We start from the raw sequence: 140,959 nt of genomic DNA, 5'->3' as shown, positions 1-140,959 counted from the left end.
GTAACGAAATCCCGATGGAAGTTGTCTATGTCCTGTTGGAGGACAGGACTGGTACCAGCGGTCTAGTTCCTCCTGGAAAAGGGTCCAGTTAGCTTTCTTTGTGTTCCAGCGTCGAGGTGGTGGAGGGGAAGGGGAGAAAAGGTCAACGGTTAAAGTCGTGACGATGGGATAGTGGTCATTAGTGAGCTGGGGGTCCACGATCCAGTGGGCACGCTGTGCCATGCTGGTAGAGACCAAAGTGAGGTCTAGTCGCCCTCCCAAGATGTGAATGGACTTCTCGGAGTTCAGTGGGGTGACCTCAGATTTCTCCTTAAAGGATTACAAAGGCGGAGCATACCGACATGAGACCTTTTGGTCCATAACTAGGTCGAATGCGAAAAATATAATAATGATAAATAGATGAATACAAATCATAAGAATATAAATAATAAATAAAATAGGTATAGTTAAATAGTAAACAAACAGGTACATAGTAAATAATAATAAACTGACATATAACTAATAATAAATGAAAATCAAACAAATGATAATAAACAAACAGACAAATAATAACAAACAAACAAACAATATAAAATAAATGGCAGCCATTACAGCGTCTTGCTTTGCTAGTGTGTCCCGTTGGAGTGAACGGGAGATGGGGTGATGTGCATTAAAGTCTCCGTCGATGAACTTGGGCTCATGGCCAGCTTGGGAGATGATCTTCCCAGGTGCCAGTTCACCCGCTTAATGAAGATATATGTTGTAGAGGAGGAGAGTACCGCCATCAAGAGTAATTCTGGTAGCCAAGGCCTCTGCCTGTTCACCACAAGGCACTGCGTACTCGGGGTCACTTGGAACGGTGGACCCCCACGAGAATGGCAAGGTCGAGTGACCTTCCGTCCCGAGGTGTTTGATATATCTGGTTCCCACTGATTCGGAGTGGTCGGTGGACCGGCCAGTTGGTCTCCTGCAAGAAGACTACGTCGACGTCCCTGGCGTCCAGGGCAGCCTGTCAGTAACGTGCACAGACATTGCAAGGGGCAAGTGCTTTGGGCAGGAAATTGGGCACTTCACTCTTTTGTATTATTCGTATTTGACAACTATCCGGTAGGGTCCAACACCATTTTCCACATTATAATTTCTGAATGGTAAGAAAAAGGAAAAAGCCTGTGAGAAATAATTTTTCATTCATTTATCTATATTTTTGTGAAGGGCACTCTTGGGGCACAGGGCAAAGGGGCAGGTGCTCGGGCACCCCTAGCACGAGCCTGCAGCCTGTAGGACGTGGATCTTGCCAACAAGGCCGTTGACGTTCCATTCCAGGAGCTTTGGCTCTCGCCGAGACAGTGGAGGAGGAGGTGGAGTAGGGTGGGAGGGAGAGGGGGCGGGCATTGTAGAGGGAGGAGGGAGGGTGTAGTTATTCTGCCTCTCTTTCCTCCTCGCTGCTGCATTGATTAAGTTTACGACATCACTAGCTGGTGGCTGTCGTCCATAGTCACGCTGGCTTCGCAGGAGTCTGGGCTGGTTGGGAGCTTGTTGTCCACTTCCTTCACCTCTGTTCTCGGGGAAGAGACCCCGAGCTCGAGCTGTGAAGGGAAGGGGAGCATCGGCTCCTTTAGGAGAGACTTTGACGGGGCTCGTTTTGTGAGCAGTCGGGAGGGGGGGAGGCTTGCCGCTATTTTTGGCGCCAGCAGGAGCTGTGGCTTTTTCGCCATGGACCGTCAAGGGACGGGGAGAGCAACTGCCCGCGGGGTGCAGGGGCCATTGGCTTCGGGGAATGTGAATTGGTCGTAAACCTTTTCTACAACCACCAATTGGAATCCAGTCGTTGTGGTGTCGGTTATCCCGATACACTTGGTCATGGCAGTTGCTACGGTGGTGATAAGCTCCCGTATGTTCTTCTTCGGCGTGGAAGGAAGAGTGGCCAGGGAAAGAGTAAGGGGTGCCTGGGCTGAGGTAGGGCCGGGTTCCTGACGGTCTGGTGGAGGGGTCTGGGAGGAAGCAGGAGCACTCGGTCTCAGAGCTTACAGGGCCACTGCGGCAACCGGGGAGGGGAAATGGCAACGGCGGGAATGCCTCCCTACTGGTCGACATTTCACCAGCGCACGTCCTTGTTTATGTTTTTGTGGTGAAGGCTGCTCTGCAAAATATAATTGAAAATTAGTATCCTAGAAACAAAATTTCTTTATAACAAGTCTATCATTGCAGTAACTTATATATGTATATATATATATATATATATATATATATATATATATATATATATATATATATATATATATATATATATATATATATATATTTCAACTTTTCAACCTGGGGTATCATGCACGTATATCAACATGCAAAGCGTTCGACAAGGTGCCCCACCAGAGACTACTAAACAAAATCAAAGCCATTGGTATAGGAGGAAAAGTGTTAGAATGGATGTTAGCTTGGTTTAGTGACAGAAAAGAGCGGGTCACTATAAATGGTGTAAAATCCAAATGGGGGAGTGTTTTAGGTCCCTTATTGCTCATTATGAACATAAACGACTTGGACGATGGGATTAATAGTGATGTTAGTAAGTTTGCGGATGATACTAGAATAGAACGCCTAATTAGGTCAGAAGACGCCGAGATTCTGCAGGAAGATCTTAACAAATTGTTCACATGGTCGGTGAAATGGCAAATGGACTTCAGTAACCCAAAGTATAGCGTGTTAAACGTAGATTTACACAACTCCGAAGGCTTAGGTAACACGTTTTTAGAGAAAACTGAGTGCAAGAGAGACTTGGGAGTTCTAGTGAGTCCTGAACTTAAATCCAGGAAACAGTGCATTAGCGCCAGGAATAAAGCTAACAGAGCATTAGGCAAGATCTAAGAATATAAGGTCTAACCACTTCCGACCGAATTTCGAGGGAGTTGGCGCAGCGGGCCCGTGAACGTCACCTGGCTGTTCAAAGTGAGGTTAGCGGGTCCTATAGCTGTCAGTTGAAGCTGGTCCGTCGTTCGAAAATGACGTCGCCTTCGCTCGCACTGCTCCACGCAATTAGTTATATTCTGACAAATATTATATAAAATATATATATAAAATATTATAGTTCCTGTCTATATATATGAATATATAATATATATGATATATATAATATATATATATAATATATAAAATATTATAGTTCCTGTCTTCCTTGGCGTTTCACAGTTTTCTTCAGTGTATCACAAAGAGAAAATGGACTCAGCCAAATGACGTCAGAAGCTGCGCAGAAGAATGTAAACGGTCTGACCTGTATATTTAGACCTTGGCATTAGGTTTCACTGCTAGGACGGTTACGAATAGAAGTGCAGAGGTAATTATCAAACTCTATCTGGCGTTAGTTAGACCCATTCTTAATTATGCGTCACAGTTTTGGTCTCCGTCTTATAGAATGGACATCAGTTCACTAGAAACAGTACAGAAGAGAATGGCCAAAATGATACATGGGCTCAGAAATTTACCTTACGAGGAACGGCTTAGCCACCTTAATTTGCACTCATTGGAAAAACGTAGAGTGCGGGAGTGATCTAATCGAGGTGTTTTAGTGGATCAAAGACTTTAACATGGGTGACGCAAACTAGGTCATCATATTAAGACAACAGTGCAGGACTCGCAGTAATGGATTTAAGTTGAACAAATTTAAATTTGAAAATTAAATTAGCAAGAACTGGTTTACTAATAGGGTAGTCAACGAACAGCATAGACTCAGTAACCATGTAGTGAGCAATGAAACTATCGGTTGTTTTAAGAAACGGTTAGACAACTTTATGGATGGGGATGACAGGTGGTCATGGATATGGATCTGCCTAGTTTAGGCCTTATGGTCTCTTGCAGTCTCCCTCATTTTTATGTTCTTGTAGTGATGCATTTGATAGTTGGATGGTAATGAACTTGAATTTGATTTGGTAGTCGGGGGACCAGAAAGACCAGGTCGGGACATAGCATGGAGTTGCTGGTATTTATAAGACAAGCGCAAGCGTATATGGACGAGGCCTTCACATTGGGTGTGGGGGAAGGGGGGACATATGCCCTGGGGGGTTGTACATTTAGGGGGGCGACAATTCTCGTCTGGACATGCCGCCCACAAGGCTGACAAAATAATAATAATAAAAAAAGTCAAAAGAGCTCTGAATATATTACAGTAATATACGAATTTTGCGTTAGAATCAATAAAATATGAAATATGTTTCCCTTATCCTTTCTGCAACAGGGACATTCGATAAAGATTTTAAAATCCGTTTAATTATTTCGCAAGCTAATAGCTAAAACAGACTGTAAGGGATGGTGAAGATGGGTAGTGGTGATGGGGGAGGGGAGGAGAGGGGGGGGGGAACGTCACTGAGAACTTTGCCCCGGGGAGGCTCGTCGGCATGTAACGGTTCTGCATATCGACCCTCCTCCGAGAGATCGCCATCGTCTCGTCTCTCCCTACCCAGGTAACCAGTTAAGTATTCTCTCATGGCGCCCCAGTCTTTCTCCTCACCTCCTCTCACCAGACGTCCGTTAGGCCATAGCCTGTCAGCTGCCGGTGCATTTTTTACAATTCTCCGCCACTCCGTTCTATCCATGAATATTTGTTTCCGTGACACTCCATCCGCGTTTGTTCCTTCCCTATTTAAAACCTCATCCACTCCCTCGATCCATATTTTCCTTGGTCTTGCTACTGGTCTTGTTCCTTCTGGTATGTTATTTAAAATTCTCACGTGGCACCCCAGTCAGACATTTGTTCATTTTGCTCTTTTAATTCAGTGTAATTAGCATATAAATAGAGCAAATGGAATGATATAATTGTATATTATTCTTTCATTTGTGCCTACACCTGACTACCCCTGATTAGGTTGTAAAGAAAACCCTGAACGCGAATATTTTGTAACGGGCGACTTACAAATAACATAATTAGTTGTTATCAGCAAAAGTTTAGTCTAGAAATTCTTGTGTTGACCTCTTTGCTGCTCGATTTCGTGATTTTCTTGCATACATGTACACTGCATAAGGACAACATCTTATCAACGTTAGCCTTGAAAATGGAAATATGTATGTATACATATATGTATATATATATATATATATATATATATATATATATACATATATATACACATACATACATATACGAAGGCTTTTTTTCCCTCACAAGGGAGGTAGCCAAAGAGGAAAAGGCATAAAATCATTCCCACCCATTCCATCCCTGAATACACTCCACACCCCTCCACCCTCCCTCTTATCTTAGCACCTCCTGGATGACGGGTCATCCCTGCACCTTGTCCACTGCCCTGGGTCAGAAGCAGTGTCGCAAGACACAGCACATCCCCCCTCTCCGTCTCCCCATGCATAAAAGGAGAACACGGGGAGAAATCCCTTCGGGAACCGATGACGTTGGAAAGGGGTTTTGCCAGACATTTCGCTAGTCTGTGCGGAGCGCTACCAATCCCTGAAGTAAATATCCCCATGAGGCCCATAACTTCAGGGATTGGTAGCGCTCCGCACAGACTAGCGAAATGTCTGGCAAAACCCCTTTCCAACGTCATCGGTTCCATCAGCGGGGCCCATTTAAGAAATTCTTCCGACCTGATCCAGAGACTTAAAGATCTAAATGTAAGTGATAAAAAGTTGGCAAGCTTCGATATAACAGCGTTATTCACAAATGTTTCTATTTTTGATGCCCTAGAAGCGGTGAAGAAAGTAACAACAGATATCGATGATGATATCCTTCCAGTCCCAAGATCTGATTATATAAAACTTATTTCCATGTGTGTCAAATTTGGATATTTTATGTTTAACAACATTGAATTTAAACAGATTAGAGGTCTCGCAATGGGGAGTCCATTATCTGCTGTCATGGCATGTTTATTCATGGAAGTATTAGAAATGGACAAATACATCAACATCATGGGAAGAGGTACCACTTGGTTAAGGTACGTGGATGACATAATCGTGGTGATGCCAAAAAGAACTAATATAGAAAATAAGTTGAGAAGACTCAACGCTGTGAATAAAGACATTCAATTCACAGTTGAACTAGAAAAAGAGTGTAATTTACCATTTTTAGACACGTTGATACACAGAGGTTCTCAACAGGTAAGTTTCTCGGTGTACAGGAAACCCACCAATAGGGACGACTTTGTCCATTATTTTTCAGCACACAGCAGACGTGTTAAAACGGGTGTTCTAATAGGTTTCTTTCTCAGAGCTTTTCGTATCTGCAGTGAAGAATTCCTAGAGGATGAACTTACTTACATCAAGAATACCTTTAGGAAGCTGAAATACCCCGGAGGTTTGATCACCAGGACAACGAGGAAAGCCAAGAAGATCTACGATGGCTCAAACGTCCGGACCCCGGGAAAGGATAAGTCTCATTTTATTTCTGTCCCTAATTCTACAAACACCATAGCTATTGATGATTATTTGTTAAAAGGTGGAATAAATATAGCAAAAATATCTTCCAATAAAATAGGAAAAATATTTAAGAAACATAATAATATGCGTAATAATCTCAGTGTCATTTACCGTATTCCATGCAACGGTTGTCCATCATCTTATTTCGGTGAGTCAGGTCGAGGGTTCAATAAACGCTTGAATGAGCACAAAAACGATCTCAGGGCTCATAGAACATCTAACTCCCTGGTTCGTCACCTGGACAAATGTGGACATCTACCTGATTGGAACAACGCAGAAATTCTACACGAGGGATTTGAGAAGAAAATGAGAAAAACTGTGGAAGCTGCACATATCGCCGCCAACAAGAACAACAACGACAGAGACGGATTTAAATGCCTCTCGAAAGCAGCAAGTGTCCTAATAATTAAATCGTTAGCCAAAGGGAAAACATGACGCTCATACCTTGGCGGGTTCCCTCTCACTACGAATATAAGAATTGTGATCCGTCTGTAATGCTGTAGTCCTCTGAAGAAGACCAAGTTGGTCGCAACGTTAGGGCAATAAACTCTATTCCTAACACATCTTCGTTTGCCCTTCCCCACCCGCATTCTCTCTCATATATATATATATATATATATATATATATATATATATAGATATATATATATATACATATATATATATGTATATATATGGAAATAAACTCATCTGCTGGGATTCGAACCCTCACCTGAGCGGCTTGCGTCTTCCAAGATGAAGACCGTACCATCACGCCATCCTGACCCTTCAAAACGAAACGATTTAGTTCACGGCCCAGTCGTTCCGCCGAGGGCACCCGGGTGGAACTGTATTTCATCAAATCCTTTATGCAGGCTAGTCTTCCGACAAGTGTTTGTGTCAATTAACATTTGGAAATAAACTCATCTGCTGGGATTCGAATCCCAGCAGATGAGTTTATTTCCAAATGTCAATTGACACAGAACATACCACGTTCCACCCGGGTGCCCTCGGCGGAACGACTGGGCCGTGAACTAAGTCGTTTCGTTTTGAAGGGTCAGGATGGCGTGATGGTACGGTCTTCATCTTGGAAGACGCAAGCCGCTCAGGTGAGGGTTCGAATCCCAGCAGACGAGTTCATTTCCAAATGTCAATTGACACAAACATATATATATATATATATATGCAAATTAACCACAGGAGAAGGGAAACTTGTAGATAGTAAGTACATATACCAAGGCTTTTTCCCCCTTACAAGGGAGGTAGCCAAGACAGTAAGTACTTTCGTATATTACATCTTCAGTCTGAAGATGTAATATACGAAAGTACTTACTGTCTGCAAGTTTCCCTTCTGTGGTTAATTTGCATTTTTGTATCACGGTGATATGATTGCTTGCACTACATATATATATATATATATATATATATATATATATATATATATATATATATGTATACATATATATTATATATATATATATATATATATGTATACATATATATATATATATATATATATATATATATATGTATATGTATATTACAGTATAAGTTTGTGTGTACCATGGTCTTGTATGGCGTGCTGGACTCGTGATCAACAGCTATTATCTTTCCAGATGAGAGCTAATAGCTTGTATATAGACCGATAGCAATGCTATGACCACACACACTCACATATACACAAATACGCACACACATGCACGCACACAGACACACACGCACATACACAGACCCACGCACACACGACTCGTTGCGCGGTGGTAGAGTTCCTGGCTGCCAATCCGGCGGCCCGGGTTCGAATCCCGTCCAGGGCTGACATAATTTCAGCATCGCTGAGCTGCGGGTCGTTACTCCAACTCTCGTGGGAGGGTAGTTGGGTGTATGTGTGCGTGTAAGATCACAACATTACCCATAGATCGGTCATATATGAGCTCTGAGCTCTCTTCCGGGAGGGAAATAACTGTCGATCAAGAGTCCAACACGTGATCCAAGACCTTGGCGAATCACACACACACACACACACACACACACACACACACACACACACACACACACACACACACACACACACACACACGCACACACACACACAAATATACAAAAAAGTAATGCACGTATATAAACAAGCTTGTGTGCGTGTGCGCGCGCGCGTGTGTATGTGTGTGTGTGTGTGTGTGTGTGTGTGTGTGTGTGTGTAAGGTCACAACATTACCCATAGACCGGATAGTATATGAAATCTGAGCTCTTATCCGGGAGGGTAATAGCTGTTGATCACGAGACAAGCACGTGATGACCATGGTGAATCACACATGTACATGCACGTACACACAAACTCACGCGTACGTGCACACACACATGCACGCTTGCACACACACGCGTCACGTACTTATGATAATAATAATAATAATAATAGTAATAATAATGATAATAATGATAATAATAATAATGATAATAATGATAATAATAATAATAATAATAATGATAATAAAACACTAAGCTTTTTTGGCAATGAATCAAATAATAATAATAATAATAATAATAATAATAATAATAATAATAATAAAACACTAAGCTTTTTTGGCAATGAATCAAATACATGAAAAGCAGATAATGAAAAGAACACATTTCGAAATAACAATTTTAACTGCCAAAGATAACACAAAAAAACATGTAAGCTTATTTCCATTGTAGTCCTCGAGTTATTTGAAGTGATCCCCCCCTCCCACTCAGGCAAGATTATCAGTTGTAATGTCCTGTTTTTTTTCTCTCTCTTACGACCAGGCGGTTATTACGACACTATTCCTAAATACGGAAATGACATGACAAAGTTTAAGGTTCTATATCAAATCAGAGGGAGGAGGAAAATTAATATTTAACATTTATAATTTTATTGTAAAATCTTATTCATGCGTTAAGATGTCACAATATAATATAAAAATATACACATCGTATTTTCTAGAACCCTTACGATCTGTTCATTTGTACCCTGCTTGTGTAGCGAGTGTAGTCAATTTGCTCTACCGATTCAAAGGCCTTCTTGCCATCTACTAAGGATTACAAAGGAGAAGCATACCGACAGGAGACCTTTTGGTCCATAACTAGGTCGATTGCGAAAAAAATATAATAATGATGAATAAATAATATAATGATATAAAAAAATAATATAATAATATAAAATAAATAAATAATATAATAATATAAAATAAATAGGTAAATAATATGATGATATAAAATAAATCAATAAATAATATAATAATATAAAATAAATAAACAAATGCATAGGTATAGTTAAATGATAAACAAACAGGTAAATAATAATAATAAATTGACAGATAGATAATAATAAATTAAAACCAAGCAAATAATAATAAACAGGCACATAATAACAAACAAATGAACAAATCATATAAAATGAATGGCAGGCATTACAGCATCTTGCTTAGCACAAATAGGTTTATCATATTCCGTCGTTTTTCGATTAGTTGATTCATCGTCGAAAGGATCGTATCGAAAAGTATACTTTAGAAACGAATCGCCATTGTTTTATTAATTCATTATCATCATTATATTTATTAATATTGAATAATAAGAATTATATGTCACGGGGGAATCGGGATTCTATAAATGTTTAGGTGGGCTAAGACTAAAAAGAAAAATGGAACCATTGGTCTAAATCTGGGGATCTCAAGCTGGTGGTTCGCGGGGCGGTTTATTGGGGGTACTTGGATGACTAGCGAAAGATTACTCAAGTATCTAAATCTGCAAAGAGAGAAAACGACTGTTAAAGAAATGTGCGCCGTATCATATCATCACAATTTTATACCAATTGTGGTACCATTGCATGTTCAATTAGTCTTAGTACATTGCCATTCCGTTTTCTGTGTCAAGTTAATGGAGGTACGGGTCGATTGTCTGATGAATTATCGGGGTACGTAACGGGGAAAAAGTTGGGAACCTCTAGTCGAGAATCTAATATTCGGTGTTAAAGCCTGTCTTTTCTGCCTGTACCTATGTAGTTATGCAACACTTGGCAAGTGAAAAAAAGAGAAAAAAAAAAAGGTCTGGTCATTTGAATCAGAACGAGTGACAAAGCATTAATTTTCCCTTGGATGTCGATAGGGTTTTTTCTCTTGCTTGCATACTGGGTTCCGGAGTTCCACTCGGATTATTGTGTGTGTGTGTGCGCGCGCGCGTGCGTGTGTGTATTTACCTAGTTGTAATCTACGGAAAGGGAGCTATGCTCGTGGAAACCCGTCTTTGTATCTTTCAGCATCGATTTTTTTCTTAAAATCTTGAATAGTATTTGCACATTCTTTATCTAAGATATTCCAGATATCCAGCACTCTGTGTGGGAAGCTATTCTTTCAGATCTCTTATAATTATCCTTTTTGAGTTTCTTTTCATGACCTCTTGTTTTTCCATTGTCATTTTTTAGTAAACCATTCCTATCAAGGATTTCTATTCCTTTCATGATTCTATAGATAGTCAGTAGATCACCTCTTTCTCTTCTCTGCTCCAGTGTTAGTAGTTCCAATTAGGATAATCTTTGTCCGTATGTTAATTTCGAAAGAGCTGGTGCCAACTTTGCCGTTGCTCTCTGTATTCTTTCTAATTTCCTTATATTCTTTTTAGTACTGGATGTCTATAGTGTCGCTGCGTATTCCAGTTTTGGTCTAATCAATGTAACTAATATTTTTTAAATAATTTCTTCATCCAAATAGTCAAATGCCACTTTCATTGACCTTAATGTGTGAGTGTGTGTAAGTGTATGCGTATGTATTTACCTAGTTGTATTTTACGGGAAGGGGAGCTATGCTCGTGAGGTCCCGTCTTCATATATCATTTTATCTAAACTATTTTTAAATTCATGTATTGTTTTTGCACACACCACTTTCTCATCTAACTTGTTCCAACTGTCTATTACTCTGTGAGGAAAGCTGTTCTTTTTCAGATCTCTTCTATAGCTGTCTTTCTTGATTTTCTTCCCGTGCCCTCTTGTAATTCTATCATCCCATTTTATCAGATTCTCTCTATCAATAATTTCTATGTCTTTCATGATTCTGTAAATAGCTATCAAATCTCCTCTCTCTCTTCTTTGCTCTAGTGTCTGTAGTTCAAGTTTTGCTAGTCTCTCTTCATATGATAGTTTTGAGAGTGATGGTGCCAATTTTGTAATTGCTCTTTGTATTCTTTTAATTTTTTTTATACATTTTTTTTTTGTACTTGGTGACCACAACGTTGCTGCATATTCCAATCTTGGTCTTATCAGAGTGATTAGAATTTTCTTCACAATTTCTTCATCCAGGTATGTAAATGCCACTTTGATTGTTCTTATTAAATTATAAGTTTCTCCAAAAATCTTGTTTATATGTTTCTCAGGTGACATAGTACCCATAATAATGACTCCCAGGTCCTTCTCATTTTCTACTTTTTTATCCCTTCTTCTCCCAATTTATATGATCCTATTATTCTTTTTTTCCTTTTTCCAAATTCCATTATACTACACTTTTTAGTATTGAACTCCATCTCCCACTTCCTGCTCCATTCCCATACTTTATTGAGATCACTCTGTAGTGACTCACAATCTTCTTCCGTGTTCACTTTTTTTTAACAGTTTTGTATCATCTGCAAAGAAGCTCATATAACTTTCAATTTCTTCATCCATATTATTAATATATATAGCAAACATTATTGGGCCAGAACTGTTCCTTGTGGAACACCACTTATTACTTCATCCCAATTTGAGTGTTTGTCTCTTATCACTACTCTCATTTTTCTTTCTTGCAAAAACTCTTCCATCCATTTAAGCAATTTGCCCTGTATTCCTCCTTCAATTTCTAATTTCTTAAGCAACTTCTTATGTGGTACTTTGTCAAAAGCTTTTTTAGGTCTAGAAATACACAATCAGCCCATCCATCTCTTTCTTGTATTATATCTATTAGCCTTGAATAGAAGCATATTAAATTGGTGACGCATGATCGTCCTTGTCTGAATCCAAATTGCCTTGGATTTAGCACGTTTTTTTTCTAAATATTTTACCCATCTACTTTTGATTATTCTTTCACAAATTTTTGCTATTGTACTTGTTAGAGAGACTGGTCTATAGTTGGTAGGGTCTTCTTTATTTCCCCCTGTATATATAGGTACTATATTTGTTTTTTGTTTTTTTTAATCTTTTGGAACTTTTCCTTTTTTCAAGGAACTGTTTATTATGCTATGTATTATGTCTGCCAGTTCATTCCTGCATTCTTTCAAAATCCAGTTTGCTATTTCACCTGGTCCATGCGATTTTCTGACATCAAGATTACACAAGTGTTTCATTATTTAATTCTTTGTTACTTCTATTTCTTTCATAGGGGGGGACTTTCTCTTTCCATTCGATCTCTCCAGGTTGTATGTTCTCCCTTGTAAACACCGATTTAAAATGCTTGTTCATAATTTCTGCCATTTCTATTTCCTCTGTGTATTCAACTCCTCCTTCTCTTAATTTCTCTAAATCTTGTTTGCTTTTTCAGTTTGTTGTTTACAAATCTGTAAAATAGTTTTGGTTGATTTTTACATTTTTCTATGACATCTTTTTCATATTTTCTCTTTTTCTCTCTGCACACTTGTACATATTAATTTCTATAACAGGTATATATTTTCCATTTTACAGGTCTTTTGTATTTCTTCTATTTGGTCCAAACTTTATCTCTTTTGTCTTTCAACTTCCTACAACTTTTGCTGTACCAGCACTTTACATATTCTTTTTCTTGCTTTTGTCTTGGGACATACTTTTCCTCTCCTTTTTTTTTTTTTTTTTTTTATAAATTTTTGTCAAAATATTCCATTTCTCTTCCACTGTTGTTTCCTCTTTGTATATTCTTTCCCATTTTTCTTTTTGAAAGAATTCTCTTATTTCATCAAAATTTGTTTTTTCATACATCAATCTTCCTTTTCTATATTGTTCATTTCTTTTCATGATTTTTTTCTCATTTAGTTCCAGTTCAATCAATATGTGGTCACTTTTACTTATTGGAGTTTTATATTCAATATTTTCCACTATTTTAGGTTCTGATGTGATTATTAGGTCCAGCCTCGATGGTTCTTCTTCATTTCTATACCTAGTGTTCTCTTGAATCCATTGTGTCATTGTATGGTCAATAATCATCTCGAGTAGAACATTTCCCCATGAGTCGTCTCCACCCTTTACTGTCATCTCTTCCCAGCAGACTTCTTTGCAATTGAAGTCGCCCATCATAACTATTCTTCCTCCATCTTCCATTATCTTATTTAATGTTATCCTTGTGTCTTCTAATATACTTTTATGTTCACTCTCTTCCCACGAGGCTGTATTAGGAGGCACATAATTTATTACAAACTTTCTGCGCTTCTTATCTCTGTCTTCCACTTCGATCATAATCATCTCTACTGTATTCTTTCCATATGTGACACACCTCATGTTTATATCCTTCTTAGTCAGGAACATAACTCCACCCCCTTGTTTTGTGTATTTGTTTCTAATCCAATAATTATATGCATCATGTTCCACACTGTTGGGTGGTAGTGGACCTTTTTATTTTGTCCCTACAATTCCCATTATGTCCGGTTCTTTTTCCTTCAGATAATCATTCAGCTCATTCAATCCTGTTATTAATCCACCTATATTTGTGTAAGACACTCTTAATTTTCTGCTACTTCCACTGTATTTTCTGTTTCCCTTTTGTTTTTCTCTGGTATGTCCCATTTCCTCACTTTCATATTCACTACTCTCCAATAGAATTTCTCTTTTTCTGACTCTGTTCTGTTCTCTTTTTTTCCTTAGCTTGTTGTCTTTTCATTTTTTCTTCCTCTCTTTCCTCTTTATTCATTTCTCTTTTTATCCATACCTTTTTATATTATTCACTGTTTGCTTGTTTCCCTGTTTTTGCTAAGATATTCTCTGCTGTCGTTTGTGACCTGAATTTAATCTAAATTGGTCTGGTCTTATCTGTACTATATTTCCCGAGCCTTACATTTCTTCAATTTTTTTTCATGATTTTAGGTTCATCTTCCTGAACTAATTATAGTAAACTGCTTACTTTTTCATTTTCCTCTTTGATTCTTGTGGTTCTATTTAGATTATACTTTTCTTCCATTCCTAATATAATTATACATTTCTTTTTATCTGCTAAGTCTCTTACTATATTCCCCTTCTGTCTCATCACTTTAATGACTGTGTCTTCAGTTTGTTCTTTCATCTATTGTTTTACTATGTCATTAAATGCAATTTTGCTGTTCTCTTGGATTTTTTGTTCCAACCTTGTGCTTCTTTTGCTATGGACTCTTTATCCTCTTTGTTATTCTTCTTTAATTCCTCATTCTCATGTTTTACTTCTTTTAACTGTCTTTTTAATACTTCTATTTCTTTAGTTAGTTTTTGGTTCACCTTCTCTAATTCTTGCAATATTTCATCTCTCTGCGTGACCGTGATTTCACCGAACCTATCCTCCCAAGGTTTGACAATTTTCTCAATTTTTTCTTCTAGGCTTGCTAATCGGGGAGGGTTGGCATCCTCCCCCACATTAAATCCTTGGAAATTGTTATCTTCACTTTCCATTGTGCTGCTCTTATCTATATTTCTAATCTTTACATTTTTGTTAGTCCCTTCATCGTCACTAAATTGACGTTTGTTTATATGGCGTCTGCCTGCCTGGACCAAGTCCTCTCCTTCCTCATTTCCTTCCATTTCCCTCAGTAATCCCTCCCCTTCTCCTTTTTCCTCACTTTCCCACTACACCACGAGCTTTCCCCTTCCCTGTAAATACAAAAAGGTACTTCCTTGACTTTGAGATCCACGAAAATTTCACTTTTTCTTCGGAGCTCCAATCTTCGCCGTCAATCCGACGAATGTGTGTGTGTGTGTGTGTCTATTTGTGTGTGTGTGCGTGCGTATAAGCATCTATGCGTGCGTACGCGTGCACATGTGTTTGTGTATGTGCGTGCGTGTGTGCATCTATGCATGGTTGTTTCAGTTCGTGTATGTGTGTGCGTGTGTATATATATACATATATGAGACCTATTGGCCCACTGTCGGAGAATGAGATAAGATGGACAGAAAAACTGTATATTTCGACCGCTATCTGTGATCCTATTCAGCAGAATGTTACATGGCGATGAGTGCGATAGTATATATCTAAGAGTAATGCATTTCAAGAGCGGAAAAACGGGTGGGGGACTCCGATTATATGTCCTTGGTAAGGTCGGGACGAATGTTGAATAATGGTGAGGTCAAGTCCTCCTGCTTTTGAGATGGATTTCTTTGCAGTCATCCAAGTTATGCATTCTGGGGACTACTGACCTTTGGAGGCATTAAGATTAGGAATATGTTTAATGAGGGAGGATTCAATAATTTTTCTTCGGAAACTGCAGTGGGATTTGTAGACGATGGCGGCATTATCCCAGTCCATTCGATGATCATCTTTGCTAGTTTGTAGGAACGCTGGAATTCTCTTGACCATATTTGATGGAGTTTTTATGTTCCTTAATTCTTGTTGTCAATTCTCTTCCTGTTTGGCCCCAGTACACTTCTTCACAGTCTTTACAAGTTAGTAACTCCGGGGTTGGTATCCACATTCGTCCTACAGTGTACGTTCACTACTTTCCTAAGAATACTGTTAGGATGAATGAATATCATGTTGATTGGTAGTGATTTGGAACACGCGTTAACTGACTCATTGTATGGTAATATGATGTTGTTATTATTCCAAATATAATTGTTATCGGGGTTAGGTGTCTTATGAAAGTTACTTTTAGCCTTTGTCTAGATATTGTGGGCTGCATATCCTTAAAGATCTTAGATATAGACCCGAAGCTACACTGCGTTTAACCCATTAAACTCTGATGACAGTCAAGATTCTTGTCATTTGGTCAAATAAAACAAAAAATCATAAAACAACAAAATCTTTGACCAAACACCAGAAACGCGAGCAGCGAGGACTAACGTCATATTTTTCTGGTGTTTGATCAAACATTTTGGTGTTTTATGATTTTTTGTTTTATTTGACCAAATGACAAGACATCTTGTCATCGGAGTTTAATGGATTAATGTTATCAGAGTGGTGGCTAAAAAAAAATGTAATTGCCGGAGTGGGTGGGCTTCTTGTGCACAGAAAAGAGCAATTGGTCCTGACACCTGATAACCAATATGCCCAGAAAAGGTATTTTACCCCCTTTTTCCCATTCCACCTTGAAATTTATGCTGTGTGCTAGTTCGTTTAATTTTTCAAAGACATTGAAATAACCCCATTTCTCATCCCTTATCTCATTCTCCGACGGTGGGTCAATAAGTCTCATTTTATAAATGTGCTACTACATATATATATATATATATATATATATATATATATATATATATATATAAGATTGAAGGTGAAAGAAGTAGACGAGGAGTAATGGGAGAATTTCACACCTTAACGTTTCGACCCGCAGGGTCTTGATCACAAAGCTATAACTTTCCATTTGTCGTCTTCTGTTGTATTCTCTCCATATTTCCTCTCTTCTATCACCTTTCGACATGTTGACTATATTATGATTTCACCTTCAATCTTATTTGTCATAATATAGTCAACATATATATATATATATATATATATATATATATATATATATATATATATATATGTGTGTGTGTGTGTGTGTGTGTGTGTGTGTGTGTGTGTGTGTGTGTGTGTGTGTGTGTGTTTACCTAATTGTATTTACCGAATTGTAGTATACAGGAAAAGAGCAACGCTCGCTGGGTCCCGTCTCCTATTCTCTATTTTTCTTTATCACGTCTAGCCTCAAATTCACGTACATTTATAATTTAACTTATATTCTTGATTTTCAATTACCATATTTAGATTTGAACTCATGAATTGTTTGAACTTGGCCTATATCACTTTCTAAGCTATTCCACATCTTTATGCAGTTATATGGAAAACTATATTTCTTCATGTCCTTAAACCACGTGGTCTTGCTTAATATATTTCAATGACCTCTTAAAGCCCTCCCATCTTTAATAAGGAAATCTCTTCTGTCAATTCAATCTGTCCCCTTTAGTGACCTATTTCTTAATATCCTTCAACCATGTGGTCTTCCTTAATATATTCCAATGACCTCTTAAAGCCCTCCTATCTTTAATAAGGAGATCTCTTCTGTCAATGCAATCTTTCCCCTTTAGTGACCTGAATATTGTAATCATATCACCGCTTGTTCTTCGTTGTTTCAAAGTTGGCAAACCCAGCGTTTTTAGTCTCTCCTCATGTCGTTTATCTGCTAGGCTGAAGACCAGACTGGTTGTTGTTCCTTGTATTCTCTCAATTTTGTTTATATCCCTCACTGTGTGGGAACCATACTTTTTCGTTGTCTCTTCATCCATACAATGGATCGCAAAACTAATCTTCTGTAGTATTCCTTATGTCTCTCCCACAATCCTACTGATATGTTTGCTAGGTGACTGGTTGTCTTTTATCAAGACTCCCAAATCTTTCTCCTCTTTTGCTTGTGTAATGGGTTCACTTTCCAAGGAATAGTTTAAGGATGGCCCTTTGCCACTATTGCCCTTTTCTAGTATTTTCCTTTTTTTTCTATTACTGAACTTCGTTTCCTATTCTTGATTCCATGTAAAAACAGTTTCTAGATCTTGTTGCAATATTCTACCGTACTCCTCGTTTTTCACTCCACTTATGATTTTCTGTCATCTGCAGACGTGTGGGCACAACTTGCTGTTTCTTTCATCATGTCAGTGACATAGACATAAAACATTATTGATGTAAGTACTAAGCCTTGTGGAACTCCGCTCTTCACTGCTTTCCATCTTGACATCTTATCATTTACTATTGTCCTCATGTAGGACAGTATCAAGAACATACGAAGTCGAATCATGACACCTTTGGAGGGCATAAACTGTCTTGTCACATCAGTCTGCGCAACTTTTTAACAAATTCAGACAATGATGCGTAAAAGCATTTCCCCCATTGATGTCACAAAACGAGGACAAGTGATGATAGAAAGGACAAAGGAATACTAAAGAAGACTGAAACAAAGGACTGGAAGCTGTTGACATTCAGAACGTTGTCACTCATCCCATTGTTTAGTCTACACTTGAGTGTTGTTTACGACTACACCGGTCATTAGGACTGGAAGCTGTTCACATTCAGAACGTTGTCACTCATCCCATTGTGTACAGTCTACACTTTATAGTGTTCTTTAAGAGGAATCTTTTTACAACGCCCGGTTGCGCTATGAATAAAACCGGGAGATTGGACACCGACGTTCTAAGCCATGATGCCACATATATCTCTTCTCCTTCCGCGCCCCTCAAATACCCTTACTAATAAACCTAATTTGCGCTAAAATTGGCTTCCTTTTCTCTGGGTTGTTTGAACACATTTAGGAAACCAACACAAATACAAAAGAAATAATAATGTCGGCCAACTCAGTTGCCATTTGTTCCGATGGTGGATTCTTCAGAGAGTATTTCTTGTTTAATGTTTACATGATCACGGCCGTACCCAAGGGAAGCAGGGGACAACTTCCTCCCTGGAATAATATTTTTAACTTCCATATTTCCTTGTAACTACTCTGCCAATAAACTCCCACAAACTACAGGTTCCTTCAGTGGGCACTGCTAGATCAGTGTATTTAAGGAAAATAATGTACCACGAGGGGGGTTATAAAAGAATAGTGTATGAGACATATCATAATATATGATATGAAAAATAATGTTCTTACATGTAGAATCCATATCCCCCCTCAGTATATATAAATGGTTGACTCCTATCTAAACCTCACTAATCCTTAGCCATTGACCTACATATGCTGCACTAGACAATCCTAGTACAATATTTCAAAATCCCTGACGCACTCAGTGACCTCAGAGGCCACAACAAAGTCCTTTTCGAGTGGCCAGTTGGACGCCTTCCTTGAGACGAACTTCTTTTTTTTTTCAAAATACTACCCCCGAACAAATCAGTTTTCTCCTTCCTGGCTGCTGTCCTTTTAGAAGGTTTGTGCCCAGATCTCCGTCCCTTTCTTGAGCGTGGTAAAATTATATGGCGACACCCACAGTCAGGGCCGGTGCCAGAAATTGAGGGGAGACCGTTTACTGCTTTCACCCCCCTTCCCCCACCCTCCGCATCTTGACGAACCCACAGGCCGGTAGATACTTTATGGGTTATAACTTTACCACGGTATAGATATTTATGTATATTACATTCTAAGTGCCGTGTATATATATATATATATATATATATATATATATATATATATATATAACATATATATATATATATATATATATATATATATATAAATATGAGAGTGTGGGTGGAGGAAGAATAAGCGAAGATGGACTGGAACTCCTTTATTGCTTATACGTTTCGACCATATGTAAATGTATACACCAAAAGGTCATTTCCACCAGGTTCCCGACAAGGGGAGGGGCAGGGGGGGGGCAATGCCCCGGGGCGGCACGTTTTTTTTTTTTATGGGGGGGGGAGGGGCGGCACTTTGGTGAAAAAGTAAAGCAAATTCCCCCTAATGTACTTTTAATGCATGATTTATTTATCTTGAGTTGTGTGTTTAATGGTGTGTGTATAAACGTTGTTTTGTGGATGAATGTTATATGTGAATCGTGCTAGTGACCATCAGATGTGGAAGGTGGTGTTGTGTGGGAGGGGGCGACACTTACCCATGTCGGGGTCCTGATTTCCACTCGTAGTAGTATTGTGTGTGTGTTCGTATTTCAACGTAGTTTTTCTAGTAATTGATAAAATGTTGGAAGATGGATATCGTCAGCAGCAGCTGAAGGCAACCGTTGGTGGAAAAATCGAATTTAGATACTTGCGAGAGGAGGAGGGAGGGAAGGAATCGCACCGATGCCATTTCGTGGGAATTTTCCACAAATTTGCGTGAGAAATTTGCTCACATGGGATGTTTTGTGAGCAAATTATATGTTGCAATGAACTTATTTGTGTATATGATAATTCCTTCTTTTTGTGGGAAAAATGTGGAAATCCAGATTTCTTAGTGAGAATTTTGTAGTAAAAAATCTCACTCATGCATTAGTGGGAACTGTCATAGATCACAGTGGCAACATTGGGAGGGAGGGAGGGAGGGAGAGAAGTCTGGATGGCGGTATCGACTCCTTTGACGGGGTTTCCCCCAACAAATACACTCTCATGTCTGTCGAACTGTGAGGATTGTATTCTGGCTCATCATGGACGATTTTATTCCGCTGGTGAATTGAGGAAGAGACATTGACCTCCAATGGGTTTAGGCTACTGGAAATGTGGGACTAAAGGAGAAGGAACAGCAGCATAACGTAGCGATTATATATCATACATGTTACTGGAGCAGTATGTTTTCAATGTGTGAAGATGATGATAATAATAATAATAATAATAATAATAATAATAATAATAATAATAATGATGATGATGATAATAAATAATAATGATAATAATAATAAATTATAATAATGATAATAAGTTTGTTTGGCAATGAATCAATATACATGAGGTGCAGATAATGAAAAGAACACAGTTCGAAATAACAATTACAATTGCCGAGGATAACACAAAAAAGCATGAAAGCTTATTTCTATTTCTACATTTGTCGAACGAAAAAAAGACGATGAAATACATCTTGGCTATATGATCAATGGATGTGTGTTGTAATGTAAAATGCCTGATGGTTTATTTTGTTCATTTCTCAATAGCTAGATTCTGTACCTACAGTAACATGTGGCGCGCTGGTTTCGACCTCGGTTCTCGAACCACGTGGCCTCACCTTCGATTTTCAGCAGCTGACGGCGCACCCAACGCCTCTTTCAAGCATGCGCGTGCACACACACACACACACACACACACACACACACACACACACACACACACACACACACACACACACACACACACACACACACACACACACACACACACACACACACACACACACACACACACACACACACACACACTCGGAGAGAAAGATTATGGCACCTATTGTAACTCGATGCATTTTGGCGTTAGCTCCATTGTTGAGGTCCAGTTATTGAAAAATCACACATTGGAACGAATTCCCGTACTATAATGCTTGTGCTTATCTACGGGCGCTCCGTGAGTGCTACACTCCTTAGCTGTGGTTATTTAACCAGGACCGTGCCAGGTCGGGTATTTTCGTGCTTGCTTGCTTGCTTGCTCGCTTGTTTTGCTTGGTTGCTTGATACGCGGGTGAGTTCGTACGTTCGTGCACGGCAGCGAGTTGCCAGCAACCACAGCGGTTGAAGACTTTCAGTTTCGTAGTGGCTGGCAGGCCGGGACGCGTTGGAGCAGGTAGTGTACATTGAGCCACGAGAGAGTGAGGAGCATGGCGAACGCGGAGCCAGAACGCCTTATCAAAGAGGAACCCGTGGAAACCATGGTCGGGAACACGATGCTCTCGCCACTCGACATAGGTGTGGTCAGCGTCTACTTCCTACTCGTCATGGGTGCCGGATTTTTCGTAAGTATCGTTTAGCTTAGAACATCGTCGGTTTTACCTCGGCGCCGATACCGGCAAACTAGACTTACTCGCCGGTGTCTGACGTCACCCTTGGGATGTAGTACGCCATCTCCCTCCTCCTCCTCCTCCTCCTCCTTTAGCACGGGTCTGAGAAATGCATGCACGTATCATGACGCATAATGCACTGCCATGTATAGTGTTCCAATTTGTATTGGAAGGGATGTCGAGGTACAGGAACAGATTTGATCATTCCGACTTCGCTCGCTCGCTCGATTACTCTTTTGGGAAACCGGGGTTTGGGCTGAGTCGCAAGAAGGTTTGTTAAGAACGTGGCGCTAAATTCGAAGTGAAGAGCTCATGCTTTCGTTGGGCGTGGGGGTTTGTGGTGATAAGAGACGCTAACATTCGAATGTGAATCAAGAAATTAAATCAATCGACGGGGCTATAGATCGTGTGAGTGTTTGCACACGTGTTCGGGAAACAGTGTCAATGTCACAGTATAGTTGTTGACCCCTTACGTCATCGGGTGGGTGCCTCGCCCGTCGTTCCCTTTACATTTGGTTGTCACTCCCCCCCCCTTTGCTGGCAGAGATGATGAATTTATGTTAGTTGGATCTAGTTCCCACATGACAGGATAGTTTTGACATTTTGATACTGATTATTGATGGTGGTTGCGTGGGAAGGTGCAGGATGATCAGGAAATTTAAGGGCATTTGCCGCACTAGCAAATTTTTGGCAATAAAATTAACCACGCGGTATGAATTATTAATCGAGTTAATTTTATTGCGCGGCAGATCAACGCCACATCTGCCAAGGTGTGTATTACATTGGGTTTTATTTTGAATTATACTTATGTGTTCAGGATATTTGGAAATATTTGAAGTCAACGTGGACAGGAAGCCTGGGAAGAGGAGTTGGATCGGAAGCAGACCATACGTATCACTATGATTGATAGTGAAATTGCGTTTTAGGTTTTGTTCTTCTTCGTCTGCGTTTTCTTGTCATTTCCAGAATTTTCACACTGATCAGATTTGAAATATGGTGTAATGACATCTGTCGAGTGTGTGTTAGCGGCCTTTTTGTAACTGTTCGTAAATAACTGCATGTCAGTAAATTAAAACAATTATGTGATACAGAATCGACAAGGGAATGCTGTCATAATTTTACATGGATTGATATCGCGGAGAAATTAATACATATATATAGATAACTTTGAACATTATATATAAAGGAGACAATTTTTTACTGACCACATTCAGCCGATAAAGATCCAGTCAATAAATATGCAAATCAATTTTTCTGACCTAAATGACCTTCCTGGCTGTCGTAGGAATATTCAGCATTCTTGACTTTGCCCCTCATAATGCGAAATATACCGCTTTACCCAAAAAGTACCTTTCTTGGTTCCTTCATTTCCTGCCTTCTATGTTCTGTAGCTGTTGATCACTAAAACTATTGTAATATATAGCTTTAATTAATTTGGTTAACTATGAAGAAGGCTCTCCAAATACGCATCCATGTTTTCAAATCTACTCATATTCTTATTTCTGCATCTCTATATATTTTTCTCCATTAAGTAGACCTTCATGATATGCATCGTTATATGTAATTAGGAGTTGTTGACAAGTCTATCTAAAGAAACACCAATTGAGCCAGATGTCCTCAGACTGAACTCCATCCTTTAGTCTAGATCAGGTGGCCAACCAGTCGAATTGGCCGATCACAAACCTGTTTTAATTCGATCACATTACTGTACCTGTTAATAATTCGTCCTTCAGAAGTTGTTATGCAAATAGCTGCAATAGCATGTCCAAGTACTCATGATATTTGGATTATTATATTTCTCTTTTTTCTGGGAATAAGTTATATTTATAATGGTGGACATGGTTGAGCAACAGAATTATTGCACAGGTAGTGAATTATTGCACAGGTAGTGCAATGTATTTCAGTTCGAAGCTTTAAGAATCAGTTAGATAAATACCTAAGTAAGATGCTGTAATGATTATAATTTATCTTATATTATTTGCTTTTGTTTTGTTATCATTTGTCTGTCTGATTTTCATTTATTATTAGTTATATGTCAATTTATTATTATTTACTATTTACCTGTTTGTTTATTATTTAACTATACCTATGCATTTATTTATGTATTTTATTTGTTATTTACATTATTATAGTTTTTATTTATTGTTTTATTATTAATATGATTTTTTTTTCGCATCCGACCTAGATATGGATCAAAAGGTCTCCTGTCGGCATGCTCCGTCTTTGTAAACCTTTGTAAAAAGACTACTGTGTTAGGCTGGTAGATCGCATAAGGGTAACTGTAGAAAAAGTAGATCATATCACACAAAAGGTTGGCCATCCCTAGTCTAGAATATTCACTGTAGAATAGCTGACGTCCAACCTATTTATTACATCTGATTTGAGCTGAACAAATTTGGTGTTGTTCAGTGCCGCCAAGACTCAATGTTTACATTTGTCCGTTCGACACAATCTTTGGTAAATATTTTAGGACTTCTACAGTATTAAATAAACTTAAGAACTTTAATCACAATTGTTGTTAATGCAGGTTCAATGAAATTATGTGTTCTGTATACCATTTACAGATTTTCTAAATCCAACTTAGCTATCGACACAATACAGGGAGTCATTTGTCCTTGTATGAAGTACAATTCTCACATCTGGGGCGGTTTTTCCTCATGCACTACTCCCGAGGAAGAAAGAGTACAAGGCCTCGCCTTATCAATTCTTGTTTTCAACCTGTTAAACTTCACCTCCGTCCACTCCAGTATCTGTATCTATTTTCTGCCACTATTCTCATGGTCACTACAGGAATTAGAGCAACTGCGCGCCACAATCTCTTCCTCGAAAGACCACGCAGCAGCAGCACTAGATTTTCTGAAACGCTTCACCCCATTTCTTTCCAATTACCTTTAGCAATCGTCAGCCCGTACACTCCATCTATCTTTTCTTCCACATGGAGGCTCTGGAATTCCCCCTCCGATCCCACGATACCTTTCTACCTGTCTTTGATTTAGATTTGTTAAAAAAGAAAAGGGCCTTCAAGGCGCCACATCTTCCTCGTCCTCCTACTCCCTCCCCTCTTCCTCATCCCCCTCAGCCCTCAACATCCATTGGTGGCAGTTCTTATCTTTCCGGAGTGTCCCTCTGCGGGCATTTTATATTTATATTTTATTCAGGCCTCTTGACTGTAGATAGAAAGAATATCTCTCCACTGACATGGCGATAGGCACAGTATGTGTAGTCAAAATTTTATAGAAATGTACACAGGATAATTGCATGGTGGCTAGTAGTAATTGCATGGTGGCTGGTGGTAATTGCTATAACTGCCTCAAAAACGTACGATTTCTCTGTCATGGACATTGTAATTACTATAGGTAGTCAGATGTAGAAATTGGAAATTGTCAGGTATAGTCGGATTTTTTTTTTACACGCATTCGGCTGATGTGTCGAGTCGACTGTGGGTTTTGCTTCCGGTAGGAGGTGGTGGTGTGAATTGTAATGGTAGAACAGATTTTCGTCGCCGTTTTTGCAGGATGATTTGATGATAAAAATGCGTGAAAGCACTGGGCGCCAATTTTTTTTTTCTCGCATTTTTCTATTATTATTGTTATTTATTTATTGTGTTTAATCCTATTTTGGGGGAGATAAACATTATATAGTTTCATGGTGAGATTAGCGGCATTTGACGATGCAAAGTCCATTTCTGTCACTTTCAAAAGTCGCATGGGAATGGTATTGATTAGGTATCGTCCTATCCGTTATTATCTATGTTAAACTAGGCAATCTTCAGGGTATTTGTGTAATTATCCCATATAGTTTTTCGTAGATGGTCAGTGAAATCTAAGAAGACGATTACTGCAGACAAGTTTGCACTCGTGCGATCTTGATAGGAAATAATGGTTAATTGGGATCTTGTTAATTCTGTCCCTCTCCCTCGCATGGCTGTATGAGTTTTATGCAGTCAAGATCTTAGGGTTTAATATGTAGAGCTGGGCGCGTTCCTATGTGCGTTCCTCGGTGCGTTTCGCTTTAGTTTGGCTGCGGTTAGCGCTCCCAAACTATTAAAGCTGAAGAGACAGGTTCATACCGAAATAAAAGTCCGATAGGCTACATACTATATAAAAGAAAAATTCCGTAGAGCTGGGCGCGTTCCTATGTGCGTTCCTCGGTGCGTTCCGCTTTAGTTTGGCTGCGGTTAGCGCTCCCAAACTATTAAAGCTTAAGAGACAGGTTCATACCGAAATAGAAGTCCGGTAGGCTACATACTATACCAAAGAAAAATTTGGTAGGCCACATTCTAAACCGGCACCTATACTGCAGACGGGGCCACCCCCGAAAATACCTTGGCCTCATATCTCGCTTCTGATTCATCCAATTGCTTTGAAATTTTAATATGTTGTTTGTTGGTGTAAAGGGATGCTATTCTGTAAATTTAATCAAATTTGGGTGAATGGTAGCGCCTGATTTTTTTTTTACCTCAAAATTAATTTTTCACTTAGGCCTAATTGCTTTGAATTTTTTTTTATCGTGGAAACTTTGTTCATATATCTACATTTTGCAGGAATTATTTTTTATTATTATTTATTTATTATTTTTTGTCTTTGAAGGATTTTTTTTTTAATTTGTTAGGGCTCCTGAATCCCCTTTTTTTGAATTAAAAATCTAATTAAAAAAAAAAAAAAATGTTGAAGTGAAAATGATATCTAACATAAGATGATCAGAGTTTTTACCGATTTTGTAAGATTATTTGAACCCCAAAAAAACATTTTCGAGATACCGGCTTCTATTTTTTTTTTTCAACTTTTTCCATGTCCTATCATGTGTATTATTCATCTGATTGGCATGAAATATTTTCATATAATTGTGTATACATTGTTGACTTAGTGGAGAATAATGAGGCATTTGGTTTCCCTCTCTAAAGAAAGTATTAATCGCTCTTAGGTGATAAGCCGGGTAGCGATAACACACTCTCCTCTTCATCTCTGCTAGTTTCTCCTTGGTTTGAAGAGTCTTGATGCCTTTTCATTCTCCCTTTACCCTTCTTGATGTTGGATATCTTAACTATTGCAAGCTTACATTTGCAGGTCATCCTGCAAGACAAATATAAGAGAAATATTGCAGGAACGCAGCGTAACAACCTTTCTAATGTCTATGTAGGTACTGAAGAGGTCTAGCAAGGAAGAGTACATTCACACTGTGTGGGGAAGGGATGCCATTTGTCGAAATTTATTAAAATAATAATTTAATGATAGTTTTAAGTAGTTATCAGCATTGAATGATATCTCATTTTCTAGCGTACGCGTCACGTTTTAACACCCGGTTCATTCAAAAATAGCGTCGGGGCGGGGGTTAAGAATTCAATTTCCAGAAAAAAAAAATCAAGTGATAATTTCGGGTATCAATGACAGGGTGAGCGAATAAAATTGAAAAGTGAAATTAAAAAAGTATTCATGAAAAAGTCACCGGGGTGGCCCCCCTTAAAATTTTGGGACCGCTAACCGCGGCCAAACTAAAGCGGAACGCATATAGGAACGTGCCCAGCTCTGCTACTGTGACATCCCAACGGAACAGTCACGCGACATTCTCCTACGGCCAAATACTCGTTTCCGCGAAAAATAATAAAACGAGTAAAATGTGTTCATTTCTTTCTGTACATTTACCGGCAAAGCCAGTGCTGAGAGAAGTGCATACTAGACCATTCCAGAAGCATCTTAGCTGTCTTGACCGTTACGGGTATAGTCCGATCATTCGTTGCTTTGGGGCCAATGGAAGCGTGACGGGGGACGACACAGATATCTCTACTACACTCCAAACTCCTTCCTGTGATTCACCTAGGGTGGCCATTTCCAAATTTTCAAAAAGGAGAATACTGCATATCGATGATCATAATATACAGTAATATATATATATATATATATATATATATATATATATATTATATATATATATATATATATATATATATATTCGTAAAGAGCTGGAGTCCAAGAGCCATGTTATCGGAAAATTTCGAAACACTGGACTCAGAGTAACAGAATTTATTACCGACGTTTGAAACGTCGGTAATAAATTCTGTTACTCTGAGTCCAGTGTTTCGAAATTTTCAGATAATATATATATATATATATATATATATATATATATATATATATATATATATATATGAATGATAAAAAACTGAAAGTGAATAATATTTTTCACTTCTAATGACACCGACAAAAAACAAATACCTGTATTTCTTACTAAGTTACAACACAGACCTAGTTGTATCAACACCTTGATTGCCAAACTCTTTGGCCCAGAGTTAAACAAAGTATTTCTTTTCGGCATTTTCAGATTCCTTAATCTCATGAATTAATTGCCAAACCACACTGCGCCGTGGCCACCTCAGGTCTTTATGACTGGTGATGTTTCACAGTATGATACACTTTACAATGTTCTGCAGCTGTGATTTTGTCATCCTGAGATGATCGAGCTGAAGAAACAAATGATAGCAGTGACGAGGTGCCAGCACTGCGAGTGTTAAGTCTATGTTTGTGGCTGCATGTCGTTCAACTGCACTCTTTCCCTTACCTCCTATCTCCACATCACAACGACACAGTGTACAAAAAAACATGAAACTCATCCTTTCTGCTTTTAGCAATGAATCCAAACTCTTTGGCCCAGTCAGAGTTAAACAAAATCTTTCTTTTCGGCATTTTCAGACTCCTTAATGCCACCTCAGGACTGCAGCCCAATTTATGAGATTTGAATAATGCAATCATACGTTCACAATGCTGGTCCTGTGCAGTTTCTTTCTACTTCGGGTGCCGAGGTCCGACGTTGACCTTGGCCTAGGTACTCCCGCATAATCTAATTGCACGGCATTATTGTATACCTAACGTTATTTATTTATTTATTCTTTATTATTTTTTTTTATTTGTTTATTCATTTATTTTTGCCACACCCCAAGAAAGGAGGACAAATGCACGTCCGGCGTGAGGTTGCGCCGGATGGAGGACAAAGTGCTCAAAAGGAGGACTGTCCTCCCTAAAGGAGGACGTCTGGCCACCCTAGATTCACCATGGTCTTGGACCACGTGTTGGACCCCTGATCGACAGCTATTTCCCTCCCGGAAGAGAGCTCAGAGGTCATATATGACCGATCGATGGGTAATGCTGTGACCTTACACGCACACACACACCCAACTCCCCCGCCCACGAGAGTTGGAGTAACAACTCGCAGCACAGCGATACTGAAATTATTTCAGCTCTGGTTTGAGGTAAAGGAGGACAGTTTGTGGGTGGATGTGAAGGGGATAGCTTGACGAACATCACTCGTCATTCACATCACGCCTGGTAATGGCGGTCTAAGGCAGCGTTTCTCAACCTTTTACCCTTGTGTAACCTCTAGAATAAATTGCATGTCTCAAGGAACCCCTGCAAAAAAAAAAACAAAAAAAAACACATCTTTCTCATTTCATTTTCATCGTAGTAATAGGTTAGATAGAATGATGTCTATATTACATTATTGCAATAACCTTTAGCGGAACCTTAGGGTTCCGCAGAACCCTGGTTGAGAAACGCTGGTCTAAGGGATGTAGCACTAGTAGTAGGAGAAGTGTGTGGAGGTAGTATTAATACTCCTCCGAAACACTCAGTACATCCACGTACGTACACTAAATACAAAACAATTTGGATTTAGAGAAAGAAGATCATGTACCACAAACTTGACTTGCTTCTACTCGAGACTAATAGAAATAATATAAGAAAGGGATGGATGTGCGGCCTGTGCTTATCTAGATATACAAAAAGCATTTGATAAAGTACCACACAAAAAAAACTAATAAGAAAAATGAATTAATAGGTGGCATTAAAGGAAAATTATTGGAATGGATGGAAGACTTCTTGACTGGGAGAAAAATGAGGGTAGTAATTTGAGACAAATACTCGATCTGGGAAGAAATGATAAGTGGTGTCCCACAAGGTTCAGTATTGGCTCCAGTCATGTTTGCCATATATTATATAAATGACTTGGATGAAGATGTGGAATGTTATATGAACTTCTTCGCAGATGACGCAAAAATACTAAAAGTAAGTACAGAGGAAGATTGTGAATTACTACAGATAGACCTAGATAAAATCTGGAAATGGAATAAAAAATGGGAAGTGAACTTTAAAACCAAGAAATGTAGTATAATGGAGTTTGGAAAAAAGTAAAGATAGAATATCGAGGAATAATAATAATTGGTGAAAAAGTAAAAAAAAAGATAGCTCGGACGGGACCAAGGAGTAATAATCAGCAAAGACGTCACCAGACAAACATGTCAATGAAATACTCGGAGAAACCTTCAACCTACCAACGTTGACGAAAGTGGCATTTGACTATTTGGATGAGGAAATGGTCAAGACAATATTAGTTACATTGATAAGACCAAAATTGGAGTATGCTGCAACACTATGGACACCCAGTACTAAAAAGAATATAATTTTTTTTTTTGAAAGAATACAAAGAGCAACGACAAAGATGGCACCAACACTCCAAATTGACATACAAAGATTGTCCAAATTGGAACTACCAACTCTGGAACAAAGAAGAGAAAGAGGAGATCTACTGACTATTTACAGAATCATGAAAGGAATGGAAATTTTAGATAGATATGATTTATTGAAGTGGGATAATAGAAAAGCAAGAGGGCATGAAAAGAAACCCAAAAAGGATAATATAGAAGAGATCTGAAAAAAGAATAGCTTCCCACTCTGAGTAGTGGATACCTGGAATAATTTAGATAAGGCAACAGTGTGTGCAAATACTATTCAAAAAATTAAGAAAAAACTTGATGCTGAAAGATACAAAGACGGGTCACTTTGAGCATAGCTCCTTACCCGTATAATACAACTAGGTAAATACACATAAACACACAGTGGTAGAATTCCCGGCGGTCCGGGTTCGAATCCCGCTCAGGGCTGAAATAATTTCAGTATCGCTGCGAGTCGTTACTTCAACTCTCGTGGGCGGGGAATTGGGTGTGTGTGCATGTAAGGTCACAGCATTACCCATAGATCAGTCATATATGAACTCTGAGCTCTCTTCCGGGGGGGGAAATAGCTGTCGATCACGAGTCCAACACGTAGTCCAAGACCATGGTGAATTACGCACACGCACATATGCACTCAAGGTATGATCAATTGGAGAATATGAGACGGGCACCATTACTCTAGAAGGATTTAGTCCAATCCGGAACAATACATGAATTCAGATCTAAGTATGATCATCAGAGAATAAGGAGATATAGCCAAAGATGGAACCTTACATTATTTCGTAGCTAAGTTGTGATAATTAATTGAAGAGTAAGAGACGGGATTCCACGAACGTTGTTTCTTTCATGTATACAACTGAGTAAACACACGTACGCGCGCATGCGCAGGGGGTGGAAGGTGGATGGTCCCTTATCCACAAGGATGGAAGGGACAACGGGTGGATGTGAAATGGATGGAAGAGTCCTTTTAGCATAATACGAGGTATTCAGAATGATATATAAATCTATTTACTGTAAAATAACACAACCCATGAATGGCGAAAAAAAAAATGTAAACACTTTGAAGTCAAGGTCGTTATCGGAACAAATGGGTTTTAAACGAGTTGTCAGTCATTACATCTTTATTTCTTTTATATTTGTGTAGTTTCCAATATATGTTAAACAGCATAAATGGAGAGGCGAAGAGGTCAATTTTCGTGCAAACAAGTATGATGGTTAAGGTAATTCAGAGGCGGGAAGGTGGGGGATATATGTGGCAACATCGCTTAGGGTAGTAGTGTCGAAACTCACACTACACATTTTACGACGATGGAAAAATAGGTTCTCATTGGCGGGTCCTATGTGTGAACACCCTCCAGTCCTTTGTCTCAATCTTATTATGTATTTCTTTTCCTTTCTTATTATTTCTTGTTCACGCCGTCTGCGGAAAAAAAATACTTATCATTGCCGGAATTTGTTAAAAAGTTGTACAGACCGACGTGACGAGACATAATTTATGATGCCCTCCAATACGGGTGCATAAAAAGTGGCAAGGTTCCTCATGTTTATGCACAATTTTATTGTTCTTGATAACACACACACACACACACACACGCACACACACACACACACACACACACACACACACACACACACACACACACACACACACACACACACACACAAGCGAAAAAAATACACGGGAGCGACGAGCGATTTCGCTCGGGAAAGTTCCAATGTCGCTCTCGCAAATCCAATAGCGGGAGCGATCCCCCACAAAAAAATCGCTCCCGCGGCAAGATTCAACGTTTTTCATGCATTATCCATCATTTATCAATCCCTGAATCCCATCACCATTGATGAAAGGATCAGAGCAAACACAACTTACCCGTAATCAATCATTGCATTATCAATCGATATCATAAACGCAACGCATCAGTCAACTTTAATTTGTTGATATGTGTACGCGGTATAGCTCCTTGAGTTCAATGGCTTACCTAGCCTAGATTTGTATCAGCTGCATGCGCGCGTATACTAGTACATGTTGACTAGACCCTAGAGGACTATCGTGCTAAACAATGTCGCTAGTTGCGAATTACATGGTACCTGTATGCAGGGAAGTTCATTGGTTGCATGCAGCTAGCTGCCCAATCAACACGCTGACTACATGTACAATGCACCATACCCAATACCACATCACCGCATGCATACGTACACTGTACATATGCAAACTCGCTTCGACATGAGTAATGAGGCCCTCCAATAGTTTGAAGGAAATCGAACCTGCAAAAACATGGCTCGGAAGTATAAAAAATGGCTCTGGTAATTAAAAAAAAATGGCTCTGGTGAAATTTAAAAAATAAAGAAAAATGGCTCTGGTAAAAAAAAAGTATTTTTTTCCCTCACACACACACAAACACACACACACACACACACACACACACACACACACACACACACACACACACACACGACTCGGTGGCGCGGTTGGTAAAGTCCCAGACTGTCAGTACGGCGGCACCGGCGGTACCTAATTCGAATCCTGCCCTGGGCTGAAATTATTTCAGTATCGCTGCGCTTCGAGTCGTTACTCCAACTCGTGGGCGGGGAGTTGGGTGTGTGTGTGCGTGTAAGGTCATAGCATTACCCATAGATCGGTCATACGAGTTCTAAGCTCTCTTCCGGGAGGGAAATAGCTGTCGATCACGAATCCAACACGTGATCCAAAGACCAAGGTGAATCACACACGCACACACACACACTCACACACACATACACATACACACACACAGTTTCGCCTTTGTTAGTACTTCCTAATACAATTGGAATTCCTAAATCCCTCCGAAGCATTTCAGATATATTTTACCTTACAATTGAAATTAAGTATATGCATGTGTATATATATATATATATATATATATATATATATATATATATATATATATATATATATATTTACAATTCGCCATTACCGGCAGCAGTTCAAGGAGCCTGTACGTCGGAGAGGACCATCTTATTCCTTTCTTTCGTTCCTTTCAATCCTGCTTTTAACCATCACTGCATTCCATCACCTCCCGTGACCAACCACACTTGACTGTACGTTTAAAGGGGCTTTGGAATTTTAATTCGGTGTCAAATAGAGGTTACACACACACACACACACACACACACACACACACACACACACACACACACACACACACACACACACACACACACACACACTCAAACACGCACACAGTAAAGCTCCTATACCCAATAAACCGTATATTATTATTATTATACACACACACACACACACACACACACACACACACACACACACACACACACACACACACACACACGCACACAGTAAAGCCCCTATACCCAATAAACCGTATATTATTATTATTATTATTATTATTATTATTATTATTATTATTATTATTGCTATTATTACAATTACACGCGTACTTATATCAGTGAATGTACATCACCACTGACCTCTTTAATGATGTGAATGAGTGAATCTTAAAATCGTACGGGAGCTTTGTAGACCCCAAGTAAACGTTAAACCGTGGACATCTCATGTTACAAAATCAAAGCAATAAAAAAAACGACACAGACAAATTCTCCAATGAATTCACAGCTCAGGAAGCCAGCAGGAATTGTATTGCCAAACTAAATTGAATTGTATTGACAATGTCAAATTAATTTGTTCCCTTTCCTTACTGAAAATCGGTGGAAATACGAGGTATAAATTTATTCTGGTTGGTCTTTTCCAGTTACATAAAATGTAAACAAACTTCGCATATCACAGCCAGCGCGTCGCCACCCTCGTTGGTTATTCGTTTTTCTTCTGTCGGGCTGCTTGGGGGTGGTGCATTCCGAGATCCATTGGTGAACGACGGCACCATCTCGATAGCAGACACACTGTGGCACTGCAACAGCTCTCATATAAATTGATTTGATGATCCTTTGATCGATAAAATGTCCTCATTCTTTCGTTCGTTCGTTTGTCGATGCAGGGCCACCGCACACGCAACTCTTCGATGCTGTTGATAGTCGGCGGCGGTTATGATCCTCGTCACCTAATTTGGCTGAGGGGCGGCAAACCCGACGCACCAATGGTCTTCCGGTCATTGGGACCGGTTGTGCCGATCACCAACTCTCCTCCACTTGACCATCGTGGTCCAGAATCACAGCGACTACCCACTAGCTCGTATATTCCGGTCTATGAATGATGATGGGGTGACCTCACTCTCTCTTTCTCTCTGTGTCGCGCGCACACACACACACACACACACACACACACACACACACACACACACACACACACACACACACACACACACACACACACACACACACACACACACACACACACACACACACACACACACACACACACACACACACAACCGCCACTACCACTGCTTGCAGTATTAGTGAAAGTTTACGCCGCTTTCCCGCCCCTCCTCCGATTGACGTCGGGCGCCCCTACTTGCCCAACTGTGCCGCTGACGCCAAGACAGGCCCGTTGCTCTCTTGTTCACATGTTGGCTGACTGACTGAACATATGGCAGTGTTGCGTTAGGATCATGGCGCCAGGCATATTTCTGGGACTGGCGCGTCGAGTTGATCGCGATAGTCGAGTCTTCAAAGAAATACTGAACTCAACCAGCAAAGAAACAGGTCGAGATTATGTCAATTCTTCGGAGTAATTTTTTTTCCCAGAAGCTGAGGATGGCGCAAAATACTGTTTCAACTTAGTTCATGAGCAAATTACCGAAAATTCGAAAAAAAAAGACGTGCCGTTTTTGTAAGCACTAACATTCAAAAGTCAAAATAAAGTTATGGACAATATAACTATCAAGATCTGAGACTCGTAAGTGAATAGGACCTAAAAAAATTGCTCCATAAGGAACGAGTTGCATAGACAACGCTGTGAGCGCATTGTTTGTCGTCCTTCTGTGCCATCACCTGACGACGTCCAAAACTGCTAATGCTGCTGTGTAAGCAGCATTGACGATTTCCCTTCGGCAGGGCGGCCGGGCAGTCTGTGCACATTTTGCTCAGGACGATGTTGTAAGACGGCTCTGTTTGCCTCCTAGACGTTATCATGCTGCATGGTTAAGGTCGCAAATATTTTTTTTTACATAAGCAGCGACGTCCTATATATTTTTTTATAATACAATTTTTTTCTTTAATTTTCTATTGGCGTACAATGGACGTCCCTAAAGTGAAGGTGTTGATCGCATAGTTTGGCCAAAAGGAAGTATGAAACAAATTTTGCTTCCCACAGTCCCTGATACTCCCAGACGAAGGGAGCACAGCAACAAACTCTAGATTTTGTGAAACGCCTGGCCACTTTGCCGTGCACTTTGTTACCTTCCACAAGAGCTAACCAGTACGCTCTCTCTTTTCTTTCCTTCTACCCGGAAGCTCTTGAAACGCATCCCCCACCCACACGCTCCTGGTATATTTCCACATTGGGGTTTTGCAAAAATAAATAAATAAATAAAAAGGGGGGAGGGTATGGGAGCCGCTGCAAAATGACATCTCATACCCACCCACCCTTTCTACAAATTGTCTTCGAATGGATGATTATTATCTCGACATAAGAATAAAAGAAAACTATAAGAGACCATAAGGCCTACATTATGCGGTTCCGTGTCCGTCACCACATATCATCCCCACCCATTAAGTTATTTAACCTTCTGCAGTGTGGCAGAAATTGGGCACTAGCACAAGAAAGCTTGTGAAGAAATGAACGGGACAAGAATCATTTCCTCACTTAGCAAGGGTCCTTCTCCTATGCATTGCATGTATTTTCAAGGCTCCCTCTGTTTTTGTGTACCCATACAGCCCCTAGCTGTGGTAGCCGTCGTAATTATATATATATATATATATCTGGTGCATGGATAGCTGCATTGGTGGTGGTGAGGGGAATTTATTTTGGGAAAAACCGTGCGAGCTTGAGTACCACTTGTTTATCAGTATGTACATTCTTTCCTAATTCTGGCATGCCTTTACAACCGACTTGGTGCATATCTTTTATTTCTTCACCAATACATTGTTTTCCTCCGACTAGGAAACGAGGAGAGGCGGTGCTGAGAAGACATCAATCAGAACATTCTCGAAGGAGCCCCGGCTCAGACCACATGAGCTAACCGTCATGCTTTCGGCAGTGTAGCATAACCCATGGGACAACAATGCACAAAGCAGTGCATGGAACAGACACAGAGCACAAAATATTCTGTTTGTCAAATTGAACTATTAAGCAGAAATTCAGCACAAGAACTGCGCAATGGAAAATTCCATTCTAGTCCATTGGCTGACATGACGTGACGCGCTCTCCGTTATTCTTTGGTCGCTTGGCGACCGTTTTATCAACATCGAATTGATATATGATTTCAATAGGTTGCGAACACAATAGAACATTTTTGACACACAACTATGATTAATTATGATATATATCCTATGGCCACTAAGTTTAAAAGCTTCAGCGTATAGATTTAGGCCGTTAAGATTTAGTTCACTGGCAAAAAATTCCAGGAAACAGTAATTAATTACGGAAATAGAGCTAACTTACAAAAATAGACAATGGCTTAGGTTTCTAGATGGTTTCCTCAGATTGCTATGTATATGATTCATGTTTTTATAGTTTTAAGTGTCAGGCAGGGACGCCTTGTCAAGGGAGCTGAAGACTGATCAAAGGAGAATTGACGCTGCGACTTCGGTTGATCGAGGCACATTTTACAAATAATAATGATAATAATAATAATTAAAATAACAAGAATAATAATACCAATACTACTAATAATAATTATAATAATAATAATACAGTACTAATAATGATGACTGCTGTACTTGTTGATGCACTTACAAAGTGTTCCACCGATACACTTATTGAAAACTAATCCGTCACCAGTTTTGTAAAATGCGTCTCGATCAACCTAATTCGCAGCGTCAATTTTTCTTTGGAGACTGTCTTCAGTTCCCATGACAAGGCGTGTCTGTCTGACACTTAAAACTGTATAAAAACATGAGTCATAATTATACAAAACGATCTAAGAAAAACAACTAGAAGCGTAAAACGTTGTATATTTTCATTTAGCTATATTTCCGTAACTAGTTATTGTTTCCTGGTGTTTCTTGCCAGTGGACTAAAAAATTAACGGCCTAAACTATACGCTGAAGCTTTTAAAACTTAGTGGCCATAGGATATATATTATAATTAATCCTAGTTGTGTGTCAAAAATGTTCTAGCGTGTTCGCAACCTATTTAAATCATATATCAATTTCTATGTTGATAAAACGGTCGCCAAACGACCAAACCAAGATCTATATATAGACCTTGGACCAAACAATAACAGAGAATGCGTGACGTCACGTCATAGCCAATGAAACTGTATGGAATTTTCCATTACACAGTTCTCGTGCCACAATTGACAGCAAGTCCTTATTTCCTGCTTTACCATTCAATTTGACATACAAAATATTTTGTGTTCTGTGTCTGTTCCATGCACTGCTTTGTGCACTGTTGTCCCATGAGTTATGGTGCATTGACGAAAGCATGACGGTTAGCTAATGCCTGAGAATGTGTTTTGATTGACGTTTTCTCAGTTCCCCCCTCCTCGTTTCCCGGTCGGAGGAAAAAAAATGCATTGGTGAAGAAATAAAAACTATGCAACAAGTCAATTGTAAAGGTATGCCAGAATTATGAAAGAGTGTGCATACTTAACATCAAGTGGTAGCGGTACTCAAGTACATACTTTCGTCTGCTCAGACATCCTCAGGGTACATGTCTGAATAGACGAAAGCGTTCGATCATAAATTCATTATTTTCCTTGGTGGTTTCTCTGCATATTTAGGATCACGAGTTCGTGTGATTTCTCATATACATATATGTGTATAATATATATATATATATATATATATATATATATATATATATGTATATATATATGTATATATATGTATATATATGATGAAGGTGGAAAAAGAAGTTCTGATTTTATTCCGGACAGGTTTCGCTCTATGATTCTTCAGAAGCATAAGAGCGAAACCGTTCAAGAATAAATTCAGAGACTTGGAACTACTGTAGACTCGTGACTTCTTTTTCCACCTCCATCAACTTGTCACAATGTACCAGCATATATATATATATATATATATATATATATATATATATGTATATATATATGTATATATATGCATATATATATATATATGCATATATATATATATATATATATATACTGTATATATGTATATATACTGTATATATGTATATATACTGTATATATATATATACATATATATATATATGTATATACACATATACATATATCACTTCTTTGGTTTAGTTGGGCCTCCGTGCAAGCGACGGCGCCTACGGCACATAGGTTCACCTCCCGGGCCTTGTCCTTGGCGCGGCCGTAGAAGTCACCGAAGGACTCGCCGTGCTCTTGATGTCGGAGTCAATGCCGGGGCAGAAGACGGTTTGTTGAGCCCGGCGTTTTGTGGCTCCCGCGCCACGGTGGCTTTCGTGGAGACGAGCCAGCGTACGCTTCCTTAGAGTGGCGGGGACCACGATTCGATGGCCGTAGAGCACCAGATTAAAACGGTCATACTCATGGGCGTCCGGGATGAGGAACTCGTACAGCGCATCAGCTCCCTCCCCGCAACCGCGTCACTGCAGGAGGTAGTGACCCACTGCCGCTCGCACGGGTCCGCAAGGGAGACAGTCTCGGACCCCCAGGGCAACCCGCAGGTGCGCGCCGTTTCGGCATTTAAAAGTGTTCAACGCCTGGCGCGCGCACCCCCACTTCAACCGCCTCCCGCACCCTCCTCCCTTCCTGGCGACACCTGCCACAATTGCAGGACCAAGTGACACCGCCCTCACACCCGCCAGTGTCTTGTCAGGAACGCCCGATGCTGCGTCTGCGGCAAGAAGGGTCACTGGGAGAAATATTGCAAGTCGTCCAAGGAGTCGGGACGAGAGTCACCACGGGCCGCCAAGCCCCGGCGTCCCTGTGCCTACCCCTGGGAAGGCTGGCGCCTGCCGAAAAGTGTCCGACGCTCTCCGGCCGCTCCTCGACAACTGTCAACATTCGCATCCGCTTCGGAAACGTATCCTCAAGTTTGCTTATGCTGCCGGACACGGGCGCGGACGTCACAGTGATAGGCACAGTGATAGGCGCCCGGCACGTGTGCACCCTGGGGATATCTAAGGTTAGCTTGCACCCGCCAACCTCAGCGCCGACGTACATGGCCGACGGATCCAAGATGCCCCCTGCCGTGGGACGCTTTCAGGCCACTCAGACGCTCGGCGACAGAAGGTGCACCGCCGACATACGAGTTCAGAAAGGGGTCAAAACCTTCGGCCACTGTAGGGAGTTGGCTATAATCCCGCCCGACTTCCCGAAGCCTATCCTCGAAGTGACGTACGCAAACAGGTGCGCCGCGCTGACACTTCCCTCTGACAGCTCACCGGCCGCTACTCGCGACTACTTCCTACGGTACTTTAGTGACGTGCTAGTTTCCAAAGACGACCCCAGCACCGTCCGTCTAGGAAAGACGATGGTTCTCCCACCCCACTCTTGAGAACCCACCTGTTAGCCGATGCGACGCCCCTCGCCGCCCGCACGCCCAGGCCGATACCGTTCACATTTCAGGTTCAAGCGAAGAAAGACTTGACTAAATGGTGCAGCAAGGTATTGTCACTCCTGTCGTAAGGCGAGATCTGTCGCCGCCGTCCGTGCTGGCGCCCTTCGAGCACCGGGCCGCCCTCTCCGCTCGGCGGAGGACCTGTCGTCCTTGTGCTCGGACCCCCTTCGATTCCGCCTCGGACGAGGTTACATGCACGACTGAAATACCGGGCACTTCCACCTCGTCCAGTGTGGCCCATGGTTTCCGACGGGCGCCGAAGCCCGTCACGCCACTACCACTGGAGACGCTTGCTGCCATCTGGGCCGCACCCATGCAAGCCATGCCCGTTTAGTTGGGCCCCATTTCTCGTGGATGACGGACCATTGTCCGCTTGTCCCCCTCCTCACGTCAGGAGCGCCGTCACCGGCACTACCGGCGCTTCGCGGTGACGACCCGTCGCCCGCCGCCGACGCCGACGGAACGCTCTTTACTGGCCGCGGCACGGATAAGCCCCGCTTACGGGAAGCTCACCGTAGGTTTGCGCCGCAGTGTTGTGGCGTGTTCGTTCCCCAGACGCTTTCCAGTACAAGGACGCTGTTACGGGCACAAGGCCCTCGTTGCTTGATACGTGTGTAATACAACGTGGCACCGTTTTCCTTCTACGCAGGGAGTACGACGTCGCACCCATTGTAGTCTAGAACTGTCCGTCTTACTGTGAGCATGTAGCTCTCCTATTGTGACTCACCTCTGTACGCATAACCCACTGATTGATAAAGACTCCAAACGTCGTCCCGCGTTTCTGTTGCACACTTACAACTTGGACAAAATGTAGTAACACATTTGTAAATCATAATCACAGAGAAGGTACTTTCCTGAAGAGGGCTATAGCTGTTAGCCGAAATATAGGAGTACTTTCTTCTAAGTTTCCTTTTATTCCGACTGTGGGTTCTTAGTGCATATATATATATATATATATATATATATATATATATATATATATATATATATGCAAAGTAGACAACTTGGAAAAAAGAAACCAACGAAGCAGAGCGCTTTCGTATATTACATCTTCAGTGCAAAAAGTACTTTTTGCACTGAAGATGTAATATACGAAAGCGCTCTGCTTCGTTAGTTTCTTTTTTCCAAGTGGTCTACTTTGCATATGTGAACACACGTGCCCGTGTTCTTATTAGCATATATATATATATATATATATATATATATATATATATATATATATATATGTATATACATATATATATGCTGGTACATTGTGACAAGTTGATGAAAGTGGAAAAAGAAGTCACGGATCTAGTTCCGAGTTTCTGAGTTTATTCCTGACCGGTTTCGCTCTATGTTTCTTCAGAAGGTTTCGCTCTATGCTTCTGAAGAAGCATAGAGCGAAACCGGTCAGAAATAAACTCGGAAACTCGGAACTAGACCCGTGACTTCCTTTTCCACCTTCATATATATATATATATATATATATATATATAGATATATATATATAGCTATATATAAATATAATATATTACGAGGACTACCACAGCCAGAGGCGGTATGGATACACAAAAACAGAGGGAGCCTTGAAAATACATTCAATGCATAGGAGGAGGACCCTTGCCAGTAAGGAAATGATTCTTGTCCCAATGATCTCTTCACTAGCTTTCTTGTGCTAGTGCCCAATTTCTGCCACACTGCAGAAGCTTAGATAACTTTATGGGTGGGGATGATATGTGGTGATGGACACGGAACTGCCTAGTGTAGGCCTTATGGTCTCTTGTAGTCTTCTTTTATTCTTATGTTCTTAACATTTTAAGGGACGACAGAAAAGGCAAAATGAAATAGGAAAATGCCAGCAGAGGGTCGATCTGAAAAGAAAAGAACCAAGTGGGTAATCGTCATCCGTTCGAAGACAATTTGTAGGGGATCTAGGGAAGAGGCGTCATTTTGCTGCGGCTCCCATAAAACACACACTTTTTTTTTTTTTTTTTTTTTAATTTTTTTTTTTCAACTTTTTTTTTTTTTTTTTTTTTTTTTTTTTTTTTTTTTTTTTTTTTTTTTTTTTTTTCATTTTTTTTTTTTTTTTTTTTCCAAAACTCCCATGTGGAAAACTACCAGGAGTGGGTGGATGGGGGATGGGTGTTCGAGAGCTTCCGGGTGGAAGGAAAGGAGAGACAAATCGTACTGGTTGGCTCTTGTAGAAAGTAACAAAGTGCACGGCAAAGTGGCCAGGCGTTTCTCAAAATCTCAAAATCTAGAGTTTGTTGACTCCAGCCTGTGCCCCCTTCATCTGGAAATATCAGGGACTGTGGGAAGCTAGATTTATTTCATACTTCCTTTTGGCCAAACTATATCAGCACCTTCACTTTGGTGACGTCCTTTGTACGCCATAAAACAAAAGAAAGAAAAAATTGTATTATCCCAAAAAATAAAACTTAGAGGACGTCACTGCTTATGTTTAAAAAAGTTTTATCTGCGACCTTTAGCATGCAGGATGATAACGTCTTTAAGGCAAATAGAGCCGTCTTACAAGATCGTCCTGAGCAAAACGTACACCCAGCCGCCCAACCGAAAGGAAATCGTGAATGTTGCTTATTCAGCAGCAGCATGAGCAGTTTTGGACGACTTCATGTGTTGGCGCATTTTCTTAGGTAGTGCCTATTCATTTACGAGACTCAAATCTTGGTAGTTATAGTGTCCATAATTTGATTTTGATTTTGGAATGTTAGAGCTTACAATTTTTTTTTTTTTTTTTGAATTTTCGGTCATCTAATCATGAACTAAGCTCAAACAGTATTTTACGTCAACTTCAGCTTTACTTGGTAAAAAAAAATGACTCCGAAGAACTTACGTAAACTCGACCAGTTTCAGTGCTGGTTGAGTTCAGTATTTCTTTGAAGACTTGACCACAACTCGCGATCAACTCGACGCCCGAGTCCCAGAAATATGCCCGTTGCCATGATCCTAACGCCACATTGCCATATGTTCATCGGTTAAGTCAGCCAAGATATGAGCAAGAGAGGAAGCAGCTCGGGCAACGGGCCTGTCTTGTCGTCAACGGCACAGTTGGGCAAGAAGGGCGCGGCGCCCCGCCCGACGTCAATCGGAGGAGGAGCGGGAAAGCGACGTAAGCTTTCACTAATACTGCAAGCAGTGGTGGTGGCAGTGGTTGTGCGTGTGTGTGTGTGTGTGCGTGTGTGTGTATTCACTTGGTCTTTGGATCACGTGTTGGACTCGTGATCGACAGCTATTTCCCTCCTGCAAGAGAGCTCAGAGCTCGTAGGTCCGATCTATGGGTAATGCTATGACCTTGCACACACACACACCCTAACTCCCCGCCCACGAGAGTCAGAGTACGCCCCGAGGCACAGTGATACCGAAATAATTTCGGCCCTGGGCAGGATTCGAACTGGGTGCTGGGAGCATTTCTGCTTCCCAGTTCAGCGCTCTACCAACTATTCTATGTGTGTGTGTGTGTGTGTGTGTGCGTGTGTGTGTGTGTGTGTGTGTGTGTGTGTGTGTGTGTGTGTGTGTGTGTGTGTGTGACACAGAGAGAAAGAGAGAGTGAGGTCACCCCATCATCATTCATAGACTGAAATATACGAGGTTGGGTAGTCACTGTGATCCAGGACCTCGATGGTCAAGTGGAGGAGAGTTAGAGGTTGGCACAACCGGTCCCAATGACCCATTGGCGCGTCGGATTTGCCGCCCCTCAGCCAAATTATTCGGTGATGAGGATCATAACCGCCGCCGACTATCAACAGCATCGAAGAGTTGCGTGTGCGCCCTGCATCGACAAACGAACGAACGAAAGAACGAGGACATTTTATCGATCAAAGGATCATCAAATCAATTTATATGAGAGCTGCTGCAGTGCCACAGTGTGTCTGCTATCGAGATGGTGCCGTCGTTCACCAATGGATCTCGGAATGCACCACCCCAGGCAGCCCGCCAGAAGAAAACGTATAATCAACGAGGATGGCGACGCGCTGGCTGTGATATGCGAAGTTTGGTTACATTTTATGTAACTGGAAAAGACCGACCAGAATTTATATTTCCACCGATTTTCAGCAGGGAAAGGAAGCAAATTAATTTGACATTGTCAATCAAATTCAATTTAGTTTGGCAATACAATTCCAGCTGGCTTCCTGAGCTGTGAACTCATTGGCGAATTTGTCTGTGTCGTTTTTTATGGCTTTGATTTTGTAACATGAGATTCCCACGGTTTAACGTTTATTTGGGGTCTGAAAAGCTCCAGGACAATTTTAAGATGCAATTACATCATTGCAGAGATCAGTGGTGATGTACATTCACTGATAAAAGTGTGTGTGTATATTTACCTAATTGTATCTTGCGGGAGGAGAGCTATGCTCGTAGTGACCTGCTGTTGTGTATATATATATATATATATATATATATATATATATATATATATATATATATATATATATCAAATCTCGGTAATCAGATAGATTACGAGTTCGTACGGTTTTAGATCGTCTGTGGTTGAGAGGTCAAAGGCGTGTTGTGGAGCCTGTCTTGGGTCCATAAGCAGTGGTTCGAATCCTCCGCGCGACGGTCATGGAGATTGTATGATTGATGTCGCTGTCCACTAGCGAATTATTCACACACACACACACACACACACACACACACACATATATATATATATATATATATATTTATATATATATTTATTTATGAAGAGCTTTGGAGTCCAGGAACAATTTTTTCGGAAGAAAGTACACACTGGACTCGTTGGTTGAAGTCTATTCCTACGTTTCGAACCCTGCCCGGGTTTCATTATCGGGGTAATACAGTGGCAGCAATAGGAAATCTATATAAAAAGGGGTCTTCCTCGTACAATGGGTTAGGTAACCCAGGTAACCATTACCATTCCAGAAAAATACAAAAGTTACACATCACAAAGGATGAGCATAGTATAACCCGGAAATAAATCCAAATGGACCCCATATCACATAATTCACACATCAATACTAGTATCGAAAATAGAATGGCAAATGAAATCTTACACTAAAACATGTAAACTTTCCAAACAATAATGCGAAATCCCAATACGATTTAGATACCGTCGCCCGTAATGCAAAAGATCATAGCTGAAAAAAAAACTAACACACAATATACAACAACAAAACTAACCCAAAGAAAGTAAATAAAAACAATTATAAGATGAGTGACTTACCAAGAGGGACAAAAATTCTATATGCCAGAATGCATCGCAATACAGGCAATAAAAGTTGGTAAGCACCACACAGCATGTAATAACCACACGTCTGGGACAAATCCCACACAACATAATAAACGAAACCGCTTGCTTAGAATAAGTATGTGTTTATTACACGCTCTTCTAATGACCTTATCCGAGGTTGAGAATCAACCTGAGACCACATAAAGTTTCCTTCCAAGTGGTGAAGTCTTGTACACCAACTATTGAAGCGTTTATGCAGTGTTAACTTAAATTTTTCTATGCGCGCCCTCCATGTTTTAAGTCACGTGGTCTGTGACGTCACGAGAGGACGTCAACATACCCGGTCCATGGAGAAGGTGGCGAGACGTGTCTTTGCCACGCGAAGACTTTCTATTCGTTCAAGACCTTTAGTTTATATGTATTTATTTTTTTTTTATCAAGGATAAATGTTTTAGATATATTACTCGACTTCCGTTGACAGACGACGTTGTTCACCCGAGCAAGCAGGAAACAAATGAAAGATTACTAGGAGGGACACGAGCATGTGCATTCAAGTCGCGAGAGGAACGTTCTAACCAGCGAACCATCTCTACTCCCTCCCAAATTTTTATATTGATTAAGAAGGCCAAAGATACAATCTTGCCACCCCCCTCACTTTCCTCACATCCTCCTCCTCCTCTTCCTCTTCCTCTTCCTCTAACACCCTGGAGTCATTTAACCTTCGTGACTCTCCCTCCTGTTCCTCCTCCTCCACATCCTCCTCCTCCTCCAACACTGGAGTCCTTTAACCCTCGTGACTCTTCCTCCTCCTCCTCCTCCTCCTCCTCCTCCACCTCAGCCAGATAGACACAACCTCCTCCATGTGTCTCCAATCCTAATACAAACATTTTTCTCCTCAACATCTTACTATTATTGTCCTCCTCCTCCTCCTCTCATCAGGCCCCGTTTCGCATCTACCTCCATTCCACCTCACCGGTCGCATCCACCTCCATTCCACCTCACCGGTCGCATCCATCTCTACTCCACCTCACCGGTTTCCGTCCTGTTCCTCCACTCGAGGTCACCCTTCCACTTCGTCACCCTCCCGCGTCCACAAAAAAAGTCCACCTTTTCTTCCTACTCCCTCTCCCTCATCTCTTCGTTCCCTTTCTTAAATAAAAAAAAAAGATAATAATAATAATGATAATAATAATCCTCACCCACCACACACACACCTTCTCACCTTCCTACGGACCAGAGTCACGTATCATATTTACCATGACTGGAGACCAAAGTTATCTTAGAAAAAAAAATGTTTATTACTTTTACACCTCTGAGGTCCCACATTCTTAAAATAATAATAATAATAATAATAATCCTCACCCACCTCACCCACCACACACACACCTTCTCACCAGAGTCACGTATCATATTTACCATGACTGGAGACCAAAGTTATCTTAGAATTTTTTTTTATTACTTTTACACCTCTGAGATCCCACATTCTGTTTTTTCCCTTCTTTACAACCACCTTATCTTCACATTCATCATTAAGTTTTTTTTTTCTTAGATATGTCATAAGATTAGTTCCTTGCTGTGTTTTGTGCCTTAACCTTTTATGGCATAGCAAATATTGGGCCTAATTCGTATTTTTCCGTACGATTTGATTTTTCAAAGGCTTCAGCTTTCATTATTGGTAAAGTGTAAGAGCGCGTGCGTGTGTATATATTCCATTCCCATATACTAAACTCCCATCCACACCCATTCCTCTTATTTTGGCTCCTCCTGGGTGACGGGTCATTCCTGCATCTCGCCCCCTGCCCTGGGTCAGAAGCAGTGTCGCAAGACACAACACATCCACAGCAAGGCCGCTTCATTAAATCGGCGACCCCCCTTCTCCGTCCTCTCTTGCAGAAGTGGAGAAGACGGTGAGAAATCCTTTCGGGATGCATCAATTTATTTTTCACACACTCCCTCACCCCCATCCCCCACCCACTCCATTTCATTCATCACAGCATCGTCCATATACAGCAATTCTCCATTGGTACCTATCTTCTGTCTTCTCCCCTCCTCAACAGACATTCCCCTCTTTCCAAATGCCCCTTTTACCCCATCCATCCATCTCATCCTTGGTCGCCCCTTCATATTCACTCCTACCTCTGATTTCCGCACCTCTTTTACCAATCCCTCATCACCCATTCTCTTCACGTGTCCAAACCATCTCAACACTCCCATCAACCCCATTTCCCAACTCCCTCTCCACTGTATATATACAGTATTGTACATATATATATATACACATATATATATACATATATATATATATATATATATATATATATATATATACACACACACACGGAGTTAAACACGGCAGCATTTTGGCACTGGTTAATCTTCTTACTGAGATTTTCTATTTTCCTCACAGTAGGTCTCAATTCAGGAGGGTGGGCAAATACAAGCCTTCCATAGTCTTCCATATTTTAATTGACGTTTCGACTTCAGGGAGTCATCTTCAGAATAGTTACAAGAGAAAAGTCACAATTTTCAAAGCTACATGATTCACAATTGACAATGGTGTACAGACAACATGGGTTTAAATATGGGCCGCTTGGGAACGGTGCATGGTTCGTGACCCGCTCCGTAGCCGGGCACTACGTCTTGGAGGGGGAGGGAGAGGTGGGGAGTCAGGTAAGGTAGGTCTTATCGCTGGGGCACCGTGCTGGTCATGTGGGGGTTGGTGAGGTGTAGGAGGGGGAGGGGGAGAGGAAGGAGGTGGGTGTTGCTGTTGTTGGGGTCCAAATCTCGTGGAAGAATTAAATAGCGGGATGGCAGAAATCATATTACATTGAATATTAATAATTGGAGCTCAATGTAATATGATTTCTGCCATCCCGCTATTTAATCCTTCCACGAGATTTGGAGCCCAACAACAGCAACACCCACCTCCTTCCTCTCCCCCTCCCCCTCCTACACCTCACCAACCCCCACATGACCAGCGTGGTGCCCCAGCATAGCTCCCCTTCCCGTATAATACAACTAGGTAAATACACACACAAAGGGACATAATAAGAAACTTAAAAATGATAGTTATAGAAAAGACCTAAAAAAGTTTTCTTCACAGAGTGGTGGATATCTGGAACAAACTAGATAAAGCAATAGTGTGTGCAAAAAATGTACACGAATTTAAGAGCAAACTAGATGCTGCGAGATCCAAAGACGAGACACCACGAGCATAGCTCCCCTTCCCATAAGATACAACTAGGTAAATACACACGCACACACTCAGCGGAACCGGGATCAAGCCCCGTTTTTTGAAAATCATCACAGTACTGCGAGCCGTTACTGTCTTCCTGCGCAAGGGGGTAGTTTTGTGTGTGTGTGTGTGCGCGCGCGCGCGCGGGCGTGTCTTCAAGATCACAGCATTACCCATAGATTGGACCATACGAGCTTTGAAACTGAAGCCCAGAAGAGTAATTTCTGTCGATGACAAGTTCAGCACGTGATCCAAGACCTTGGTGAATCACTCACACAGTTAATATCCGTAACCGTTATTGTCTTCTTTGAGCAAGGTGTGTGTGAGTGTGTGTGTGTGTGTGTGTTCCATATACGTCATCACCATTACCCAATAATATATAATCAGACTGACTATGAGGACAGAGATTTCTCCCGGGAGGGTAGTAAATGTCGATCAAGAGTCAAGTCACGCGTACACACAGCGGGTAAGCATAATTTAGAATAAGAGTGTGATACAAAAGCAGGAAGTCATATTCAGCTCTCTTATCTCGGTCCTTTAACACGATAAACGGCCAAGGTGTTACATAGTCCAGGAAACAATTACCACGGGCTTGGATGGTGACGAGAACGCGCCGACGCTAACTTTTACATACCTAACCTACTAAAGTAGTTTTAAAATGGCATCAACCACATGGAGGGAAATGGACCCGTCTCTGCCTTGAATGTTTCCTCCCCCCCCACCAAGTTTCTGTTTCCTTGATTAATACTGACCATCCCCATTAAAGATGCGCGAATGTCAGGTGAGCTGTCTGTTGCTCTAGTATCACCCCCTAGCGATCAATACACGGAGCGGGGAGACCTCCTTCTGGAAGGTTCTTGCCTCCTCTCCATGCGTTCGGTGTCCATCCAACCATTCTTCCCTCCCACAGACACAGGGAGGGTACCGAGGGAGAGTGTAGTAGATCAGGTCAACGCCTGGTCCCATCGGCTGAAGCCAAATAAAGCTGAATTCTCGTTACTCCGTCTTTAAGCAACATGAGCTATATTGGGACTTATTAGTGGATATGTTTATATTGGTGTACTGGTTATCTTAGGGAAGACCTTTCATCCACGGGGTGCTAGAGATGGGCAGGGTGTTCAGTCAACACATCAGTCAGCTAATCGGGTATTCCTAACCCACTGTGAGTGACACTACAGCACCAACTTTTACCACGCCACTCCTGCATGCTTCTCTCTTTCGGATCTTCATCTTCTGTCTGGTGGGGATGTTAAATGGATTTTAATTGTGTAAGATATAGCCGTATGTTTTGACAAGGTCATGTATGTATATATGCGGATTTTTAACTAGAGGATATTTTAATATCTTGGCCAGAAATGTGGGGTCTGTCAGTAAATTTGGGCTCAGCATTAACATCATTAAAACCAATACGTGTGTTAGAATATTTGTTTAATGTCATAACCCAAATCTAATACATAGAGTTAGACTGCGAAACAAGGAGTGTACCCAACCGACGTGCACACACACAAGCATACACACTTACACTTACACACATACTCGCGCGCGCACACACACATGCACACACACGTATTACGTGCATACAAACCTGTGCACGCACACACATAGGCACACACAAACACACACACACACTCGTGGCTCAGTGGTAGAGTTTCCGGCCGCCACTACGGCGGTCAGGATTCGAATCCCCCCCCAGAGCTGAAATAATTTTAGTATCGCTGCGCTGCGGGTCGTTACTCCAGTTCTCGTCGGCGGGGAGTTGGGTGTGTGTGTGCGTGTAAGGTCAAACATTACCCATAGATCGGTCATATACGAGCTCTGAGCTCTCTTCCGGGAAGGAAATAACTCGACCACGAGTCCAACACGTGATCCAAGACCATGGTGAATTACACACACAAGCAGAAAGAGAGACGGGTTGCTAATGTAGTGATCAGCGACTTGGCTTGTCAACTCAGCGGAACCGAGATGAGTCCCAGCTCAGCTCAAAAAGTATCATAATATTGCAAGCCGTACAGTCTAAACAAGGACATGGTTTGTGTGTTGTGGGGGGGAGGGGGTCACGGCATTACCCATAGTTGGGCCATACAAGCCATGAAGCTCTCTTCAGAAAAGGTAAATCTGTCGATCACGAGTCCGGCATTTGATTTAAAACCATGATGGTGAATCACACATACATGCGCGCGCACACACACACACACACACACACACACACACACACACACACACACACAAGTATTTTTTTTTTCTGTAATGACTGTCGAAGTGGACTCGCTGCAAGGAGGAGTTGGTGGTGGAGCAGGAGGAGGATGCCTTTGACTTGCGTTTCAGTAACCGACTCGGTCAACAAGGAAAATATTTAAATAATCATCACAACCGGAAAATCGTGACTAATGAGGGAGGACGATTTATTTCTCGCTGTGATGTGGACAGGGTAGGCAAAAGCAAGATCTAAGAATATGAGGTCTAACCACTTCCGACCGAATTTCGAGGGAGTTGGCGCAGCGGGCCCGTGAACGTCACCTGGCTGTTCAAAGTGGGGTTGGCGGGTCCTATAGCTGTCAGTTGAAGCTGGTGCAGCGTATAGGAAAGACGTTGTCTTCGCTCGCACAGCTCCACGCAATTAGTTATATTCTGACAAATATCATATTAAATATATATAATAATATATATAAAATATTATAGTTCCTGTCTATATATATGAATATATAATATATATGATATATAATATATATATAATATATAAAATATTATAGTTCCTGTCTTCCTTGGGCAAAAGCAGGTCAAGGTTAGATTGTCGTATTTACAAACTCGTTCTATAGTAAGATCTGAGATCAGTCAGTCCCTCACCCACCGAGTCTGGGCGAGGGAGGGGGGGGGTGACGATATGGGGTTGAGCGAGATAACGTAAAGAAGCCAACATTCATCCGTTGCCTTAGCCATAAAGACCATCTTTTCTTCCTTCATTACTTCCTTCTGTGTGAGTAGATTCAGCGGAGTGAAGAGCCTACAGTTCTACTGAAATACTCTTGAAAATCCTTTAAGCTAAATAAATGTATGGTGGTGTTGGCCACGGGCATCGTCTGTAAACACTTAGAATATTTGTGAGGAGGTTTGATGTCATCGTTTTATAGAAATATATTTTCCTGAACATAACTTGCACCAAACCCTCTTCTTGATAACCTCGTATAATATTTTGTGAGTAATGATGTGACAGTGAATAAACGAAATGCCTAAAGGAAAAATTAAAAAATGTAAGAATTAAGTCGATCGTCAAATGCAACGACGCGACGGGTAACTCTGCATGTCAACACAAGGCGTTGTTTTGGTAAAGTCGCATGTCCAAAGGTTATATTTTGATTTCTTTATCGGGCTTATTTTTGTACTCTAATGAGAGAGAGTTTGGGGTGGGGGGCAGACACATTTCCACAGATAAGCAACATCAGCTCTTGAGATAAGCTACGCAACTCCACCCAGATTTGTCCTTCTCTCACAAATGTGTCAAGTTCCGAAAAGTCGGTTATGGATCGAGTATTTAAATGCTTCATCCACCCCCCTCCCATTCCATTTCTTTCTCTTCAGCGTGATAATACCCTCAATGTTGAAAATATTAGTAAATCATTGACAACGCTATACACTTTTTATCTGCATCCTTCCATATTTCTCTCTCCCTGCCTCCCTTGTTTAGTCTAGTCATACCTTTCCCTGGATGGTTGGCAGGTATACTTTTCATTTAATTATCAGGCTATCATTCCTAATCCCATGATGCAAAATAACCAAACTTAACTGTTTTGATTAATGCCTTAGAGATTTTGTGACGCCGTCGACAGAAGTTTTGTATCGCGACGCTTCTGTATGTTTACGTGTTACAAGATACATGTCAGACGACACATAATGGAAAACAAATCACAGTTGTCATAACGTTTCCCAACAGAGTGGAAGTAACTCGTGAAAGATACTTGAACTTTGGTTCCAGTTCGCCGCACGTGTCTGTCACGTGGTGAAAAAATCTGATCACGTGACGCATCCTTCTGTCGTGGGTCGTCCTCAGAACTCTTCTAAGGTTGCTTTTGGTGCTGCTGACTCCAGCGTCGCGTCCGTATTGCCTCAGTGCGTCACCGGAAGACTTTTCTTTGAGATCGCGCAACTGGAGATTGTGATTGGGTAAAGGCCATATTTTATATGTATTATAATGCGCACACACACACACACACACACACACACACACACACACACACACACACACACACACACACACACACACACACACACACACACTCGACTCGGTGGCGCGGTTGGTAGAGTCTCAGACTGTCAGTACGGAGGTATTGGCGGTACCTGGTTCGAATCCTGCCCAGGGCTGAAATTATTTCAGTATCGCTGCGCTTCGAGTCGTTACTCCAACTCTCGTGGGCTGGGAGTTGGGGTGTGTGTGCGTGTAAGGTCATAGCATTACCCATAAATCGGTCATACGAGCTCTGAGCTCTCTTCCGGGAGGGAAATAGCTGTCGATCATGAGTCCAACACGTGATCCAAAAACCAAGGTGAATCACACACACACACACACACACACACACTATTTACAGAATTATGAAAGGGATGGAAGTTCTTGATAGAGATGACTTATTAAAATGGGACAGAAGAGAAACAAGAGGACACGAGAAGCTAAAGAAGGACAGTTACAGAAGAGATTTGAAAAAAGAATAGCTTCCTACACGGAGTGATTGATGTCTGGAACAAACTAAATGGGGAAACAGTGAGTGCCAAAATTATACAAGATTATAAGAACAAACTGGATGCGGAGAAATACAAAAGCGGGTTCCCCGCGAGCATAGCTCTCGTCCCCCAAAATACAACTAGGTAAACACACACACACACACACACACACACACACACACACACACGACGAAACAATAGTGTGTGCAAAAACAATACACGAATTTAAGAGCAAATTAGACACGGCGAGATACAGAGACGGGGCATCACGAGCCTAGCTCCCCTTCCCGTAAGATACAACTAGGTAAATACGAGGTAAATATACGCACACACACACACACACACACACACACACACACACACACACACACACACACACACACACACAATGCAGCTATGGGAAGGGAGGCGAACTCTATCCTCAGACGCATATGCCCCCTTCCCCTCCCGAAGTCCATTGCCAAGTGACACCTAAATGTCAGCGGAGGAAACTGGGGCGATGTGAGTTGAAATTATGTGTCATTCATTCCTGCTTCCTCCATTCCCGCCGCCTTCCCCTCTTCTTGTCTCCATAGTCGCCCTGTCCTCTCCATTCCTGGTCTCCTGGCTTCTATAGCGTTTGTGGTTTCGTCAGTGTTGGTTGATACGCAAGGATGGATGGATGGGGTTGGGGTTGGGGTTGGGGGTTGAGGATTGTACCCCGTGACGAGACGGTCTTCAGGTGGTCTTAGTCCTACTTCAACCCAGTCATCCCCCACGGATGTATGACGTGAGCACGACCCCAGCAGCTGGCAATCGACCCTGTTAATACTCTTGGGGCGTTCCTCCACCTCCTCCTCCTCCTCCTCCTCTTCCTCCCCCAAAGCTTTCGTATCCGGTCGGTCGGGGCCGACCGAACAAGAAAGCATTTAGTCTGTTCGGCTTGGACCGAGAAAGATGCCGTTGTGGTGAACAGAGTCCCCTACATAGGCTTCTACGCGATATTTTGGCGTATAGTATCGCCGCTGCAGAAATGGGATGGATAAGGAATGTATATGTTGTGTAGAAACAGCTGGCCTTCAGCCTTGTATTACATTCGTGTAGGTTAAGTCCATGTTATGCCTGTACTACAGGCTTTTGTATCCTCATGAAAGCACAACCTAGGCCCTGCCGAGCCATGTTTCGGTCAGGGTGGGTCATTTGCTACTTTAGCGTACGCAGGGTGCGTATATAAGGATGACAGGTTTTGGTGTCCAGCCCAGTTCTTTTCTGTACTCGTCACAAGCGTTGCGTGACTCAGGTCACTCTGCGGTCACTTTTGTGGTTAGAGCAGGGGTCTGAGCCCTGCCCGCCGACCCAGCCTAGGTCGACACTCGCGCTAACCAGAATAGAACCACTAAAATCACTCGAGTCTCCTTCACTCCCTCGGCACCAAAGCGCAAGTAACATTCTCGTAATGTTACACCGTCGCTCGTAGGATGGATGGTAAAACGATCGAAAACCCCATGACGCTGCATCTTGAAATGCAGATGATGCTCAGGTCACAGAGCGGTGATGACGCAACAGCTGGCTGGGGTGGGTGGGTGGGGGTTTACTGCTGACTTGTTTGTTTATCCTTTTCGGTCGAAATGTTACCTCCTTCGCTATCAAGGAGGTATGACGGGAGGTGATAAGATAGCCTGATTGTAAGCAGAATATAAGGAAATAGTACCATCTTGCACGGATGGGGCTAGATGCAAAAATATGTATTACATAGTCATAAACATCTTTTTGTTTTCGTTTTACGTAAGGATATTGCGAGAACATTGTCGAGATCTTTTTTTGTTTGTGGAGGATGGAAGGAGTGGTGGTGGATGAGGGGATTTTCTGCTCTGGAAAGAGATATCTGGTCCGTGACCCAAATTCCCGCTCTTCACTTCTTTCCTCCCCCCTCCCCCCACTTAGGAACTTTACAGAATGCCTTAGGATAAAAGAGAGGAAGGACCGAAGGGAGAGAACAGCTTCCTGGGGGAAGAGTAGTGGGGTGGAGGAGTGGATATTGTGGGTAGTTGATAGGGACGAAGGGAGGGAATATGTGTAACGTGATATAACCCACCTACGCAGGGAAGAACCTTTGGTTAAGGCATAGCTAGCGGACCAAAGCATCGAAGGAGTTTGGGCGTACAACCGCGCTGAGCCATCTGCTTCGTGTCTGTGGGTTGCTAGTTTTTCTCTTGTTCCTCCTACTATTTATCTTTCCCCTTTTCCCTATACTTGTTCTTTTTCTCTTTTTCTATCTTCATGAAGGTCCTCACTCCCCTGTCCCCTTCTCCTTTGTGATCTGTTCATTTGAACTTGGCGGAGATTTTCGTCACCAATGCTTCGCACTTTCGTTAAATGTATGTGTATGTATATATATATATATATATATATATATATATATATATATGTATATGTATATATATGCAAAAATAATCACAATAACTCGTGACTAAATAATATTGCAGAAACCACAGGGAAAATAAAGTCGGAATACTAAACGTTTTCGTTTATTACGACATCCTCAGAGTGCAAGAAAGAGAAATAGAACATAATATTCATAAAGAAGTTAGAAAACTGGTGAAGGTTATAGCCACATAAAAGCTTCGTACAATATACAAATGGAACTAATAATAATAATAATAAAACAGTAAAGCAGTAAAACATATTCATATACAAATTGAACTAATAATAATAATGATAATAATAAAACAATAAAGCAGCAAAACAACGGAGCATATATTTCTGTATAAATATTATGTTCTATTTTTCTTTCTTGTACTCTGAGGATGTCGTAATAGACGAAAACGTTTAGTATTCCGACTTTATTTTCCCTGTGGTTTCTGCAATATATATATATATATATATATGTATATGTATTTATATAAATACACACACACACACACACACACACACACACACACACACACACACACACACACACAGAATCATGAAAGGCACAGAGATACTTGATAGAGAGGACTTACTAAACTGGGACAAGAGAAACACAAGAGGACATGGAAAGAAAAAAACAACAACATAGCTATAGAAGAGAACTGAAGAAAAACAGTTTTCCACACAGAGTATTGGACACTTGGAAGAAACTGGATAATGAAATAGTATGCGCCAAAACCATTCATGAGTTTAAAAGCAAACTGGACACTGCGAGATACAAAGGCGAGACACCTCAAGCATAGCTCCCCTTCACGCAAAATACAACTAGGTAAATACACACACACACACACATATATATATATATATATATATATATATATATATATATATATATATATATATATATATGTATATACACTATTCGCCGTTTTTTCTTCTGTTGAAGATTGTGTTCTCAATTAATTTTCGCCCAGTTAAAGTGAAGTCTTGCCACCTTTCCACTTGGTGGTGCGGAGTATCACTCCTCATTTGTTCTCTGAGACCACATAGATATCATAGCTCGCTCAAGTAAACACAAGAAAGGATTTCTGACTCGACGAACAGAGGCAGGACTGTCATAATCTAATAAGTACTTCAAACACAAAAAGAAAAATTGGATGAGGGTTATCGTAAGATTGGAGAGGGCGAAAAGCACTTGTCATATGACGGATTTAGGTTATTGCCACATGAGAGGAGTGTTAGGAGGAGAAATGCAGACGAGGATGAGAGTGAGGACTGTGTTCCGCTGTCATGGAGAGGAAGAGAATAAAAAAGGCAAGGGTGCATGAACTCAAAGAAAACGGAGGAAATCCGGCTTCAGAGTCAGCTGGAGGAAGAGATAAATGAAGCACATTGCCAGCTGACGTAGAATACACCCTGGGAGGATGCTAACATTCAAGAAAACTATAATGACTTTATGATGGAAAAATTGAGACGAGATATTATGGGAGCAGACGCTACAAATAGAAGGACAACTTAGGTAAATTTGCGCTCATGTGGGACGCAATGTTGTCATAAGTTTGCCACGGTCGTGCATAGCTGAGTGTTCATTCTGAGTTACTCCAAACGCTTGGGTTAAGGTGTGAGGGAATTTTGTTATAAACAACACCGTCAAATGATAAATTTGTTCTGGCGGCTAGGGAAGGAACGTCACGGCAACTAAGTGGGATGTGGGAAGTGGTCGTTGTGGATTCAGCAGCTCATCTCAGAACTCAAAACCGATAAGTCGTCTCGTGACATTCCTTTTTCGGAGTGAAGGAAGAGGAGCGTAAGGGGTTCGTGACACGTGATCAACGTTGGACTGTGGCTGCCGCCGTCACCTCAGTCGCCGAGTCGTTCATCGATCGCCTTCCCGTCCCCCTCATTCCTCTCTCTCTCTCTCTCTCTCTCTCTCTCTCTCTCTCTCTCTCTCTCTCTCTCTCTCTCTCTCTCTCTCTCTCTCTCTCTCTCTCTCTCTCTCTCTCTCTCTCTCTCTCTCCTTTTTTCTCCCTAGCTGTCAGCCAGCCGCTGCCCACATTATTTCACCCACCCACAATATGGCGTTTTTCCTTAACATCTTTAATGTCGTGGTGCTCAGTCTCCGTCAAGGGACTCTTGGTCGGGGGTTGAGGGGGGGGGAGTGTCCTCTTTTAATGGGCCTCAGGTGGATCTGTGAGGGTCTTATAACAAATCAATATTCACTTTAACGATCCACTTCCGTTTTATGCAGTGTGTGATTTTAATGTGTAATGTTTTTTTCTTCTAGGAAAAGGGTCCAAAACTTTCACTAGATTCTCAAAAAATAGTACATACATATACCAAAGGCTTTCTCCCCCTTACACGGGGGCTAGCCAAAAAGAAAAAGGCATAGAAACCACTCCCACTCCCTTCCACTCTCCTCCCTCCCTCCAATCTTGGCACCTGCTGGATGACGGGTCATCCCTGCATCCTGTCCACTGCCCTGGGTCAGAAGCAGTGCCGCAAGACACAGCACATCCACAGCAAGGCCGCTTCATAAATTCGGCGACCACCCTCTCCGTCCCCTCATGCAGAAAAGGAGAAGACGGGGAGAAATCCCTTCGGGTTGCGTCAATTTTTTTCTCATACATACCTCCTCACCCCCCACCCACTCCCCCTCATGCATCACAGCATTATCCATACACAACCCTTCTCCATTCACTCCTATCTTCTGTCCTCTCACGTCCTTCCTCAACAGACATTCCTCTCTTTTGTAATACCCCTTTCACCCCATCCAACCATCTCATCCTAGGACGCCCCCTCATATTCACTCCTTCCACCTCTGCCCTCCACACCTCTTTTACTAATCTTTCTTCACTCATTCTTTCCATGTGTCCAAACCATTCTAATACTCTTTCATCAACCCTATCTACCAGCTCCCTTTACACCCCTGTTCTCCTCCTCATCTCCTCATTTCTCGCTCTATCCAGCCTAGTAACCCCCATCATACTTCTCAGACATTTCATCTCAATCTCATTCAAACTCCTTCTCTCTTCCTCTCTTATGTTCCATGTTTCTGCCCCGTACAGTGCTGTTGGCACAATCACTCCTTCATATAACCTCCTTTTAGCATCCATTCCCAGATGTCTATTTCTCATTACACTTTTTAATCCACCAAGGCATTTACTCGCTTCTCTCAATCTACATTCTACCTCCACCCCGACTCCTCCCTTTCCTGCCACATTCGCACCCAAGTATCTAAAACTATCCACTTCCTCCAGTCTCTCTCCCTTAATGCTCACTTCCAGCCTACTGTCACTCTCTCCCCTTGTACATCTCATCACCTTACTTTTACCCACATTTATCAGCTTCCTTCTTTCACACACCTTCTCAAACTCTGTTACTAACTTCCTCAATCCCTCCTCTGATCGTGCTACAAGCGCAGTGTCGTCAGCAAACAACAACTGGCTTATTTCCCACTTTCCTCCATTTTCTTTAACCATCTCCAACCCCTGACCCACTACCCTTGCATTCACCTCTTGCACCACCCCATCCATGTATAGATTGAACAGCCAGGGCGACATAACACATCCCTGACGAAGTCCCACCTTTACCTCAAACCATTCACTCTCTCCGTTTCTAATCCTAACACAAGCTCTACTACTCTCGTAAAAACTCTTGATTGATCTTGACAGCTTTCCTCCTATCCCATATATCTGCAGTACCTCCCACAGTGCCTTCCTGTCTACCCTGTCGTAAGCCTTTTCCAGATCCATGAAAGCCAAAAAAACATCCTTACCTTTTCCTATAGCTTTCTCACATATCTGTCTTACCACAAAAATCTGATCTAAACCCCTACCTGTCCTAAAACCACTCTGTTCCTCAGCAATGGCTCCCTCTGTTCCTCTTCTAATCGTCTCGATCAAGACCTTCCCATAAGCCTTCCCAACTACACTCAACAAGCTGATCCCTCTGAAACTACTACACTCACACTTGTCCCTCTTTCCCTTGTAAAGCGGAACTATACAGGCACTCCTCCAGTCCTCCGGCACTCTACCCTCTCTTAAACAAACATTAAATAACCTCACCAGCCAGTCCACCATAACTGTATCCTCCTTTCCTCAGAGATTCTACATGGCATCCATCCAACCCAGGTTCCTTACCTGCTCTCATCATCTTAACAGCTGCTTTCACTTCATCCTTCCCTATTTCTCCTCCATTTTCCTCACTCATCACTCTCATTTTCTTAGCGCTTCCCACTGCAACTACCTTTCCCTCCCTATCCTCCTTCACATTTAGCAACTCCCTAAAATACTCTGCCCACCTTCCTCTCACTGCCTTCTCTTCCATTATCATCTTTCCATCTGCACCTTTTACCTTTTCCTCTCTACTTGATTCGCCCTGGTACCGTGGCTCTCCGTGAGATCCGTTGCTACCAGAAGAGCACCGAGCTCCTGATCAGGAAACTGCCCTTCCAGCGCTGGTGCGTGAAATTGACCAGACTTCAAGACAGGCGCTTCCAGTCCTCTGCCATGATGGCTCTGCAGGAAGCCTCAGAGGCTTACCTGGTCGGTTTGTTCAAGAACACCAACCTGTGCGCTATCCATGCGAAGCGTGTTACCGTCATGCCCAAGAACATCCAGCTGGCTCTTAGGATCCGTGGCGAGCGTGCGTAGGTCATGAGCACGTACGCAGCGTGTTGGTTGATCAACAATGATAATGGAAAACACTTTAAGTTGGAGTCACAGAGTTTATTGCACAGAAATAGAATATCGAAACACCAATGTCTACTAGCACACACACACCTCTCAGGTATCGCGTCTGAATTCTTTCTGATGCGCGTGAAAGCGCGTCACCCTTTCACTCATGGCTTGCCCGACAGTTTTTTCATTCAATTTATTTACAATTATTTCCTTGCACACAGAAAATAAAATACTCTCTAAATATATAGTAATTTAATTTTAATAATATTAGTAATCTATTTTCCATTCATTCAACTTTCGCATTTACAAAAAATAGAAATGATAATTACGTAAACAGAAATGGCAATTATACTGTAGTTTCTTCGAGAAACTTCTATACTTGGTACACGTACGCATACACACACATACCATTACGCATCAGTTTTATTTCGTACAATTTTACCCAATGCTAACAAAATTTATAATGATTAATATATACTACAAGCGGGGGTCGTCGGCAGCAGCAGAGCAGAGCACAGGGAAAGGAAAGGGAAAGAGAAGAAGGAAGGCAACACGCCACACACCCTCCCTCCATCCAACCCAATCCAAACCACCCTTACCTGCCTTCATCCTCATACCGACCGACCAACTAACTATAATATATAAATAAATGTGCGTGGTTGTGGTACAGATGAGAGTAAAAGGGAAGATATGGGCAGTATGTTTGTAAGAAGAAAGATGATTCTGTTAGCATTAGTGAAACTAAGTTGAAAGGGAGGGGCGGTTTTGAGTTTGGGAATGTGGTGGGGAGGGTGTCAGGAGCGAGGAGAGGGCGAGGGAGGGAAGGAGTGGCTCTACTGGTAAGTGATAAAATAGGGAAGCGTGTAGAGGAAGGTGAAACTGGGGAAATGTAAGTTTTTGTAAGCGTATATGGGTCTGGTAGTGAGAAGAGTGTAGAGGAAAGGGAGGCTTTTTTATAAATTTGAATAAGTGCTTAAAGAGTTTTTGGAAGAATGTTAATGTAGTAGTGTTGGGAGATGAATCAGTAGACGGAGTGGTTAAGAAGTTTGTAGTGCCAGACAAAATTCATAGTGGAGAGTTAATGGTGGAAATATGTTTAGAGTTGATAGCAAACAGTGTTTAAGAGGAAAATCAAGCGTAAGCACACATAGGAAAGGGTTGTGGATGGTAAAGTATTGATAAGGCATTAATGGACAATGTAGTGGTATCCAAAGGAAGGATAGGAAGAGTTGTGGATCTCCATGTTCTTAGGGGAGAGAGTAGGTGAATGTCAGATAAATTTTTGGTGAAAGGTAAGTTGAAAGTGGAAGATAAGAAGAGAAAGAAGAAAAGTGCAGAAGGCAGAGAGGTATTTAGAGTAAAATTTTAATTGAGAAGGAAAAGGAGTACCGGGAGAAGCTAGGAGAAGTCTGGAAGGTGATGTATAATAGAGGTAGAAGTGGAAAAGGAATGGGTATGTTTCAAGTAGGAAATGACAGAGTGTGCAAAGATGGTATTTGGAACGAGGAGGATGGGAGTGAATAGAAGGAAGAGTAGAGGTAAGGTAAGGATTTATTTATTTATTTTATTTTATTTTATTTTATTTTTGTGAGGGGACCTTTATGGATTTGGAGAAGGCTTACTACAGGGTAGACATGAAGGCATTGGAAATATATGGTATTGGGGGAAAGCGATTAAGAGCAGTCGAGATTTTATGAGAGTAGTAGATCCAGTGTTAGGGTTGGAAATGGAGAGAGCGAGTGGTTTGAGGTAAAGGTGGGGCTGCGTCAAGGGTGTGTCACGTCACCATGTCTGAATAAAAATATTTATGAATATTAAATATGAATATATTAGTGGTCTATATTATAAAAATTGTTCTACATGTTTTATTAGGTTTAGGCATATGTATGGTGTCCTATGAAGAAGGTGAATATCTAGAATATGTATACTGTAATTTGTAGAAGTTTTCTATCTTCAAGAAGCGATGTACGGTATTATTTGTAGATTGATTTGTATACTGGATCATACTCTAAGAAAATTAGTGAGGTGTGGAAAGCAGAAGTGGGTGGAATGAACTTGAGGGGACGACCGAGGATGAGATGGATGGAGGAGGTGAAAGGGGCTTTCAACAAGAGGGTAATGTCTGTTGAACAAGGATGGGAGAAGGCTGGGGTGAATGGAAGATGGTTGTGTATGGATGATATTTTGACGCAGCACGAATGGGATTTCTTCCTGTCCTATTTATTTTCCGTATGATGTTATGTATTATTTCTCAAGCTTGAAGGGAACACAAGCCACAGGTGTCTTGAAAGGACTTACCGGGATGACGTGGACGCAGATCAAATGCGGTGGTCAGAATGGGCAGTGGGACGTGTAGCCTCAGGCCAATATAGTGCCCACTAATGGCGGGAATTCTTGCCAGATCCAGGGCGATGGCTGCTTTTCTTTCTTTCGACTTTTCCCTCACCTTTACTTCTATGTCATTGTCTCTCCGGTTGCCGTCTGTAAACGCTCCTCTCTTCCTTCAGTGGGTCACTTAATTCCACCCTATTGCAGCCATTTCAATTAAAATTATTTCATATGCATTTATATGTGGATTCCAGACCCAGCGGGCTTGCCAAGCGTACATACCGTCCAAGGGCCGTGTCCGTGTCACCACAAATAGAGCCAAGCTTTTTTATTTACATCTGTGTCTAACACACCTGATACCTGGCCTGGGGTTTGCGTGGCCATTCTGCTATGTTTATCTATATCCGTGCCATCTCCCCCTCCCTACCCACCATACCTCCATTTGGCAATGAATAGATGAACTACTTGCCTGCCTGCCTGCCAGTCCGCCTGGGGCGTGCGTTCCCATGCAGCCGAATGAAGTCGTGTAGCAGCCAGGAGAAATCACATCAACTCCTTCATGTGATTGAAAGAAGGAGGCCGGAGAACACCTTACGGTGGTGAGCAGAATCCCCTGAAGATGTGAGCGGGAGGAAGGAGCATTAAATTGTTCCTTGTGAGTCCATCGCGTGGACGGGTATGTTAATAGAGTGACTGGTGCCTGTTGGGGGTGGAGCGTGAGGGTCGGACTGCCAACGGTCGTTCAATCGCACGTCGTGCATGCGATCAAGGGTATATGTATTTATCATGTTAAGTACATTCCCCGGCCCCCAAAAAGAAAAAAAAATGTAAACAAATAAATAGATAAATATATGTATAAATAAATAAAAAAGGCACGTACAAGAATAAGCACAGGAGCAAATTTGTACTACTTTTACTCATTTTCAGAAATAGCATGGAGCCAAGTGTTCCAATATTTTTTTTTTGGGGTGGGGGAATGAGAATCTATAGCCAAGTCAAATAATTATAAATCTTTCAAGTTATTTGCATCACAAATACCCATAGTTTTATCGATATCTACACGCGGCGTCAACTATGCAATGTTTATGCTTTCTAAGATAAGATTTGATGGGTGGGCAGGATGGGGTGTAGGGCATGACTTGATATAGATAAAATTGTTCAAGGTCCATGTGTGCGGCAACTCAAGGACAGTTGTATGTGCTCGAGTTGTTGGTTCATTAATTTTTCAACGAGTTTTAAGAACAAGCTGTGAATATTTATCACGACCGTAATTCCTGGCATGGAGTTCAGGTATAATGTTACATTATCCTGCACGATCGTGCATTTTACAGATTGTTGTACGTGTTATGTATATATAAATTACACTGAGTGGAAACGAACTATTTACGCTTCGATATCCGTTGGAGAGGAGCTGGTCTCCGTGGATTCGCGCCACGAGTGAGACTCCTCACCCAGCCAAACATTTCGCATAGATCGAAGAGTACCAAGAACAATATGGCGCTTATAAAGAGTCGCTTGCATTCACTGGTGGTGAATCACACCCGTGACAATTTTAACATTTATGCTTACGTGATAACTTTAGGATTCTTAACGCCATATATATATATATATATATATATATATATATATATATATATATATATATATATATATATATAAGCATTCACACGAGCAAAACGGAATGAAGCATGGACATTTTCAACGCCGGGAACCAGTGCATTTACGAGACACAGCAAAGCACGTGGTTCAACTGCGGCATTGTGGCGTCAGACAGGGTGATGGTGATGACGTCACTGCACAGTCACGTCGCAGAACCAAGCACGTGGTTTCAAGTGGTTCCAGGCACACCCGCCAAGGTCAAGTCGTATGGTGTGTTTTCGCAGAGTACAGACGCATCTTTCAAGGTTCCTTCCTGATGTCCGAAGCTGACTTTCCTTATCATGACAACGCCATCGCAATCGCTCGCTCGTTCGTTCGTTCGCCTCAGTAGATTCATTTAAAAATGCAGATAACAACCCACAAAAATAACAAAGAAATGAAATATCATGTGAGATTGAGGGCTCTGGTAACACTAGCAATAGTAGTAGTAGTGGTAGTAGTAGTAATACAACAAGCGAAATGTTTCCACCCTTTGATTCTCCGCAGTTTTCACAGCCCAGTGCTGCCCTGTTTCTTGAGAGTCCTTAGTAAGATGAGACTGCCCCGCTCATCCGGGCTACCGAAGGGAGTGGAGGGGAGGGTGGGGTGGCACAATAACTAATACAGCGAAGCGACAACAAACAGATAATGGTGAAAAATGTGCTGCCTGATATGGAAGGATTCAATGGGGATATTTTGTAAGCTCTCTTATCGAAGGAGTATTACTAAAATAGACAGAGGAACTTGGTGGCAGCCAAAGAAGAAAGAAAAGTGACGCCGTGTACGGGTAGACCGTTACAAGACGGTGAAGTACGTTGATTATACAGACGCTACCTTGTTTTAATGTCCCGCGCGCCAATGATCCAGCCAAGGGAATTGAATGTAAATGTAATACGAAGTTCTGAAATACACTTGGGTAAACAATTACGATTTTTTTTCAAGGTTCGCGGACTGAAAAGATTCATGTCATATTCATTCAAGCTCTGCCATTGTAAATGCTCGTTGTGCGGAAGAAAAAGGAGAGGAAGACCGGGAACAAGATATAAGAAAGCGAAGCTATGCCCCATTGGAAAAAAAGAAGAAAATATCAGTATCGCCATCTTCATTAAGGGAATTGCCTAAGTCATTTTTCGCCGATTTTTGGATTTTTGCCCAAACCAATCCTTCACCGTGTGGTACTATTGCCAATCTAATGTCCGCGCAGGTTAAAATTAAGTAAGAAGTAGCTTTACGTACGTTCAAAAAACATATTTTTTCGATTTCCCGGAAAGTTGGGGAAATGACTTAGGCACTTTCTTTATGAGGCTGACGATATGGTGGGTGCACCACAGAGGCGAGTGTAAAAGGGAGAGAGGAAAGTGATGGGAATGAAAGAGCCTGGGGGAAAGAATGAGGCAAGCGCAATAGAAGGAGACTGAAAACTGTCGTACTATACTTCCACCCCACCCCTACCATCTCTGATTTTGGGTGTGTGGGATGTGGATAGAGCCATCGTAGTGGATGATACACCACCTTTCTTTTATGATGTGGGACTAATCTTTACTCAAAGAAAGTTAGTTTTCTTTTATCTTTGGGGATTGTATCGCTCTCAAAAGATGGAATCAAAGGGGAAGTAAAGAAAGGTAGCAGAGCGAAGGGATGGTAGAAATGAAAACTGATCAAGATTTATTTTTCATTTTATTTTATTCTATTTTACTTTATTTTATTTTTTGTGGGGATTACTCTCGAAATATATCCACACAATTAAGAACGCTGATCATTTCTAACTTCTACTATCCTTGCTTTCTGATTATTTCTTTCCTCTGCTATCTCACACTCCACCGTTTCGGAATGATGTTGCTACAACAGACATTGACGGCCCCTTTTATAGTTAGATGTGCTATAGACATAATATATATATATATATATATGTATATGTATACGTATATATATATATGTATATGCATATATATATATGTAGACATGTTCGATTGAAGACCAGAGCTAATTTTATATTCACTATCTTTTTAGTGATTTTCTCAATTTTCCGAATGGTTTGTTTCTGTATAAATGGGCAGTAAGTTCTCTCGTAGACATGTTCGATTGAAGATCAGAGCTAATTCTATATCCACTATTTTAAAATTACTAAGAAGATAGTGGATATAGAATTAACTCTGGTCCAATCGAACATGTCTACAAGAGAAGTTACTGCCCATTTATACCAATATATATATATATATATATATATATATATATATATATATATATATATATATATATATATATATATATATATATATATGTATGTATACAGTATATGTATATTACAGTTGCGCGTTTATGTCCAAGAACCCGTTCCCCTAGCATCCCAACAATTAATTATCTTGTATATAAATATTTTGTAATGATCTGAGATGTTTTGAAAAAAGTGCGATGATAATTGCAAGATAAGTAATTTAACGACAGGGAAAATGAAAAATTGTGTGTCATCGTTAATAGTAACAAGTATTTAATAGTTCCAATGGGAACAACCATCTCAAATATTTCTAGTCAACGTTATTGAAAAAAAATATTTTTAGATCATCCAATGACGGAATGACATCTCACAATTCGGTCACGACTTCAGTAGACTTAATAACATTCTGTAGATGCTTATCAGGTGTTACATAGAATGGGTGGCATGGCAAAGACATTTGGGGCCAGCACAGGGGATGCTGTCTGGAACACCTGCCAGGCTGCACAGCGAGGATGATGAAGAAAGTAGTGAGGTAAAAAAAAATGTCGACAATTCAACAGCGGCATTGGGAAGGTAACGGAAAGCCCAGTGTAGTGGGGCGGAGGGTGGGGGAGGGGTGGTGGTGGGGGCATTCAGAGGATTCCAAATGTCCACCGGTCCTGGAAAAAGAGCGAACGTTCCTAAGAACCCGTCCGTGACACACACACACACACACACACACACACACACACACTTTTTATAGGTTTCTCACCATCATACTCCCATGCAGTGGGAAGTGAGAAACCCCTGATAGTGCAAAGCCCTGTCATTTTTTTTTTTTTTTAGGGGGGGGGGGGCGACGATGGATCGCCTCCCCGCCTGGTTTCTATCAGACACCTGTGCATTAAACAGTTTCTGTAATTAGAAGGTACATGTGTCTAAAGCACTCTGATAATGGTCCAAACAAATACAATAAACTCTGATGAAGAGATGAAAATTTGGGCATTTCATTTTCACATTTCATTTCCACACCTACTGAAATGTTCTGCTTGACGATTTCTTGATAAGCACTGTATTTTCCATGACACGCTTTTAGAAGAAAATTGGGTCCATATTGACCGTAGACTTCCATGCGGACAGGGTCACGCCGCATGCATACGACGCGACGCAGTGCTCGAGATGCGGTAGGGAGGACGGTTGGAGACGACGAGGAGGAGAAAGTTTGTTTATCTGTGTACGAAAACGTCGCCTTTGCAGTCACCTGTAACGGTTGGGGATCAATCTGAATGCACCTCCAGTGCGATGCAGCCAGGACAGTTATGTCAATTTATTATTTACTATTTATCTGTTTGTTTATTATTTAACTATACCTATACATTTATTTATTTATTTCCTTTATTATTATTTATATTATGTTTTTATTTATCATTATTGTAACTTTTATTCGCATCCGACCTAGTTATAGACCAAAAGGTCTCCTGTCGGCATACTCCGCCTTTGTAATCCTTTGACAGGGCACGTCTGACAATACAGACAACAACAGCAACAACAAAAACAACACAAACACTGCACAAATAATGATAATGACGCATTCGATTAGTCCGTACCTTACAACACAGTGCGAAGCGGATAATTATGCAATATATTCCTGTAACCTGAGTTATCCCTGTGAACCGTAATTTAAAAGCTTCACTATTCTGTGCTGTAAGAACCCCAGTAGTGACTTTTAATGCGGACTGTTATCTCTTGTATCACTTTTGTGGCGTTGTATATTCCCGTAGCGGTGCATGCACCTGGACGGACTCGTGGCGGGTTGGGACCGTAGCGGTTGATAGTGTGTGTGGGTACTTGAGGTGACCGTGTTGTAATCGGTAGACACTCCTGCCGGGCAAGTGGGAAGTCCCTGCTTCGATTCTAGAGCGGTGCCATCTTCTAAGTGACGTTTCCTACTTCTAACAAATCTCACTCCCCTGTATATGTGTATATATATATATTCGCGTGTGTCTTTGTGTGCGTGCGTATGTGTGATACATCAAGGTCTTAGGGTACGTGGTCAGCATATGTTTCCCTGCCGAATGAGAGTTTAGAGCTTATCCATAGCCCAAACTATGACCAATGCTGTGACCTTTCACACACAGCTAACTTCTTGCCCACCAGAGTTGGCGCACGGGCTCGCAGTGTAGCCATGTTGATATCTTTAGCCCTGGGTGAGACTTGAACTCGAATCGTTGAATTAGCGGTCGAACGCGGTACCACAACTCTATCGAGTAGTATGTGTGTATTTACCTAGTTGTATTTTACGGGAAGGGGAGCTATGCTCGTGGTGTCCCGTCTTCATATATCATTTTATCTAAACTATTTTTAAATTCATGTATTGTTTTTGCACACACCACTTTCTCATCTAACTTGTTCCAACTGTCTATTACTCTGTGAGGAAAGCTGTTCTTTTTCACATCTCTTCTATAGCTGTCTTTCTTGATTTTCTTTCCTGTGTGTATGCGTGTGCATGTGTATGTGTGCATACATACACATATATACTGTATATATGTATGTGTGTGAATACATATATATATATATGTATATATATTTATATATATATATTTATATATATATATATTTATATATATATATATATATAATGTTTGTGTGTGTGTGTGCGTGTGTGTGTGTGTATTACATAAAACGACGGCACTAGCGACTGGGTAAATACCAACAAGCTTCAATTGTTTGTTGTGCGCATACTTGTGCATGTATGTGCACATTGTGTGTGTGAAGGGAAGAAAGAGGGAGAAAAAGGGGTGATAAACAAGGAGAGAGTAGGGAACTGAGGCGTTTTGTCTCGAGCCGGGAGTTTCAAAAGTTCGGTGCTCAGTAAACTCGCAGTTTGGTAGTCACCCGCCTTCACGCGCCAGTCCACGTGGAAATGGACAAGAGAATTTTCTTCGTTTCGTTGTTTTTGCTTCTGCACAACGTTATTTTGTCATTTATTTATCTATGATTTATTTATTCTTTAATGCATCTATTCATTTATCTACTTATTTACACTAGAGCGAACTATGTCAAACTGGGGGATTTTGGGGTCTTGGTCCACGTAATACTTGACCCAGTGCCAGCGTGTGGCTGAGGAAATGCATCGTTGGCTTATGCAATGAGCGAGCGCGTTTTTGGGTGGTATGAGTGTGCGTGCGTCTGTGTGTCTGTGTGTCAGCACATACCACCGAAGGTCGTGTGACACAGCAAATATGAAAAAAGAAGTTTAGCCAAAAAGTAATTGATCAATATATTTTCTTTGTACAGCACCCACTTGAACGGCATATATATATATATATATATATATATATATATATATATATATATATATATATATATATAAACACATACACACATATGAACTCTGAACTCTCTTCCGGGAGGGAAATAGCTGTCGATCACGAGCCCAACACGTGATCCAAGACCATGGTGAATCACACACACACTGAAATACTCCCCATCGACGAAAGATGTGTTCTGTGTTTGTTCTCATACACCATAGGTCAGGTTCAAGTGTTCGCAATAGCGCACACATAAACAATATATATATATATATATATATATATATATATAGATATATATATTGTTTACAAGTCTACAACGAAAGGCTCTCGGTTGCTGACTGCGAATCTTCAAGTGGCAGGACCCGAGACTGAAGCTGGCCCTGCCTCAAGGTCATGTCGCGGCAGCCAAGCATTTGTGTTGCAGTGAGTTACGTTGATGAAGAAGACCTTTTGGTCCAGAACGAGGTCGGATGAAATAAAAAATAAATGCTCAGATCAAATCGCTGTTTACGATTGTTCGTCCGCTCTCAAGTCCAAACTAGCGAATTTGTCTCGTGGACTACAAGATTTTTTTTTTTTTTTTTATACAAAAAACCGCTGCTAAATGATGCAGAGCAAGCCTTACATGCTGGCTGAATCAAATCGCCTGGCCAAATTGACTCATTTTGGTTAGTCATCTCTACTCTTAATAAATAAATAGGTAAATAAACTAGTGGAATTTGAGTGTGGATTTCGGATGAGGGACTGACCCACTTAACACGGTAGATTTAGGCTAGGTATTGTGAACACGAAATAAAATTCCCGGGATGCTGCTGGCGCAACGAAGGAAGGCAAGTATGCACTACTGGTTACGTGGATCGTTTCCCCGATGGTATCGTCCCCCAGCCTTCCCCTGTTGCTCCTCCCCACTCCTCCTCCAAACCGTTGCTGTTGGTCGAGAACTCAGAGGCCAGACACTCTCAGGTTGGGGTAAGGCGACTGTATTTTCGATCAGTCGAGATTATGATCAGGCCTGGTTGTGTTTGGCTATCATGTGAATAAAACATCTGCATTCGGTATTTAACACAGAATAGGATCATGCGAATATGGGCCACCGCATCTCCGTCCAACTTTCTTTGCAGTTCGATTATCCTTCCCTGTCCTGCAAGCAAGCGGCCTAGCACTGTTTTACCTTTTTTAGTGTATATTTAGCAGCAGGAGTACATACCACGTCAACGCGACGCCCCGCCGTCCTCCCAGCATTGCCCAGGCGCCTACTGCAGAGTGCCAAGGGCCGTTGGGGACGATAGTTTTCACTCCTAGCTGCAGCGGCGGGATGGAGAGTAGTAGTAGTAGTTGTAGTAACGGTGGAGGTAGTAACAGAAGTGGTGGCGGTGGTAGTAATAGAAGTGGTGGTGGTTCTAGTAGTAGTATCAGTAATGGTGGTGGTGATGGTAATGGTAATAGTAGCCGCTGCCACCGCGGCGACCCTCCCCCCCAAAAAAAAGAAAAATTATAATAATGTGTCGTTGTCTTGTGACTCATGTCAACGTTTCACGAAACTCCGCCTCCCTGACCACCCTCACCCTCTCACCCTATCCTCGCTCATTGGGACTCAATCTGGCGGGAGATTGGCCTCCAAGTGACGTGTCCTCACGAAATTCATTACATGTCCACGGTGGGACGGGGCGAAGCAGAATTGTACAGACTGGTGGACATAGGCTGCGCAGGACCTCTTTGGGCCTGTCACTGTTCCTAAGGTAACTGAAGGATCAGGCATAAATATTTCAGAGCCTGATGGGACGCCTCTTAACCCGATTAGTGTGTCACAAAGGATTACAAAGGCAGAGCATGCCGACAGGAGACCTTTTGGTCCACACTTTTGCCCTGTGTGGTAGGGATGCCAGTGATGAGGGTGACGTGGCAACCCATGGCCACGTGAAAATGCGAAGAGAGCGAAGCCAGCGAGCCACAACCCTGTAACTCCAGCCAAAAGCGGAGGATGATAAATAAAGAAATCGGAGAATTCGGAATAGTTGGTTGCTTGTTGTTGATAACCTTGATAACCGGTATTGATCAGAAAGAGATCAGCTCCCATCGTAGCACGACGTCCCCTACCCCCGTTAAACTCGATCACATTGCTGGCAGTCAGCCAGAAAGATATCTTACAGAGGTGACATTGGATTGTATAGAAATAGATGAAGTATGGTATGAGGTTTAATAGTGGAAAGAGCCACCCATATTCAAAACAGTCGCGCGTGGTTCGGAAGATTCTGGAAGGGAAGGGGAGGGAGGGGTAGTTCTCGTCTCAGCCTCTTCTCTCCTTTGCATTGTGTCGCTTCGCGCCCTGGGAACCAAGACCGGAAATAGAAAAAAAAAGAAAAAATCTGGCATCCTCCAACTACTACTACTTGATATATTCATGCCTTACTCCTCCCCCCTCAAGGCAAAACGAGATCTCGATCAACCCTCAACCGAGATTCAAAGTTCCCGAAATCTGCTCTGCCTTCCTTCCATCAAATGATCAAGATTTCCCAACAAGAACAAAATTTGCAAACTTCGTGATCGGGCACGGGCGATTAATGAGTGGCCGAGAACTATTTGCCCGTTATCATTTCAACCCCTTCACTGCATTGGCGTTCACTAACAAAAGCTGATACCGGCAGATATAAAGGAAGATGTGAGCGCAGGCAGACGGAGAGGCATCATAGGAGCAATGAAAACTCTTCAACCTCCAACCCGAATTCACACTGTTGTCTTTTTATAAGAATCCGCACGACGATATGACGCAATCAGTGACGTCACTTCACGCCACGCCTACTAAACTGTTCCTGTCTTGTCATCACCTCTATCCTCTCCAGTCAGTCGAGACGACTAGCTCGATTCCTCTTCAAGCCGTCGGAACGGAGAGGACTTATTTATTTATTTATTAAATTGTCTTATTTTTCTTATTATTTTTATGTATTCATTTTTTTTTTTGGGGGGGGGGGGCTGTCACCCGCCCGGTTGAGGTCACACATGAAACAGGAGATGGGGTTGATGCTACCGTTGGAGTGGTGGTGCCCAGAGGAAGATCAGGAAGGTGGGAGGGCGCCCCTCAACCTCAGGCGGCGCCAGGGGTAGGGTGTGCTCTCAAGAGGGTTGCCTCGGAAGGGGGGACGGTAAGGTGCCGCGCCACCCCTGCTGAGGCGAATTGTTACGTCACAGAGATGGTACGCTCGTCAAAAACGGAACTTCCTCCTGCTGGCGCTCATGGTTATAACTATTAGTAGAGTCTGTATGTAAAAAGAAAATAAGTATCAACCAAACAACCCAATAAACCTAAAAGTTGACGTCATTAGGCTGCTTGCACCCCCCTCCCCACTTCGTCCTAGTTCGCTGTTGTTATTGTGTATCGTTTCGAAGCAGTCTGGCGACACAAGGAAAGGGAATATCTTCTTGATTGATATTCGCTCTAGGATCCCCGATTTTGTCTCCTTGCTCGCATTTGTTGTCGTAAAAAAGTTGAAGAGTTTTCGTCAAAACCATCTTTCATCTTTGGCAGATGTTCTAGAATCACAGGTGCAAGGAACATTAACTTTTAGCTCTGTGATCGAGTTGTATAATATAATGTCATGATTCTTTTACAGTATACGGCCCCGCGAACATATGCAAGTACTAGAGTTAACAGAGAAAGTAATAATTTTTAGTATTAAGAGCTGTGTTGTCAATGAAGACGAATTCTTTCTCAAGTTAACTTTATTTCCTATTTGTCCTCAGTCGATGTTTCGACCGAATCGAGGCACGGTGGCTGGATACTTCCTGGCTGGACGCTTCATGTGGTGGCTTCCGGTAAGTATTTATCCGTCTAGTAACTCACTGCTTCCTAACCCTGGGGACGCGACCCGAAGTGGGTCCGCCAAGCGGTTTTCCTGGGGTCGCCAAGACATCTTGTATGCTAGATTTTTAAATTCATATTGCTATTATAAAATTCAATTATGTTAACTTTGTCATTTATAACCTGTAATTACCTTTCTCGTGTCTTTCTTACTTGTCTCCTACTTTTTACAGTCAATAACTAGTCATATATATATATATTAACATACAAATACATTAGTGGGATCGCGGTGATATCATGAGTATCATATTGGGACCCCCTGAAAACAAGATTGGGAAACACTAGTCTAGTTGTACTATAAGGGGTTGGAAGCGTGGGGTCCCGTCTTTTCCCTCTATTGATCGAACTTTGCCTTATTTTTGTTTCTGTTATTAACCTAGATCAGTCATTCTCAACGGGGGTGATATCGCCCCCCAGGGTGCGATTTTTGAGCTCAGGGAGGCGATATGGCTAAGTCACATAAAGTCACATAAAGGAACAACGGTTGCTAAATAATTTAAAAGTGGTATTTCATTACATGGACGAGGGCATGATGAAAAAAAAATGGAAAGTATTTGTCCCAGACTGGAACATATAGCAATGGTGCGGTCACCATGTAATAGTTTTCCCTTAGGAAAAGAGCTGTGTCCGATAACATTTCTTGATATTCAGTTTCATTCCAATCTTTTGGTCTTGGGGAGAACATATGCTATAATGAAGTCTCTTTTATTGTGCCCCTCCGTACCAGGGCCCTCACATGTGGGGGAGAGGGGATATGCTCTGGGGCAGCACATTTAGGGGGGTGGCACTTTGTCCTGGGGTGGCACTTAAATTATTGTGCCAGAATAGTGCCAAATCACTGGCATCCTTTATAGACTATAACAGACATTGGCAAAACTCCCCATAGCTGGCCTTTCCATTCCCAAAGTCATGGACAACCTTGAGCAGGTACCCTTCACCCCCATTTTCTTCTCACAGAATGACACAATAAGGAAGCCCCATTTCTTCAGCCTGTCAACAAAAAATGATTATGAAAAATAATAAACAACCCACTTACCCCCCCCCCCCCAAAAAAAAAAATGAAAATCCCCAAATTTCATCTTTACCGATAGATTCATGCTGTCTGTCACAGAGAACCTTTACTCATCATCACCATGGGGGCACATTTAGGGGGGCGGCACTTAGCCATGTAAGGGCTCTACTTAGTACTAATCTTTAGGTGAATTGTTTCAGCCTTGCCCTTACTTGTATTTACTTATTCCACCTTTATGTCACTTTTCATCAAAAACATTACCCCTCCACCCAATTTATCTTATCTGTTTCATTTCCAGGAGGTGCATCTATTGTTCCCCAACTGTAGGTCAGATTTTTGGGTGAATTTAGTCTCAAAATATCAGGCTTGTTTATCCTTAAGTAGTCATTTACTTTCAGTCTAGCTAATAGTAACCCATCAACATTATCATATGCTATTCTAAGTTTACTTGAAGTGCTTCCTTTGTGATACTGCCTTCTTGTTTTCTTAGAAACCATTTCCTCACCTTCTGATTGACAACTCACAAAAAGAAAAAAAAAAAAAGAGCTATTTTCCTTCTTGGGTTCTTCTATTATTTGTGGCTTTGGTGTCCTCTAAGTGTTTTCATGTTTCCTTGTTCCTCTTTGTTAGCATCTTTCCTAATGAAAGTATTTTTTTATCTTCCAAGGCTTGCTGATTACTTCGTTTGCTATGGCTTGTGACTTGAACTTTATTTTCATTGGAGGTGCACAATTTCTCTTATATTTCCCTAACCTATACATGCTATGTGTGTGTGTATTTTACCTAGTTGTATTTTGTGGGAGGAGAGCTATGCTCATAGTGACCCACAGTTGTATCTCTCCACATCCAATTCTTTCTTAAAATCATGTATAATTTTAGCACTCGCTGTTTTCTCTTTCAATTTGTTCCATGTATCTATTACTCTGTGTGGAAAGCAGTTTTTTTTTTCAGATCTCTTCTGTAACTGTCTTTCTTATTTTTTTCTTGTGTCCTCATGTGTTTGTGTGGATCTTCACATGTATTTACCTAGTTGTATTATATGTAAAGGGGAGTTATGCTCATGGTGACCTGTTTTTTGTATCTCGCAAGATCAAGTTTGTTCTTAAATTCTTTTTCTATTTCAAAGTTTATTCTCTTTAATAATTTTGCATCATCCACAAAGCAGTTCATATAACTTTCAAAACCTTCATCCATGTCATTTACATATATAGCAAACATTATTGGAACTAGTACTGACCCCTGTTTTACACCACTGCTCATTTATCCCATTTTGAGTTTTTGTCTTTGAGCACTACTCTCATTTTTCTTTTATGTAGGAAGTCCTCCATCCAATTCAATAGTTTTCCATGTATGCCTCCTATTGTTTCCAATTTATATATAGTAATTTTCTGTGTGGTACCTTATCAGATTCCTTTTGTAGGTCCAGGAAGGCACAGTCTGCCCAACCATCCATTTCTTGCAAAATATCTATCAATCTTGAATAGAAAAAAGATCAAATTAGTGGTACATGATCTTCCCTGTCTGAATCCAAATTGCCTTGGGTTCAATATATTATTTTCCTCCAGATATTTTGTCCATCTTTGATGATTCTCTCACAAATTTTAACTATTTTACTCATTAGGGACACTGGTCTATAATTTGTTGGGTCTTCCTTATTTCCCCCCCTTATATATTGACATTTTTGCAGTCTCCTGGTAGTTTTCCTTTGAGTGAGCATTCAATCATTTTGTATATTTTTCCTGTTAGTTCATCTATATATTTCTTTAGTATCCAGTTTGCAACTCTGTCCGGGCCATGTGACTTGTTAACATCAAGCTTTAATATTTGATTCCATATTTCATTCTGAGTAATACTTAATTTCTTTATTGGAGGAAATCTTACTTCAATTCTTTGATCACAGTTTTGTAGATTTTTTTCCTCTTTGGTGAATACAGATTTGAAATGTTTGTTCATAATATCTGCCATTTCTATATCTTCTGTGTATTCTGTTACCTAGACATAATCTAAGTATTTCCTGTTTATTTTTTAGTTTGCCATTTACATATCTATTAAATAATTTGGGTTGATCTTTACATTTGTCTATTATGTCCTTTTCATAATTTCTTTTTTCTTCCCCACATATTTTTACATATTCATTTCTTAGTTTGTTGTATATTTTCCATTTCTCAGATTTTTTTCTTTCTTTTTCCATGTTTTCCAGGCTTTATCTCTTATGTCTTTTGCCTCACTGCACTTTTTATTATACCAGGATTTTATATATACCCTTTCCTGTTTTTGTCTAGGTACATACTTATCCACTCCTTCATTATAGATTTCCTTTCAAATTGTCCATTTCTCTTCCACCTTTGTTTCTTCATTATTAAATTTTTCCCAATTTGCTTCTTGAAAGAATTTTCTAAGTTTCCCAAAATCTGTTTTGTTATACATTAGTCTTCTTTTTCTGTGTTTTTGTTTATTTCTATATTTGTTTCTTCATTTGATTCTAGTTCTAGTAGTATGTGATCACTTTTTCCAATTGGTGTCTTGTATTCGATTTTATCCACAATTTCAGGTTCTGATGTGAATATCAAATCCAATCTTGAGGGTTCATCATTATTTCTATATCTGGTATTTTCCTTGACCCATTACGTCAATGTATAATCAATGGTCATTTCCAGTAATATGTTTCCCCATCGATCTTCTCCACCTTTCACAATCATTTCTTCCCAACATATTTCTTTCGAGTTAAAATCACCCATAATTACCAAATTTCCTTCATTCTTTAGTATTTCATTTAGTGTTTTTCTTGTGTCTTCCAGCATTTTGGAGTGTTCATTTTCATTCCATGCATGAGTTTTAGGCAGGACATAGATCACTGCATACTTTCTATTTATCATATCTCTATCCTCAACTCTTATCATAATCAACTCCACATTGTTCTCTCCTTCTGTGATTTTTGTCGCATTTAGGCCTTTCTTGGTTAGCAACATGACTCCTCCACCCTGCTTTGTTTCTCTATTTCTGAACCAACAATTATATAATCCTTGGCCTATACTATTTGGTGGTAATGATCCTTTCAATTTTGTCTTCACAATCCCCATTGTATCAGTTTTTTCTTGTTCCAGATAGTCATTCAGTTCATCTATTCCTAAAATCAATCCATCTATGTTAATATATGTTATCTCTAATTTTTTTCTTTTCTTCCTTTTCTTTTTGCTCTTGTATTTCTTTTTCCCTTATGTACCATTTCCTCAGTCTCAAGTCCATCACTCAAAAAAACTCCTTCCTTTCATTTTCTGTTCTTTTCTCATTCTTTTCCTTATCTTCCTTTTTAAGTTTAAGTGTTTTTCTTCTTTTTCCTTATCACTCAGTTCCTTTTTTATCCATAAATTTTTGTAGCATGCATTTTGCCCATTTGCATTCATCAGAATGTAATATATAGTACTATTTTGATTCATCTTAGATACTGCATAAAAGTTTCTTACCCTTTCCTCCTTCCTGAACAGGTGGGAGCTTCAATCTTTGCCAGCAACATCGGGTCTGAGCACTTCATTGGACTGGCTGGGTCTGGAGCTGCCTCTGGTATTGCAGTCGGGGCATTTGAGTTTAATGTAAGTCGCTCCACTTCACTATATGTGAATCAAAAGTTGTCTTAAATACCATAAGGAGAGGGGAGATGATCACAGATTACTACAGGCAGCAATATGTTTATTTACTGCCAGTATCATAACCATGAAACAGATGTTACCATAAGAAATAGGATGTTATGACTAGGATGTACCTAATCATATTTGTAAAATATGACTAGGTACATAAGATTATGCAAATATAAATCATGTGTTTTGTTGTCATAAAAAAACTATAACACTTAAAGGTTCAGAAGCAAAGATCTGAAGTGCATTAAAGAAAAACCTTAAAGAGAAGTGTTATGAAATCAACAACTCAGTCTTGTAAACCACTATTTTAAAATCACCTTCCTCCCTCAATGTAAGGTCAATGTCAGCAACAACACTATATCTTCCAAGAATGTTAACACCCTATATAACCTTGCAGGCTCTTGTCCTCCTGCAGTTGCTTGGCTGGGTGTTCCTGCCAGTGTTTATTGCAAGTGGGGTAAGTGTTTATTTTTGTGTATTTGTTCCCTTATTCCAGGATTTGGTTTGGATTTTTTTCTTTTTGACACCTAGTATTTGAGGAAGTTCAAAGTGAAAGGAAGTTAGTTGTCCAGTACTTAATTTACTTTTTAAACCTGCCACAGCAGTCATCTTTGATGTTTTACCCAGTTTAGAAGTCAAAAGATAAAAACTGATATCCTTAATCTTTTCTTTGTTGAACTGGTATATGCACCAAAAATTTAAAAGCATGCATTTATATCAGCTATAGTAAACTGAAAATATGGCCAACACAAAACAGAATGTTTTCATCTGCCCAGATACCTTCAATGACATTGCTTATCCCTGACTACGGTAATCTAAAAGGCACCCAGTAGTCAAATTAAATGGTCAACTTCTTCCACTGGGCAAAATTCCTGAAATATCAGGCTCCATATTTGATACACACATGATCTTTTTCCCGTACATTAACAAAAGCAAATGAGAAACTGGACCATACTTAGAACAGTTGCATGCATTAGCTTTAGAGAGCAGAACCACTTACCACTGTATGTAAACAACTCATAAGAATTACATTTAACTATGCATCAACACCATAATGTTCAACAGTTAAGAAAACAATGAAACCCTGCAAACAGCAGAAAATGAAGTGAATAATAACAGGCTGCTTTAAACATTTTATAGAACATTACAATATAAAATGAAAGTCCTCCCTGAGCAAGACATGAGAATGATAGACATGCAATTCTTTGCTAGAGTCCAGGAACCTTTCCACTCCTCACACCATATCACATAAATGCAATGTAAAAACGACTCCAGCAGTATTGTTCAAATATCCACAATAACCTGCTTCCAGTACCCTGCTATAAATCCATGTAAAAGCTCATACACATTCAGGTCATAGAACACGCACTCTACAGTAGACTGCCAAGTTTTATACTTCACCAAATTCCCCCAAGAAATCAACCCAATAGAGAAATCACATACATGACAAGGTAGAATTACATTCACATGATTAAGTTCTATTCCTTGCCCCACATAAAAACATTACTAACAGAGAATCAGCCTCGAAATAAATTCCAATCATCATAGAATTGACTCCCATACAGAAGACAGAGAACCACAAACTACACTGCCTAACACTCATCTCTTCCAGATATATCTATATATTAGGTTAGGTTAGGTTAGGCTACCTCCCTTATAAGGAAGGTAGCCAAATCAAGGCATGCCCTGCTTCCACCCATTCCACTCCCATCCACCATGCTTGTTTCCTTCTCATCTTAGTTCCTTGTGGATGAAGGGTCATCTCTGTCTCCTACCCACTGCCTGGGTCAGAAGCAATGCAACAAAGTACAGGACATCCATAACAGGGCCACTTTAGTTACACGGTGACTTCCCCTCCCCATCCCCTCATGGGGAAAATAGAGAAGACAGGGAGAAAGCCCATTGTGCTGCATCAAAATATCATCCATACACAACCATCCTCAACTCGCTCCTATCCCCTGCCTTCTCCCTTACTTGCTTAGCAGACATTCTCCTCTTCCTTAAAGCCCCTTTCACTCATCCATCCATCTTATCCTCAGTCATCCCCTTAAGTTTACTCCATCTACCTCTACTTTACCTTTGCTTAACATCACGTGATTTACTATTATGTAATTTCTCAAATCATCAGTCCACCTCACACTGTATCTTGTTTTATTTTTCCTCTCCCTTCACCATTGCCCCTCTCAGTCAGCATATAGTGACCTGTAAGAACTATTCCCTCCTTCTGCCCTCTACAACCTATCCAACTGACAGTTTCTCCACCTTCCTCCATGCTCAGTCTCCCTCTCTCACTCATAATGTAACCCATTCATCATATCTTGACCTCTGTTCACTGTTACAGGATTTCTCTCATTCATCCCCCCCCCTCCCTCCCTTGATATCATAGAGAATTCTGTTGTCATTATCACAAATGTAACTAGGGTTTAAAATGAAAAATGTAGCACTATGCTTTATGTTAAAAATCACATTATTGTACTGTATGACTACTATTGGTTGACCATACTAAGATGTTCTGTTTGTGACCCAACTTCCAGTTGATCTTGGTCCCTAAGTACATTTTACTTTCTATTTATATCCATAACATTACAGGTGACGACATTACCAGAATATATGAGGAAACGGTATGGTGGACGGCGTATCCGGATGTGCTTAGCAGTTCTTTCAGTTATCCTTTATATCTTCACCAAAATCTCTGTGAGTAACTTAACTAGCTTTAGTTGTAAAGTGTCTGTAGTTGTTAATAAAGCTTACATAACTTCATATTTATATATATATATATGTATATGTATATATATAAAATATATATGTGTATATATATATATATGTGTGTGTATATATATATATATATATATATATTTATATATATACATTTATATATATATATGAGGGGATGGAGAGGGGGGGGTCGCTGAATTTATGAAGCGGCCTTGCTGTGGATGTGCTGTGTCTTGCGACACTGCTTCTGACTCAGGGCAGTGGACAGGATGCAGGGATGACCCGTCATCCAGGAGGTGCCAAGATAGGAGGGAGGGAGGAGGGTGGAGGGGAGTGGAATATATGGGAAATGAAATGGGTGGGAGTGATTTCTATGCCTTTTTCTTTTTGGCTACCCCCCCATGTAAGGGGGAAAAAGCCCATGGTATATGTATGTATGTATATATATATATATATATATATATGGGTATGTATATATATACACACACTCAAAACTACTAAAGAAAGTAAGTACAGAAGAAGATTGTGAATGGCTACAGAGAGATCTGAACAAGGTCTGGGAATGGAGCCAGGAGTGGGAAGTGGACTTAAACATTAAGAAATGTAGTATAATGGAATTTGGAAAAAGTAAGAAAAAAAAAGAATATTAGGACAATATAAAATCGGTGCAAAGGAAGTAAAGAAAGTTGGTTCCAAAAAAGGACCTAGGAATAATCATCACCAAAGACATGTCCCCAGACAAGCAGATAACCAAAATATTCAGAGAAACCTACAATTTATTAAGATTGATAAAGATGGCTTTTAATTATTTGGATGAGGTAATGGTAAAGAAAATACTAGTCATACTGATAAGGCCAAGATTGGAGTACATAGCAACACTATGGACACCCAGTTCAAAAAAGAATATAAGGAAAATAGAAAGAATCCAGAGAGCAATAACAAAGATAGCCCGAACACTTTCAAAACTGACATATGGGCAAAGATTGTCTAAAGTGGAACTACCAACCCTGGAACAAAAAAGAGAAAGAGGTGATCTGTTGGTCATTTACAAAATTATGAAAGGCATGGAAGTTCTTCATGGAGAAGACTTATTAAATTGGGATAGAAGAAAAACAAGGGGACATAAAAAGAAACTCAAAAAGGACAGTTATGGAAGAAACCTGAAAAAAAAAAATCCACAGAGTGGTAGATGTCTGGAACAAATTGGACGAAACAATAGTGTGTGCAAACACCATACATGAATTAAAAAACAAACTAGATGTTTCAAGATACAAAGACGGGTCACCACGAGCATAGCTGCCCTTTCCATATAATACAATTAGGTAAATGAATACACACACACACACCAAATGCCCTTTCAACTTTCATCATCAAATATATATATATATATATGTATGTATCAACGAACCCATCTAACTCAGCACTTCAGTGTTGAAAGTCCTGTTCCCTGTAGTACTGTTTGGGTCAAAATCAATGCAGTTAGGCACAGCTCTTCCACAACAGATCCCAGCAGCCATAACCAGTTTATCCCCACAGTTTCACTGTATAGCCACCCTGTAGAGATTGAATGAAAAATAACAGTGCTGGTTGTTGTATTTACAAGAAGTGCACAGACCAGAGGCCTGCGAACAAGCAGCAAATTAAGTACACATCCAAACAAAATATATATGTACATACATAGAGAGAGGCTGGAGGAAGTGGATAACTTAGGTACTTAGGGGTGAATGTGGCAGGAAAGGGAGGAGTGGAGTTGAGGTAGAATGTAGATTGAGAGAAGCAAATATGCCTTGGGAGATTAAAATGTATAATGCGAAGTAGACCTTTGGGAATGGATGCCAAGAGGAGATTGTATCAGGTGATTGTTCTGACAGCACTGCGTGGGGCAGAAACATGGAACATATGAGAGGAGGAAAGAGTTTAAATGTATTTGAGATGAAATGTTTGAGAAATATGGTGGGGTTATCAGGCTGAATAGAGTGAGAAATGAGGAGGTGAGGAGGAGGGTATTAGGGGAAAAGGAGTAGGGAGATAGGGTTGATAAAAGAGTATTGGGAGGGGTTAGGGAGTATGTGTGAATGATATTTTGATGCAACCTAAAGAGATTTCTCCCCATTTTCTCTTTTTCTGCATGAGGGGATGGAGAAGGGCATCACCAATTAAATGAAGCAGCCTTGATGTGGATGTGCTGTGTCTTGCTACATTGATTCTGACCCAGGGCAATGGGTGAGATGCAGGGATGACCCTTCATCCAGGAGGAGCCAAGATAAGAGGGAGGGAGAGGTGAATGGGAGTGGAGTATGTGGGGATGGAGTGGGTGGGAGTGGATTTTATGCCTTTGTTTTTGGCTACCTCCCTTGTAAGGGGGGAAAAAAGGCTTTGGTATATATATATGTGTATATATAAATATATATATATATATTTATATATATATATATATTTATATATACATATATATACATATATATATATATATATATATATATACACCTATGTTCTTGTGTTGTAGTTTTATGCCTTGTGTCATTTTAAACCTAGGTTCTTTTACATCAGATAACTTAATTACTTGTTAGAGTTTCTTATTTATTTTCATGTGGATCACTAGTATCTGGCAATTTCCCAGTGTTTAGTCCTAGAACAGAACTTCCATTCACTGTAATGAGCTTTCTGTCTCATTTAAACTTATGACTTTTTTTTTGCACACTAGTACAATATACTACACTGTAATAACAATCTATCAATGGATATACTTTTACCCCACAGGTCAACCTATATTCGGGTGCCATTTTCATTCAACAAGCTCTTGGATGGACAAACTTGTATGCTTCCATTGTAGTTTTGCTCTTCATGACTGGATTGTGCACAGTATTTGGTGGACTGGCTGCTGTCATCTACACAGATACTCTCCAGTTCTTTATCATGATTGCTGGATCTATTTATGTTATGATTGTAGGTAAGTTATGGGAAGAAGTGACAATTATAGTGTAGATGTAAGTAGATTACCTTTATGGAAATAGATCTGTTACAGGAAAAAATAACTATAAGAGGCAATATGTGTGAACTGATGAGAATGATAATTATTGCTTCAAATTTCACTAAGCAGAAAACCTGCAACCCACAACAGCAAGCAAGTCCCTCTTTCTTTGTCACTGGCTGAAAGTAGTAGAAGGGGAACTGTTGCCAGTTATCAACTCTTTATGTGTGAAGAGGTGTAAGAAATATAGTTGAAGATGATAGAGCGATCTTGGGCCCAATCTGGAAACTTGAGTGTGCATTACCTGATGGAGATGAAGGGGTTGATATGTTTTGAAGAAAGGCAGCTCAACTGTCCATGTTTCCATGGTACAGGACTACTGCAATGATGAGACACAGGGACAAGTAATTATAGGAGTATTAATCTAACTGGATAGTAGTTGATTAATGGGATCCCATCTCTTTTTTCTCCATTGACCAAACTTAACTTCAGGATTGCTTATGGTTTTAGATTGGACTATGGCTATTCTATGAGTTGATGCATTAGTATGGAAAGCTATATCTTGATATCCTTTCAGGCCTGTAGTCTTTTCCAACTTCTTCCCCTTCTGGTTCAAAACAAAGAGATTTTTGTCAACTTTATTCACTGTCTTCACTGGCCAAAACACCATGATCACCTCTTTTCTTTCTTTTAATGAAGACAACAGAATTGAATGGAAGAGGGGTTGCCATATAATGAAGCATTGGGGGTAAATCAGCTCCAACTGAGGGGCTTTGCTGTAGAAGTGCCATGTCTCGCTACATTATCTTCAACCCAAACAGCATGGCAGGAGACAGGGATAACCTTTAAACCATGAGGTGCTGAGATGGAAGGGGCATTAATTGGTTTTAATGTGTATGAAGTGGGTGTGTGCCAATACATAACTGCATATCCTTTTGCAGCAAAACAAAAGAAACATAACACTGTTAAGAAACTTTGTACAGACAGGTATAAGAAGGTGAGGGGAAGGAAATCTGGGACTGTGAAAGAGCCTTTATTAGAAGAGTAACACATAATTTGACTGGTTTTGACTTGTATCTTTCTCTTGAGAAAAGTTTACTCCATGCTTGAGAAAGACATGTAATGTAATTTGGTATATATGTAGTTTCACTGAAACTGGGCAATTTTTTGTGATTTAAAGTAGACTGCATTGTTTCTAATACATGCAGGGGCATGGGACAAGGATGTCCCTTCATCCACAAAGAGCAAAGATATTAAAAAATATATATATATATATACACACATACATACATATATATACCAAAGGCTTTTTTCCCCCCGTGGGTGGTAGCCAAAAAGAAAAAGGCATAGAAACCATTCCCACCCATTCCATCCCCTACTCACTTCACTCCCCTCCACCCTCTTCCCTCCCTCTCATTTTGGCACCTCCTGGATGACGGGTCATCCCTGCATCCTGCATTTGGTGTCTTCAAATACAGTTCATACCCCTGATATTACCTTCATTATTTCATGAGCTTGTTACCTCAACTTAATATGCAAGTACTGTCAAGTACTTCATGATCTTATACACATGTTCTCAGTAATGATTTAAGCTTTAGACACTACTGAAGACATTGATAATTATAACCAGATTTTTAGGTTTTTACATTTAAGAATGTAGATGGGTATGGCCTGAAGGCATGCTCATAAATCTATTACTTTTTCAGGACTTCAAAAAGTTGGAGGCTATAGTGAGCTACAGAAGAAGTACATCGAAGCCATTCCCAGCAAACTAATGGAGAACTCAACATGTGGCCTTCCCAGAACAGATTCATGGGTAATGCTTCGTGATGCTGATCCTTCTGTTAGTGACATGCCATGGCCTGCATTTTTGTTTGGACAAACTCCAGTCTCCATCTGGTACTGGTGTGCTGACCAGGTAAGTTTCTGTTCTACAAAAAGTGACTATGCAATGTGCTGGTTTGAGAATGTAAGTTAGCTTTTTATGTATGTTAATAGCACTGACATGAAGCAATATGTTTTTTCACTGAGCACCAGCTGAGGTATGACAGTCATGTTGTTCATCTCCTGAATGTGACTGCTGATACGGTAACCTCTGAGAAAAATATGGCCAAGGGGGTGACCATGTGGGATATAGAGATATCAGATGCTTAGTGTATCACCTCAAAAGGGTGAGGGTGGACTGGGAGTCTGCTTGGGAACATAACAAGGGTGCTCCACAGGATTTGAGAACTGCACTGTCATTATGTTTGCTCTCACTGATTGGTGTAACCAATGATGGATACCTGAAAGTGATGGTCATATAAGATGGACATCAGAGATATCACCTTCTGGTCACCCATCTTCAGAAGCTGTTATCACCCTCAGTTGCTCCTGGAGATGCAGCCTCAGTAGGCTGACACTCAATCTCTGAATTGAATTGAATTTTGTATTTCTTCCCCCTATTCACATCAGGACAACCAGTGACTGCTCCCCAGCAACTGTTTTAAGCCAGTGATACTAGTTCAGTGATAAGAGGTCATGGAAATTTTTAAAAGACAAGGTACCTGAAGGATATAGAAAAGTGTAGCTCTCCATTGAAAGGCATAAACTTTTGGAGCAATTCAAATGGGAAAAATAGATGTATAAAGAAAATAAATTAAAGTCAATTATAACAGACACTTTCTGGCTTAGTGGGTTAGAATGTTGCTATTTTTAGTGCAGGTTAATGTGATGGCAGTTCGAACCCTGCAACCAGCAAGTTGGATCAAGGACATAGTTAATTAAATTCCATGCTACAAAGTCTTCTGTAAGAGGCACTGTCCTAGCATCCTGATAGGAGGAGTTTGCAACATTAAACTGAATCAGATCAATCATACATACATACATATACCAAGGCTTTTTCCCCCTTACAAGGGAGGTAACCAAAAAGAAAAAGGCATAAAACCATTCCCACTCATTCCATCCCTAAATACACTCCACCCCCCTCTACACTCCCTCTTATCTTAGCACCTCTTGGATCAATCATAACAGATTGAAAGAGATGGGTTCTCATTTTTGCATATCCTCAGAAGTCCTCAGTGACATTGCTTGCCACTAACTGACTACTCTCTTACTAGACAAAAACCCTTAGATATGAGGCCTCATTTTTGACATAAGCTACACATGACCTTTACCCTTCACACAATAGACCTTGTGAATGCAAATAGAAACTGAACACATTCAAACAGTTGTATATGGGAGATTTGGACAGCAGAAACACTCATTACCTTGTATAAACAACATATAAAAACCAATTAACTATGCCTCTACAGCATGATATCCAGTAATTAAGAAAATAAACAAAGACAACCAATAATCAATACAAAATAAAGCCTCAAGAATAATAATTGGTCACATTAGAATAACACCAATAATGCATCTATTTTCAGAAACCAAAACCTTCCATATTGGTACACATGAAAATAATAGGTATAGAAATCTATGCAAGATCACTAAATCACCCACCCACAGTCCTGTTTTTGATGTGTAAACTGAAGGTCATGGGTGCATAAAATGTGGGGAGAAAGAAAGACTGCTCTAAATTTATATATATATATATCAATGGCCTTTCCCCACTTGTAAGGGGAATGGCCTAGTCAAAGCATGCCATGACTGCAGAAGAAGCAAATTAACTGATTGTTGCCTTGAATTTCATTTAGTGGAAAATCTGTATCCCCAGAGTGGCTGGCAGTTGTCCTTGAGGGCCCTCCTTGTAAGAAACTTTGGACTGTTATCTTTGTTGTATTGGTGTGGGATTGTTTCTGTGTCACTGGCCGAAAATGTTAGGGGAAGGGGAGCAGTCACCATTTATTTGCTCTTCATGTGTGAAAAGAAATATTGTTGAAATTGATAGAGATGGATATTGGGCCCAGTTTGGAGACTGAGTGTAAGGTTTTTAGCTCTTGATGGAGATGAGGTTACCATATTTTGAAAATGAACAGTTTTGCTGTCCATCTTACAAGACTACCTACGTTCTGGTATCTGTCATTGGTCCCATGAGAAATGAACAAAAAAAAACTATAAAACAAGAAATAAGAAGATTTAGTAATGTTGCCCATATGATGGTAATGACTAGTTGGTATTAATATTGATTATCAAAAGCATGTGGATGTGTTGTGTCTTGCGACACTGCTTCTGATCCAGGGCAGTGGACAAGATGCAGGGATGACCCGTCATCCAGGAAGTGCCAAGATAAGAGGGAGGGTAGAGGGTGGAGGGGAGTGGAGTGTATTAGGGATATAATGGGTGAGAATGGTTTTTATGCCTTTGTTTTTTTGGCTACCTCCCTTGTAAGGGGGAAAAAGCCTATGGTATATTTATGTATGTTTGTATCAAAAGCATAATTCAGGTGAATCACTCTTTGACTGTAACTGTATTTCTAAACCTGGTTATTTCTACAGATGATGGTTCAGAGAGCGATGGCCTCTAAAAGCCTGTCACATGCTCAGGGAGCTACAATTTTTGCTGGCTGTGCAAAGTTACTTCCCCTTTTCATCATCATCATTCCAGGTAGGAAGTTGTTGCATGTGAAGTCCATGTAAGTTATTCTGTCTAACGAGTGCTACAAATTGTCATGAACAGCCCAGCTGTTAAGGACACAGTAGGCACAGGAAAATACCTAGTCATAATGTCATGCACGAGTATACGTTGTCGTACCTTTCCTGCTGTGACCTTACTTTAATGTTTGTTCCCAGTGTAACTGCATTGTACGTGAACTTAGGAGCCCTGGAAAGCTTGCACTGTGGACTGCATGAATGCACATGGGCGAATTGAAAGGTTGTGTAATTCTGCAGCTTTTGGTTTTTGTGGTTCAGTGTAGACCAGTGGTTCTCAAGGTCCTAGACCACATTCCTCCTCCCCTTGCAGTCCTAGGCTTCCTCAGTTCCTCCTTCATTTTCAATTATTGTCTGATATTTTTTCACCATTACATATTCACCTTGGTAACTATTGAAACAATTCATAGAAATAAATTTCTTCATTAATTACATACATACATGCATATACCAGGGATTTTTTCCCCCTTACAAGGGAGGTAGCCAAAGTGAAAGGCATATCCATTCCCACCAATTTCATCTCCACATACTCCACTACAATTCACCACCTTTCCCTCCCTCTTTTCGTGGCTCCTCCTGGATGACGGGTCATCCCTGTATTTTGCCCACTGCCCTGGGTCAGAAGGAATGCAGCAATTGCATTAATTGCAAGTAAAAAAACAAACCCTAATTTCAATAGACCATAAAACTTTGATTATTTAATGACCATACATATTGTTAAGAAAGACAGATGTGTGTTACGAGTATCAAGTATCATCAAAAGAAAGATGAAGTTAATAACAATATCCTTGTAGACCTTTTTCCATTCCACTTAATGCCCACTTTGGTCCATGTGCAGAGAAACAACATTAAGCGTTTAAGTAGTGATTTTATTTGAACTATTAATTTGTATATTGAATTTCATTTGATATGTGTGTGCATATATATATATATATATATATATATATATATATATATATATATATATATATTATATATATATATATATATATATATATATATGCAAAATAACCACAGGAGAAAGGAAACTTGTAGACAGTAAGTACTTTCATATATTACATCTTCATACTGAGTCGGAAGATGTAATATATGAAAGTACTTACTGTCTATAAGTTTCCTTTCTCATGTGGTTATTTTGCATTTTTGTATCACGGTGATGTGATTGCTTGCATATATATGTATACACACAAGGGCAAGATACAGGGATGACTTGTCATCCAGGAGGAGCAAAGACAACGAAAGGAGTGGTGGGAATGAAATGGATGTGAGTGGATTTATGTCTTTGACTTTGGCTACCTCCCTTATAAGGAAGAAAAGACCTTGGGGTATATGTATGTGTATTTACCTAATTATAATATACAGGAAAGGAGCAACACTCGTCAGTTCCCGTCTCCTATTCTTTAGTTTATCGTCATACCTGGCCTATTCGAAGTATTTATGTATCTATATGGAAAACTATATTGTATCTTATCCTTCAGACATGTGGTCTTTCTTTATTTGCTCCCATAACCTCTTAATTAAAGCCCTCCCATCTTTAATCAGAAGATATCTTCTGCCACTGTAATCTATCCCCTTTAGTGACCTGAATACTATTATCATATTGCCTCTTTCTGTTCAATCTTTCAAAGTCTTTCCTCATATACTGTAGTTTATCTGTCAGGCTTGGGGGCCAGTTTGGTTGCTGCCCTTGTATTCTCTCAATCTTGCTTATATCCTTCACTCTGTGTGGGGACCATACCACTGATGCATATTGCAATCTTGGTTGGGTCAGGATTTCAATGAGTTTGTTCATCATCTCTTCATCCATATAGTGAAATGCCACTTTAATCTTCTGCAGTAGTCCATACATCTCTCCCACAATCCTGCTGATATGTCTGTCAGGCAGTAGGTTGTCTTTTATCAACACTCCCAAATGTTTCTAATCTTTTGCTTTTGTAATGGGTTCTGTTCCAAAGGAATAGGTTTAGGATGTTCTTTTACAGCTATTGCCCATTTCCTGTACTTTGCATTTTTTGGTATTGAACCTTATTTCCCATTCTGGGCTCCATGCAAAAATAATGTCTAAATTTTTTTGTAGTAGTCTACCTTCCTCCTTGTGTTTCACTCTTCTCATGGGTTCTGTATCATCTACAAATATGTTGCATAGCTTGTGCCCTCTACCATTGACATAGATAAGAAAAATTATTGGTGCAAGCACTGAACATTGTGGAACTGCTTGTTACTGGTCTCTATCTTGACATCCTGTCCTTTACTACTGTCCTCGTGTATCTTCCCTTAAAAAAAAATTTCATCCATTGGAATAGTTTGCCTTTTAGTCCAACATGCTCCAATTTCCACATGAGTTGATTATGAGGTACATATATACATACATACATATATACATATGTACAGCAAAGGCTTTTTCCCCCTTACAAGGGAGGTAGCCAAACTCAAAGGCATAAATCCACTCATAATGTACTCCCATTCACCACCCCTCCCTCCTTCTTTTCTAGGCTCCTTCTGGATGAAGGGTCATCCCTGTATCTCACCCATTGCCCTGGGTCAGAAGCAATAGAGTAAGACAGCAAATCCACACCAAGGCCACTTCATTTAATTGGTGTCCCCCTTTTCCATCCCCTCATGCAGAAAGAGATAAGACAGGGAAAAATCCCTTTGGGCTGCATCAAAATATCATTCACATACTTCCCACCCCCTTCCATACATCACAGCATCATCCATACACAACCATTCTCCACTCACCCTTACCTTTTGTCTTTTCTCTTCCTTCCTCAGCAGACACTCCAACCCCTCTTTCCCTACGCCCCTTTTACACCATCCACCCATCTCATCCTTGGTCGCTCCCTCAAGTTCACTCCCTCAACCTCTGCCTTCTACACCTCTTTTACTAATCTTTTTTCACTCACTCTTTCTATATGTCCAAACCATCCCAGTACTCTTTCATCAACCCTTTCTCCCAACTCCTTTTCCACCCCCACTCTCTTTCTCACCTCCTTGTGTCTCACTCTATCCAGCCAAGTAATCCCTACCATACTTCTCAGGCACCTCATCTCAAACATGTTTAAACTCTTCCTCTCTTATGTTCCATGTTTCTGCACCATGCAGTACTATTAGAACAATCACCCCTTCATGTAATCTCCTCATAGCATCCATTCACAAATGTATATTTCTCATTACACTTTCTAATCCCTAAGGCTTTTATTTCCTCCTGTCAATCTACATTCTTCCTCCACCTCCAGTTTCACTACTCCCTTTCCTGCCACATTCACACCCATGTGATCTTGCTGCAAATGCAGTGTCATCAGTAAACAATAACTGCTTTATCTCCCATTTTTCTTCATTTTCTTTAACCATCTCCAATCCCCAGCCATTATCCTTGCAATTACCTCTTGCACCACCGAACCGCGATGTAAACAATAAACAAAGCGCCACGTGTTACGACAATGACTTCTTAGGGTTTGGTAAGTACGAAAGAAAGAACTTAAGTAGATTATTAGAGATAGAGAGAGAGATGAGCAAAAATAGGACTCGGTGGGAAAATGAAATCATGGACTTAAGAAAAGAGGTCATTGGTTTAATTGATTGTTTATCTAAGACTAACCACGAAATTTCTGACCTGAAAAAAGCTAACTTGGATCTTACAAACGAAATTAAAGAAATGAAAAGAGACATAAATGAACTGAAGAATGAAAATGAAAAGAAGAAAACTAATGATAATAATAGCGAAAATCTAAAGCAAGAAGTGAACAACAAATTCCAAGAATTGACACAAAAGATCGAAGAAAACTTAGGTGGGGACAGTATCCAGGAAATTAAGAAGTGGAAAGAAAATATTGAAAATAAAGAAATTGCTTTCAAAGAAATAGTCAAGCAGCAAATGCAAGATAATGCAAAAGACACAATCATTCAAGTGATTAACGAAAAAGCAAACTGGGTCAGGGACACAGTAGATAGGAAGAAATGTATTGTGGTTTATGGGCTTAAAGAAAAACAAGGATTGGCGAGGTACATGAGAGAAAAAGAAGAAAAAGAGACAGCAGTAGAAATCCTTAATGAAATTCAGGGGGGAGATAGTGATTCAGGCACAGACTTAGAAGAGACTTACAGAATTGGTCGCTATACTAAGGATAGGAATCGACCTCTAAAGATAAAACTAAGGTCACAAGTGGTAGTAGAAGACATATTTGAAAAAGTAGGTAACTTGGCAAAGAGTGAAAAATACAATAAGATATGGATAAAAAGAGAAATGAGTACTGAGGAATTAGAAAAAGAAAGGGCGCTAAGAGAAGAAGCAAAGGAAAAAAACTTGAAAAGATCGGAGACAGAATGCAAAGAATTCCAGTGGAGAGTAATAGACTTGAGATTAAGACAATGGCGCTTCAAAACGAACAAAACAAGGGAAGAAGAAACCAGGGAGAAGGAAGAAAATTAAAAGTGGCCTATACCAACATTGACGGACTAATTTCGGGACTGAACGAACTCAATGATTATCTGTTAGAAGCAAAACCAGACATAATGGGAATTGTAGAGACTAAACTAAGAGGTGAAATACCATCCACTGCTATCGGACAAGGTTTATACAACTACTGGATAAAAAACAGGGACAAGAAACAGGGAGGGGGAATCATGTTCTTGGCCAAGAAAGACCTAAAGGTGACAAAAATTGCAGAGGGCAAAGGTAATGCTGAATTGATCATGATAAAAGTCGAAGGCAAGAATATGAAGAGTAGAAAGTTTGTGGTGACTTATGTGCCTCCAAAAACAAGCGCTTGGAAAGAAATTGAACATAAAAAAATGCTAGATGACACAAGAAAATCACTCAATGAGATACTAATGGGTAAGGGTAATCTGGTAGTTATGGGGGACTTCAATTGCAAAGAAATTTGTTGGGACAGCATGACAGTGCAAGGAGGAGATGACTCGTGGGGCAATGTACTGCTAGATATGACCATGGAGTACACAATGACCCAATGGGTCCATGAAAACACAAGGTACAGAAATAATGAAGAGCCATCGAAACTAGATCTAATATTTACAACAGAGCCTGAAATAGTGCATAAAGTCCAGTATGAGACACCAATTGGAAAGAGTGACCATGTACTCATCGAAACTATACTAAAGGAAGAAATAGACATAGAGAGGAACGAAAAGCATAGGAAAGGAAGACTGAGGTACAACAAAACAGACTTTACAAAACTAAAGACATTCTTCCGGAATGCAAACTGGGAAATATTTTACAGGGAAGAAACAGCAGTGGAAGAGAAATGGAATATATTGATGGAAAACTACAATGAAGGGGTAAACAGGCATGTACCAAGACAAAAGCGAGAGAGAGAGTACATTAAATGTTGGTTCAACAAAAGATGCAGTGAGGCAAAAGACAGAAGGGACAAAGCTTGGAAAAAGTGGAGAAAAGACAAAAAACAAAGCAAATGGCAAATTTATGTTAACTATAGAAATGAGTATGTTAATGTGAGAAGAGAGGAGAAAAGGAACCATGAGAAGGATATTATAGACAAATGCAAAGAGCAACCCAAACTATTCTATCGGTATGTGAATGGTAAACTTAAAAACAAACAGGAATTGGTGAAACTATGCCAAGGAAACATAGAATACACAGAAGATTTAGAGATGGCCGAAGTCATGAACAATCACTTTAAATCTGTTTTCACCAGAGAGAAAATACCGAATTGTGACATAGACGAAAACAAGAAATCTCCCCTCATGAATGAGTTTACAGCATCACTAAAGGAAATATCAGAACATTTATCAAGGCTGGATGTCAGAAAATCACATGGCCCGGACGGTATTGCAAATTGGATTCTAAAGGAGTGCAAAGAAGAACTAACAGACAAAATACACATCTTAATAAACAGCTCACTCAAAGAAGGAAAGATACCCGAGGACTGGAAAAACGCTAACATTGTACCAATACACAAAGGAGGAAACAAAGAAGAACCCACCAACTATAGGCCAGTATCACTAACAAGCACCATTGCCAAAATTTGTGAGAAAATAATCAAGAATAGATGGGTAAAACATCTGGAAGACAATGACATATTAAACCCAAGACAATTCGGATTCAGACAAGGAAGATCATGCTCCACAAACTTAATATGCTTTTACTCAAGACTAATAGACATAGTGCAAGAAAGAAATGGATGGGCTGATTGTGCATTCCTAGACTTGCAAAAAGCCTTTGACAAAGTACCACACAGAAAACTACTAAAAAAACTGGAACACATAGGAGGAATACAGGGAAACCTACTAAAATGGATAGAGGACTTTCTGACTGGTAGAAAGATGAGAGTAGTGCTCAGAGAAAAATATTCAGACTGGAAAGAGGTGATCAGTGGAGTACCGCAAGGATCTGTGCTGGCACCAATAATGTTTGCTATCTATATGAATGACATGGATGAGGACGTGAACTGCTACATGAGCTTCTTTGCCGATGACGCCAAACTGCTAAGGAAAATAGAAACTGATGAGGACTGTGAAGCACTGCAAGAAGACCTAAATAGGGTATGGAACTGGAGTCAGAAATGGGAAGTGGACTTTAATACTAAGAAGTGTAGCATAATGGAGTTTGGAAAAAGCAAAAACAGAATATCAGGAAAATATACAATTGGAACCAAAGAAGTAAAGAAAGTAGGATCCGAAAAAGATTTGGGAGTAATTATCACGAACGACCTGTCCTATGATATACAGATTAACAAAATTGTCGGGGAGACTTACAATTTGCTAAGATCAATAAAAGTGGCGTTTACATACTTGGACGAAGACATGATGAAAAAAATATTGGTTACATTGATAAGGCCTAGATTAGAGTATGCAGCGACATTGTGGTCCCCCAGTACCAAAAAGAATATAAAGAAAATAGAAAGAATCCAAAGAGCAGCTACAAAAATGGCACCTGCACTTGCAAACCTATCATACGAAGAGAGATTGGCTAAACTGGAGTTACCGACACTGGAGCAAAGAAGAGAGAGAGGTGACCTATTGACCATCTACAGAATCATGAAAGGCACAGAGGTACTCGATAGTGAGAACTTACTTAACTGGGACAAAAGAAACACAAGAGGACATGGAAAGAAAATAAAAAAACATAGCTATAGAAGAGAACTGAAGAAAAAACAGTTTTCCTCATAGAGTTTTGGACACTTGGAACAAACTGGACAATGAAATAGTATGCGCAAAAACCATTCATGAGTTTAAAAACAAACTAGACACTGCAAGATACAAAGGCGGGACAACACGAGCATAGCTCCCCTTCCCGCAAAATACAACTAGGTAAATACAACTAGGTAAATATATATAAATTGAACAGCCATGGTGACCTGACACATCCCTGGTGAAGTCCCACCTTTACCTCAAACCACTCACTCTCTTCATTTCTAATTCTAATACAGGCTCTACTTCTCTTGTAAAAAGTCTTGATTGCTTGTAACAGCTTTCCTCCTATCCCATATACCTGCAATATCTTGCACAGTACCTTTCTGTCTTTCCTATCATAAGCCTTTTCCAAATCCATAAAGGCTCATGAAAACACCCTTACCTTTTCCTAAAGCTTTTTCTCATATCTGCCTTACCACAAAAATCTGATCCACACAACCCCTACCTTTCCTAAGCCCACACTGTTCCTCACCAATTACTCCCTCTGTTCTTCTCCTAATCCTCTCAGTCAAAACCCCTCCCCATAAGCCTTCCCAACTACAATTAACAAACTGATCCCTCTAAAACTACTACACTCACATGGATGACCATTCATCCACAAGGCGCTAAGATATAGGGAAACAAGGGTGGTGGATAAGAATGGAATGGGTGGAAGTGGGTACATGCTACCTCCCTACAGTACTACCTCTCATTAACGGACTAAAAGGGGGGTAACGGTGTCCGTTGATGTGAATAATCCGTTGATTTGGAGTGGTTTTTGGGTGGCATTGTGATTGCACGCACTAAACAACAGCACCAAAAACACAGCGAAAACACTGCAAACACAGCTAATTAATGTCCGTTAATGAGAGGTCTCACTGTATATAGATATAGATAAACACAAATGGTGTTAGTACTGATCCTTGTCAGAATTTACTAGTGACTCCTCCAACTCAGTACCTTGGAGTGTAAACTAGTGAATTTTATGTTCTATGGTGGTGCATATAATTTTTATATTCATATAGTCTTTTCTTAATTCTTCATGATGTTTTGTTTAAAATATGCTGTGGAGTACCCACCACATGGAATTTTATATATCACACTGTTTTTGTTCTGTCTATCATTGTGTACATTTCTTGATGTGCTATTTTGTTTTCAGCCCAAATGAGTGCACTATGTTGAAAACTATTTGTTTAAGGAACTTGATTATTGATTCTGTTTTTCTAGAACAGAGCATTGCTAGGAATTCATTTTTGTGTTTCACTAGTTCAAGTGCCAGAGAATGCTAGCATAGAAAATAAACTTTGTATGCTAAATGGTGTAAATAGGCATATATACTATTCACAGTGGAAAATAAGTGGACAGAATAGTACCATTTTTGGACTATATGAACACAAAAATGACCATAGAACAGCAAATTCATTAGTTTACACAAATAATGATGGCCACATGCCCAATTGAAATAAAATAGGAATATAACACACTGGTATGAAATGGATGAGAAGACCCTTGAGACATTATACTTAAGGTGAGGAGCATATGCCAAAAGATTTGTAGCTGCAGCTAAGGCTGTCACCTTTGCCCTATGTGTTTGGACTCTTGGAGCCTGTAATATTCACTTCTGGGAATTGGAGATAAATGCAGGATTTGAACCCATGACTAGTATGAGGCCCATAAACTTCCAATTATGTCACCAGTGCACTAAGCACAGCATAAGGGACAAATCATAGGGAAGGAATCATGCATGTGGTGTGAAATGCATCAGGATTAGTCATTGCAAGAGCAAGAAGAGGATCAAAAAGTTACATCCCAAAAGACATCCTGCAGGGTGACTTGCATGAGGAGATATATGCAAGATTGCTAACATGCTTGTGTCATTCTCTCTGAGGAAGACTAAGTCAGAACAGAAAATAAAATACCTCTGCACCATCCTGGACTTTCTACACAACTTTCTTGAACCATATATAATATATGATATATATATGTGTGTATATATATATATATATATATATATATGTGTGTATATATATATATATATATATATATATATATATATATATATATATATATATATATATATATATATATATATATATACACACACACACACATTGTACAGTCAAGTTTGGTGAAATGATAACATTCCTCCTTTGTGGTAAGCAGTTGCACATGCAAGAGTTTGAGTTCCAGTGGTGGGGCTTCTTAATTCATATATATATATATATATATATATATATATTGTAAAAAGTATATTTTTTTCCCCAGTTTGGAGTTCCTCTCCAGAACAAAACTCCTCTCCTGTTCCTCACCTAACTAAAATCCCTCCCTCTTACATTTGAGATTCCCTTGGGAACCAAATGCCAATTATTTGAGAATCACTGGTATAAAACTAAAATAGAAGGAAAGACTAGGTTTTGTTTTCTTTAGTGTTTCTGAGACCATACTATTTAACAGACAGAACTTTACATTTTTCATACTCATGGAATAACTTACAAGATATGCATATATATATATATATATATATATATATATATATATATATATATATACACATACATACACCAATATATATATATATATATATATATATATATATATATATATATATGCGGAAAAACCACCAAGGAAAAAGATAAACTGATGACCATGTGATGGTCATCAGTTTATCTTTTTCCTTGGTGGTTTTTCCGCATAATTAATTAGAATCACGAGTTTATGTGATTTCTCATGCATACTTACGTACATATATATATATATATATATATATATTATATATATTATATATAAAGGCCCTTTAACCCTCATAAGGAGGGATGGCCTACTCAAGACATACACCAACCTTTTACTCATCCTTCACCCATCCAATACGCATCTGTTTTCCTTCCATCTTGGCTCCTTATTGATGAAGGATCATTCCTGTCCCCCACCCACTGCTATGATCAGAAACAGCGCAACAAGACACACCACCAGGGCCCAACACCTGAATCTGGTTTACCCCCCACCACTTCATTATGTAGTGACCATCTCCCCTCATCCACTTGAGAAAATACAGAGCAGACAAAAAAGAAATCCCTTTGGGCCACATGAGTTTATCATCCATTCACCACTTGCCACTCACACCTATCTTCCTATTTTTTGCTTCCACCTTCTTTACTTGACAGACATTCCCCATTCCTTTTGAGTTTGTTTCATTCATTCCTGCTTTCCTCATTCTGTTAGTCTGTCTTCCCTTGTTCTTTCCATACATGCAAACCATCCCAGCATTCTTTGATCAACCTTATCTGTGAACTTTTCTCCTCTGCTGTCTGCCTCATCTCCTAATTTCTTACTCTGCCCATCCTTGTAATCCCCACCATAATTCTTAAACACTTCATCTCAAACACATTCAGGCTCTTCTTTTCTGTCTCCCTTAAATTACAAGTCTCTGCCCCATGCAGTGTCATGGACTGAGTCAGCCCTTTGTACAGCCTTCCCTGTGCATTCATCTATAGAAACCTGTCTTTCATGACACTTTTCATTCCCCCAAGACATTTACTTGGCTACTTAGCTAAATAATTTACCTCCATTCTCATTTTTCCATTTCATGTTACATGTGACCCAAAATACTTGATGCTCTTCACTTCCAGTTTCTCGTTTAAACTCACTTTCAGTTCACTGCCACCCTCTCCCCTTATACATCTCATCACCTTACTTTTATCCATATTTACTTTCAGCATGCTCCTTCACATACCCTCCCACAGTTTTCCATATAGATGCATAAATACTTGGAATAGCTTAGGAAGTGATGTAGTCTAAGCTCATACAATACATAAATTCAAATTTGAATATGATAATTGGAAATCAAGGATATAGATTAAGTTGGAATTGTACATGAATTTGAGGCAATGTATGATAAAAAAAAAAATTGGAGAATAGGAGACGGGACCCAAAAAGCGTTGCTCTTTCCTGTATATTACAATTAGGTAAATACACTCTGACACTAAATACCTGTCACCTCTGACCCAGCCACAAGTGCAGTGTTATATGCAAACAGCTGGCTCACCACCCACTTCCACTTTCACCAGCTCTAAAGCCCCACCCATCACCCTTGTGTTTACCTCCCCTAGCACCACTGGTATATGTTGAATAACCATAATGAGAATACATAACCATGGTTCAGCCCCCACATTCACCACTTACCATTCATCCATTCCATACCCTACCCTAACACAAACACTACTACTCATTTAACAAATTTTGACCGCTCTCAAGAACCTTCCGTCTATCCCATACTTCTGTAATACATACCACAATGCCCTCCTATCAACCTTGTCATATGCCTTCTCCAAATACATGAAGATCCAAAAGACATCATTGCCTATTACCCAAAACTTCTCACATATATGCTTTATTATGACAATTTCTCTCTGTGGAGTGTATTTAGGGATGAAATGGGTGGGAGTGTTTTTATGCCTTTCCCTTTTTGGCTACCTCCCTTGAAAGGGGGAAAAAGCCTTGGTATATGTATGTATATGTATGTATGACAATTTCATCTATTTACCCTCTTCCTTTCTTAAATCAACATTGTTCTTCTCCAATTACTCCCTCAGTTCCACTCCTAATCCTCTCAATCAATACCCTCCCATATGCCTTTTCTACTAGACTTAACAGACTGATCCCTTCAAAGTTTCTAATCTATATTTGTTCTCTTCCTTTTGTATAGTGGAACTTTGCTTGCGCTCTTCCCAGTCTTCTGGAAAATTTCACTCCTTTAGGCACACATTAGACAACCTTGCTAGTCAGTCCAGTGTAACTTTTCCTCCCTTTTTCAGACATCTTATTTGACATCCATCTAAATCAGGGCCCTTATCAACTCTCATCATTTTCAATGCTCTTATGTCATCTTTTCCAATAGCTCTATCATTTTCTTCTTCTGTCACAGTCATATTTGTAACATCTCCCACTGCCACACTCGAACCTTCCCTATCCTCCTTCACCATCAACAGATCCCAGAAATAGTCCATCCTTCTTTCCCTCACTTTCTCTAACATTAACCTGTGTCTCTCTTCACCCTTTACCTTTTTGTCTCTACCCTCCTCACTCTTTTCTTTTCCTTCCAAGACATCTGATTGATTTCAAAATTCTCCATCAGGCATCTATCCTACTTTACATATGCTCTCCTGCTTTTCTACCTCAATGCCTCATTGACATAGCCCAAGCTAAAACCATGTAGGCCTAACCCAGAAAAATAAACAAAAATTTTGTCATCATTGTTTCTGTGTCCATGCTATCTTATAGAAATTTACATTTACCATACAAATGCATCATCTCCTGGAATAGCTTAGATTATAGCCTAAAATAAAAGAGAGAGAGAAAAATCCCATGAATGTAGGCCCCTTTAATGAGTTTCTGATTTTGGAGGAGAAAAGAATGAGTCGGGCTATCCCCAAAAAATGTCAATATATATTTTTTTTTAATACAGAGTATTTGTCTCATGGTTTTGGTTTGAGCATCAAGATTCCTGTCTTTCTTGATCCAGTAAAGGAACTAATTTTTAATTGGGTCTCATACACTATAAGACAATAAGACCATTTTATCTAGTTTCCCTTGTTTGTTATGTATATCTATATCTAATATCCTATAATGAGCATTGCTGGGAAATCTTCCAGTATTATTATACATTACTGTATATCAGTCTAAGGAAGTTACTCTCCCATTCTTTATAAAACTGGCTTTTCAAAACCGTGATAGATACAAAACCAGTTTTTCCTTCTTTCCCATCAATATAAAAGTTGCATTTTCAAAGTTGGACAGATTATGTGCCATGAATTTAAACTTTTTTTTATATACCCATTTTCACTAGTTTCTCACTAGTTGAAATAAGATTATACATTTTATAGCATTAATGAGTATTGAAAACTTCTTCTGAAGAAACCTACATTTTAAAAATACTATACTAATGGTAAGCTTACTTGATTTCATTACCCCACAAATGGTAAATAATATTTTTTCCCGTGGCTTCAGGCATGATTTCACGTGTGCTCTTCCCAGATGAAGTGGGCTGCATTGACCCTGACGAATGCTACAGATTTTGTGGCTCTCGGACATCTTGTTACAATTTAGCATATCCAAAGCTAGTACTCGAGTATATGCCAAGCGGAATGCGAGGTGTCATGCTTTCTGTTATGCTTGCTGCCCTAATGAGTGACTTAACTTCCATCTTCAATTCGGCATCAACACTCTTCACTATGGATATCTGGTCTTGGTATCGACCGAAGGCTCGTGCAAGGGAACAGTTGTTCGTAGGAAGGTAAGTGTATACAGGCTTCTGATTTTGTATTTTGTCTTTTCTGATGAGTAACATGTCATAAAAGATTATAAGCATGTGATACTGTACTTATGAATAGATTTTACATACATACATATACCAAAGGCTTTTTCCTCTGTACAAAGGTGGTAGTCAAACAGAATATATTTTACCTATATATATATATATATATATATACCAAGGGCTTTTCCCCCTTACAAAGGAGATAGCAAAATCAAAAGGCAAGCACCCATACCACTCCCATCCACTGCCTTTTCCTCCCTCTCATCTTAGCTCCTCATGGATGACAAGTCATCCCTGCATTCCACCCACTGCTCTGGGTCAGAAGCAATGTAATAAAACACAGCACATCCACAGCAAGGTCATTTCACTTAATGAGTGACCCCCCCTCTGTCCCCTCATGCAGAAAAAGAGAAGATGGGCAGAAAGCCCTTTGGGCTACATCAGAATATCATACATAACCAATTCCTACCCCCCCCACCCTTCCTTTCTTTGCATCACAGTGTCATCAATACACAGCCATTCTCCACTCACCCCTATCTCCTGTCTTTTCCCTTGCTCAACACCCCTTTTACCCCCATCCATCCATCTCATCCTCAGTCATCCTCTGAAGTTCACTCCCTCCACCTCTGCCTTCCACACCTCTTTTACTAATCTTTCTTCACTCATTCTTTCCATGTGTCCAAATCATCCCAATACTCTTTCATCAGCCCTGTATGCCATCTCCTTTTCCACCTTAACTCTTATCCTCACCTTATTTTTTACTCTATCCAACTTTGTAACCACTACCATACTTCTCAGACATTTCATTTCAAATACATTTTAAACTTTTCCCCTCTGCCTCTCTTTAATTACATGTTTCTGTTCTATACAGTGCCATTGGCACAATCACCTCTTCATATAGTCTCCTCTTTGCATCCATTCCCAAATGTCTATTTCTCTTGACACTTTTTAATCCCCCAAGACATTTACTTGCTTCTCTCAGTTTACAATTTACTTTCATCACCACTCCTCCCTTTCCTGCCACATGTAACCCGAAAGACCTAAAGCTATCCACTTCCTCCAGCCTTTCTCCTTTAAGACTTACTTCCAACTTGGTCCCATCCTCTCCCCTTGTATATCTCATCACATTATTTTTACCCACATTTACCATCAACTTTCTCTTATCACATACCCTCCCAAACTCTGTCTAACTCCCTTAATCCCTCCTCTGACCCTTGCCATAAATACAGTGTCATCACCAAACAACAACTGGCTCACCTCCCACTTTCTCTGTTTTCTTTAACCTCTTTAGTACGAGTCAATTTTTCACACAGCATTGGATGCCTATAGGCAATTCACTCAAAGAATCTCAGTTGATCCTGTGTTTTCAGTTGGCAGCCCTGCTCATTTTCATTTTCTGAGACAGGAGAGTTACCAACTCTTGCCTCTCTCTTAGAAATCATTAAAGAACCACTACCAAGTTTTAAAGGAGGAAGAACAAGCCTCTGGAAATTATTGAAGAGTATGGGATTCAAATATAAGAAGCACTGCAGCAACAGAGCAATATTGATGGAAAGTTCAGACATCGTAGCTGCCAGAACCAAGTTCCAAGGGAGCTAAAGAAGAACAGACACAGTGAAAATCAAAGACCGGAAATTTACCTAGACAAAAATTGGGTAAATCAAAACATCACTATTGAACAATGTTGGATAAGGAAGGAAGAATTAGCCCCAACACAAAATCTGGAAAAGGTGACAGATTCATCATCGTCCATGCAGGAAGTTCTGATGGCTTTGTTCCAGGTGCACTCCTATTATTCAAATCCAGGGCTGGTAACAAAGGAGATTACCACGACTCCATGAATAATCAAACATTCAAAAAATGGTTCTTAGAACAACTCTTGCCTAACATCCCTACATGATCTTTGATTATTATGGATAATGCTCCCTATCATAACAAACAACTGAACAAGGTACCTACAGGAGTTTCAAGAAAAGGGGAGGTCATCAAATGGTTAAATGACAACAATATTCCACATGACCCCTCAGATGGCAGAGTTGAACTTTATGAGCTTATTAAGTTGAACAAAAAAGCCAACCTCCACTACAAAATTAATGAACTTCCTGCTGCAACAGAACATCAGGTGCTCCGACTCCCTCCATATTATTGCTTTATAGCAGCTAGCAATAATTCCTCTTTGAGAAGTAACATTCAGTTGCTCACCATATTGTATTAATGTAAGCCTGTATATGAGGAGGGGAGCAATCACCAGTTGTCAGCTTTTCTTATGTGAAAGTGGAGATAATACAGTTGAAGTTGATAGAGATCATAGACCTGGCCCAGATATAGGTAAGGGTGTTGTTGATCAGTTTGAAGATGGGTTGGAGGGAGATGATTCTCAAACATCTGCATTGTAGGTACCCATTGCTGGTCCCTCATGCTGATAGTGAAACCAATAACAAAATATAAGATTTTGTGTTCAACTATACTTTAAGTATGGAAAACTGGATTGCCTTAATTAAGAGGAAATTCTTTTTTGTTTCACAATTTAACTGCTACAGCATCCACACAAGTGTTGTATCTTCTTTATCAGGCTGTCAATTATTATACTGGTGGTGATATCTATCCTGTGGGTGCCCATCATTGAGCGAACCCAGGGAGGGCAACTCTATATCTACATCCAAGCCATTGCAGCCTACCTTGCCCCACCCATCGCTGCCATCTACTGCATGTCTATCCTGTGGGGCCGCATAAATGAGCCTGTGAGTTTTTGCTTGTTTCATTGTAAGGTATTAGTATTTCATTGGTGAAAATTAGTGTTTATGTTCTTGGGGTATCATGCCAAAGAGGTGTAGTCATTTAGCAAAGGAAAAACTTAAGAAGGGCAGTAAAAAGGAGGGATAGTAGAAATTACAATTATTAATTATTTGTTTATTATTATTATTTATTTACTTATTTATTTTTATTTATTTATTTATTTTTTTGTGGAAATAAGTTTCCAGTCATGAAAAATGTTTTATGATTGTGATGTGTTGGAATGTCACAAGTCCCTAGAATATTACATACCAAGGGCATTTTCCCCCTTACAATGGAGGTAGCCAAAGTCAAAAGCATAAATCCACTGTCACCCATTTCATCCCCACATACTCCACTCCCATTCATCACCCCTCCCTCCCTCTTTTCCTGGCTCTTCCTGGATGACAGGTCATCCCAGCATCTGTCCCACTGCCCTGGGTCAGAAGCAATGTAGTAAGACACACCACATCCACAGCAAGGCCACAACATTTAATTGGGGATACCCCCTCTCTATCCCCTCATGCAGAAAAAGAGAAGGTGGGGAGAAAATCCTACAGGCTGCATCAAAATATCATTCACACATACTCCCTCACTCCCCTATCCCCCACCCATACCCATACATCCATCACAGCATCATCCATACACAACCATTCTCCACTCACCCTTTTCTGTCTTCTCCCTTCCTTCCTCAACAGACATCCCCCTCTTTTCCAGTGCTTCTTTTACCCCATCCATCCATCTCATCATCATATATATTTTGACACAGCCCAAAGGGATTTCTCCGTCTCTTTTTGTGCATGAGGGGACAGAGAAGTGGAGCCATTACCAAGGCAAAAGAGGAGAATAATTTGGGAGTGTTGATAAAAGACAACCTGTCACCTGACAATTATATCAACAGGGTTATGGGGGAGACCTATGGACTACTGCAGAAGATTAATATTGCATTTCACTATATGGATGAAGAGATGAGGAAAAAATCATCAAAATCCTGATATATCCAAGACTGGAATATGTGTCAATAGTATGGTTCTCTCACAGAGTGAAGGATATAAGCAAGATCAAAAGAATGCAAAGGGCATGTGGTGCAATATTACTTATTATTATCAATGGTGATTGATTTATATAACTTTGTATCACATTTGTATGTCTATTTTAGGGTGCATTCTGGGGACTGATGTCAGGATTCCTAATTGGAGTAGTACGTATGGCTCTTGACTTCTATTATGGTGAGCCTGCATGCTATGAAGATGATCATCGACCTGTTATCCTATCGAAGGTAAGATATGGTGTTTATTATAAAATTATTCTCTTGCCCTCTAAGAAGAAACCTGTACTAGATTCTTTAACTGCACCCTTTAAAGGTAGCATTTTCTCTTACAAATATCCACACATGTTTACATAATCCAGAATACAGTGCTACTTCTGGTCAGTCATACTGTAAAAACTTTCAATTTCCTGCTTCTTGTGGCTTTCAAACCTATGATGCATATTTCTAAGGAGAATTAGCTTGTATCTCTTCAGTTAGACTCTTGATTATTTGAAGATTAATTCTGTTTCCAAATTATTAGTTTCCCAAAGGATTGACCATCATTTGAATTTACTGATATATCATTTGCAAATCATGAAAAATATGTTTTAACTAAGCATCTACAGTGTGGTTTCACATAACCAAGAGCATTAATCAAAATCCCTTCTCTGATCCTGCTACAAGCACAGTGTCGTCAGCAAACAACAACTGGCTTATCTCCCATTTTGCTCCATATTCTTTAACCATCTCCAATCCCTGGCCCATTATCCTTGCACTTACCTCTTGCACCACCCCATCCATGTATAAATTGAACAGCCAAGGCAACATAACACACTCCTGGTGAAGGCCCACCTTTACCTCAAGCCACTTATTCTCTCCATTTCAAATTCTAACATAGTCTGTACTACATACATACATACATACATATACCAAGGCTTTTTCCCCCTTCCAAGGGAGGTAGCCAAAAAGGGAAAGGCATAAAAACACTCCCACCCATTTCATCCCTAAATACACTCCACACCCCTCCCACCCTCCCTCTCATCTGAGCACCTCCTGGATGACGGGTCATCCCTGCACCCTGCCCACCGCCCTGGGTCAGAAGCAGTGTCGCAAGACAGTACATCCACAGCAAGGCCGCTTCATTTAATCGGCGACCCCCCCTCTCCGTCCCCCTTTGCATATAAGGCGAGAGGACGGGGAGAAATCCCTTCGGGCTGCGTCAAAATTTACTCACACATACTACCCCACACCCCACCCCCCGCCCATTCCTCCTCATGCAGTCACAACATCATCCATATACAACCATTCTCCACTCACCTCTGTCTTCCATCCTCTCCCTTCCTTCCTCAACAGACATTCCCCTCTTCCCCAAAGCCCCCTTCACCCCATCCATCCACCTCATCCTAGGACGTCCCCTCATGTTCACTCCCTCCACATCTGCCTTCCATACCTCTTTTACTTGTCTTTCTTCACTCATTCTTTCCATGTGTCCAAACCATCCTAATATTCTTTCATCAACCCTATCTCCCAAATCCTTTTTCACCCCTGTTCTCCTCCTCACCTCCTCATTTCTCACTCTATCCAGCCTAGTAATCCCCACCATACTTCTCAGACACCTCATCTCAAACACATTCAAACTCCTTCTCTCTTCTTCTCTTATGTTCCACGTTTCTGCCCCATACAGTGCTGTTGGCACAATCACTCCTTCATACAGTCTCCTCTTCGCATCCATTCCCTTAACAGCTTTCCTCTAGTCCCATATATCTGCAAAACCTTCCACAGTGCCTTTTTCAAAATCATAAAAGTCCAAAAAACATCTTTACCTTTTGCTAAAGTTTTCTCACATATCTGCCTTACCACAAAAATCTGATCCATGCAACCCCTACCTGTCCTAAACCCACACTGTTCCTTTCCTAATCCTCTCAATCAAAACCCTCCCATAAGCCTTCCCAACTACACTCAACAAACTGATTCCTCTGAAACTACTACACTCACACTTGTCCTTTTTTCCCTTGTAAAGCAGAACTATAGAGGCACTCCTCCAGTTCTCAGGCATTATACCCTCATTCTACCCTCTTCTCACCAGCCAGCCAACCATCACTGTACCTCCCTTTTTTAGACACTCAGCATGGCACCCATCCAGTCCAGGTGCCATACCTGCACTCATCATTTTAATAACTGCTTTCACCTCATCTTTCCTTATTTCTCCATTTTCCTCATTCATCACTGTCATTTCCTTTGCACTTCTCACTGCAACAGCCTTTCTCTCCTTATCCTCTTTCACATTTAGCAACTCCCTAAAATACTCTGTCCATCTTCCTCTTAGTGCTGTCTCTTCCATTATCATCTCTCCATCTGCCCCTTTTACCTTTTCTTCTCCACTTGATTCGCCTCCTCTTCCTCTCTTAATTTCCTTCAAAAACATCTTTTTATTACTTTCAAAATTTGTCATACTCTCACCCATTTCACATCTCTCATTTTTGCCTCCTTTATCTGATGCTTTACTTCTCTTTTCTTTGTACCGCTCATATGATTCCCTCATCCTATTTTGTAACTAATCTGTGAATGCTCAATTCTTCTCATCTACAACCATCTTTATCATCCCACCACTTACTACCCTTCCTTCTATTTCCTCCCATCCTCCTTGTTCCACACACCATCTTTGCACACTTTGTGACTCCCTCCTTGAACCATCCCCATTCCTCCTCCACTCCTAGCTCTACTCTATCCTTCACTCCCTCCCACTCCTCCCTCAGCTTCTTCTTGTACTCCTTCTCCTTTTCCTCGTTATATATCCTCTACTCTCAACTTAAATGATCTGATACTCCCCCCACTCTCTCCCCTTAAAATATACACATCAAAAACTCTTCTTACTCTTCTCCTGGTTACCACTCTATAGTCCATTAAAACCTTATCTGCCACCCTCACCCATGTGTACTTATGCTTGACTTTCTTCCTAAACATTTAATCTATCTAAAAAGCCTCCCTTTCCTCTACATTCTTCTCACTACCAGGCCCATGTGCATTTACAAAAACCTACATCCCTCTTCCCAGTTCCACCTTCATCTATATTAACCTTGAAGAAACCTTCTACTCCACCACATGTTTGCCTATATCTTCACTTACTAGTATAGCCACCTCTTCATTCCCTTGTCCTGTCTTCACTCTTGACACCTTCCCAGCTACACTCCAAAACTCAAACTCACCCCTCCCTTTCAACTTGGTTTCACTCAGTGCTAACACATCCATCTTTCTTCTTATAAATATATTGCCCATCTCTTCCCTTTTACTCTTATCTGTACCACATCCACGCACATTAAAAGATCCAATCCTTAGGGTTCTAGTTGGAAAATTCATCCCAGACCCTCTTATGCCTTTGCTTTTATTAGGAATGTCCCCTTTGGGGCTACAGAGAGTAGGATGGCTAGTCCTATCCCCATCCTTTTTTTGTCGCCTTTTCCAACTCAAGTGGGAACACTTGGTGGCAGTATTCTTTCTCCCCTATCACAGGGTTCAGTGAAATGAGGAAATGAATATTCAGAGAAGTGGTACAGGACAGTATTAAAAGTGGAGGGATAGCATAACAGAGGGACAGTTGCAGTATAATAAAGTAGCATAATTTCTCTATGAATAGAGATTTCCTCTATCACATATCATTTGTCTATATTAGAGTTAAAAAATCTACTCATAGAGGAATGATGATACTTTTGTACTACAGCTGTCCTTTACCACTTCCATGCTCTCCTCTTCTGGATCCCCCATGTGATGAGGGGAAAGTAATTCTGCCACTGTGTTTCCTATGTGTGTCATAAAAAGCAACTAAGTGGGACTAGGAATTTTATACTCCATATGTTCTTCCTATAAAAAGTCAATGATAGTAATAAGTATTACATAGGCATAAACAATGGTACTTACCAATGTCAGACAGAATGATCTCCATGCTACCCATCTTCAAAAGGTGAAAAGAAAGATATTTACTGGGTGCATATAATCATTGTCCTGCCTCTTGATGATATGGTGTGATATAATTGTGTTTCTGTTGCAGGTGCACTACATGTATTTCGCATTGCTTCTATTTTGGCTAACTGTCCTCATCAGTGTCATCATCAGCTTCATTACAAATCCTCCGGATAAGTGGAGAGTATGTACATTTACATTTTGTTAATAGATTAATTTCTTTTTTATCTGTTAAATGGGTGTTGATGCATGTGAAGTGTGTGGTTAGACTTGGCTATCCCTTTACAGTGAGAAAAGAACCTTTGATATGTATGTATGAATGTTTTATTGCAAAGTGATGAAAATGTCTATGTTAGAGATACAACATGATTTTGAATCCTCAATCAGTTCACTGTATATTTCTCTATAATAATTTGTGTACCAAAACAATATGTAAATGCATTTCCTTCAATTTACAGCTGATCCGTACAACCTTCCAAACCCGCTTCTCCAGACTAGAACGTGAAGATGACTTAGAACTGAAGGACAGGATGCAAATTGATCTTAATCCATATGTTGTGGAAAATGCAGGTAGGACAGCTACTTTTTATCAATATTCATAAATCTTTCTCCTCTCCCATAAAATAATTTATCTCAAGTCTTTTTGAGTTGGTACCTATTTCCACTACATCTCCAGTCCCCTGCATTTACCTTCTGCACCATCCCATCCGAAATATTAATCTATTGAAACTGAGTTTTGCTATTCTATTAAAATGAAGTTTTACATTATATTTTGTACATGTAATGATATACCTCACTTCTTATACCCATCAGACATTGTGTATGAGGAGCCAGGAAAACCATGGTATTCTCGTGTCTGGAAGTTCATCCTTGGCTACGACGACACAGAGAAAGCTAAGGTAAAATTAATTATAAGTACAAAAAATAGAATATTACAATTTAACCTCTTGAATATGGTGACACCTATGTATGTGTAATTAGCCACGGGTGGGGTATACGAGGATGCCGGCATCGACTTCCTGATTATATTTATTTTGTAGATGTTGCTGACCTCCATATTCTGTGAACAGGCTTGATCACATTTTCTGTAATGTTATATTTATTCATGGTGAAAGAGAATGAGTGTAACAGCAGTAACTATATTTTGTAATGCGCATACTGTGATGTATTATCGCACATCAGGGAACCTGATGTGCACGCGAATATTTGACTCATATTGAAGAGGTTTAAGCTGTGGTTCCTGACCAAGGGGTTCATGGTCTCCCGGGTGTAGGGGAGACTGTTTAATTTAATCTCTAGGAATTCATAGCAAACATAGAACATCATGAACAGTATGATATGCATGAGAGATTTTGTTCCAGCTTGTTTGTGATAAGAGTGAAGGTGTTTTTATGAAACTGTATTATGTAACAGATTGTAGATTGTCATAGATGTTTGGGTAGTATGATGCTGGTGTAGATTTTTTGTTTCATTGTCTGATGTAATGTGGTGAATGATGTAATGTGGCGCAATGAGTCCTAGAATCTTATTTGCTTTCTCAGAGGCTGAAATACACTGCTTGGATTATTTGAGGTCGTTACTGATAATTATGCCGAGATCTTTTTTGCTATCCACTTTTGTTAACAAATTTTCAAATAACTTGTAATCGTACTTACTGTTATTTTTACCTATATGCATTACTTTGCATTTACTAGTGTTAAATTTGATTAGCCACTTTTCAGACCATTGCTGTAATTTATCTAAATCTTCTTGAATATCTAATTGGTTTAAGTGATCATTTGCCACTCCGCACAGTTTTGTATCATCAGCAAATTTGGAAACAGTAGATTTTAGTCCATGGTCTATATCATTTATATATACTATGAATAGAAGTGGCCCAAGAATGGAACCCTGAGGAACTCCACTTGTAACATTTTTCCATCTAGAAGTTTTCCACTTAAAACAACTCTCTATTTTCGACCATTCAACCAATTACTAGTCCAACCTAATAGGCTACCACTTATTCCGTGTAAAGCTAATTTAGTAAGTAGTCAAGGACCTGACAACAAAAATAAACAAGACAAACTTATTGAAAACTGTCATTAGCACTGACTTTGGATAACACAAAGAAACCCTAATAACCTTCTATAAAATGTTCATAAGAACCACCCTAGAATATGCCGTAACCACTTCAGTACAAGTCAAATTCTCACATGCAGCATCAGCTCCCATATATATGATGCCTCACACTACTTGCATTATAAAATATAAAGTCTTTGCTGCATTACTCATTTTCTTTTAGTGTGAGTGGGAATGAATTTATGCCTTTTCCTTTTTGGCTACCTCCCTTGTAAGGGGGAAAAAGCCTTGGTATATGTATGTATGTATGTAATAATAAACACAGAAAATATTATCAAACCTGTTCACAGAATCCAAGGAGATAACTCGTGTACAACTACAAAGAAGAATATATATAATCAAGACACCAACGCCAGCATCCTTGTGTATCCACTCACGCCTCATGACGCCTACATAAGTGTCATTATACCAAAGTGGTTAACAGCATGATTCCCAACACAGCAAGTTGAACATTACCAATTTAAAACACTGCAGAATGGAACACTGAAAGTAAAAACAGGATACAACAAAACTGTCCCTATAAGATACCTACATACAGAAACCAAAATCCTCCCAATAGAGCATCACATGAAAATGACAGGAACACAGTTCTACGTCAGAATCCTTAACAACATACACCCTTCACACTACATCTCAAAAGCATCACCAAGAGAATATAACAAGTAGTGTACTACTCAAATATCTACCACAGCCTACCACTGAAACCACACAGAAATACATTCATAGCCACATAACTAAACAGGTCATTCAAGAAAGACCACCAAACTCAATACTCCAACTACAACCCCTAGATATAAGTCCCACATAAAAAAATCCTCCTACACCAAACAAGAACCATGTCATCATATCTGTACTCAAGACACCATTCATCATTGAGACAGTACCAACACAAAATAGGCCTGGCCACAGATTCAAACTATCCTAGATGCAACCACCACACAGAAGATACAGAACACAATGCCTTACACTAACAATCCCCATAGAAAAACACAATCTCTCTTCTGTAAGTGACTTATGGTCCTGCCTGGAGGCTGTTGCCTGTTTCCTGGGGCTGCATGTCTTCTGCAAAAGAGACCAAAGACAAAAGATTGATTGGGAAACATGCTGTCAAAAGCTTAGTCAAGTATGATTCTTAAGAACTGTTTGTAGACTATGATCGGGTTCCTTCTGCTGTCCAAAGCCCATATTTACAATTTATTTTAGCATGTGTAGATAGATAATGTAGCTGTTCTTTAGTATAAACTTGGACATATGCAGTCTCAAGTCTTTGGTTTCAAGTCATTACATAATGGAAACCATTATATGGCCAACCAAGCTACTTAGCATGTATATTCATGTGAATACAGTACTTATTGTGTGGGACTATCCCGATAACCTTGACACATAATGTTATCATAATTATGTTTTTATTTTTAACTTATATTCTTAACCTTATGTACTTCATTCTGATATATATTCTTGTCTTGTTACAGCAACAAGCTGAGGCCATGAATGAACACATAGTTCAGTTGACCAACCTAGAACAGGGACAGTTCTCCAAGAGAATTCTCAACTCCTTGCTGGTTTTGATTGTTCTCATCGCAATTATTCTTTATGTTATTTTCACCATTAACCCCTTCACATTGGAGGAAATAAGAGACATGCAAAGAACCAGATTAGAGGAGCTGGGTTACCCTGGGCTTTTATAGTCTCAGCATCTAGTACTAGTAATTCTTAAGGTATTATTGCTTGACTGATGAAACTGTTGTAAGGCTGTTATTGACTGATAGGTGAATGACTATGATAGAAACGGGTTATCCACGAAATGTTACCTGTGTCGACTTTCAGCATTTATTTATTGTTGTTATTATCACTATGATCATCATTATTTTTCAAGTTAGTAGTGTTTCTGCTGCATAAAATTGCAACTGTAATTAGGAGGAAACTCTTGCAAACCTCCCCACCAATCTAGGAAGGATTTGAAGAACTAAGGGTTTCCCCCTTCAGACCCTCAGAATTCCTCCCAGTCTACTATCTTTAAGAAATTTCTTCAGGCCGGAGTAATTTGTCTTCCCAAAATTGAGTCTGCCTTCCCTCTTGTGATTCATTCCTTGGCTCTGTTTCCTCATCCATTAGCAGAAATTCAATTGTTATAATTTGTCATCAGTGGTGGGCCTTGTGACAAGTTCAGATCATGGGTCCCACTATCTGGGGAAAATGTACGGATTCTATGAGTACTATGAGTCTGGATTCAGTTAGGTTGATTAGGTAAATATCCATGACTCAGTTCTATGAATGGTAGTTGTGGTATGCATGTGCACTGACTGACTGTAAAACTATAAGAAATGCAAAATAAACATTCAGATATGCATTTCATTCTCAGATAGATTAGCATTACAAATATTTGCCATTGGATTTTAGTTCCAATTCCTTAGGCGTGTTAGATTACTGATTTATTGGTATATGGTACCCAAGTATTTGCTCCCACATGAGGTTTACTAAAATGTTTTTCCCAGAAAAAGTTGACATGGAACTCATTTCAAATTCAATTAAGATGTTGCAATAATAACAAGTTCAGTCATTGTAGAAACTATTATGGTAGGCATTTGCCACTGTTTACAATGTAGATATGGCAAAGATGTGTGCTTGTGTCTTAACTTCAAAGTATTTCTCTTCATTGTAATAGTTATGGTATTCAAGTGCCAAGAACCTAAAGCCCAAAGCCCAAAATGTATTCAGAATTATTAGGAAATGGGTGGAAACATTGTTAACTAATACATTAGAACACATACTGAAGATAGTTAAATTTATTATATACCAAGGGCTTTTTCTCCCTTACAAGGGAGGTAGCCATAGTCAAAAGATATATACCCACCCCCACCCATTCCACTCCCATCCACCACCCTTTCTTCCATCTCTTTTTAGCTCCTCATGGATGATGGGTCATCCCCATATCCCACCCACTGCTTTGGGTCAGAAGCAATGCAGCAAGAACTATATAACTAAAATATATGTGTTTATAGATATATATGTAAGTATATATTAATGTATACGAGGAAACAACCAAGGATAAGATGGATGGATGAGGTAAAAGGGGCATTGACCAAGAAAGGGATGCCTATCAAGGAAGGAAGGGAGACGGCAGAAGATAGGGGTGAGTGGAGAATGGCTATGTATGGATGATATTATGATGCATGAGCGGGAGTGGATAGGGGATGGGGGGGAGTTAGGAGGTGGTTATGTGAGAAATATTTTGACGTAGCCCAAAGGGATTTCCCTGTCTTCTCTATTTTCTGCATGAAGTGATGGAGAGGGGGTCACCGATTAAATGAAGCAGCCTAGCTGTGGATGTGCTGTGTCTTGCTATATTGCTTCTTACCCAGGGCAATGGGTGAGATGCAGGGATGACCCATCATCCAGGAGGAGCCAAGAAAAGAGAGAGGAAGGGAGGATGATGAATGGAGGTGAAATGGGTGGGAATGGAATTATGCCTTTTGACTTTGGATACCTCCCTTGTAAGAGGGAAAAAGCCATTGGTATATGTAAGTATACAGTGGGACCAGTGATGGATACCTACATATGGTGCTCTTGCATCATATGAGGGGCTGATACTGAGTCAGCAGACAAGGCCCAAAATCTACCTATCAACTTCAACTGTATTTCTTACACTTTTTCACACATGAAGAGTTGACAATAGGCAACTGCTCCCTTTCCTCCACCACTTTCAGCTGATGACATGGAAATGGTCCTACACTAATACAATGCAGATAGCAGTATGAAGTTTTTCTCCAGAGTTATGTGGGAGGACCCAAGGCTCCTGCCAGCCGCTGTGGGGGCAGGTTGGGTTTTCCATTTTTTTAAAGTAACTCAGAGTAACAATTAATTCATTATATATATATATACATACATATATACATACACGTGTGCGTGTGTGTGTGTATGAAGTAATCAAACCCAGCCATCAAGAGCCTTAATCACAGGTCCCTATTTGGATGAGTCACACTCACTACCATTTTACTACACTAAAGTATCGAAACCTGATACAAAAATTTGGATGATGAGTAATCCCTGCATCTAATCAAGAAGTTATGATGATAATTCATGCCTTGAGTTTCAATGATTAGAAATCTGCAACCTCACAGTGTAGGGCTGGAAACAGTCCTCAGGCCACTCCATAGACTCTGGGGAGAAATTTCGGACTGTTGTCTGTGCTGTTTTAGTATGAGACGAGCTATATATCACCAGCTTCTAGTAGCAGGAAAGAGGAATATCATATTTTACAGCATGTAAGATGCACTTTTTTCATAAAAATTGGCTAAAAAATCTTCCTGTGTCTTATAAGTGAAGTTGAAGTGTCCCATAGGTTAATTTTTGTCTGTAACGCTTGCTACTGTAAGCTATGATCTTACCCCAGATGATCACTTCTACCTAGCATGACTGAATGATAATGATAGTATTCAAATAATATTATTATTAAAGTACTTTTCATTGATATATACAAAGTTTTGTATATACTAGTGAAAAAATTATAATTACCATAACTGCAAAAAAAAATATTGTAGCAAAATTTGTTATCACCTGATTGATCATATCTAAGTATGTTGCAGTACATTCCTATCAATGGCCAGCATGAAACTACAAGTACAGAAGAAAGATACTGAATAAACATATAGGTAAAATGCAGAACTACAAATGATTACATTTGTTTCACGGAGAAATATACCCGTCGTACAAAGTGGCCAAAGAAGAATGACCATTTACATATTGTAAATAACAATAATAATAGTACTCAAACGACATTATTATTATCATAACTATTTTCACTTATACAAGATTTTAGTATTCATTCAGTGAAAAGAACAGTATTATTACCATTACCACAAGGAAAAAAATTATCATAACAAAATACGGGCAACACTTGTCAATATCAGCCGAGTTTATTTCTGTGACCATGTAGGGTATTTTTACCACAGATGAAATGCTTTTGTAATGTTTTGTAATGTACTGTTAACTTGCTTTAGCTATTACATGCTTAAATACACCAAAAACTTTTTTCTATATATGCTCTGCTAAAATGGGCTGCACTTTTTATACCTGCGCATCTTATATGGCATAGATTGTGGTAATTGTCAGTTGTCAGCTCTTGTGTGAAAAAGTGGAAGAAATACAGTTAAAATTGTTAGAAAAAACCTTGGACCCAATGCAGAGAGAGTGTCAGAGGCTGCATCTACTGGTGAATGTGAGGGTTTATGACAGGGTTTTAAGATGGACAGCAGGACCACCACTAGCAGACACCAATCATTGGCCCCTCAAACAAGGAGTATTTCTATAGAAACAAGTCCTTGAGTCATATAGTATGTATCAGCATCTGTTCACATAATTTTTCACCGTCTGCATGATTGATGAATGCCACATTTTTTTATGTATTAATGTTTATTGAATTATTGTTTAAATAGTACTTTCTTCCTTGTTCAAACATATAAATAGAAGATCACACATGCATTTAAATAACACAGGTAACTTTAAGATATTGAGTGATAACAACTGTCAAGGGGTAAACTTATAAAGTGGCATGTGGACCAACTTCATCTACGTACATAGTGTGCTCACTTTCTTCTTCACATGTGGCCTTGAAGGGCCTTTTCACCTGTGGTGGTATTCCAAGATTAACAGGTACTTACTTGTAAGTATTGAAAAGGTTCTCATTTGCAACATTTGCTGTTGAAAAAGGGTATAGATTATCACCATGAAATTTAGAGACTGTAACAGTCACAATCTCTTATGTTTGTTATGTGATATATGATGTAGCATTTTTATAAAATATATGTATAAATTATTTTTTCTTTCCCTTTCAACTTTGTATATTTGTCTCTGTCAATTTTTGTAAAGTTTAACAAAATTTTGACTAATGTGAATACTGAGCAGATTATGATAGCCTTATTTGCACTCGCCTTTCCTTCAGGTATTAGCAGAACTTTAAGGTCAAAGGTGCAGATGGAAAGATGATAATGAAAGAGAAGACAGTAAGAGGAAAATGGGCAGAATATTCTAGAGAGTTGCCAAATGTGAAGGAGGATACATAAGGAAAGGTAGTTGCAGTGGGAAGTGCTAAGAAAATGACTGTGAGAGTGAGGAAAATGGAGAAGAAATAAGGAAAGATAAAGTGAAGGCAATTGTTAAGATGATGAGAGCAGGTAAAACACCTGGGTTGTTAAGCATAATTGGGAGGGTCTTGATTGAGAGGAACAGAGGGAGTAATTGGTGAGGAACAGTGTGGGTTTAGGACAGGTAGGGGTTGTGTAGATCAGATTTTTGTGGTAAGACAGATATGTGAGAAAGCTATAGGAAAAGGTAAGGAGGTTTTTTGGGCTTTTATGGATTTGGAAAAGGTTTATGACAGGGTAGACAGAAAGGCACTGTGGGAGGTATTGCAGATATATGGGATAGGAGGAAAGCTTTTAAGAGAGTGAGTGGTTTGAGGTAAAGGTGGAACTTCATCAGGGATATGTTAAGTCACCCTGGCTGTTCAATATATACATGGATGGGGTGTGAAAGGTAAATGCAAGAGTAGTGGGTCAGGGCTTGGAGATGGTTAAAGAAAATGGAGAAAAGTGGAAGATAAGCCAGTTGTTGTTTGCTGGCAACACTGTGCTTGTAGCAGGATCAGAGGAGGGATTGAGGAAATTAATGACAGAGTTTGGGAAGGTATGTGAAAGATTAAGGAAGTTTGAGATAAATATGGATAAAGATAATGTGATGAGATGTACAAGGGGAGAAAGTGACAGCAGACTGGAAGTGAGTATTAAGGGAGAGAGACTGGAGGAAAAAAATAGTTTTAGATACTTGCGTGGGAAAGGGAGGAGTGGAGGTGGAGATAGAATGTAGATTGAGAGAAGCGAGTAAATGCCTTGGTGGATTAAAAAGTGTAATGAGAAATAGACATTTGGGAATGGATGCTAAGAGGAGATTCTATGAAGGAGTGATTGTGCCGACAGCACTACATGGGCAGAAACATGGAACATAATGAGAGGAAGAGAGGAGAGTTTGAATGTTTTTGAGATGAAATGTCTGAGAAGTATGATAGGGGTTACTAGGCTGGATAGTGTGAGACATGACTAGGAGAACAGGGGTGGAAAGGAGTGAACATGAGGGGGACAACGTTGGATGGATGAAGTAAAAGGGGCATTTGGATGATGCTGTGATGCATGAGGGGGAGTGGGTGGGGGATGATGGAATATGTGTGAGAAATGAATTGACACAGCCCAAAGAGATTTCTCCCCATCTTCTCCTTTTCTACATGACAGGACAGAGAGGGTGGGTTGCTGCTTTAATGAAGCAGCCTTGCTGTGGATGTGCTGTGTCTTGTGACATTGTTTCTGACCTAGGGCAGTGGCCAAGATGCAGGAATGACCCGTCATCCAGAAAGTGCCAAGATAAGAAAGTGGAGTATGTTGGGGATGGAATGGGAGTGATTTTTATGCCTTTGTTTTCTGGCTACCTCCCTTGTAAGGGAGAAAAAGCCTTTGGTATATGTATGTATAAGCAGAACTGGATTGTTTCAATATTTTCATTATTTGTAAATAGAACAAACTATATATTAATTCTCACTGTAAGAGCTTTTGATTATTATTAGTCTTGTGTTCCTTCATGGGAAGAAGTCTGACCTTTGCTCTCTTTTGTCACAGTGTTATTTGCCATAGAAATATCAATAATGAATATTGGGATACTTAGATCATAGGTTTCAGAAGAGTCAGCATGAATCAGTTGTTGAAAAACTTTGTTGTTTGAGTAAAACTATGCAGTTTAACCCATTCAGTGTAGGTCATATATTTTTTGGCCATCATTTTCTGCTATATGTCCCAAAGATTGAAAGTCTTGAGTGGAAAGGGTGGTGAAGTAAATGACAAAAAAACGTAGTTTTATTACTAACGTTTCGTCCATATAGGACTTCCTCACCACCCTTTCCACTCATTCTGTCATACATATTTCAACAAAAAAATTTGCCCAAATAATTCATTTGGGCAAAATTTTTTGTTAATACTTTCAATAGACATATCTCATTTTTATGCTGAACTAAGTGTCAGGTAGCTAATGTTAAAGTCTATTTTAAACTCAATATATCAATGTTGCATAGTGGACCACTATGATCCAAAATGCTTCAGAAAGAATTGGTCAGTATGTACCATATGTTTCATATCATATGCCTCAGTTTGGGCAAAATTTTTTGTTAATACTTTTAATAGACGTCTCATTTTTATGCTGAACTAAGTGTCCCCGTCAGAGCCCTCCAAAGTGTCGCCAAATGACGTTTTAGCCTCTGGCACGGATACCGTTTGCCTGACTGCCCGGCCATGTCACCCACCACTGGGTGTCATAGCGGGTAAATCGGTGGAGGTGACCAAAATGACCCAAAACCTAAAAAAACGTTTTTTTTAGGTTTTGGGGGGAAATGCGAAGGTGAGGGATTTGGTCCAAACTTGCGCCACAAGTACACAGTGGCATAGGGTGCACGTGACCGCACAGGGGGGAATGCTGACACCAAGGGTGTCCCCGTCAGAGCCCTCCAAAGTGTCGCCAAATGACGTTTTTGCCTCTGGCACGGATACCGTTTGCCTGACTGCCCGGCCATGTCACCCACGGGCATCCCAGGCCGCCCCCCACCACTGGGTGTCATAGCGGGTAAATCGGTGGAGGTGACCAAAATGACCCAAAACCTAAAAAAAACGCCAAGGGGACCCCCTTGGCGTTTTTTTAGGTTTTGGGGGGAAATGCGAAGGTGAGGGATTTGGTCCAAACTTGCGCCACAAGTACACAGTGGCATAGGGTGCACGTGACCGCACAGGGGGGAATGCTGACACCAAGGGTGTCCCCGTCAGAGCCCTCCAAAGTGTCGCCAAATGACGTTTTTGCCTCTGGCACGGATACCGTTTGCCTGACTGCCCGGCCATGTCACCCACGCGCATCCCAGGCCGCCCCCCACCACTGGGTGTCATAGCGGGTAAATCGGTGGAGGTGACCAAAATGACCCAAAACCTAAAAAAACGCCAAGGGGACCCCCTTGGCGTTTTTTTAGGTTTTTGGGGGGAAATGCGAAGGTGAGGGATTTGGTCCAAACTTGCGCCACAAGTACACAGTGGCATAGGGTGCACGTGACCGCACAGGGGGGAATGCTGACACCAAGGGTGTCCCCGTCAGAGCCCTCCAAAGTGTCGCCAAATGACGTTTTTGCCTCTGGCACGGATACCGTTTGCCTGACTGCCCGGCCATGTCACCCACGCGCACCCCAGGCCGCCCCCCACCACTCGGTGTCATAGCGGGTAAATCGGTGGAGGTGACCAAAATTACCCAAAACCTAAAAAAACGCCAAGGGGACCCCCTTGGCGTTTTTTTTTAGGTTTTGGGGGGAAATGCGAAGGTGAGGGATTTGGTCCAAACTTGCGCCACAAGTACACAGTGGCATAGGGTGCACGTGACCGCACAGGGGGGAATGCTGACACCAAGGGTGTCCCCGTCAGAGCCCTCCAAAGTGTCGCCAAATGACGTTTTTGCCTCTGGCACGGATACCGTTTGCCTGACTGCCCGGCCATGTCACCCCCGGGCATCCCAGGCCGCCCCCCACCACTGGGTGTGATAGCGGGTAAATCGGTGGAGGTGACCAAAATGACCCAAAACCTAAAAAAACGCCAAGGGGACCCCCTTGGCGTTTTTTTAGGTTTTGGGGGGAAATGCGAAGGTGAGGGATTTGGTCCAAACTTGCGCCACAAGTACACAGTGGCATAGGGTGCACGTGACCGCACAGGGGGGAATGCTGACACCAAGGGTGTCCCCGTCAGAGCCCTCCAAAGTGTCGCCAAATGACGTTTTTGCCTCTGGCACGGATACCGTTTGCCTGACTGCCCGGCCATGTCACCCACGGGCATCCCAGGCCGCCCCCCACCACTGGGTGTCATAGCGGGTAAATCGGTGGAGGTGACCAAAATGACCCAAAACCTAAAAAAAACGCCAAGGGGACCCCCTTAGCGTTTTTTTAGGTTTTCGGGGGAAATGCGAAGGTGAGGGATTTGGTCCAAACTTGCGCCACAAGTACACAGTGGCATAGGGTGCACGTGACCGCACAGGGGGGAATGCTGACACCAAGGGTGTCCCCGTCAGAGCCCTCCAAAGTGTCGCCAAATGACGTTTTTGCCTCTGGCACGGATACCGTTTGCCTGACTGCCCGGCCATGTCACCCACGGGCATCCCAGGCCGCCCCCCACCACTGGGTGTCATAGCGGGTAAATCGGTGGAGGTGACCAAAATGACCCAAAACCTAAAAAAAAACGCCAAGGGGACCCCCTTGGCGTTTTTTTAGGTTTTGGGGGGAAATGCGAAGGTGAGGGATTTGGTCCAAACTTGCGCCACAAGTACACAGTGGCATAGGGTGCACGTGACCGCACAGGGGGGAATGCTGACACCAAGGGTGTCCTCGTCAGAGCCCTCCAAAGTGTCGCCAAATGACGTTTTTGCCTCTGGCACGGATACCGTTTGCCTGACTGCCCGGCCATGTCACCCACGGGCATCCCAGGCCGCCCCCCACCACTGGGTGTCATAGCGGGTAAATCGGTGGAGGTGACCAAAATGACCAAAAACCTAAAAAAACGCCAAGGGGACCCCCTTGGCGTTTTTTTTTAGGTTTTGGGGGGAAATGCGAAGGTGAGGGATTTGGTCCAAACTTGCGCCACAAGTACACAGTGGCATAGGGTGCACGTGACCGCACAGGGGGGAATGCTGACACCAAGGGTGTCCCCGTCAGAGCCCTCCAAAGTGTCGCCAAATGACGTTTTTGCCTCTGGCACGGATACCGTTTGCCTGACTGCCCGGCCATGTCACCCACGGGCATCCCAGGCCGCCCCCCACCACTGGGTGTCATAGCGGGTAAATCGGTGGAGGTGACCAAAATGACCCAAAACCTAAAAAAACGCCAAGGGGACCCCCTTGGCGTTTTTTTAGGTTTTGGGGGGAAATGCGAAGGTGAGGGATTTGGTCCAAACTTGCGCCACAAGTACACAGTGGCATAGGGTGCACGTGACCGCACAGGGGGGAATGCTGACACCAAGGGTGTCCCCGTCAGAGCCCTCCAAAGTGTCGCCAAATGACGTTTTTGCCTCTGGCACGGATACCGTTTGCCTGACTGCCCGGCCATGTCACCCACGGGCATCCCAGGCCGCCCCCCACCACTGGGTGTCATAGCGGGTAAATCGGTGGAGGTGACCAAAATGACCCAAAACCTAAAAAAACGCCAAGGGGACCCCCTTGGCGTTTTTTTAGGTTTTGGGGGGAAATGCGAAGGTGAGGGATTTGGTCCAAACTTGCGCCACAAGTACACAGTGGCATAGGGTGCACGTGACCGCACAGGGGGGAATGCTGACACCAAGGGTGTCCCCGTCAGAGCCCTCCAAAGTGTCGCCAAATGACGTTTTTGCCTCTGGCACGGATACCGTTTGCCTGACTGCCCGGCCATGTCACCCACGGGCATCCCAGGCCGCCCCCCACCACTGGGTGTCATAGCGGGTAAATCGGTGGAGGTGACGAAAATGACCCAAAACCTAAAAAAAACGCCAAGGGGACCCCCTTGGCGTTTTTTTAGGTTTTGGGGGGAAATGCGAAGGTGAGGGATTTGGTCCAAACTTGCGCCACAAGTACACAGTGGCATAGGGTGCACGTGACCGCACAGGGGGGAATGCTGACACCAAGGGTGTCCCCGTCAGAGCCCTCCAAAGTGTCGCCAAATGACGTTTTTGCCTCTGGCACGGATACCGTTTGCCTGACTGCCCGGCCATGTCACCCACGGGCATCCCAGGCCGCCCCCCACCACTGGGTGACATAGCGGGTAAATCGGTGGAGGTGACCAAAATTACCCAAAACCTAAAAAAACGCCAAGGGGACCCCCTTGGCGTTTTTTTAGGTTTTGGGGGGAAATGCGAAGGTGAGGGATTTGGTCCAAACTTGCGCCACAAGTACACAGTGGCATAGGGTGCACGTGACCGCACAAAGGGGAATGCTGACACCAAGGGTGTCCCCGTCAGAGCCCTCCAAAGTGTCGCCAAATGACGTTTTTGCCTCTGGCACGGATACCGTTTGCCTGACTGCCCGGCCATGTCATCCACGGGCATCCCAGGCCGCCCCCCACCACTGGGTGTCATAGCGGGTAAATCGGTGGAGGTGACCAAAATGACCCAAAACCTAAAAAAACGCCAAGGGGACCCCCTTGGCGTTTTTTTAGGTTATGGGGGGAAATGCGAAGGTGAGGGATTTGGTCCAAACTTGCGCCACAAGTACACAGTGGCATAGGGTGCACGTGACCGCATGGGGGGGAATGCTGACACCAAGGGTGTCCCCGTCAGAGCCCTCCAAAGTGTCGCCAAATGACGTTTTTGCCTCTGGCACGGATACCGTTTGCCTGACTGCCCGGCCATGTCACCCACGGGCATCCCAGGCCGCCCCCCACCACTGGGTGTCATAGCGGGTAAATCGGTGGAGGTGACGAAAATGACCCAAAACCTAAAAAAAACGCCAAGGGGACCCCCTTGGCGTTTTTTTAGGTTTTGGGGGGAAATGCGAAGGTGAGGGATTTGGTCCAAACTTGCGCCACAAGTACACAGTGGCATAGGGTGCACGTGACCGCACAGGGGGGAATGCTGACACCAAGGGTGTCCCCGTCAGAGCCCTCCAAAGTGTCGCCAAATGACGTTTTTGCCTCTGGCACGGATACCGTTTGCCTGACTGCCCGGCCATGTCACCCACGGGCATCCCAGGCCGCCCCCCACCACTGGGTGACATAGCGGGTAAATCGGTGGAGGTGACCAAAATGACCCAAAACCTAAAAAATCGCCAAGGGGACCCCCTTGGCGTTTTTTTAGGTTTTGGGGGGAAATGCGAAGGTGAGGGATTTGGTCCAAACTTGCGCCACAAGTACACAGTGGCATAGGGTGCACGTGACCGCACAGGGGGAATGCTGACACCAAGGGTGTCCCCGTCAGAGCCCTCCAAAGTGTCGCCAAATGACGTTTTTGCCTCTGGCACGGATACCGTTTGCCTGACTGCCCGGCCATGTCACCCACGGGCATCCCAGGCCGCCCCCCACCACTGGGTGTCATAGCGGGTAAATCGGTGGAGGTGACCAAAATGACCCAAAACCTAAAAAAACGCCAAGGGTACCCCTTGGCGTTTTTTTAGGTTTTGGGGGGAAATGCGAAGGTGAGGGATTTGGTCCAAACTAGCGCCACAAGTACACAGAGGCATAGGGTGCACGTGACCGCACACCGCGGAATCCTCGCACCAAGGGTGTCTCCGTCAGAGCCCTCCAAAGTGTCGCCAAATGACGTTTTTGCCTCTGGCACGGATACCGTTTGCCTGACTGCCCGGCCATGTCATCCACGGGCATCCCAGGCCGCCCCCCACCACTGGGTGATATAGCGGGTAAATCGGTGGAGGTGACCAAAATGACCCAAAACCTAAAAAAACGCCAAGGGGACCCCCTTGGCGTTTTTTTAGGTTTTGGGGGGAAATGCGAAGGTGAGGGATTTGGTCCAAACTTGCGCCACAAGTACACAGTGGCATAGGGTGCACGTGACCGCACAGGGGGGAATGCTGACACCAAGGGTGTCCCCGTCAGAGCCCTCCAAAGTGTCGCCAAATGACGTTTTTGCCTCTGGCACGGATACCGTTTGCCTGACTGCCCGGCCATGTCACCCACGGGCATCCCAGGCCGCCCCCCACCACTGGGTGTCATAGCGGGTAAATCGGTGGAGGTGACCAAAATGACCCAAAACCTAAAAAAACGCCAAGGGCCCCCTTGGCGTTTTTTTAGGTTTTGGGGGGAAATGCGAAGGTGAGGGATTTGGTCCAAACTTGCGCCACAAGTACACAGTGGCATAGGGTGCACGTGACCGCACAGGGGGGAATGCTGACACCAAGGGTGTCCCCGTCAGAGCCCTCCAAAGTGTCGCCAAATGACGTTTTTGCCTCTGGCACGGATACCGTTTGCCTGACTGCCCGGCCATGTCACCCACGGGCATCCCAGGCCGCCCCCCACCACTGGGTAACATAGCGGGTAAATCGGTGGAGGTGACCAAAATGACCCAAAACCTAAAAAAACGCCAAGGGGACCCCCTTGGCGTTTTTTTTAGGTTTTGGGGGGAAATGCGAAGGTGAGGGATTTGGTCCAAACTTGCGCCACAAGTACACAGTGGCATAGGGTGCACGTGACCGCACAGGGGGGAATGCTGACACCAAGGGTGTCCCCGTCAGAGCCCTCCAAAGTGTCGCCAAATGACGTTTTTGCCTCTGGCACGGATACCGTTTGCCTGACTGCCCGGCCATGTCACCCACGGGCATCCCAGGCCGCCCCCCACCACTGGGTGACATAGCGGGTAAATCGGTGGAGGTGACCAAAATGTTGCATAGTGGACCACTATGATCCAAAATGCTTCAGAAAGAATTGGTCAGTATGTCACATCACAAATTTATAGTGTCAGTTTTTCAGTTAAACATTCTGTTTAGAGTGCATAGATTGAAATTAAAGTCCAGTGAAGATATAAGGAAGGACCTATTAAGTGGGGTCCCCATCATAATGTTTTCATATTTATGTCACAAAGGTTACATACATATACCAAGGGCTCTTTTCCCCTTACAAGGGAGGTAGCCAAAATCAAAGGCATAAATCCACTCCCACCCATTTCATCCCCACATAGTCCACTCCCTTCCTCTTTTCTTGGCTCTTGAATGATGGGTCATCCCTGCATCTCGCCCACTGCCCTGGGTTAGAATCAATGCAGCAAGACACAGCACATCCACAGCAAGGCCGCTTCATTTAATTGGCGACTCCCCTTCTCCATCCCCTCATGCAGATAAACAGAAGACAGAGAGAACACTTCAGTCTGTATCAAAATACCATTCACACATACTCCCAACCCCCATCCCTCACCCACTCCCTTCCATGCATCACAGCATCATCCATACACAACCATTCTCCACTCACCCCTGTCTTCCATCTTCTCTCTTCTTTCCTCAACTGACACCTCCCCTCTTTCCTAATGCCCCTTTTACCCCATCCATCCATCTCATCCTTGGTCACCCCCTTATGTTCATTCCATCCACCTTTGCCTTCCACACCTCTGTTACTAATTTTTTTTTCACTCATTCTTTTCATGTATCCAAAACCAACCCAATACTCTTTCATCAGCTCTATCTCCCAACTCCTTCTCCACCAAGTTACAAAGGTAAACAGGAGAATTTGGGGTGTGAAATGTGAAAGTAAAGCTAATTAGATGCAGGTGTAAACAAGTGTGCACTGACAACTGCAACTGAACTGGCCTCATGTATGGCTTCAAAGGTTTTCCTTGTGTCAAAAGAAAACTGGCATATATATTTGAAAAGCTGAGACAAGATATAGAAGGATTCCCTTCATATAAGAGAGCTTAAGGATTTATCTGACCGTGTTTATGTATGTGTTTAGACACACAAGAATTCCAGATAACTTAGTTTTGCCACTGACTAGACTGTATTTGAGTTGATATATCAAACCTCGGCCGTGATTTGTACAGGTTCTACATTCCAGTCTCTAGTATGACTGCCATTTTAAAAGATCAATTCCGTTTCACAAGGACAAGGAAAGGTGGAGTGCAACTAATTTAATTTACATAATGTAAAAATGTAATTTTCGCAGGAAAATTAATTTTTCCCTGACACAAACCTGAGGTACTCCTTACAATAGGGGATACTTCGCGTAGTGTTAAGATTCCTACCGCTAAACATTGTGTGTTTTTAAAATCCTCACTCCGTGGGTCTGGGCAACGCTTATCCTCAGTAAGGGGCCCTAATGGGGCAAGGGGGCCCTTCCCCTCCACCACAAATCTCGCACACTATGCTTCATTCTCTGAGCCAGGTATGAAATTAATCACAAGGTTTGTCAGGCAAGGGAGAAGAAACTTGTAGAGGGGTGGTTGAGGAGGGCCATTAGAGGTAAGGAGTACCTCAGGTTTGTATCAGGGAAAAAATAATTTTCCTGCGAAAATTACATTTGTTCCGAAGAATACAAACTCTTCGGTACTCCTTACAATAGGAGACTTGGACTTAGGAGGGAAGGAAGTTGTTATCTAGCCTGGAAAACCTCCGTAAGGAAATTTTAGTGTGCTAAGACTTACGTTGACCAGACCCCTATACATTCCCCTAAACTTTGAAAGGCACCCATTTCTGTTCCTAGGAGTGGAGACAGACAGGTTATATTCACTTTTGTACCACTGAAGGGCTTGAATTGATTCCCTTGGAATGCTTGAGAGCCCTCGGGTGAGGTAAGGGAATGTAGGAGTATGAGAAGGACTTTGGAAAGTTATCACCGTATTTGCCAAGCCAGAACCTGGATGAGTTGTTGTTGTTGTTGTCGTTCCCTAGACTGTCCGAGCAGTCCCGTCTCCCCAAGGAATGCCACAGCCGAAACTGGATTTTCCCACAAATCCTTTATAGAGTGTATGTTGTGTTGTTTGCATGCATGATTGTGTATAATGCAGTCTTCCATTATGTGTTGTATGGTATGGGGTGAAGTGTTACATCCTGGGCAGCTGTTCACAACACGGTCGTCCAGCCTCTTCTGGTAGCTTAGAAGTGCTGGGTGGTGACCGCATCGCAGTCTGGCCAAGTGGACTCTGTCCTTTCGTGGGAGAGAGGATTCAGAAGGGTGGATATCAGGGGGTCTGGCATGCAGCAGTGTGCCGTCCTTCAGTGTGCTAATGGAGCGGTGAGTGATATGATCATGAATATGCTTCCGGAGGCTGGTATTTGGTGGTTGTGGAGGAAGAGAAGAGAGTATCTGTGTGTAATAAAGGTCTTTGGGCGTAGTTTTAATGTTTCTTGGTGTGTGTGGGTGCTCTGCTATGCAGTGCAGCGGGCGTGATGCGTTTGTGGTGGCTGCGGCAAGTGTTTGTGTGCCTCTCATGTCGAGGTGGTCCTTGACTTTGAGGACTTTTGTTTCATGGTGTAAATGGTCTGTAGGTGATGTATTTGTGCAGCCTGTAATTGTTTTTAGGGCTTTGTTTTGTATGATTTGAAGGGTGTTGTGGTGTGTCTCACTGAGATTAGGAGCCCATGCAGGACTCGCATAATTCATCACTGAGCGTATGCATTGTTTGTATATTGTTATATTAGTTTCTTTGTTTTGTCCAAATGTTGTTCCTGTGATTGACTTAAGTGCACCAAGTCTAGGTGTGCATTTGCTTTTTATGCTTGCGAGGTGCTGTTTGAAAGACATGGATGCATCATATGCCACACCAAGAACTTTCGGTGTGCTTGTGTGTGGTACCAGAGTGTCGTTGATGCAGAGATGAGGCATGCATTTGTGTTCCCCTGACTTACCCATGCCAGACACCTCAGAAATACAAATCTCTTCCTACGCAGACGACATAACAATCACATGCACACATCGTAACACAGACAAAGCTGCAGAAATAATCCGGCCTTACCTTGACGCACTCAGCACGTGGTTCATCACAAACGGACTCAGGGTAGCTCCAACCAAGTCTACAGCAGCACTTCTCACCAGCTGGACCTGGATGAGTTGTCAGGCTTGGCTGTGTGCTATTGGGGAGGGGCATGTCATTTCAGGACTTCTTGGGCGGCCACTATGGGGCCCAAAGATAAGTTCCCTAAAGATTCCAACATTACTTCTTTGAGGTAAAAGGAAGTGAACGTATTCTGGCTCTTCCATATACCTGCTTGAAGGCTAGGGAGGTCCCTACTGCCATCAGTTCATGGGCTTTCGCGTTAGGGCAATCTGTGTGGTTCATTTCGTAGGCTCTGTGGATGACTGCCTGTTGGCGCCCGTACTTTTAGGCTGAGCGGTATCTAAGTGCGATCCGCAAGAGCCCTGGTGGCCCTCGACCTGTAGCTGAGGTGGTGACCCAATCGGGACAAGTGGCCAAAATTACCCACGGATTTGGCCAAAAACCGTCATGTCTCCGATTTGGCCCAAACTTACTCCAGAGGGAGAGAGTCGTCCACAGGGCACAGCGAGGTAGGCGTGGGGAACCTGGACCCAAGGGCGAGGTTGTGGCGACCAGCCAAATTTCTTTGTGTAATTTTCCCCTCTCATTTCCGCCTGTTGGTGCCTGTACTTTTAGCCTGAGCAGTATCTAAGTGCGATCCGCAAGAGCCCTGGTGGCCCTCGACCTGTAGCTGAGGTGGTGACCCAATCGTGACAAGTGGCCAAAATGACCCTCAAAATTACCAAAGGCCAAAAACCGTCATGTCTCCGATTTGGCCCAAACTTACTCTAGAGGGAGAGAGTCGTCCACAGAGCACAGCGAGGTAGACGTAGGGAACCTGGACCCAAGGGCGAAGTTGTGGCGACCAGCCAAATTTGTTTGTGTTTGTGTAATTTTCCCCTCTCATTTCCGCCTATTGGCGCCCGTACTTTTAGCCTGAGCAGTAGCTAAGTGCGATCCGCAAGAGCCCTGGTGGCCCTCGACCTGTAGCTGAGGTGGTGACCCAATCGTGACAAGTGGCCAAAATGACCCTCAAAATTACCAAAGGATCCTTTGAGATTTTTTGGATTTTGAGTCATTATGGTCACCCGCTATATCACCCACAGGTCGAGGGCGTCCAGGGCTGCCGTGGAGTCCAATTTGACACCACTTAGGGATACGGTATCGGTGCCAGAGGCCCAAAAGTCAATACTGGGTGAAAAGGCCCAAATTTGGAGGGGTGCCATCGCCACGCCTTTGGACTAAGGCTATTTATGTTTACCTTGCTTTGTACTTTGTCTAACTCTCTACCTGTGAGGCAAGTTTGGACCAAATCGGTCACCTTCAGATTTTGGGCAGAATTCATATGGTTTCTCCTTACAGATTTTTTTGATTTTGAGTCATTTTTGTCACATGCTCAGATTTTCCCGCCGTGTCACCCACAGGTCGAAGGCGTCCAGGGCTGCCGTGGAGTCTAATTTGACACCACTCAGGGATACGGTATGGGTGCCACAGGCCCAAAAGTGAATACTGGGTGAAAATACCCAAGTTTGGAGGAGTGCCACCGCCACACCCTTGGTCTAAGGCTATTCATGTCTACCTTGCTTTGTACTTTGTCTAACTCTCTACCTGTGAGGCAAGTTTGGACCAAATCGGTCACCTTCGGATTTTGGGCAAAATTCATATGGTTTCTCCTTTGAGATTTTTTGGATTTTGGGTCATTTTGGTCACCTGCTCCGATTTATCCGCCATATCACCCACAGGTCGAGGGCGTCCGGGGCTGCCGTGGAGTCCAATTTGACACCACTCAGGGATACGGTATGGGTGCCACAGGCCCACAAGTGAATATTGGGTGAAAAGGCCCAAGTTTGGAGGGGTGCCACCGCCACGCCCTTGGGCTAAGGCTGTTCATGTCTACTTTGCTTTGTACTTTGTCTGAATCTCTACCTGTGAGGCAAGTTTGGACCAAATCGGTCACCTTCGGATTTTGGGCAAAATTCATATGGTTTCTCCTTTGAGATTTTTTGGATTTTGGGTCATTTTGGTCACCTGCTCCGATTTATCCGCCATATCACCCACAGGTCGAAGGCGTCCGGGGCTGCCGTTGAGTCCAATTTGACACCACTCAGGGATACGGTATGGGTACCAATGGCCCAAAAGTGAATACTGGGTGAAAGGGCCCAAGTTTGGAGGTGTGCCAACGCCACGCCCTTGGGCTAAGGCTGTTCATGTCTACCTTGCTTTGTACTTTGTCCAACTCTCTACCTGTGAGGCAAGTTTGGACCAAATTGGTCACCTTCGGATTTTGGGCAAAATTCATATGGTTTCTCCTTTGAGATTTTTTGGATTTTGGGTCATTACGGTCACCTGCTCCGATTTATCCGCCATATCACCCACAGGTCGAAGGTGTCAAGGGATGCCGTGGAGTCCAATTTGACACCACTCAGGGATACGGTATGGGTGCCACAGGCCCAAAAGTGAATACTGGGTGAAAAGGCCCAAGTTTGGAGGGGTGCCAGCGCCACGCCCTTGGGCTAAGGCTGTTCATGTCTACCTTACTTTGTACTTTGTCCGACTCTCTACCTGTGAGGTAGAATTGGACCAAATCGGTCCCCTTCGGAATTTGGGCAAAATTCATATTGTTTCTCCCTTGAAATTTTTTGGATTTTGGGTCATTTTGGTCACCTGCTCCGATTTACCTGCCCTATCACCCACAGGTCGAGGGCGTCCAGGGCTGTCGTGCAGTCCAATTTGACACCACTCAGGGATACGGTATGGGTGCCACAGGCCCAAAAGTGAATACTGGGTGAAAAGGCCCAAGTTTGGATGGGTGCCACCGCCACGCCCTTGGGCTAAGGCTGTTCATGTCTACCTTGCTTTGTACTTTGTCCAACTCTCTACCTGTGAGGCAAGTTTGGACCAAATCGGTCACATTCGGATTTTGGGCAAAATATATATTGTTTCTCTTTTGAGATTTTTTTGGATTTTGGGTCATGTTGGTCACTTGCTCCGATTTACCGCCATATTACACACAGGTCGAGGGTGTCCAGGGTTGCCGTGGAGTCCAATTTGACACCACTCAGGGATACGGTATGGGTACCACAGGCCCAAAAGTGAATACTGGGTGAAAAGGCCCAAGTTTGGAGGGGTGCCACCACTACCCCTTTGGGCTAAGGCTGTTCATGTCTACTTTGCTTTGTACTTTCTCCGACTCTATACCTGTGAGGCAAGTTTGGACCAAATCGGTCACCTTCGGATTTTCGGCAAAATTTATATGGCTCCTTTGAGATTTTTTGGATTTTGGGTCATTTTGATCACCTGCTCCGATTTACCCGCCATATCACTCGCTTGGTCCCAGGATTCCGCGGTCGACGGTGATGTGCACCCTGTCCCTCTGGGTACTTGTGGCGCAAGTTTCGACCAAATCGCTCATCTTCGGATTTCCCACCCAATTCCATGGGGTACCCCCTTGGAGTTTTTTTGGGTTTAGGTCATTTTGGTCACCTCCACCGATTTACCCGCTATCACACCCACAGGTCCGGCAAGGCCTGACATGCCCTCCACTGCAATCCCGCACCAGTCAGGCACACGGTATCCCTGCCACAGGCATAAACGCCAAAAGGCCGAATTTTGGAGGGCTCTCACCGCCACACCCTTGGTCTCAGGATTCTGCTGCCTACGCTGGTGTGCACCCTATCCCACTCTCTACTTGTGGCGCAAGTTTCGACCAAATCGCTGACCTTCGGATTTCCCCCCAAAATCCATGGGGGACCCCCTTGGAGTTTTTTTGGGTTTTGGGTCATTTTGGTCACCTCCACCGATTTCCCCGCTATGACACCCACAGGTCCGGCAAGGCCTGGGATGCCCTCCACTGCAATCCCACACCAGTCAGGCGCACGGTATCCCTTTTAGAGGCATAAACGTCATTTGGCGGAACTTTGGATGGCTCTGACGGCCTCACCCTTGGTCTCAGGATTCCGCGGTCTACGGTGATGTGCACCCTGGTCCACTCTCTACTTGTGGCGCAACTTTGGACCAAATCGCTGACCTTCGGATTTCCCCCCAAATTCCATGGGGGACCCCTTGGAGTTTTTTTTGGGTTTTGGGTCATTTTGGTCACCTCCACCGATTTCCCCGCTATGACACCCACAGGTCCGGCAAGGCCTGGGATGCCCTCCACTGCAATCCCACACCAGTCAGGCGCACGGTATCCCTTTTAGAGGCATAAACGTCATTTGGCGGAACTTTGGATGGCTCTGACGGCCACACCCTTGGTCTCAGGATTCCGCGGTCTACGGTGATGTGCACCCTGGTCCACTCTCTACTTGTGGCGCAACTTTGGACCAAATCGCTGACCTTCGGATTTCCCCAAAAATTCCATGGGGGACCCCCTTGGAGTTTTTTTTGGGGGTTTTGGGTCATTTTGGTCACCTCCACCGATTTCCCCGCTATGACACCCACAGGTCCGGCAAGGCCTGGGATGCCCTCCACTGCAATCCCACACCAGTCAGGCGCACGGTATCCCTTTTAGAGGCATAAACGTCATTTGGCGGAACTTTGGATGGCTCTGACGGCCACACCCTTGGTCTCAGGATTCCGCGGTCTACGGTGATGTGCACCCTGGTCTATTCTCTACTTGTGGCGCAACTTTGGACCAAATCGCTGACCTTCGGAGTTCTCCCCAAATTCCATGGGGTACCCCCTTGGAGTTTTTTTTTTTTTTGGGGTTTTGGGTCATTTTGGTCACCTTCACCGATTTCCCCGCTATGACACCCACAGGTCCGGCAAGGCCTGGGATGCCCACCACAGCAAAACCACACCAGTCAGGCGCACGGTATCCCTGCTAGAGGCATAAACGTCATTTGGCGCAACTTTGGATGGCTCTCACGGCCACACCCTTGGTCTCAGGAGTCCGCGGTCTACGGTGATGTGCACCCTGGCCCACCCTCTACATGTGGCGCAAGTTTGGACCAAATCGCTCACCTTCGGATTTACCCAAAAATTCCATGGGGGACCCCCTTGGAGTTTTTTCGGGTTTTGGGTCATTTTGGTCACCTCCACCGATTTCCCCGCTATGACACCCACAGGTCCGGCAAGGCCTGGGATGCCCTCCACTGCAATCCCACACCAGTCAGGCGAACGGTATCCCTTTTAGAGGCATAAACGTCATTTGGCGGAATTTGGATGGCTCTGACGGCCACACCCTTGGTCTCAGGATTCCGCGGTCTACGGTGATGTGCACCCTGGTCCACTCTCTACTTGTGGCGCAGCTTTGGACCAAATCGCTGACCTTCGGATTTCCCCAAAAATTCCATGGGGGACCCCCTTGGAGTTTTTTTGGGTTTTGGGTCATTTTGGTCACCTCCACCGATTTCCCCGCTATGACACCCACAGGTCCGGCAAGGCCTGGGATGCCCTCCACTGCAATCCCACACCAGTCAGGCGCACGGTATCCCTTTTAGAGGCATAAACGTCATTTGGCGGAACTTTGGATGGCTCTGACGGCCACACCCTTGGTCTCAGGATTCCGCGGTCTACGGTGATGTGCACCCTGGTCCACTCTCTACTTGTGGCGCAGCTTTGGACCAAATCGCTGACCTTCGGATTTCCCCAAAAATTCCATGGGGGACCCCCTTGGAGTTTTTTTGGGTTTTGGGTCATTTTGGTCACCTCCACCGATTTCCCCGCTATGACACCCACAGGTCCGGCAAGGCCTGGGATGCCCTCCACTGCAATCCCACACCAGTCAGGCGCACGGTATCCCTTTTAGAGGCATAAACGTCATTTGGCGGAACTTTGGATGGCTCTGACGGCCACACCCTTGGTCTCAGGATTCCGCGGTCTACGGTGATGTGCACCCTGGTCCACTCTCTACTTGTGGCGCAACTTTGGACCAAATCGCTGACCTTCGGATTTCCCCAAAAATTCCATGGGGAACCCCCTTGGAGTTTTTTTGGGTTTTGGGTCATTTTGGTCACCTCCACCGATTTCCCCGCTATGACACCCACAGGTCCGGCAAGGCCTGGGATGCCCCCCACTGCAATCCCACACCAGTCAGGCGCACGGTATCCCTTTTAGAGGCATAAACGTCATTTGGCGGAATTTGGATGGCTCTGACGGCCACACCCTTGGTCTCAGGATTCCGCGGTCTACGGCGATGTGCACCCTGGTCCATTCTCTACTTGTGGCGCAAGTTTGGACCAAATCGCTGACCTTCGGATTTCCCCCCCAAATTCCATGGGGGACCCCCTTGGAGTTTTTTTGGGTTTTGGGTCATTTTGGTCACCTCCACCGATTTCCCCGCTATGACACCCACAGGTCCGGCAAGGCCTGGGATGCCCTCCACTGCAATCCCACACCAGTCAGGCGCACGGTATCCCTTTTAGAGGCATAAACGTCATTTGGCGGAACTTTGGATGGCTCTGACGGCCACACCCTTGGTCTCAGGATTCCGCGGTCTACGGTGATGTGCACCCTGGTCCACTCTCTACTTGTGGCGCAACTTTGGACCAAATCGCTGACCTTCGGATTTCCCCAGAAATTCCATGGGGACCCCTTGGAGTTTTTTTGGGTTTTGGGTCATTTTGGTCACCTCCACCGATTTCCCCGCTATGACACCCACAGGTCCGGCAAGGCCTGGGATGCCCTCCACTGCAATCCCACACCAGTCAGGCGCACGGTATCCCTTTTAGAGGCATAAACGTCATTTGGCGAAATTTGGATGGCTCTGATGGCCACACCCTTGGTCTCAGGATTCCGCGGTCTACGGTGATGTGCACCCTGGCCCACTCTCTACTTGTGGCGCAGCTTTGGACCAAATCGCTGACCTTCGGATTTCCCCAAAAATTCCATTGGGGACCCCCGTGGAGTTTTTTTGGGTTTTGGGTCATTTTGGTCACCTCCACCGATTTCCCCGCTATGACACCCACAGGTCCGGCAAGGCCTGGGATGCCCTCCACTGCAATCCCACACCAGTCAGGCGCACGGTATCCCTTTTAGAGGCATAAACGTCATTTGGCGGAACTTTGGATGGCTCTGACGGCCACACCCTTGGTCTCAGGATTCCGCGGTCTACGGTGATGTGCACCCTGGTCCACTCTCTACTTGTGGCGCAGCTTTGGACCAAATCGCTGACCTTCGGATTTCCCCAAAAATTCCATGGGGGACCCCCTTGGAGTTTTTTTGGGTTTTGGGTCATTTTGGTCACCTCCACCGATTTCCCCGCTATGACACCCACAGGTCCGGCAAGGCCTGGGATGCCCTCCACTGCAATCCCACACCAGTCAGGCGCACGGTATCCCTTTTAGAGGCATAAACGTCATTTGGCGGAACTTTGGATGGCTCTGACGGCCACACCCTTGGTCTCAGGATTCCGCGGTCTACGGTGATGTGCACCCTGGCCCACTCTCTACTTGTGGCGCAGCTTTGGACCAAATCGCTGACCTTCGGATTTCCCCCCAAATTCCATGGGGGACCCCTTGGAGTTTTTTTTGGGTTTTGGGTCATTTTGGTCACCTCCACCGATTTCCCCGCTATGACACCCACAGGTCCGGCAAGGCCTGGGATGCCCTCCACTGCAATCCCACACCAGTCAGGCGCACGGTATCCCTTTTAGAGGCATAAACGTCATTTGGCGGAACTTTGGATGGCTCTGACGGCCACACCCTTGGTCTCAGGATTCCGCGGTCTACAGAGATGTGCACCCTGGTCCACCCTCTACTTGTGGCGCAACTTTGGACCAAATCGCTCACCTTCGGATTTCCCCCCAAATTCCATGGGGTACCCCCTTGGAGTTTTTTTTGGGTTTTGGGTCATTTTGGTCACCTCCACCGATTTACCCGCTATGACACCCACAGGTCCGGCAAGGCCTGGGATGCCCTCCACTGCAATCCCACACCAGTCAGGCGCACGGTATCCCTTTTAGAGGCATAAACGTCATTTGGCGGAACTTTGGATGGCTCTGACGGCCACACCCTTGGTCTCAGGATTCCGTGGTCTACGGTGATGTGCACCCTGGTCCACTCTCTACTTGTGGCGCAGCTTTGGACCAAATCGCTGACCTTCGGATTTCCCCCCAAAATCCATGGGGGACCCCCTTGGAGTTTTTTTGGGTTTTGGGTCATTTTGGTCACCTCCACCGATTTCCCCGCTATGACACCCACAGGTCCGGCAAGGCCTGGGATGCCCTCCACTGCAATCCCACACCAGTCAGGCGCACGGTATCCCTTTTAGAGGCATAAACGTCATTTGGCGGAACTTTGGATGGCTCTGACGGCCACACCCTTGGTCTCAGGATTCCGCGGTCTACGGTGATGTGCACCCTGGTCCACTCTCTACTTGTGGCGCAACTTTGGACCAAATCGCTGACCTTCGGATTTCCCCAAAAATTCCATTGGGGACCCCCTTGGAGTTTTTTTGGGTTTTGGGTCATTTTGGTCACCTCCACCGATTTCCCCGCTATGACACCCACAGGTCCGGCAAGGCCTGGGATGCCCTCCACTGCAATCCCACACCAGTCAGGCGCACGGTATCCCTTTTAGAGGCATAAACGTCATTTGGCGGAACTTTGGATGGCTCTGACGGCCACACCCTTGGTCTCAGGATTCCGCGGTCTACGGTGATGTGCACCCTGGCCCACTCTCTACTTGTGGCGCAACTTTCGACCAAATCACTCACCATTGGTCGAGAATTTTACCATGGTAATTTTGAGAGTCATTTTGGCCACTTGTCCCGATTGTGTCACCACCTCAGCTACAGGTCGAGGGCCACCAGGGCTCTTGCGGATCGCACTTAAATACTGCTCAAGCTAAAAGTACGGGCGCCAACAGGCGGAAATGTGAGGGGAAAATTACACAAACACAATCAAATTTGGCTTGTCGCCACAACCTCGCCCTTGGGTCCAGGTTCCCCTCGTCTACCTCGCTGTGAGTAAGTTTGGGCCAAATCGGAGACATGACGGTTTTTGGCCAAATCCATTTGGTATTTTTGAGGGTCATTTTGGCCACTTGTCCCGATTGGGTCACCATCTCAGCTACAGGTCGAGGGCCACCAGGGCTCTTGCGGATCGCACTTAGATCCTGCCTCACTGTGACTCAGGACTAAATGAACATGACTTTTCCTATTCAACTTATGCTAATCTACAGTCATGGTGGTCGAGAATTTTACCATGTTAAAATTATTTTCGAAACTCACTATGACTCAGGACGAAATGAACATGACTTTTCCTATTCAACTTAAGCTAATCTACAGTCATGGTGGTCGAGAATTTTACCATGGTAAAAATGTCTCAACAGCTCACTGTGACTCAGGACTAAATGAAGATGACTTTTCCTATTCAACTTAAGCTAATCTACAGTCATGGTGGTCGAGAATTTTACCATGTTAAAATTATTTTCGACGCTCACTGTGACTCAGGACGAAATGAACATGACTTTTTCTATTCAACTTAAGCTAATCTACAGTCATGGTGGTCGAGAATTTTACCATGTTAAAATTATTTTCGACGGTCACTGTGACTCAGGACGAAATGAACATGACTTTTCCTATTTAACTTAAGCTAATCTACAGTCATGATGTTCGAGAATTTTACCATGGTAAAATTATTATCGACGCTCACTGTGACTCAGGACGAAATGAACATGACTTTTCCTATTCAACTTAAGCTAATCTACAGTCATGGTGGTCGAAAATTTTACCATGGTAAAATTGTCTCAACAGCTCACTGTGACTCAGGACTAAATGAACATGACTTTTCCTATTCAACTTAAGCTAATCTACAGTCATGGTGGTCGAGAATTTTACCATGGTAAAATTGTCTCAACAGCTCACTGTGACTCAGGACGAAATGAAAATGACTTTTCCTATTCAAATTAAGCTAATCTACAGTCATGGTGGTCGAGAATTTTACCATGGTAAAAATGTCTCGACAGCTCACTGTGACTCAGGAATACATGAACCTGACTTTTCCTATTTAACTGAAGCTAATCTACAGTCATGGTAGTCGATAATTTTACCATGTTAAAATTATTTTTGACGCTCACTGTGACTCAGGACGAAATGAACATGACTTTTCCTATCCAACTTAAGTTAATCTACAGTCATGGTGGTCGAGAATTTTACCATGTTAATTTTTTTCGACGCTCACTGTGACTCAGGACGAAATGAACATGACTTTTCCTATTTAACTTAAGCTAATCTACAGTCATGGTGGTCGAGAATTTTACCATGTTAAAATTATTTTCGACGGTCACTGTGACTCAGGACGAAATAAGGATGACTTTCCCAATTCAACTTCAGCTAATCTACATTCATGGTGGTCAAGAATTTTACCATGTTAAAATTATTTTAGACGGTCACTGTGACTCAGGACGAAATGAACATGACTTTTCCTATTCAACTTAAGCTAATATACAGTCATGGTGGTCGAAAATATTACCATGGTAAAATTGTATCAACAGCTCACTAAGACTCAGGACTAAATGAAACTGACTTTTCCTATTAAACTTAAGTTAATCTTGTCATGGTGTTCGAGAATTTTACCATGGTAAAAGTGTCTCAACAGCTCACTGTGACTCAGGACTGAATGACCATGACTTTTCCTATTCAACTTAAGCTAATCTACAGTCATGTTGGTCGAGAATTTTACCATGTTAAAATTATTTTCGACGCTCACTGTTACTCAGGACGAAATGAGCATGACTTTTCCTATTCAACTTCATCTAATCTACAGTCATGGTGGTCAAGAATTTTACCATGTTAAAATTATTTGCGACTGTGACTCAGGACGAAATGAACATGACTTTTCCTATTCAACTTCATCTAATCTACAGTCATGGTGGTCGAAAATTTTACCATGGTAAAATTGTCTCAACAGTTCACTGTGACTCAGGACGAAATGAATACACTTTTCCTATTGAACTTAAGCTAATTTACAATTATGGTGGTCAACAATTTTACCATTTTAAAATTGTCGCAACAGCTCACTGTGACTCAGGACTAAATGGACTTCACTTTTCCTATTCAACTTAAGCTAATCTACAGTCATGGTGGTCGAGAATTTTACCATGTTAAAATTATTTTCGACGCTCACTTTGACTCAGGACGAAATGAGCATGACTTTTCTTATTCAACTTCAGATAATCTACAGTCATGGTGGTCAAGAATATTACCATGTTAAAATTATTTTCGACGGTCACTGTGACTCAGGACGAAATGAACATGACTTTTCCTATTCAACTTAAGCTAATTTACAGTCATGGTGGTCGAAAATTTTACCATGGTAAAATTGTCTCAACAGCTCACTGTGACTCAGGACTAAATGAACATGACTTTTCCTATTTAACTTAAGCTAATCTACAGTCATGGTGGTCAAGAATTTTACCATGTTAAAATTATTTTCGACACTCACAATGACTCAGGACGAAATGACCATGACTTTTCTTATTCAACTTAAGCTAATCCACAGTCATGGTGGTCGCGAATTTTACCAAGTTAAAATTATTTTCGACGGTCACTGTGACTCAGTACGAAATGAACATGACTTTTCCTATTCAACTTATGCTAATCTACAGTCATGTTGGTCGAGAATTTTACCATGTTAAAATTATTATCGACGTTCACTGTGACTCATGACTAAATGAACATGACTTT

At 41.7% G+C, this 140,959-nt stretch overlaps 1 protein-coding gene across 1 annotated transcript; it reads left to right on the top strand.

The window, feature by feature from the left end:
• Positions 1-21,661: 21,661 nt before the first annotated feature.
• Positions 21,662-117,651, top strand: LOC143022171 (sodium/glucose cotransporter 4-like). The gene is made up of 15 exons (XM_076180272.1): positions 21,662-21,873; positions 73,476-73,547; positions 78,091-78,195; positions 78,638-78,697; positions 80,830-80,934; positions 83,716-83,905; positions 85,633-85,844; positions 88,348-88,456; positions 101,653-101,938; positions 104,532-104,700; positions 105,891-106,010; positions 109,807-109,902; positions 110,177-110,288; positions 110,532-110,617; positions 113,309-117,651. The coding sequence occupies exons 1-15, from the start codon at positions 21,739-21,741 to the stop codon at positions 113,522-113,524; spliced, it is 2,073 nt and encodes a 690-aa protein (XP_076036387.1). The 5' UTR covers positions 21,662-21,738; the 3' UTR covers positions 113,525-117,651.
• Positions 117,652-140,959: the final 23,308 nt, after the last annotated feature.

The sequence above is a fragment of the Oratosquilla oratoria genome, chromosome 44 (genome assembly GCF_046742065.1).
Source record: "Oratosquilla oratoria isolate Oo_2021 chromosome 44, ASM4674206v1, whole genome shotgun sequence".
NCBI classification, from domain to species: domain Eukaryota; kingdom Metazoa; phylum Arthropoda; class Malacostraca; order Stomatopoda; family Squillidae; genus Oratosquilla; species Oratosquilla oratoria.
The sequence above is the reverse complement of the archived record's forward strand: the minus strand, read 5'-3'. Positions and strand labels throughout refer to the sequence as shown.

Bases quoted from the DNA above. Each gene is read 5' to 3' on its own strand.
- LOC143022171 (XM_076180272.1), top strand. From the start codon at position 21,739: ATGGCGAACGCGGAGCCAGAACGCCTTATCAAAGAGGAACCCGTGGAA. The intron at 21,874-73,475 runs GTAAGTATCGTT...ATTTGTCCTCAG, and splicing joins TCATGGGTGCCGGATTTTTC to TCGATGTTTCGACCGAATCG. The intron at 110,618-113,308 runs GTAAAATTAATT...GTCTTGTTACAG, and splicing joins ACGACACAGAGAAAGCTAAG to CAACAAGCTGAGGCCATGAA.